The 105,241-nt window shown below is 38.0% G+C and overlaps 4 protein-coding genes and 1 long non-coding RNA gene across 9 annotated transcripts; 2 read left to right on the top strand and 3 right to left on the bottom strand.

Moving 5' to 3' along the window:
• Positions 1–11,665: 11,665 nt before the first annotated feature.
• Positions 11,666–19,316, bottom strand: LOC116307886 (uncharacterized). The gene is made up of 4 exons (XM_089031115.1): positions 19,103–19,316; positions 13,336–13,602; positions 12,730–12,904; positions 11,666–12,212 (listed from the first exon to the last, which is right to left on the bottom strand). Exons 1-4 carry the CDS (start codon positions 19,301–19,303, stop codon positions 11,977–11,979), a joined length of 879 nt encoding a protein of 292 aa, XP_088887241.1. The 5' UTR covers positions 19,304–19,316; the 3' UTR covers positions 11,666–11,976.
• Positions 19,317–21,310: 1,994 nt separating this feature from the next.
• LOC116307888 (pre-mRNA-processing factor 40 homolog B) lies at positions 21,311–40,839 on the top strand. 3 transcript variants are annotated; one of them, XM_089031105.1, is made up of 25 exons: positions 21,311–21,738; positions 21,827–21,916; positions 23,915–24,113; positions 25,514–25,701; positions 25,871–25,984; positions 26,816–26,936; positions 27,458–27,488; positions 27,986–28,078; positions 29,036–29,147; positions 29,430–29,567; positions 30,409–30,705; positions 32,066–32,120; positions 32,996–33,129; positions 33,614–33,728; positions 34,315–34,406; positions 35,319–35,435; positions 35,779–35,835; positions 35,990–36,070; positions 36,575–36,670; positions 36,793–36,885; positions 37,180–37,321; positions 37,584–37,627; positions 37,706–37,753; positions 38,431–38,679; positions 39,973–40,839. In XM_089031105.1, exons 1-25 carry the CDS (start codon positions 21,736–21,738, stop codon positions 40,072–40,074), a joined length of 2,811 nt encoding a protein of 936 aa, XP_088887231.1. In that variant the 5' UTR covers positions 21,311–21,735; the 3' UTR covers positions 40,075–40,839. The 3 variants fall into 3 exon arrangements, with proteins under 3 accessions (XP_088887231.1, XP_088887230.1, XP_088887229.1); XM_089031104.1 differs by having other exon boundaries at positions 21,316–21,738; positions 37,706–37,732; positions 38,431–38,751; XM_089031103.1 differs by having other exon boundaries at positions 21,317–21,738; positions 38,431–38,751.
• Positions 40,840–42,132: 1,293 nt separating this feature from the next.
• Positions 42,133–49,911, bottom strand: LOC116307889 (uncharacterized). Its single transcript, XM_031718207.2, has 6 exons — positions 49,360–49,911; positions 47,537–49,165; positions 46,777–46,981; positions 46,182–46,253; positions 45,465–45,574; positions 42,133–45,185 (listed from the first exon to the last, which is right to left on the bottom strand). The coding sequence occupies exons 1-6, from the start codon at positions 49,509–49,511 to the stop codon at positions 44,123–44,125; spliced, it is 3,231 nt and encodes a 1,076-aa protein (XP_031574067.2). The 5' UTR covers positions 49,512–49,911; the 3' UTR covers positions 42,133–44,122.
• Positions 49,912–50,554: 643 nt separating this feature from the next.
• On the top strand, positions 50,555–74,572 carry LOC116307887 (diacylglycerol lipase-alpha). Of its 2 annotated transcripts, XM_031718203.2 has the most exons (15): positions 50,555–50,924; positions 57,006–57,608; positions 57,717–57,864; positions 58,226–58,303; positions 58,471–58,746; positions 59,617–59,700; positions 59,934–60,011; positions 60,573–60,653; positions 61,090–61,301; positions 61,976–62,048; positions 62,862–63,064; positions 63,729–64,051; positions 65,658–65,717; positions 69,758–69,829; positions 72,733–72,864. In XM_031718203.2, exons 1-14 carry the CDS (start codon positions 50,830–50,832, stop codon positions 69,817–69,819), a joined length of 2,376 nt encoding a protein of 791 aa, XP_031574063.1. In that variant the 5' UTR covers positions 50,555–50,829; the 3' UTR covers positions 69,820–69,829; positions 72,733–72,864. The 2 variants fall into 2 exon arrangements, with proteins under 2 accessions (XP_031574063.1, XP_031574062.2); XM_031718202.2 differs by lacking the exon at positions 69,758–69,829 and having other exon boundaries at positions 72,733–74,572.
• Positions 74,573–83,310: 8,738 nt separating this feature from the next.
• Positions 83,311–105,062, bottom strand: LOC116307885 (uncharacterized). Of its 2 annotated transcripts, none has more exons than XR_016119954.1 (3): positions 104,940–105,062; positions 86,254–86,418; positions 83,311–83,673 (listed from the first exon to the last, which is right to left on the bottom strand). It is a non-coding gene; the product is annotated as an uncharacterized LOC116307885 (long non-coding RNA). The 2 variants fall into 2 exon arrangements; XR_004198453.2 differs by lacking the exon at positions 104,940–105,062 and adding an exon at positions 86,488–86,608.
• Between the last annotated feature and the right edge of the window lie 179 nt (positions 105,063–105,241).

The following is a 105,241-nucleotide window of genomic DNA, read 5'->3' as shown; positions in this document are numbered from 1 at the left end:
CTATGTATCCAGGTTATTAATATAGACATGGTATTAGTGTGGCATACTTATAGTCCGGTGTCATAATAATGACATGGTATAGTGGTGGTATCTGTAGTGCCAGTTATAATATTACATGGTAGTAATAAGTGTGGCATAAACATGTGTAGTCCAGGGTCGAAAGTATGACATAGGTATTAGTGTGATCTAGTTGGCAGTCCCATGTTAATAATAGACATTGTATTAGGGTGGTAAGCTGCAAGTCCCAGTATATGATATGAGTGTAATTCGGACTTAGTATAACTTGCAGTCCAGTGTATAATTTCACATGGGTATTTAGTGTGTCAATACTTCAGTCCCAGGTCTAGAATAGACGTGGTATTAGTGTGGATAGCCTCACTCCAGGTGGTCACCTACTGTATATTAGGTGGGGTATAAGTTCCACTCCAGGCTAATCTCACATGGTATTATTTTGGGGATACTTGTCGTCCCCTGTGTATATTCTGACATGGTATTAGAATCAGGTCTCTTACAGTCTCATGCATAATATGACCAATGGTATTAGTGTTGTTATACTTGCCATTTCAGGCTTATCTATCAAATGGTATATTGTGATTACGTGTGTCGCCACAGTAATAATACACCTGGTATTATTTTGGGTATAGTTGTCAGTCAAGGCGTAAATAGGACGTGGGTATTTAGTGTGGATATACCTTGGTCAGTCCATGTTGCATAAGTATGGACATGTATTAGTGTGCCTAACTTCCAGTCTCAGACTTATAATTATCAACATGGTTCTTAGTGTTGGTATACTTCCAGTCCAGGATGGTATAATATGACGTTCTTAGTGTGTTATACTGTTCCAGTTCACAGGCTTATAATATGAACAATGGTATTAGTGTGGTATACTTGTAGTCAGTGATAATAACACAATGGCATCGTTTGGGTAATACTTTACGAAAGTCTGAGGCGTATAATATACACCATGAGTATAGTGTCTGTTATACTTGTATGGCCTGTGGATTCATTGAAACCTGGGTCTTAGTGTGATCATACTTGCAGTCGGCGTATATACCTATCGACAATTGTCATTAGTGGTGTATATCCTTGTATGTCGCGAGGTTGTTATAATCTGACATGCTATTAGTATGGTATACTTTAGTACTGTGTGAAAATATCACCTTGTACCTTATGTGGTATACTTGCAGTCGCATGTGTACAAAATATCACATGGTATTATTTGGTTGGACTTGCAGTTCCAGGTGTAGAATATGACATGGTATTAGTGTGGTATACTTGTAGTCCAGGTGTAAAATATGACATGGCATTAGTGTGGTATACTTGCAGTCCAGGTCTAGAATATGACGTGGTATTAATGTGGTATACTTGCAGTCCAGTTGTATAAAATGACATGGCATTAGTGTGGTATACTTGCACTCCAGGCGTAAAATATCACATGGTATTAGTGTGGTATACTTGTAGTCCAGGTGTATAATATTACATGGTATTATTGTGGTATACGTACAGTGCAGGTTTATAATATGACATGTTATTAGTGTGTTATACTTCCAGTTCAGGCTTAAAATATCACATGGTATTAGCGTGGTATACGTGTAGTCCAGGTGTATAAAAACACATGGTATTAGTTTGGTACACTTGTAGTCCAGGCGTATAACATCACATGGTATTATTATTATATATGTAGTCCAGGTTATTAATATGACATGGTATTAGTGTGGCATACTTGTAGTCCAGGTGTATAATACGACATGGTATTAGTGTGGTATACTTGTAGTCAAGGTGTATAATAACACATGGTATTAGTTTGGTATACTTGTAGTCCAGGCGTATAATATCACATGGTATTAGTATGGTATACTTGTAGTCCAGGTGATTAATATGAGATGGTATTAGTGTGGCATACTTGTAGTCCAGATGTATAATATGATATGGTATTAGTGTGGTATACTTGTAGTCCAGGTGTATAAAATGACATGGTTATAGTGTGGTATACTTGTAGTCCAGGTGATTAATATGACATTGTATTAGTGTGGTATACTTGCAGTCCAGGTGTATAATATGTCATGGTGTTAGTGTGATATACTCTCAGTCCAGGTGTATAATATGACATGGTATTAGTGTGGTATACTTGCAGTCCAGGTGTAAAATATGACATGGTATTAGTGTGGTATACTTGTAGTCCAGGTGATTAATTTAACATGGTATTAGTGTGTCATACTTGCAGTCCAGGTCTAGAATATGACGTGGTATTAATGTGGTATACTTGCAGTCCAGTTGTATAAAATGACCTGGCATTAGTGTGGTATACTTGCACTCCAGGCGTAAAACATCACATGGTATTAGTGTGGTTTACTTGTAGTCCAGGTGTATAATATGACATGGTATTAGTGTGGCATACTTGTAGTCCAGTTGTATAATACGACATGGTATTAGTGTGGTATACTTGTAGTCCAGGTGTATAATAACACATGGTATTAGTGTGGTATACTTGTAGTCAAGGTGTATAATAACACATGGTATTAGTTTGGTATACTTGTAGTCCAGGCGTATAATATCACATGGTATTAGTATGGTATACTTGTAGTCCAGGTGATTAATATGAGATGGTATTAGTGTGGCATACTTGTAGTCCAGATGTATAATATGATATGGTATTAGTGTGGTATACTTGTAGTCCAGGTGTATAAAATGACATGGTTATAGTGTGGTATACTTGTAGTCCAGGTGATTAATATGACATTGTATTAGTGTGGTATACTTGCAGTCCAGGTGTATAATATGTCATGGTGTTAGTGTGATATACTCTCAGTCCAGGTGTATAATATGACATGGTATTAGTGTGGTATACTTGCAGTCCAGGTGTAAAATATGACATGGTATTAGTGTGGTATACTTGTATTCGAGGTCTAGAATATGACGTGGTATTAATGTGGTATACTTGCAGTCCAGTTGTATAATATGACATGGTATTAGTGTGGTATACTTGTAGTCCAGGTGATTAATTTAACATGGTATTAGTGTGTCATACTTGCAGTCCAGGTCTAGAATATGACGTGGTATTAATGTGGTATACTTGCAGTCCAGTTGTATAAAATGACCTGGCATTAGTGTGGTATACTTGCACTCCAGGCGTAAAACATCACATGGTATTAGTGTGGTTTACTTGTAGTCCAGGTGTATAATATGACATGGTATTATTGTGGTATACCTATAGTCCAGGTGTATAATATGACATGTTATTAGTGTGTTATACTTCCAGTTCAGGCTTATAATATCACATGGTATTAGTGTGGTATACTTGTAGTCCAGGTGTATAATAACACATGGTATTAGTTTGGTATACTTGTAGTCGAGGCGTATAACATCACATGGTATTAGTATGGTATACTTGTAGTCCAGGTGATTAATATGACATGGTATTAGTGTGGCATACTTGTAGTCCAGTTGTATAATATGACATGGTATTAGTGTGGTATACTTGTAGTCCAGGTGTATAATAACACATGGTATTAGTTTGGTATACTTGTAGTCCAGGTGTATAATAACACATGGTATTAGTTTGGTATACTTGTAGTCCAGGCGTATAATATCACATGGTATTAGTATGGTATACTTGTACTCCAGGTGATTAATATGAGATGGTACTAGTGTGGCATACTTGCAGTCCAGGTGTATAATATGATATGGTATTAGTGTGGTATACTTGTAGTCCATGTGTATAATATGACATGGTATTAGTGTGATATACTTGCAGTCCAGGTGTATAATATGACATGGTATTAGTGTGGTATACTTGCAGTCCAGGTGTATGATATGACTAGTATTAGAGTGGTATACTTGCAGTCCAGGTTTATAATTTCACATAGTATTAGCTTGGTATACTTGCAGTCCAGGTCTAGAACATGACGTGGTATTAGTGTGGTATACTTGCAGTCCAGTTGTATAATATGACATGCTATTAGTGTGGTATACATGCACTCCAGGCGTAAAATATCACATGGTATTAGTGTGGTATACTTGTAGTCCAGGTGTATAATATGACATGGTATTAGTGTGGTATACTTACAGTCCAGGTGCATAATATGACATGGTATTAGTGTGTTATACTTCCAGTTCAGGCTTATACTATCACATGGTATTAGTGTGGTATACTTGTAGTCCAGCTGTATAATAACACATGGTATTAGTTTGGTATACTTGTAGTCCAGGCGTATAATATGACGTGGTATTAGTGTGGTATACTTGTAGTCCAGGTGCATAATATGACATGGTATTAGTGTGGGAAACTTACAGTTCAGACTTATAATATCACATGGTATTAGTGTGGTATACTTGTAGTCCAGGTGTATAATAACACATGGTATTAGTTTGGTATACTTGTAGTCCAGGCGTATAATATCACATGGTATTAGTGTGGTATACTTGTAGTCCAGGTGATTAATATGACATGGTATTAGTGTGTCATACTTGCAGTCCAGGCGTATATACTATCATATGGTATTAGTGTGGTATACTTGTAGTCCAGGTGTATAAAATGACATGGTATTAGTGTGGTATAGTTGCAGTCCAGGTGTAAAATATCACATGGTATTAGTGTGGTATACTTGCAGTCCAGGTGTAAAATATCACATGGTATTAGTGTGGTATACTTGCAGTCCAGGTGTATAATATGACATGGTATTAGTGTGGTATACTTGTAGTCCAGGTGTATGATATGACATGATATTATTGTGATATACTTGGAGTCCCCGTGTATAATATGACATGGTATTAGTGTGGTATACTTGTAGTCCAGGTGTATAATATGACAAGGTATTAGTTTGGTATACTTGTAGTCCAGCTGTATAATATGACATGGTATTAGTGTGGTATACTTGCAGTCCATGTGTATGATATGACTAGTATTAGAGTGGTATACTTGCAGTCCAGGTGTATAATTTCACATGGTATTAGCGTGGTATACTTGCAGTCCAGGTCTAGAATATAACGTGATATTAATGTGGTATACTTGCAGTCCAGTTGTATAATATGACATGGCATTAGTGTGGTGTACTTGCACTCCAGGCGTAAAATATCACATGGTATTAGTGTGGTATACTTGTAGTCCAGGTGTAAAATATGACATGGTATTAGTGTGGTATAATTACATTCCAGGTGTATAATATGACATGTTATTAGTGTGTTATACTTCCAGTTCAGGCTTATAATATCACATGGTATTAGTGTGGTATACTTGTAGTCCAGGTGTATAATAACACATGGTATTAGTTTGGTATACTTGTAGTCCAGGCGTATAACATCACATGGTATTAGTATGGTATACTTGTAGTCCAGGTTATTAATATGACATGGTATTAGAGTGGCATACTTGTAGTCCATGTGCATAATACGACATTGTATTAGTATGGTATACTTGTAGTCCAGGTGTATAATAACACATGGTATTACTTTGGTATATTTGTAGTCCAGGCGTATAATATCACATGGTATTAGTATAGTATACTTGTTGTCCAGGTGATTAATATGACATGGTATTAGTGTGGCATACTTGTAGTCCAGGTGTATAATATGACATGGTATTAGTGTGGTATATTCGTAGTCCAGCTGTATAATATGACATAGTATTAGTGTGGCATACTTGCAGTCCAGGTCTAGAATATGACGTGGTATTAGTGTGGTATACTTGCAGTCCAGGTGTATGATATGACTAGTATTAGTGTGGTATACTTGCAGTCCAGGTGTATAATTTGACATGGTATTAGTGTGGTATACTTGTAATCCAGGTGTATGATATGACTAGTATTAGTGTGGTATACTTGCAGTCCAGGTGTATGATGTGACTAGTATTAGTGTGGTATACTTGCAATCCAGGTGTTTGATATGACTTGTATTAGTGTGTTATACTTGCAGTCCAGGCGTAAAATATCACATGGTATTAGTGTTGTATACTTGTAGTCCAGGTGTATAATATGACATGGTATTACTGTGGTATACTTGCAGTCCAGGTGTATGATATGACTAGTATTAGTGTGGTATACTTATAGTCCAGGTGTATGATATGACTAGTATTAGTGTGGTATACTTATAGTCCAGGTGTATGATATGACTAGTATTAGTGTGGTATAGTTGCAGTCCTGGCGTAAAATGTCACATGGTATTAGTGTGGTATACTTGTAGTCCAGGTGTATAATATGACATGGTATTAGTGTGGTATGCTTGCAGTCCAGACGTATATTTAATCACTAGGTATTAGTGTGGTATACTTGTAGTCCAGGTGTATAATATGACATGGTATTAGTGTGGTATACTTGCAGTACAGGTGTATAATACATACTACCACATGGTATGAGTGTGGTATACTTGTAGTCCAGGTGTATGATATGACATGATATTATTGTGATATACTTGGAGTCCCCGTGTATAATATGACATGGTATTAGTGTGGTATACTTGTAGTCCAGGTGGATGATATAACATGATATCATTGTGATATACTTGCAGTCCCCGTGTATAATATGACATGGTATTAGTGTGGTATACTTGCAGTCCAGGTGTATGATATGACTAGTATTAGTTTGGTATACTTGCAGTCCAGGTGTATAATTTCACATGGTATTAGTGTGGTATACTTGTAATCCAGGTGTATGATATGACTAGTATTAGTGTGGTATACTTGCAGTCCAGGTGTATGATGTGACTAGTATTAGTGTGGTATACTTGCAATCCAGGTGTTTGATATGAGTTGTATTAGTGTGGTATACTTGCAGTCCAGGCGTAAAATATCACATGGTATTAGTGTGGTATACTTGTAGTCCAGGTGTATAATATGACATGGTATTACTGTGGTATACTTGCAGTCCAGGTGTATGATATGACTAGTATTAGTGTTGTATACTTATAGTCCAGGTGTATGATATGACTAGTATTAGTGTGGTATACTTGCAGTCCTGGCGTAAAATTTCACATGGTATTAGTGTGGTATACTTGTAGTCCAGGTGTATAATATGACATGGTATTAGTGTGGTATACTTGCAGTCCTGGCGTAAAATGTCACATGGTATTAGTGTGGTATACTTGTAGTCCAGGTGTATAATATGACATGGTATTAGTGTGGTATGCTTGCAGTCCAGACGTATATTTAATCACTAGGTATTAGTGTGGTATACTTGTAGTCCAGGTGATTAATATGACATGGTATTAGTGTGGTATACTTGCAATCCAGGCGTATATACTATCACATGGTATTAGTGTGGTATACTTGCAATACAGGTGTATAATATGATATGGTATTAGTGTGGTATACTTGCAGTCCATGTGTATAATATGACATGGTATTAGTGTGGTATACTTGCAGTCCAGGTGTATAACATTTAAGTAATAGTGTTTACATAGCCTGATAGCAACACGAGGGGAGGTTGGGAGAATTCTTGGGTGTCCTTTTGAGTGTTGTGATCTGCACACGCTTCAGAGGGACGCCTTCTGCCGATCTAATGTCTACGAGAAAACAAGCTTACTTTGGTGTCCTTTTGAGTGTTGTGAAATTCACACGCTTCAGAAGGACGCCTTCTTCGATGTAGTATGTACGAGAAAATAAGCTTAATTTGGTGTCCTTATGAGTTTTGTGATCTTTACACGCTTCACACGGACGCCTTCTGCCGATCTAATATCTACGAGAAAACAAGCTTACTTTGGTGTCCTTTTGAGTGTTGTGAACTTCACACGCTTCAGAAGGACGCCTTCTTCGATGTAGTATGTACGAGAAAATAAGCTTACTTTGGTGTCCTTATGAGTGTTGTGATCTTCACACGCTTCAGAGGGACGCCTTCTGCCGATCTAATATCTACGAGAAAACAAGCTTACTTTGGTGTCCTTTTGAGTTTTGTGAAATTCACACGCCTCAGAAGGACGCCTTCTTCGATGTAGTATGTACCAGAAAATAAGCTTATTTTGGTGTGTTTTTTTTAAAGTTGTGATCTTTGTAAAACTCGCTACTACTCACTCCTTCACACTCTTCAGAGGCACGCCTTCTGCCGAAGTAATGTCTAAGAGAAAACAAGCTTACTTTGGTGTCCTTATGAGTGTTGTGATCTTCACGCGCTTCAGAGGGACGCCTTTAGACGATGTAATTTCTAAAATAAGCTTCCTTTGGTGCTTTTTTAAATGTTGTGATCTTTGTAAAAGTCGCTACTACTCACTCCTTCACACGCTTCAGAGGGACGCCTTCTGCCGATATAAAATCTAAGAGAAAAAAAGCTTACTTTGATGTCCTTTTGAATGTTGTGATCATCGTAAAACTCCAGCTACTCCGCACCCCTTCACACACTTCAGAAGCACTCCTATGTCGATGTTAGTTCTTCTTAATTCCTAGATAAAATATGCTTACCTTGGTGTCCATTTGAGCTCAGTTGAAAAAGGGTAAAACCGTCAAATTTTGCTCATCAGAACTCTATATTGTTTAATAGTTTATTCGAAAAAAACTCCTTAAAATCTAGGATATATCGATTTTTTAGAAAAAGTTAATTTTTCTAACATATGAAAAAATAGATGTTAGTACATAGAACATTGGAGAGGTGGGTGTGTTGTATAGTACGAGTGGCTTGCGGGTCCATACTTTTGATTCTGGTAAAGCCATTTCCTTTACGACCAAAACAAAAAAAATTACACAATCGATCCCCATTTCTCTTGCTCTTTCAGAACCTGTTACTTTTTGTCTCAAAATCCAAAATTGTGAAAAATCCCTATCTGGATTCACTCCTTGGATCGGACTTTTCCTAGGTGGAGCGTCGGAATGAGGAAAAAAATTTCCTTGGTATTTTGACTTAAAATTATAGCGAAAAGTCTAACATCACTAGAAAAGTTACTTTAAATCAGTTATTTTTAAAGATTAATGAAAAATTATGGCGTATATGAGAATGATACGTTAAGGGGTTCTCGTTGAGAAACTGTGAACTTATTCCACTTATTTTCTCGTTTCATTTCTTTTTTGTGAAACAAGGAATCGAAAATGACCTTCAAAAACTCCTCACTTGCGTTCCTGCCAGATGAAAAGCTAAGAAAGAAAATAGAGCGGCGTACAGTTACCATAGATACATCAAAGGGAAAATAGATAGTCTTTATCAAACGAATGGAGATCCTGTACCTATCCCCAAATCGATCAATGCTATTCAAGTGAAAACCGAAAAGGTCAGTAGGGATTTTGATGTTTTATCAAAAATTTATATTGATGTTGTGCGTTTATTGTTTCCTGGTTAAGAGTAGGTACTGCCTGTGGTGCGACGAAGGTGAATATACCACACGTAGCCCAGCCCCTGATTTATATTAGAAACCAGATTGTGACTTTCAAGCCTGTGGACAGGCTCTTTACCCTTTTCCAAATCAAGGCATATGTTAATTATTTTGCTAACGTGAAGTTTACATCCAGTAAAATGCCCTTTGAAACTTCTAATCCAGTCCTAAACCACATACATTTGACCATTATTTCTTTTTATATTACATAGAGAAACTATAAAGGAAATCTTTTATAAGCTTCAAGATTTTATTTTTCATAATCGAAAAGTCAATATGTTCTTCTAAACGTGGAAGAAAAAAGATATACTTTAAAAGTAGTCTTTTTCTTAAAAAAACGATAACTTAATACGGTTAGAAGTTGACTGGGAGCATGAAAGCCGGGTCCTTTCACTGGATGTGAACTAAGCGTGAGACTATGAGGTAGGTACTTTTTCACATCCATTGAAGGGACCTTTTACAGTTTCGGAACGCTATATATTTTGGTCAACTCATACAGTAACTAATAAACAAACAAAAATAAAAATCAGAAGGACGAAAATGGTTCAAGAGCTGGTTAGAAGCTTCAAAGGTCCTTTCACTGGATGTGAACTAAGCGTGACACTATAAGTGAACTCAGTACTTTTTTACATCCAGTTCGAGGGAACTTTTTCAATTTCGAGATTCTCTATTTTTTGGACAATTTAAAACAAAATAAATAAACAAATCAATTAAAATAAAGAACAGAAGAAATTGGTTTAAATGTATTGACTGAGGAGTTTCAAAGGTCCTTTCACTGGATGTGAACTAAGCTTGAGACCATGAGGTAGCTACTTTTTCACATCCATTGATAGGACCTTTTTCATAATCGAAAAGTTATATGTTTTTGCCAACACGTCTGGAAGTTGGTCTATAATTTTTTATTCTTTATTTTATCTCGCTTAGATGCGTGGATACCCCCAATTTTTTTTCGGATTCCAGTGGCCCAGTGGTGATTTAAATGACTGGCACAATTTGAAAAAAATAAAAATGGTTCGCGATTAGTAGGCACCATCCTTGTGTGATAGATTCATGATCAAAAGTTGGTTTGAGTATGTATAGAATTTCTGAAGACTACCCTACGAACTATTCGCGATTGTTAATCATACGGGAGTCGGTTCAGCGAATATTTACCAACATTTTCCACTGCAGTACGTATTATTCGAAATTGTTATCCGTACGTAATGTTTGTAGTTAGCTTTTATCCCTAGCCCTCTGAGCCCCAATTAAATGCCTATAAATGGAGGTTTCTCAGTAATATATGATCTTCCGCTAAGGGAAGACAGTTTTCATGGTTTGGAATTATTTATTTGATTTTTAACGAGGTGTTTGAGTCTGTGGCGTTAATCTTGACTTTGCATAAAGTAGTATTATCGAGATAAAATGTCTCCAAACTACTTCTCAAACTTGTTGTTAACCGCTTCGTCTATAATGATGACTTAGCGGTTAAAAATCCATCCGACATCAGCCTTGATTTGGTAAGCGATTGTTTTATGATATAATTAACTACTAGGATGAAGAATAAAAGGCTTGCCTTGTGACTGAATGATGTGTTTTGAGAAAAAGACTACATCGCGGGCGTAGAGTGCATCTCACGGGTCCCTCACATACCAAATTACAAACATTTATGGCATTTTATGGGGGTCCTTCTCCGCCCCTGATGTAGTCTTCGCCCGTACCTTGAATGCTCCACATTTGAAGCTTTTAAAAAATTTCTAGCACTTAAAGAATGGACAAATCGATAAAGAGTACGTTCTGCATGACTATGAAAAACTCAAGGTACAGAGTAATCCAGTTCTAGACTCACTTTCTGACTTCTACAACAAACTGAAAAACTATTTTCTCCGCGCGACTTTTTGCAAAAGGGTAAAACCCCTCAAAGTTTGCTCATCAGAACTCTATATTGTTTTTAAACAATACTTAAAAGTATGCAAAGCGAATATACATTAGTATGCATTAGTATGGGAATGTGATAATACCCTTGCATAATAATGTCTATTCTTCCTGCATCTTTAATGAGCTCGTTAGCCCAAAATCTTCCCTGGAAGAATTCCGAAGCCGCCTTCGGCTTTAAGGCCCCGTCCACACGTATCCGGAAATTTTTGTATCCGCAAATTTTATTTTACGGATACGGGTTGCGTCCACACGTGTCCGCAAATTTTTGTGTCCGTATCCGCAAATTTCACGAAAACGGATACGTGTGGACGGTGAAAACGATTTGAATACGCTGCGTGTGGACGCAAACATTTTCGTATCCGCAAAAAATAATTTCCGGATATGTGTTGACCGGGCCTAAGACACTTGGGAATTGGACCTGGGGTTATGCAACATATTCAATCGAGAAAAGCAATGAAACCCGAGCTGATGTAAAACAAATTTTATTATGGTATTGGTGGTTTTTAACCATTCCCAAGGGGATCATTACAAAAAGACATGGCGGCCATGCTGGTGGACAGGTACAAAAGGTCACCAGATGACGCAACGTGAAAACAAAGAATTAACCGGCTAATAGGTTACATCAGGTTTTTTCGTCCTGTGATACTAACGTATTGAAAAATGCCTAATTTTTCTATTATGGTTTATGTTGTAGTCGTTCGCCTGTCGGTTTTCAAATCTAAGCTACGTTTTATAGACTCTTCATTATGGTCCAGACGACGATCCTGGTCTTCATCTTCACTTCTTCTGTGCTTTAACCAAGGCTTCTTCTAGGCCTTCAGGAAGAGGCTCCAGAACTTGATTACAGGCTGACCGCATGAAGTTCCCCTCACAGATTATAGCTGATTGGTAGATCTTCAAGGCTATGTCCTCCTCTAGTCTTGATGAGTACGAATTCACAAAGTTTTCCAATTTCTTCCCTCCATCTCCTTGTCTGTTTTCCCTAATCCAGAAGCTGTAGACATTGGCGGCCCCTAGAAAAAATACATCAACCAAGGTAACCGGCCTCGTTATATTAATGTGAGTGGTTGTGAAGCATCTCCGGTTCTTGGGATAACCTGAAATAACCTCTGGGCTGATAAAAATCAGGGCACGGCTAACTCACAGATTGAACCCTGAAACAACCTCTGGGCTGATAAAAGTCAGGGCATGGCTATACTCACAGATCAAACCCTCAAACAACCTCTGGGCTGATCTAAGTCAGGGCATGGCTAACTCACAGATTGAACCCTCAAACAACCTCTGGGCTGATCTAAGTCAGGGCATGGCTAACTTACAGATTGAACCCTGAAACAACCTCTGGGTTGATCAAAGTCAGGGCATGGCTAACTAACAGATAGAACCCTGAAATAACCTCTGGGCTGATAAAAGTCTGAGCACGGCTAGGTTTTTGGGAGGGTGAAAACCCGGAGAAAAACAATCCTCGAAGCAAGGGAAAGAGACCTAATATATTCCGAGGTTGCTAAAGGCAAGATCTCGGTTGTGTGTTACCTTCATAAGGAAGCATTTGATTGGCCAGCCAATGCCACAACCTTGAACATGGTATCATAGCAACCACCAGGTACACAGGGTCCTCACACCTTGCTACCATCTTCTCAAACTTGATGTAATTCTGAACTGCTTGGTTAAGGACCAGTGCCTGAGTGTCTCCTATGTGCCATTGTTTCTAAAACATTGTCAAAGATCATCAAAGATTATTTTATTTTCTTTTTGGTTTATATTTCTTATGCGGAAAGAAATTTTAATGACAAGTCTCTTATTAAACTAGCTGCCTTCCGTAACCACTGTGATTGGTTGATAAGCGCATTCGTGCTTTCTGATTGGTTGAGTCAGCATAAACCATTAGATTCATAGTAAGGTACGTCTTCAGCTCATAGCGGCACTGTAGTGGCTTCCGTATTCCTTTATTCTGATTGGTTATTGCTATATTACGTGCTTCTTATTGGTTGAGAGCTATAGAAGCCATTTTAAAGGAAGGCCGAGCAGCAAGTTTCTAGTTCAGTTAAGTAAAACTCCATAATTTGACTTAATATTAAACTTAATCTAACTCTTAATGCTTTTAAATTTCAAGACTAACATTTCAATCATTTAAATTACCATGGACGAGTCAAGATACTCCTGGTAACCATCCCTTCTTTTTTGAAGAAATTCCTTAACTTCTGGCAGCTTTGCATTTTGTATGGAGATGTCATAGTCGTTCACAGCATTGCTGCAATAGGCAACGTCCTGCACACAATAGGCCCCATATCGCTCAGGATGCAAGCTGCCATGACGAATGCCATGCAGAAACTGTGTTTCCAGTGCTGCATTGCTAAATGACAGGGAGTTCTGCCACAAGTATTCAGAGAGCGGCATGGATTGACGCTGTGGAAATAATATAATGCCAACACAGAAGAATATATGCCGAAAACACGAGCAGACAAAGTAGATATTTAGGCACCGAATTAAGTCCATCTGATTGGTCCGTACTAGCGCCAAAAGTGACGTCATAGCTTATTTGCATATTGAGTCTGAAGCCTCGTCCTGAGGTAGTATTTACATTGGTTATCAAAATGGCTGTAAAATATCAGTAAAGATTATCATAGGCATTAGTTTGGGGTTTAAACGACGGGAAAGAGGCACGGAAATTCAGATTTAGCGAAAATTTGTGTTTCGCTAAGCGAATGTAATGCAAGTTGGGTGGTGTATAACAAATCTTTTGAGGTGTTTCAAAGCTAAAACCAATTTTGAGGTAAGGCCGCCATTTTGCCTTTTTTGGCATTGCTTTGATCAAAAAGTTCACCGTTTATCTTATTTTAAAACACGCGGCATTATCCAAGATAAGGACTCTTGAGGACTGGGAGTATGAGCTTGATAAGAATTTATTTAAAAACTCACCATTATTTCGATGTTTGAAGTATATTTATTAATGGAAATGATAATAGCAAACAGTACTAGCTATTTGGAATCAAAAATATGAATTTTAAAAAGAATATCGGCCAAAAAACCACATTTTAAAGATATTGACCACAGGGAGCCCATAACTGGCTTTTCTTCAGAAAATTAAAGTCCAATTAAAATGGAATCCAAAAGAGATTAAAATGCGCACCGGTCCTAATATTTATTACCATACTCTAATCTACATTTATGCAAATTTTGGTGCTTTTGTCCGCTGTGTATAGATCTGACCAAAAATTTGCACCTATCCACCCGACTAAAATACCTAACCGTTAGAAGATCGTACCTGAAATACCTAACAGTTAGGAGATCGTTACGTGAAATACCTAACAGTTAGGAGATCGTTACGTGAAATACCTAACCGTTAGGAGATCGTTACGTGAAATACCTAACAGTTAGGAGATCGTTACGTGAAATACCTAACCATTAGGAGATCGTTACGTGAAATACCTAACCATTAGGAGATCGTTAGTTGAAATTCCTAACCATTAGGAGATCGTTAATTGAAATTCCTAACCATTAGGAGATCGTTAATTGAAATACCTAACCATTAGGAGATCGTTGCTTGAAATACCTAACCATTAGGAGATCGTCACTTAAAATTCCTAACCATTAGGAGATCGTTACGTGAAATACCTAACCATTAGGAGATCGTTAGTTGAAATTCCTAACCATTAGGAGATCGTTAATTGAAATTCCTAACCATTAGGAGATCGTTAATTGAAATACCTAACCATTAGGAGATCGTTACTTGAAATACCTAACCGTTAGGAGATCGTCACTTGAAATTCCTAACCATTAGGAAATCGTTAGTTGAAATTCCTAACCATTAGGAGATCGTTAATTGAAATACCTAACCGTTAGGAGATCGTCACTTGAAATTCCTAACCATTAGGAGATCGTCACTTGAAATACCTAACCATTAGGAGATCGTCACTTGAAATACCTAACCATTAGGAGATCGTTACGTGAAATTCCTAACCATTAGGAGATCGTTAATTGAAATACCTAACCATTAGGAGATCGTTACGTGAAATACCTAACCATTAGGAGATCGTTAATTGAAATACCTAACCATTAGGAGATCGTTAATTGAAATTCCTAACCATTAGGAGATCGTTACTTGAAATACCTAACCATTAGGAGATCGTTAATTGAAATACCTAACCATTAGGAGATCGTTACTTGAAATACCTAACCATTAGGAGATCGTCACTTGAAATTCCTAACCATTAGGAGATCGTTACTTGAAATACCTAACCATTAGGAGATCGTCACTTTAAATTCCTAACCATTAGGAGATCGTTACGTGAAATACCTAACAGTTAGGAGATCGTTACGTGAAATACCTAACCATTAGGAGATCGTTACGTGAAATACCTAACCATTAGGAGATCGTTAATTGAAATTCCTAACCATTAGGAGATCGTTAATTGAAATTCCTAACCATTAGGAGATCGTTAATTGAAATACCTAACCTTTAGGAGATCGTCACTTGAAATTCCTAACCATTAGGAAATCGTTAGTTGAAATTCCTAACCATTAGGAGATCGTTAATTGAAATACCTAACCCTTAGGAGATCGTCACTTGAAATTCCTAACCATTAGGATATCGTGACTTGAAATTCCTAACCATTAGGAGATCGTTACTTGAAATTCCTAACCATTAGGAGATCGTTAATTGAAATACCTAACCATTAGGAGATCGTTGCTTGAAATACCTAACCATTAGGAGATCGTCACTTGAAATTCCTAACCATTAGGAGATCGTTAATTGAAATTCCTAACCATTAGGAGATCGTTAATTGAAATACCTAACCATTAGGAGATCGTTAATTGAAATTCCTAACCATTAGGAAATCGTTAATTGAAATACCTAACCATTAGGAGATCGTTAATTGAAATACCTAACCATTAGGAGATCGTCACTTGAAATTCCTAACCATTAGGAGATCGTTAGTTGAAATTCCTAACCATTAGGAGATCGTTAATTGAAATTCCTAACCATTAGGAGATCGTTAATTGAAATACCTAACCATTAGGAGATCGTTGCTTGAAATACCTAACCATTAGGAGATCGTCACTTAAAATTCCTAACCATTAGGAGATCGTTAATTGAAATACCTAACCATTAGGAGATCGTTAGTTGAGAATTCCTAACCATTAGGAGATCGTTAATTGAAATACCTAACCATTAGGAGATCGTTACGTGAAATACCTAACCATTAGGAGATCGTTAATTGAAATTCCTAACCATTAGGAGATCGTTAATTGAAATTCCTAACCATTAGGAGATCGTTGCTTGAAATACCTAACCATTAGGAGATCGTTAATTGAAATTCCTAACCATTAGGAGATCGTTACGTGAAATACCTAACCATTAGGAGATCGTTACGAGAAATACCTAACCATTAGGAGATCGTTCCGTGAAATACCTAACCGTACCAGATGTAAATGTGTGAAGGAATAAAGAAATAATTTTCGTTGTACGCTTTCTAATCGTTAACAAAATATGCAAAATCCGACTATTGATTAAAATTTGCTGCTATGATAGGATTTCATTCAGACTCATCGTAGAGTCGTTAGTCTACTTTAGTCACACGGTCGAATGCTTGATAAAACAATAACAACATGAAACATGAAACTACTATAAACTGCTCTAATGCAATTTTTGACTGCAATACCTTGAAGATGTCGTTAAACGTAACATGAAACTACTTTATGTCAATCAAACTTTTTTGACCAAAGCTCCTCATGTAACAAAAGTAAACTAATATAACCGTATAAAAATGAAAAAAATAGTAATACATCATATAATCAAATATCATAATATTGAAAGAACTATTTAAAAAAAAAATGCTTTCCCGCGCCATCCTTTGTACGTCATAGTCTGAAATTTGAAGATGCTGAGAGGCTTCAAAACCATGCAGGATTTCTCGTTAGCACACATACCGGGTTCAAGTGATAATAGGTAGCTTCTGGTTGCTTATATGTATGTGTTCTTATCGAACCAGCTACGGTACTCCCTTGTTGTAAGCACAACATCTGGTCATCGTATCATCGTTATGTTTTGCTCTTTTGTTGGATCTTCTTTCCGAGTATGTACCATCATTTCTCGATAAAGCTTCCTTTCTATTGGTACAACCACGCTTTTGCTGGCATGGCTTTTTCCCTGTGTTTTTCGGCGCAGAACTAGAAGCAGCCGCTGCCCACATGCAGCCGAAACAAGGTTCCTGTGTATTGTTTATAAGGGAATGTATGGGAGTTATGATTAAGGTCAAATAAATAATGTTTATTTATTTAGGTAGAGAAGAGCGGATTTTGAAAAAACGCACTAAACGGCCTCAAATCGCGCTGAAACGTTGCCAGAAGACTGAACAAAGTAAAAGCAACGACTGCAACAAGTTTTGAAGCAAATTGTTGAGTGAAACATTTTATTTTCGTAACTTTATCATAACTCCCATACATTCCCTTATAAACCATACACAGGAACCTTGTTTGGGCTGCCTGTGCGCTGCCTAATTAAGTTTGGCCTCATGGAACCAAACAAAGTACTCTTCAAGACTTTCATCCATTCGTGGTTCAGTAATTCACCCCAAACAATTCTTTATTTTTTTTGGTCTCGATAAAAAGTATCAAATGATTAAACAATTGAACACACTATGATTATGGTTATGTATACAAATAAGACAAAACTGTTTGGACAGTAAATGATTTTAGAGTTACGTACGTCGTGTAACTTGGAACGTGTAAGTGTATTCATCATTATTGTCAGTATTTTTACTATATTTAAGTTTTGTCTCACTCGGTTTCGTTGTCTTAATAGGTTGTTCGAGTATTTTTTCTACAGTTATTTTTGATATTTTTTTCTGGTCTGCAGTCTGTGTTTGTCGCACACCGATGGCCAAAGACTTTTCTAATGTAAGCAATCGTTTAACCTAAACGCTTTACTGTCAATGCATCAAAAGAGATTATTTACTTTTTAGCTAATTCGTATTTTTGTAAAGTCTCAATTTTCTTAACTTTGTGAAGAATAAGCAATACCTTTTTCATGAAGTCGTAGTCGTGTTTCAAATCTTATTGTCTTATTTTTCTACCATATATCAGTGAAAAAGTTAACTAACAAAATTGTACAAATTAGTGTAATGTTTTGTAGGTCTACGATCTACTGAGAACTTACTAATTTGTGCAAATTTGTGCAATTTCTTACAAAGTTTTTCCCGGATGTATGGAGATAGGTCTACTGTAAAGCAAACGTACTTATTTGAGTTACCAATGTATCTGAGCGGGTTCATTTGCGGAACCTATGCATGGTAGATTATAAACCACATAGATCAGGTCTATGCTCATTTCGAAGGGTTTAAAAAAACTTGGATAAACGGTGAACTTTTTGACCAAAGCAATGCAAACTTCAAAATTGGTTTTAGGTTTCACACGCCTTCACCAAATATGCATTACATTCGCTTAGCAAAACACAAATTTTCGCTATATCACATGCAATTTCCGCGTGCTCATTCCCGTCGTTCAAACGCGGAACTAATTCCTATGATAATCTATTTCGGTGATTGAATCACTACTAGAAAAAAGTTAAGGAAAATTCAATCATTGTGACCTTTCACTGTTTGCATTTACATTGTCCATAGTCAGCTCAGTCATCCAAAGCGGAAAACACCGCTGAGAGAATCCCTCCCAGATGGTCATACAACTTCCCGTATTCCACTTTCACTTTGCTTTGCTACCTTGAAATCATGTATTTGTTATATTGCAAATGAGTCGTATATCGCCTGACGAACTAAACTCCCTGAATTTCAGAGGCCAAGATTTTCTTTTCAAGCGTTTAAGCGTAAAAATAAAAACAAGCGTTTAAAAAAACAACTGCAAAGGAATTAAATTGGTTAGGAGTGTCATGGTCAAATAGACTCCTTACCTGAGCTCCAAGCATCTTTCCATCAACTTTATCAAGAGCAGATATGGAAGCTTGGATTCTTGGTGTAACACCTCTTCTCAGTTTAGATGAAGCCATGGTTCTGGTAGATATTTTCAGTAGTTTAGCAGATAACGCGTACAAATCAAAGCGAAAGCGAATTCGAAGCTTAACTACCGAGGTACTGTAAATAGACAATGCCATTAGACAGGAAATTGAAATATAAAGCCGTCTACAGAGTAAATTTAAAAATAGAATGTCAATAAACTGCAATTGATCAATCAGGAGGCGAAGTGAAAACTGTAGCCAATCAGCCGCGTGGTTTCTGCATGGAAAGACACTGTTATTTATGTAAAACTGTAGCAAATCAGAAGCTAGAGAGCAGAATCAGTAGCACGTGGTTTCTGAGTGGAAAGACAGGCAGTATAGACAACCCTTACCAAGCGAACCAATAATATCACTTCAATTTACTTAAAGGGTTAGGGTCAGGGATGCATGAGAAGTGAAAACAGTATAGCCAATCAGCAGAGAGCAGAATCAGTAAGTGTTGAGTAGCACTCTAACAATGCTTTTTTCAAAGGAAGTCTTGTTTAGAAAACTAGTGAGATCTTTATATCGATCCCCTGAAACATGCCTCTGGGCTAATCAAATAGTCACAACTATAACACGATTATTATAATATAGCTAAGTTAAACCGCGCGCTCTGATTGGCTAATTTATCATGAACTATTTCCCCATACGCCCATAGGTAGCACGCTGACGTCAGTATTTTTCTCTTTTTTCTCTCAATGCACGAAAAAATCAAAGCTTTTCTCTTTTTTGGGCGATAATCATAAAGAAAGTTTACAAATTATACTGAAGAAATGGTCGAAAACACATGTACACCTCTACGAAGTGCTGAGCAATCACCAACATTCAGCGTGGATTTTCATGAAATTGCCTAGTAGCTCTAACGAGATGCAAACAAACTTTTGTCTAGTCAAGGATTAGACAGAATTGTTTCTGAAAGGCACGAAAGTTACGAACATATTAATGCAATAAAAACAACAAAATCGCAACAAATCTACGTAACCGGAAAGCCATTTAACTGAGGTAAACATCACTGAGGTAAACATCGCTGAGGTAGCGACAAATTTTTCAAGTTTTTAAGATATGAATATGAAATTCAAGTCAGTGAAATTCAAACCTTATGAGTTTCTGTCCATACTTATTTAGGGAATGACAAGTGGTCTGAGTGGGAAAACATTACGCCCAAGGTATATACTATGATACACATTCCGTTAAGTTTTACTAAACACATCCCACATGGAAAGGAGTGTTGTATTTTCGATTCTTTTCTTTATCTTTGTTTCCTTGAATAAACTAAGCAGCATTCGACTAAGCTGTGTTGTATTTTCGATTCTTTTCTTTACATGTTAACACAAACTATCCGTCTCGACTTTCTATTCTTCCCGCTCTTTCTCTCTCTCGATTTACACGTGCGAATATGCAAATTAAGTTCATAGTCTGTTACGTCATGATCTCGCACAAGGAGTGAGTATGCGTTCAAAGCCTTAGTTCCACAATCAAAATTTTGAGTATGCTGGTCATAGCAAGTGGTTAATCATCTACGGTCTAGGGACCGACGAACCTCTCCCTTAGTCTTCGGCCGAACTTCCTAATCAGTCTGTAAATCTTCGGATAGCGGTGTCGGGGTCGAAATCTCCGGCGTAGCCGTAAGTGCTTCGCGCTGCCATACGACGGTTCATCACTCGATGTCTGAAAGTATGGTCCTGATTTAATCAATCAAAAACTAAAAATCCTAAAAACATGTTTCCGTAACGGATTAGCTTTGAAATAGATCAAATTTACTGTGATGTGCGTTCTGTTTAGTTTTCCAAAACACCTCCTACCTGGAAAAAAAAAAAAAAAAAAAATGCGGATATATAACACTTTTCTTTTTATAATTATAGATTTGTAGGCCACCAAAAGATCATCTTTTTATACCAGGTTTTATAATGTCCAATTGATCGGGGTTTTTTTCCAGGATAAATATCGATGTTATAATAATGATAATTATTATTATAAAAGGTTGCTTTGCTTTCTGTTTACATTCAATTCAAAAAACGTTGTCGTCAACCGAACTCCACCCTACAGCTACTAATTTTATCACTGATTACTTTTGCGGCCTCGGGCTTATAGAAAGGACCCTTCGCGCTAAAAGCGGTCGGTTAAAGGAGACGCGTGCGGGGAAATACATCTTTGTTCAGTTTTTTACTCGTTTGTATGCGTTTGTTAATTTTTGAGGACATTTATAGTATTTTTAATCCTTCTTAATCTTATCTAAATTGGGCTACCTGTGGTTAAACTTGGAACGCCTTGAGCTGTTTCGAGAGAGGTTGTAGTCATTGATAAATTTAATTACACCTTTAAAATGAATCCTACATTTCCTTAACATTACTTAACTTTCGTTTCTTTTGGAGCAACATTTTTGAAAATAAAATAAGGGAATAAGTTGAATTGAAAATAAATGAGCCCACAGTTAAATGGTTAGCGGTATTATTCCTTTATCTATATTACTAGTCACGAAAACAGGTTGCATAGCATGATGGGTAGTTGATCACACGAGGAAAAGAAGATCCCTAAACAATTCAAAAATGGTATGTTTTTCCTTATTATTTGAACCTTTTTGTGTCTTTTAACCCGATAGATAACTGAATGAGTTGTTAACCGAGCTGTTTTTTTAAGGCTTCAGGGAATTTTCCTTCGTCGACAGCTCCAATGACGGGCTTTCCTCAACAACAACAACAACAACAGCAAACTATGCAGACTTTTGCAGTAAGTTTTTACGTTCGTTGAACGAATTCTCTTTACAAAAACATCATTGTTCCTCCTCATCCATCTCCTTTCTCAAGATATCATACTAGATTAAATTTAGTTTGGGATTTTATATCGTTATTGCAACAGACTGGATGTCTGTTATAGCATAATTGAATTAGAATAAATATTACCTGTCAATTGTTTAGTATTTGTCAAGTTGCGTGTAAGTGTTTGTGGCTCACAGTACTAGTATAGGTATTACAGTTCAGATAAGCCAGTGAATATTAACCACATGTTATTGATTAATTACACTTATTTTCAATGAAGTCTAGAATCTTACACTTTAGTGCCATAACTTCTCATAGAATTTAATCAAAACATTTCTTCTCCTTTACTCCGACAAAGGACTAGCACCCGTAACAACAGTAAGTTTTTTGATCTTTTCACGGTGTATAATTTACCTTTTTATCATTATTGTTACATTAGAAACACCGATGCAGCTCACACTAGTTCTTAGCTAGTTATCTCTTCTCAAAATATTTCTATGTCATTCTGGAGTGTGTTTAACAATTTAATAGATCCAAAGCTCAAATGGTCTTTGAGTCAATTCTTCATTTGCACAAGATGTCATAGCCATTATCTTGGATGAATTTAACGAAAGAATTGTCAATAAATTCGTTATATCATCCGACATGGCCGCCATGTCTTTTGTTATATTTCACTCCCCTGGAAATGATTAAAATCAGCAATAGTCAGCTGAATGGGCTAATGACTCATAGACCATGAGGATAAGAGGTCTATTTTTTCTGCCTAAACCTACTAGTTGATCAAATACATGGATAATAATTTTTTTACCATAGTTAATGGAGCGGAATGGTTGGGAAACCTATTGTTCTATGTTTTTGTTCGACTTTATCCATTGTTATACGACGTTGACGGTGCATAGAGAAAGAAACGTTGCTAAGTTTGTTCATAGTATTTGGGAATATAGAAGTTTTTAACCCTAAAAAATGTTCTAAAATACTTTATTATTTGTTAATTAATCCTACATGATTAATACTAATTGTTTATTGAAAAGGAAATTGCCTTTTTTCGTGCTTTCTTATTTATCATCTAGTAACTTAACTGTATCTGCACAAAAATATTTATCCGCATAGTTTGTGGTTATTGAATGAAAGTTTTCAATTTCAGAATGTTCATACATGAAAATAATAAGGAAATGAGTATTTTCAGCCATACTTGCTTTGGTTCATTGTGCACGGTCAGTATCACATGATGGCACGGTTCAACATCAAACGTAAAACAATAGCTTTGTTCTATGGAGTTTCCAAACCATTCCAAGATAGTCGACATCACTTAACTCACTTAACACATTAACTATGTTTTTACAAAATGTCAGTTAGTGGCCATTGTTAGCAGTTTTTTGCTACTTGTGGTCTATCACTAATAAACCATTAGTAGATCAGCCAATCAGGGTGCAAGTCGTTGTGGTAAGATATTTGTGACTTGTCATTCCAGCTATACTTGGGTCTTGAAATTCTGTATTTGCTATATCGCTTATCGCTTATTTTGCCACTTTGTCAATAAGCCTTTTCATAGTTTAAGAATCGACTCCACTGCGCATGCAATTTTATCCCGAATTTCTCACCTTCTTTTGTCTAAACCTTCTTTTGTTCTTAATTAAATAAAAGGAGGTGAGAAATTCAGGATAAAATTGCATGCGCAGTGGAATCGATTCTTAAACTATGAAAAGGCTTATTAAGAGTATTTTCTCAAGTATTAATATGGAAAACAAAAAATGTTGAATTGGAATCAATTTGAAAAAGGAAAACATTTTATATACTCATTTTTAAATAAAGTTAGTCATCTGAAAAGCTGCAGTTTGTATCAAGAAGCTTTACTTGTTTTCAAGATATTCCCATCATCATTTTTGGCCTCAGATTTGTAGGTTTTTGGTACCTAACTTTATTAAAATAAGCATAATCAAAGTAAAAGGGTTTGTTACTTCATTCGCAGCCAATGCCAGTTCCTGGAATGCCAATGCAAGGTGGTTACCCAGGTATGCCAGGGTACCCGCAAGTTGGTACACACCCCATGGTATATCCTGGCATGATACCATCATATCCTGGTCAAATGATGCCACAACAGATGCAACATTTACAAGCCATGCCTGGAACATACCAAGTAACAACCACAGCAGCACCAACAATGATGAGTAAGTTAGATTTAACAGATCAAAAACAGTTTTCTGTGTTTGATGCTCTGATCAAAACACGCAGGATGTTGAAAGAACACTGAGAGGAGCTTAGGAAACCATGACGTGTAGCAGAGTGGTTTCCAGCTTCTCGAGTGTTCTCCCAACATCCCAAGGTTTTTGATCAGAGTATCAAACACAGAAAACTGTTTTTGTTTTGTTTTATAAAATAACGAACGCGTGAAAAGATAAAAAAAAGCAAAGTATAAGTAAATTCTCCCTACGTTCTGTTTTATTCAAACTGACCAATGAGCGGGTGCGATAGACTAAAATCTGACAGTTGCAATACTTGCGCACGCTAAGATGACGATAGTGGGTTTTGATACTCTCAACCAATCATAACATGCGTAGTATCCCAATTATTTTATAAAATAATATAGACAGTGTTTGATTGGATAGAGAGTTAATTCTCATGCAACGGTTTTGTCTGGCATGTGCCTTGCTATTTCATCGGCATGTTCTTGCCCTGAGTGTTCCACAGTCATATGAAAACTGCTTAATACACTCAGTTGAAAAATCATTGTCAGGTTCAAAACATAGAATATAGGAGCTGAGACCTAAAGGCATTCTTTGAAATTATATAATTATCCATTCCATTGCGTCATTGCGACCACTGCGTCACTAGATACATCTAATTAACATTATTCCCTTGTACCATTCTAGCCTCAACTTTTACTGTTTTTGAAACCTGACAATAATTTTGCAATTTAATGTATAATCATCCATGGGCAGTAATGAGTACAAAAATTCAAGAGATTGACTGTTGTGACCCATGGGTTCCAAGCATTACAGTTGCATGCCATCAAAATGGAGCCAAAATGTCTGCATACTAAAGACTACACATGAAATGTTTGGAATTTATCACTGAAGATGTGTGGGGCAATGATATAAAAGTATGCAGTAATAAGAAGACTATGTACTTATTGACTGAGTGGGAGGGCCGTACGAGAAAATATTTGGCTCGAGATGATGCCGTATGGACCTTGCGCCGTACAAATGACCTAGAGCCAAATATTTTCCCATTCAGGCCAGAACTATTTCAGTCAATAAGCATTTTATCATATGACCCTAAATAAAAAAGATATTTTAAAACTTGCAAATTATGTCAATATGGTCACAGGTTTTGAGCTTGGCCTGTACGGATTCATACGGTCTTGCTCGTTCAAAGCCGTACAGCCCTGCTCACCCCATTTTCCTGAAGGTTTTTTTAAGATTGTGCACCCGGGCAGATATGGGTCATATGATAAATGGGCTTATTCCACAGTTTGAAGATTTTGGTTTTATCAAAAGACTAATATCGTAATATCAATACCTCATGATAATAATCATAGTCAGTGCTAAAGGTCCTTATTGTTCTGTAGTTCCACAGTCTGTTATCCCAGCAGCAGTAAATGCAAACACCAGAAACACTCAAGCAGTTCAAAGCCCACAGCCAACACCAAATGCAAGTCAAGCTAAAGCCCCTGCAGCAGACGAGAGTACTGAGAAAAGGGAAGCTAATATGGAAGAAGAAAAGAAAGAAAAAGTAAAAAAACCCAAGGCTACAAAAGTAAGAATTTGTTTGTGATACTGATTTCTGAAACCATTTTTTTTTTCATTCAGTATATCGATTTATTTTATTTTATCAATTTTTATTTAAATACATTTAAATTTTGTACTCAGTTTTTTGTTATGGTCTGAAAGTAAGTGAACTTTGTTTTTGTTATGAATATTACTAGAAAAAGACACCATGGACAGAGCACACTGCACCTGATGGACGGACATATTTTTATAATAATGATACCAAAGTGTCTACTTGGCAAAAACCTTCAGAACTGAAAACACATTCAGAGGTAAATAGAAATACTATTGACCTTATTCTTGAGGAAAGAGCACATTCATGGTGATTGAGGGTTACTGTGATTTAGGTAGTACACACACCCCTAAGGCCTCAGGTTCAATCCCTGGACTAGCATCATATATGTAACATATATATTTTGTAAAATATGTTAGGTCTCTTGCTTGATTGAAGGGTTTTTCTCTCACAAGATCCTCCATTGTCTCTCACTCTTCAAAACCAATTTGAAAAGACTCAATATAAATACCAATTGTATTCTAACATCAGATGTTAGCCATGCCCAGAGTTAGATTATCCTAGAGGTCGTTTCAGAGGGTCAATGAAATTTAAAGTTTGAAGTCATAAGAAATGTATTATTATATGGCCGGCAAGGCAAAGATTTGACAGGGCAAGTCCCAGTTCTGGCCTGACATTGTCCAATATCTGGCGGTTTTTTAAACCCTAATTTTAGTGCACATGTCATTATACTGAGAATAGGTTTCTTTAAGTTACATACAATTTACCTTTAGTAAAGTACACTAAGAAATAATACTGAAGGGAATGGCACATGCTCCTAGACACCAAATCAATCATGACTACCATGACTACCAATTTGAATAACTATTGCTCTGGACTGACATAAGTAAATGACTAGCCTCTCATACCTGTGAAAATGCTTTTATGTTTCCATGTGAACACAAAGCTACAAGTAGTCAGTCCAGAGCTAAGTTATTCAAATTGGTCACCATACTTTGTTTCCGTGTTTATCTGATAAACTGAATGTAATCAAGCTTTAATCTTTAACAATAATCTTGGGTAATTTGTCATTATGATTAATATTTTTCAGTTATTGATTGATTCTTGTCCTTGGAAAGAGCACAAGTCAGACACAGGTCGTGTGTATTTTCATAACATTGAAACTAAAGAATCTACTTGGACAGTTCCCAAGGAATTACAAGACCTCAAAGGTATTGAGTTTATTCAAGAAATAAAACTGCAGAATTTTTCTTGCTCTGTTCATTATGTAAGGGTAGACTTGTAAAAATCAAATAAATCACTTTTATTTAAGTGTCTAGTCGTTCTATCGCTTTCGCACTAATTGGGGACACTTTTCGCTCACACACACTAACACTACATTCGATATTCTAAGCACACAACGCTCAACTCACATGTTGATTTTTACGAAGGGAGGAAACCGGAGCAACAGATCAAACAAACTCAATTCATGTATGACTTAAACTCAATTCACATGTGGTGACTGCAGGGCTCGAACCATGGACCCGACCCGTTGGACTTACAGTGGTAAAAGACGACGTGTTGTCCGAGAGCACCACCCATGCTACTCATTGTCATTATATGAACAGAGTTTGTTAAGTCTCTCCCTTGATTTTAGGTTTTTCTGTGGGTTTGCTGGCTTTCCTCAAACTTGATTGCATATATTATTGATAATGTTTAACTTAATGTATATTTTTATTTTATATTTTCTTAGAAATGGTAAAGAAAGAGTTGGAGGCTGAAGAGTAAGTATTGCTATTCATTTGGCATTAGTATGTATAATATATATAAAAACAACAAATCTTTATCAGTATATTATAACATCTTTATTAAGACAGTATGAGTAGATAATTGCAGGAAAAGAGCATAGGCCACCTAGAAATAGCAGAGCTAATTAAGCTAAGTAGCTAAATATAGATTAGATTATACAACGATTCTTTTCATGCCATGTGAGGGATGTGATTGTCAAACTGCTTTTGTGCTGGCCGATGGCAACACGGGCAACTGTCGACCAACAGTCGGGCGATAGTCGACCGACACATGTCGGCTGGTCATGAAATACAGGATTACCTAAAATGCCTATGGTTTCAAGAAAATCCATATGTTTTTCAGCCCTGTCTGTCATATTAATATTCTTGATTAGGTAACCTGTGTTTATATGTCAAAGGCAAGCCAGTTATTCAAAAGTATTAATTTGTAGAGTTGTGTGATATGATTGTTGTGTTTGTCGTTCAATGTTTAGTCAAGAGGATTCATCTGATGAGGAAGAGGAAAAACCTGCAGGAGCTACAGAAAATGTACCAGATACAGTGAAGCAAGAAAGTGCAGTATCCAGGTATCTAAATACATATAAATGCTGATTATTTTACCATATGAAAATACATAATACATTATTACACCTAATTGCAAGAACGCTGTCATTTAAAAATAGAAAGTATAATATAAGAAATAGGAATGAGTTAGAAATCATTTTTGTAAATCAATAAATCATTTTAAGTAATATATACAGTATGAGTGTCCGTGTTGTATCAGATATACAACCACAAGGCATAGCCAAGTGATTGTATATATGATACAACACGGACACGAATGACTTATCAAACGTCTAGGTTAGTTCCTTTGTGTTTCACCAAAATTTTCAAAATTAAAGTGAATTTGGCCAAGAAAATCCAACTTAATGTTTATGCAAATGAACACAGTTTTGTATCAGATTTACAACACTCTTCACGGTCTTGATTTCTGTTGTGTTTTCCTCATGAATTATTCATGAGTTTGATAATAAGGTATTACAAATGTTAGCCTATACCTAGTCTCTTTGAGTCTGGGAATCAAATCATGGATGGATGCAATATTTTTCAAACACTTGGCAGGGAAAGAGTATTTATCCATTATCCAACTTCTAAACTGATTAAGAGTTGATCAGCAGACATGCCCAGACACCCTTCAAGGAGACACAGAAGTTAAGATTAAAAAATAGTTAGCCAATCAGGATAGAGCAAAATATATTATTAACAAAATCATATTGATTTCGACCGATTTTAATTTTCCATTCCCATGGTTGTCGATAACATCTACTTTAAGTCTTTTGCAGATTTCTACAATAGGCTTCGTTGCTTGCTCATGATTGGTTCAAGTTTGACTCATTTTGATTCCTTAGTTTTCACTCTATGTCTCGATTGGTTAACTATCTTCACATGGTCCAGGTCTTACATGAAGCAGAAGCAATGTAAACCTGCTGTTTCAAACACACATTTATACTTTTTTTTAACTTTTTACAATTTACTAATGTTAGTACTGATGGCGGCAGTGAAACCCCTACACAGACAGTGGTAGAGAAAAAAGAGTATATTTATGAAACTAAAGAAGAAGCCAAGCAGGCCTTCAAGGAGTTACTACGAGAAAAGGTGACAGTTCAAAATTTCTGATAACCCAACTTTTTCACTTTTGCCAAATTCTTTAAGCATCCATATCCCATCTGCCATAACAATTTCAAACCTTGTTTTTGGATCAATGTTACAGTGTACTTGTGAAAATGACAAGGCAAAGATTTGACCTGAAAAGTTGCAACTTTGGCCATACATTGTCTGACGACAGGTCGTAATTCTTAGCCCAACATTAAGCCAATCACAATGCAGGATTTATTAAAGTTTAGTCAACTAAAATCGCTATATTCTGTCGGCTTGTAGGAGGTATCTCCCAGTGCATCATGGGACACAGCCATGCGAATGATTGTCAATGATCCAAGATATGGTGCGCTGAAGAAAATGAATGAAAAGAAACAAGCTTTTAATGAATACAAGACTCAAAGAGCTAATGAAGAAAAGGTATTTCCATAGAGCAAGATGGGTTTTCACAGTAAATCTAGACACTTATTTTCCCAATCCATCAATCAATGCTCCATTTTAAGGGTATTTAATCTATGGACGTTTGTGATGTCCACCACCCTCTGTATAACTATATCCCTGCCGAAGCAAAACTTTAGGGGGGGGGGGAATGCCTGAGGGAAACAAGAGGGCAGTTTTTATTTATCAGGGTCTCAATGGAAAACCCTACGGGGATTTGAGCCTCCTGGATTGATATTGGTATTCTTATTGCCTTGACAACACTTTTAGTTTTAATAGACCAGCTTGGAGACGGTTTCAAATTACTGCTTTTTTCCTTGATTACAAACTCATTTACTCAGGGTTGGCTTCAAACCAGTGTCTAAATATTCAAAACAAAACAACAACAACAAACAAAACACTAATTTATTTGCATCAGTGAGTGTGAAAGGAAATATTGAATTTAGTATTTGTTTTTTGTGGAGGGGGGAAGCCCGGAGAACCCAGAGAAAAACCCTTGAAGCACAGAAGAGAACCAACAAACAACTCTACTTACATACAACACTGAGCTCGTTGGAACTTGAACCCAGGCCGCATTGGTGAGACGCGAGCGCTCTCACTGCTACGCCATCCATGCTTCCCTTATTCACAAATACTATATGTTAAAGTAAAGAATGCACGACTTTACAATACAACCACTTTGAAATTTTTGTGAATATTTTGCACCAAATCGAGGCTAGCCCGAAGCAACAGAAAACTTGAAACTGGAGTTTTATTTTTTGCAAATTAAGCCCCCTGCACATTTCAAAATTAAAGATCAAGGCATTGCTTTTTTAAACTTCAGGAAGAACACAGAAGAAAGGCAAAGAAAGCTAGAGAAGAACTGCGAACATTTCTTGAAAACTACAAAAAGATGAATTCTTCTGTGAGATGGCGTTATGCATGTGACATGTTTGAAGGAACGCCAGAATGGGAAGCAGTGAATGAAAGGGACAGAAAGGATGTCTTTGACGATGTGATATTCTTTTTGGCCAAGCGAGAGAAAAAAGAAGAGAAAGAGCTTAGAGCCAACAACAGAGAAAAGATGCTGCGAGTCTATAATAGCATGACAAGTATTAGTCATAGAACCTTATGGGCAGAGGTTAGTATCACAAATTGATTATAAAATGATAAGAAGTTATAATCTCTAAGTTATTTTATGTTGGAATATGGGGAGTTATTGCCGAGTCTTCTTTGCCAGAGGCTAAGGTTAAAATATACGACACAAAAGACCTCCTCGGCTCGGGGTAATGTTGTCCCATTTCAGACCACATGTCATTCCCTAGAGTATCATTTCTTTGTTTAATGGTTACGCTCCGATGCACATGAGAAGACACATGAATATGGATTACAACTCCAACAAAGAATCTAATTCTCAAGGGAATGACATGTGGTCTGAAATCGGACAACATTACACCCAAGCCGAGAAGGTCAATCAACACTCACTGCCACTACATTAATTTTAATATTTGAAGCACACAACTCCCAACTCACATCTTGATTTTTACTGAGGGAGGAAAACTGGGGAACCCGGAGAAAAATCCTTGTGGTGAGGGAGAGAATGGCACATTGTGAAACATTATGCTATATTATGAAGGGGGATCAAAATACTTAATTTATTTTTGTTGAAGAGTAAGTTAGACTGCTCAGTCTGCTGATCCTACATGTACGATATGGTGGACAGACAGACAGAGAACTCAAACAAAGTTTAGAACAGAATTAACAGTAACTCTTCTCATGTCACATAAGATAGAAGGTCAGCGAATCAAACCCACAAACACAATAGTCATGATAAAAGGGTAAATTTTATACTGTGAAAAAATGACATTTCGAATGCTAGTCCTTCGTCAGAGTAAAAGAGAGAGAGGTGGTAGAAAGGAGTGTTTACAGTATATACTAAGAACAAGACAAAAGAAACCAATGAGAACAAGGAGTAATATGTCATGGTTTATTTGAAACACATACCACACTGACTTCCTACACTATTATTTTTTATTTTATGTGTTTTTCTTTGAATGAGTAAATCCTCATTCTCTTATTCCCTTCCAACAGTTATCTCCCCGAATTATCTTAGTCTAATATTGGCCTTTCGAGTTGGAAGATCTGTGTTTCAATCCTTGGTTAGGCTGACAGTCAGGGCTTTTGAAATTACTGTGTAGCAAAAAAACTTCAAAATTTACCAACCCTGAAAAATCCTCTGGGAAGATGATATTTATAAGTCAGGGCTGGGATAACTCACAGATTGAACCCTGAAACAACTCTGGACTGATCTAAGTCTGGTCACAGCTAACTCACAGATCAACCTCTGGCCGATCAGATAGGCTATGTCTAACTCACATGACTAACTCACTTAAGAACCCAGAAGTAAGATGTGAGCAAAATGCTGCTAACCTCAAAATTTGATTCCCAATGAGTTGCTGCCTTGAGTTCTCACATAGTTTATTTATTTATTTTCTCAAAAGGCTCTTCAGTTATTAAAAGAACACCCATCATATGGTTATGATGACGAGGTTAAAGGTAAGTACTGCACTATTCAAACTTAAAGTAGCAGATAAAATAGATCTGGAGACTGTCAGATAGTCAACAAGGTACACGAATCCCAGGGATTTAAGGGGGTGTGCCATTCTAACAACTGAGTACCAATCAACGGTTGAGCAATAATCAAACATAAAGGACAATTGGCCATCCACAACAATTATTGTCCTTGTTCAACCAGTAAATCTCTTTACAGCCTGTACCTGGGGTTTTCCCATTTCATACCATGTGTCATTCCCTAGAGTATATTATTCTTTGTTTGAGTTGTTCCCTTCAGTTTCGACCATATTGATTTTTATAGTACACTCAACAAAATTACTTGACTGTGATTGGTCGAGAGGAGTACAATTATAGCGTTAATTGTACTCCGTAGGAGTACTGAATTAAGTCGCTATGGCAACAAGGCCAAAACAATGTCGAAAAAATTATTTTCTATCATTTTGTACTTAAAAAACATAAATAAAATTTCAAAGCCGTAAGAACTAATCTTTTTTATGCGTTTCAGTTGCGCGATGGACTGAAAATCGGCCGCCAAATAGACAAAGATGAACGGCGTCGCTTCGCATTTTTTACTAAAATTTTGTTGAGTGAACTATAAACAAAAAATCGCACGATCTTCTCATACAATTTGGAATTAATAGACACTCGTAATGTTTTGAAAGTTCTTTAATTGCACGAGCCTTTAGGCTCGTGCAATTACAAGAACTTTCAAAACATTACTCGTGTCTATTAATTTCCAAATTGTACTCGAGATCGTGCGATTTCCTATACAAATTTTAAATTTTATTTATTTTGACTATAAATTTCTGATATCATTTTAATTTTTGAAATCATTTTGTTGTTGCTATTTTTGAAAGATGTTGATAGAGAAGACATGCTGATTGCTTATGAAGAGCATATCCGACTGCTTGAACAAGAACATGAGGCAGAGAAACAAAGAGAAAAGAACCGAACTCGACGACAGCAAAGAAAAAATAGGGACGGCTTTCTGGTATGTAACGACACTAGATAATTTCATTTTCATTTCAAATATGTGTGTGTTTTTTTTGCAGAGATTATTATTGAACAACTCATTCATGGTATAGTCTTCATTTTCAAGAAATAGTTTTAAGAAAGTATATTTTTCTACTTTCATTTCACTTTTTTCTATTTTGCACCTTAATCTGGTTGTAATATATTTGAGAAAAGCATCATGCCCTTGGCAGGTCTTGAACCACTTCAAGTCGGTATTCTACGTGACATGTTACTGCTTCATTACATGGATCCACCACGCTGGAAACTCAGCCAGACAATAAGGTGTAGGGCAACCATGGGTATCCCGGGCAATATTACGTACTATATCTCTATGTGCAGGTTATGTGCGGTTTATGATTAATATTATTGCTGTTATTATTATTATAATTTAAAAACAATATTGCAATATTCGCCCCAATGTCATTGTTTATCATTTATTGTTGGATACTTTACAATGCTAGGTTTTACTTGATGAGCTCCAAAAGAAGGGTAAGCTACACTCCATGTCACTGTGGTGTGATCTCTATCCTACGATAAGTGCTGATGTCAGGTTCACTAACATGTTAGCACAATCAGGTAATTACTATTATTGGTGTCTGATAGTTTCGCCTACGCATAGTTTTGCCTACTGAAGTTTGCCTACACATCAAATACATTATAAAACATATCTGTGAAAGATGAAACAGTAAATATACTGTCAAAATGGAAAAAAATAGTTATTGTTTAGAGAGAGAAAGTTTTATATGAATATTTTAAGAACAGAACTACACTTTTGAGTTTAACATACATGTTTCAGCAGTGACCTCTGCCATCATCAGTGGATGATCAGATAAATATTTCACACTACCATATGTAGGTTCTTTCTCGCAGCAAGTGCAAAGACGTTTATGACGCATTTCTAAACGCTACAGTGAAAAAGTCAATATAACCTTAGCTTGCACTTTGCTTAAAATAGGTAGTAGGATCTTGAAGGGCATATACATGTATATCTTGATTTCTGGTGTCAGGCAGTAGAAATAGTCAGAATCATACATCAGTACTTTAAGAACTATTTTGACATGTTTTGACTTGAAATATTCTAATTTATATTAATTGCCCCCCATGTCAACTTCAAAAAGTCACATGATTGATAGTAAGCAATTAAAGTTTTGTTCTATTACAGGATCTACACCTTTGGATCTTTTCAAGTTTCACGTAGAAGATTTGAAAGCAAGATTCAGTGATGAAAAAAAGATAATCAAAGAAATAATGAAGGTAGGATACTACCCTTGCTGCTGTAATAGACCATTTTACCCATACGGCGGCCATCGTGAATTCTGTTTTAATCAAGACATTATGGGATGCCGAGGGGACAGCTATTGGAACATTTATAGACTGCACAGCTGTCAGGGTGTCTTTTTGTATAAATTCTTTACCCTTTTCAATGAGAAGCACATCTTAAAAGCAATTAAACTTGCTGGTAGAGGAAACAATTAACAACAACCACCAAGGCTAAATTATTTGAAGAAAGTAACCCTGCCGCTTTATGCTTTATAAATGTGTTTGCTCCCATGGCGTCCCTTTATTCAAGATGGCTGCCATATCAGTTAAAATGTCTATTGAATTGTTAAATTTTCTCAGCAAGGATGCATTGCATTAAAGGTAAAGTACCTATATTTAACATCGGTAGTTCCTTCAGTCCAAATTCAACTGCTATCAATGGAAGCCAACGGTGCGCACTTTACCCCCTCTCTCCATCAGTGCTCTGTTTTAAGAGTATTTAAAGCTGAAGCTACACGGATTAGAGAGAAGTCAAAACAGACGTGGAGATCCCAAGGATCGAACCGTGGACCTCTAAAGGTCACGCACTAACCAAAGCTAAACCTGCACCTAGTACTGCTTGCATGCAGGTTCATTCCAAATTCTTGTATTTTAGTGAAGCATGGATGGTGTAGTGGTGAGAACACTTGCTTGCCTCTCGACAATGTTACTTGGGTTTGATGCCTATTCATTCATGTTACTTCTCATGTACAACCCGCAAGCAAAAAAATGTTTCGCTAGGAAATGATATGGGGTTTGAAATGGGAAAACGTCCAAACTGAAAAGGTCTATCGTAGTGTGGTGGAAGAAGAGTGGCTCTGTGAAACCACTGTTAAATACTACCATTTTTAAAAATCTTTTTGACAGGATAACAATGTGACGGTGGATACAGACAGCAGCTACAGTGATTTTAGTTGCAAAATCTTGGCAGATAAAAGAAGCAATACCCTGGATACAGGCAACATTAAAATGACTTTTAACCATGTAAGCCAACCAATATCTATTTGTAGAGCTGTTTCCATGTTTATTTCCCTTAGTTACGCCATGCAGGCACGACAAGTATAACATTCTACATCGGCAGAGTCTAATTTTCTCTCTTCCCCAAAACAAAAGGAAAATAGGCTCTGCTATCAGGGAACATGTTTATGTAACCTTATCTGGAATTTTGGCTTCTATCAGTCATTATAAATGATTGTATTTGTATATAAATACCTAGTTTATGGAAAAGAAAAAGAAAAAGTGCAGTGTCTATGGTTGTCTGGGTGGCAACTAGCACACTAAAACCTCGTCTTGTATATTGATCATTTTAAACCTTTTTATTTTGTAGCTGATAGAGAAAGCTGAAGCTCGTGAAAGGGAAAGGCAAAAGAAAGAAGAAAAAGAGGTAGGTTGCCATGGGTACTGTACCACAGCACAAGGTGTACCACCATAGTCATAATTCTAATGTGGCACTACAAAAATGATTTTACAAGAAGCTTGTATAAAATATGGTATTTAAAGCCAGTTGCTGATTTTCACACTTAAAACTTGTATCATAGCAAAAAAAGAAAGAAAGTGCTTTCAAACAGATGCTGAAGGCTTCATCTCCAGCTATTGAATCAACTACTACATGGGACGAGGTAGAGTTGTGTAGTTTTTTGTTTTTGTTTTTGAGTTCCATCATTTGTGCTGTCTTGTCCAGTTCATCTTATTTTTGTTGTGTGTTTATTTAATGTTTTTATTGTATTTCGTGTTTGTGTGTTTATCCCCATGTTATTTGCATGTTTCCTCATTTATTTTGGTTATTTTTGTTGTTCATTTGTCTATTTGCGTTCATGTTTATTTATTTATTTCTTTATTGTATTTTTCATTTGTGTGCTTACTTGTATGCTTGTTCATCAGGGCCCAGTTGTATAAAGCCTGGATAGCACTATCCGATGGATAAATCTTATCCAGTGGATAAATTTATTGGATAACAGCATCGACTTATCCACTGGATAAGGATTTATCCGCCGGATAGCGCTATCCAGGCTTCGTACAACTGGGCACAGTTCTTCTATGTGTTCTTGTGGCAAGAGTTTAGCCTTCCTTTCTCATTCCCTTACATCTTTTCAGAGTCTCAAACATATTTAATAATATTCCAGGTGAGAGAGAGGTTTTCCAGTGAGCCTGCTTTCATGGCTTTCACTGTAGAAGCTGAACGTATGAAACTCTTCCATGAACATAAAACATCGATAGAGGTAAGACATGCCTGTTAAATATACCGCCTTCTACACTGGGAATGAATTATCACAGCTTTAAAGGATATGATAGACTGGCATGTAATAAGTAGACTATCACATTAATCTTGAATATTTTGCAGGCCTGTTCACATCATCATTCATCAAAATCACACAAGAAAAATAAGAAGAATAAGAAACATCGTAAAAGATCTCGGTCATTATCAGCAAGTGGGGTGAGTAAGCAACTTCAAACAGTATTCCAATTTATTTATTCACACGACTAATTTTATAGGTTATCAGGTCCCTAGGTCGCCAAGTTACTAGGTGACCAGATTTCCAGGGCAACAGGTTACTGGGTCATCAGTTTCCAGGGCAACAGGTTACTGGGTCACCAGATTTCCAGGGCAACAGGTTGCTGGGTCACCAGATTTCCAGGGCAACAGGTTGCTGGGTCACCAGTTTCCAGGGCAACAGGTTGCTAGGTCATCAGATAATTTTTAAAGTCATTTTTGTTTTGTGCTATTTAGGAGTCATCTCATTCAGAGGATGAGTACGGTAAAGACAAAGAGAAGGAAAAAGAGAAGGAAAAAGAGAGATCATCTCACAAAAAGAAGCGACACAAGAAGTCAAGGTCAAGGTCAAGAAGTGCATCTAGTCTCTCAGCATCAGGTAGTGGCATTGTTATTGGTTGAAATGTTTCGTATTGATGGGGGAGTTAGCTGCACTGTAACATTGAATCAGTGTTTAAACCACGTTCTAATACAAAAACCTTTGTCCTTGAAAATGGAATTTTTGTGCTTGAAAAGTGCTTAAAAATCCTTGAATTTTGAAACGAAAATGTAGCACGAACCCTGCTAGTGTTGATAATAAAAGAATTTTGGAATAACGGAGTCTTGAGCAACGACTAAACTGTTTTTTATTCTTCCTGCAGATATGGAAAAAGAGAGCAGCTCCAAAAGAAAAAAGCACAAAAAGGTATGTTACAACTTAAGCAATAAACTGCCCAGTTTTCTGTCTTACTGAATGCATGGTGATATTTGTTTATTTGTGCAGAAATCCAAGAAAAAAAGACATCATTCGGTAAGAACTGATGCCACAGCGGTGAGTGTGTTATCGTACATCAAGGTTTTATGCATGTGACAATATCATCGATGTTTATGCTAATTGTCTATCTAGGGGTTTAAACCTTTCCCTTTTTGTGAGGATTAAAATCTTTCTCGAGATTCTAGTTTCCTCTTAAAACCTTCAAACTTTGACGATACTTGATTCATAAGAGAGAGAGAACCACGTATCTTTTGCACATTTTTCCTACACTCGTTCTTAATGTTGGGGGGGGGGGGGGGGGGTAATTGTCCTGAAAAAATAGGTTTTGGTGGATGTCAATCAAACTGTTGCCATGAAATTATTGTTAAAGACCACCAGCTGAGCGAAAAGCATGAGTTTCTGGAGCTTGAGAAAACAAAAACAAAAACAAAAAAAAAAACAAAAACAAAAAAAAACAAAAACAAAAAAAAGCAAACGTGGAGGTAGAAAGTGAAATTTGAGTGAGAAGATAGCAAAAAAATATTTTTCAGTCCCCCATTAGGATACCGAATTTTTTCGGGACCCCCTGCTTATTTCCACCATTTTCAAAGCTCTCCCATATAACTCACACATTTTCTCAAGACCTTCTTTTTCAGGTTTAATAAAATTCTACTAATCCCCCCCTCCCCACCCTCCCCACCCTTTTTTCGATAAAAAATGAGTAGTCCCTAAAAACTTACAATATTCTCTTTCAGCCTTCTTCGGAATCTGAAACGGAAAGACGACCAAAAGAAAAAGAAGAGAAAGAGAAAGAGAAAGATAGAGATAAAGGTCGTGACAAAGAGCGTGACAAAGAGCTTGACAAAGAGCGTGACAAATCCCGTGACAAATCACGTGATCGCGAAAAAAGCAGGGACAAAGAAAGCAGAAGAGAGAAGGACAAAGACAAATGGTCTAAAGACTACGATAAAGATGATGAACGAGAGGAAGAAAAGAGAAGACAGGTGAGAAGAAAAGAGAGCCTCGAAGAAAAAGATCCCGACAAATCACCCGAGACACGAGCGAGGAATAAGAAGGTGGATATTCTATAAAACATTTGGTGACCTTTTCATATCGCTTAGCATCACAATAAAATAATAGAAAGTGAGGTCGGAATCTGTTGTCTCTATGTTATTGTCCCGTAAGACAGATAGCCCATGTCATAAAAGTATTCCACCATAAAGCCGTATGGGTTCCCTGTGGTGCGTAGAACATCTTGGATGCCGAGAGGGCAACTATTGATAAACCTATAGACTGCACAGCTGTCAGGGTGTATTTTTATATAACTTTACGGTTTTCAGTGAGAAGCACATCTAAATAGCACTTGAATTGGCTTGTAGTTAGAACAAAATTTGAAATATCGGGACTTCAATTTATTTGAAAACCTAACCCCGCCACTGTATGCTTTATAGATTTCTACGTGTTTGCCCCTAGACTTCCCATAATTCAAGATGGTCGCTGTAAACGAACGCCAGTGCGTAGTTGTGCAGCCAAACAGAATGTAGGATTTTTTTGACCAGTTGCTTTTGTTTCTCATATAACAACAACCACAAAAACAACTGTTTATTTGTACCTTCCATTACAGTTACAAATGACATAGAGAAAATAAAGGGTTGAGATACTAGCTGTCTGAAATAACCATGAAGGACAGCCGATATACCAAGAAGTATATCAAGAAGTAGTATCATTTATAGCCTGGTTGAGCCTTGGACCAGTTCTCTTTGTTGGCTCTCTTCCTTTTGGTTTTCCTCCGCCTCTGCGAAACCCCCAGAGATTGTTTAGGATTCAGTGTGTGAGTTGTGGCCGTGCCCTGACCTAGATTAAAGGATCGATATGTGAGTTAGCCGTGCCCTGACTTAGATCAGCCCAGAGGTCGTTTCAAGTTTCGTTATATGGGCTAGCTGTGCGGCTTACTCGGCCCTGACTAAGATCAGCCCAGAGGTTGTTTCAGGGTTCGACCTTTGAGTTATCTGTGCCCTGACTAAGATCAGCCCAAAACACCAAAGTTTCACACATTTTCATAATTACGCAATTAACACAGCCCAACTGGTCTAGGAATTTGGCATCCATCGTTTTTAAAAAAATACTAAATCGGAACGGAAGATCGATGGAAGAAAGTTGGAAAACTCGGATGTCTGAAATTATGACTAGTTGTCTGGCTCTCTTAATGCATGAAAATGGGTATGTTAAAGAGATAAATCTAATAGTAGTGATATGATGACGACTCTCTGTTGATTCTAGAATATCTGTTCTTTCAGGGTGAACGGAGATCGTCTTCAAGCGAGAGTGAAAGTGAACTGGAAAAACGCAGACGTGTTTTACTCGAACAACTTGGAGCAGCTGGCAGTATGATACCTTAATAGCTCGTCATAGTCTAGACCTCATTGGCTGGGCCATTATGTCACGTGTTAACACTTTTTTAACTAGTATCGTTTGAGGCGCATGTGACGTCATAGCCTTCCGCCATGTTGGATTGCTCAAACAAAGACTTGGACTTCACTTCTTTTGTCGTCGATCAACGTAGACAAAAATGATGGATTGAGGTCTAGCTGGGTACAAACAACACCATAGGGCATGATGAAGACTGAAATATGTTTGTACCGAAGCTAGACCACAATGCACCATGATCGCTATATCAGAAAAGGTTTGCAATAGTCCCCTTCACAGTTCCCTGCGCCATCTTGAAAGGTAGCCTTGCCTTTGCATCGACGCGAGACGAACGGTGAGCATGCAATGAGAGACCTTTGACAATTAGTCACATGTCTCTATCATTGCAAGCTCACCGTTTGTCTTGCTTCGATGCAAAGGCACGGCTACCTTTCAAGATGGCGCAGGGAACTGTGAAGGGGAATATTACAATGCCTTTTACTTTCATTCTGAATGGACCAAATTCACTTCCCTTCCCTTCTTGTATCGATTGTGACGTAAAATCTTACTTCGAACTTTCAAGTGGTCGACACAGCTGAAATAGGAAAAACTACGGCCAATAACTAAATAGCTTCATTACAAAACACTAGCAAAACTACATTGCAAAACCCTCTCAGATAGTGTAGTATAAATACAGTATACATTGATATCATTCAGACTTATTTCAGGCAATAAATAGCAATGCTTTACCATTCTCAGTGCTTGAGCTAAATCTTTCTTTGAGTCTTAAAATGCGAAATTATATTATTAACGGAGCTCACGTCTAAATAAACCTCCAATTTAACTCGGCTATAAATGTTGTGACACCTTTTGTATTTTATCCTACTCGGATAATAATCTAATTCAAGTCTTACCGTCACGCGGAATGGGATCCATTATTACAGCCATTCTCAATCACACTCGCCCTCAAGCGATTTTTTCTATCGCGAAGGTCTTGGTGAACGTCAATCACAAGGCGTTTCCATAACATTGTCGTTAAACATAAAGCTATAAGGGCACGTGCCTATAGATTCTCATGGAAACGCCTTGATTGACGTCCACCAAAAGCTTCTATGTCGCGACAGAAACAATCGCTAGAGGGCGCTTGTGATTGAGAATGGCTGTAAATATCCTAGGGAAAAACAAGGCACCAAAGTAGCCTTATATCTAGTTCCATCAGTTCGTCAGGCACCAAAAATATTCTCTATATAATGACCTATATTTACATACCTGACTTTTTATTATACCATCGACCACCTCGACCACTGACACACAAGAACATATACTTAACTTATATCTTAGTGTGTTGTACCAAGTGGGACACTCGGTCACCTCGACTACTGTCCCGGGCCGAGCCGGGTCATCCTGGGACACAAGAACATCTCTATATACTTAGTTTATATCTTAGTCTGTTGTACCAAGTGGTGTGCCAATTACAATTCTAGAAATCTTTTACCGCTCAATTATATAACTTCTAAAGCCCGGAGTTACAGCCTCAGCTGCTAAGACAGCGTATGAGCCATTAATCTATGAACACCTCATTCAAATCCATAAACGGGTACTCTTGCGAAAGAATGCACTTTTCACGAGATGGAGAAGACAAAAAAAAATTTTCATTTTACGACTGGGATGCCACAGGCAACCCAGTAACGAGTGTCTATTGAATAGCGCAATAAGTGCTACTGTATGGTTGTCGTTGTCGTTGTAGTCACCGTCCTGCACCACAATTTCAGTTCTGTCCGGGACCGACCGAGGTCAGCCGGCGACACCATAACATTTCTATATACCTAGCTTATATCTTAGTCTTTTGTACCATGAAGGACACCATTAACAAACGAATTTCCAACCCAAAGATTAGCCTCGTGTTCACGCAGTAACATAAAAGCGTTTTTACATGAATGAGATGCTAGTCAGTCCAGAACAAGTTACTCTAATTCGTCGCCATATTTCGATTGGATGTATTATTTATATTATGCCATGACTGATGTAAAATATAACAATTGCACAAAATATATGATGAAACCAAAGATAAAAAATTTAATAAAGAAAGCTGGTATAGTTTACATCATTAAGATGGATAAGAGAGCTTAAGATATAGTAATACTAAACTGCATAATATACAAATACCATCGATATTTTTACAGCGCAACGCGCAAAGTAATGACCACATTTTAAAAATGTATTCACATGCTTCTGTTCATGGCTTTTCCCCACCAGCTTCGCATCGTAATGTGTTGCTTTGAAGGCAACTTGTCGCGCAACGGCGTTGCCACACAAGTTGCATGGAGCATTACAGGGTTTAACCTACAGCGCAATTTGAATAAAAATGTCGTGAGACAAGTTGCAGCAATTGTGTCGTAAGGCCCCAATTAAAGCAGCAGTTTTCTCTGCAACTTGTCTCACAACAGCGTTGCGACACAGGTTGCAAGAGTGTTAACACAGTGCCACGGAGACTCAATCGCTGCCAAAGGTAAAAACGAATTTTACTTTTGGCAACGATTGCTGCAACTTGTCTCGCAACATGTTTTCAAATTGTTGCGCTGTTGGTTACACGCTGCAATGTTCCATGCAACTTGTGTGGCAACGCCATTGCAAGACAAGTTGCAAAGATAATTGCTCCATGTAATCGCGCCTTTAGAGTATGAAAACCTAGAGGTATGCGAATACATTAAATATGATAAAAGGATATCCAATATTCACTAGCTTATGCTGGGGCTCGGAAAACCGCCGAGTCCACAGAGACGGGATTCGTTACCCTCCGGATACCAGTCGGATGCTTTGGCAATGAGCTACAGAGAGGGGACTATGACAGAGAGGGGACTATGACAGAGAGGGGACTATGATTACTTAACATTAAATTTGGTCCTACTTTTGCACGTTGCACTGTAAATCCCCGTTTATACTAGCGGTTTTTTTGCGATTTTGTCCATGATAAATAATGGTAAAGAATTTACTTGTAAAGCTTTTTTCAGGATACCAAGATTTTTCCAGACGAATGTCTCTTTTGAAGGATGAGACAAAATATTTCATATTTCCGAAAATTGCCACAAAAATTGCAGCAAAAATCGCCAGTGTAAACGGGGCTTAAGTGGTACAAATTTCATTTTGTAACAATATCCTAAAATTTGTTTTCAAAACGTGTTAGGCGTAAGATATATTCTGTCAGTGTATTGCCAGTCGTTAGAAAGCACAAAAAAGAGTGATTTACACAACAAAAACCTTAAAGGGGTTTTACTCATTTAAACTGCCATAAGGGATGGTAATAAGGGATGGCAGAAAATAAAACATTGCTACCTAAAGAATTTTATGTATTATTCCCCTTCTTTTGGCAGAAAATGAGCTCGCAAAACCTCTCCAACGATTTCTAAATTATTATTTACAAAAATAACTTGGCCAAAAACCGTCATCGTTATTTATAACTTTTACACGTCCTGGTGAAAACACAGGCGCATGAACCCAACTTACAAATGTGTTGGCGCCATGGTCATTTAGGGGTAACGCAAGCGTCCCTTGGCAGACCATTGGTTTAAAGATACTGAACCTTTCAGGATAAGAACACATGACATTGTAATAACGCTGTAAATATGAATAATAGAGAAAAACATCCGCGCATGCGTTCATGTTAGCGCGGTTTTCTAAGAGCCCAATAGCGTCTAGGTGAGAATTGTTTTTCCCCCGTTTTTTGTTAACATACAGTGGGGGGGGTAGTAGTATGTAGTAGTATACTTTCGCGAGACCAATGTACTGTATAATAAGAACGATATTGAAAGCTTTTGCCTTAGACGTAGAGCATGCGTAGACGTTTTCCACTCGTTTTCTTTCTATGTACCCTTTTCTTAAAACTGTCTTGAATGCAAGGCTGTCATGAAAAGACAAAAGTAATGCAACAAATTCCATCGAGAAAAAGTGTGATATTATGTTTTCATGTCAGCCTAGCATTCAGGACAATTTTGAGAAGGGTACATTACGAATTCAAATTGAATAGAATCAATATAAAAATTACTATATTAATGTACTTCCTCTGTTCAAGGTCCTTAATGGCGGCGAGTCCCAATGAGCAGAGCTTGTACGTTGATAGAACCTCTTCTTCTTCTTATAAGTGAATATCTCATCAAGATTGGGCATTGCGACTCCACCGAAAATAGCTTCGACATCGAATTTCCCCATGGATTGATTGATGAGTGCAGCTTTTAGTTTGGCTCCCTGTGCCCAAGATGGTATTCTCTTTTTTGGCGCGTCTTCATCATCAGTAGAATCATCACTGCATATGTCATCTATGTTGTAATTTTCTGTAAATGCAACGCTTCGAATCCGAGGAGGCGGAGGTGGCGTCATGTCATAAGAATCAGCATTGTGTAGTGCTTTGAGTCGTGCCTCCTCTGCAAGGCGTTGTTCTTCGAGTTTCCGATGTCTTTGCCTCTCTCTTTCGAGTTCTTCTTGATACGCTGCTTCACGTTCCTCACGAAGTTTCCGTTCACGTTCTTGGCGCCATTTTTCTTCTCTTGCTTTCTTTTCTCTTTCTTTCCTTTCGTGCTCTTCTTTCTCCCTCAAGAGCTGTGCAATTCTCTTGCGTTCTTTTTCCTCTTTTTCTTTTTCTTCTCTCATTTTCTTTTCTGCGTTTTCTTTTTCTTCCTTAGCTTTACGTTCTTTTTCTTCGATTTCTCTCAAGAGTCGAATTTTCTCTTGTTCTCTTTCCCTTTCGAGTTCTTGTTCCCTCAATTCCTGTTGACGTTTTCCTTCCACGATTTTTCTTTGCCTTTCTTGTTCCTCGAATTCTGCTTTCCTTCGCAGCATTTCAGCATGGCGTCTGGCTTCTTCTTCCTTCTCTTGAAGTTTCTGCTGCCTTTGTTCTTCTTCTTGCTTTCTACGGGCATCTAGCTCAGCTTTCTTTTGTAGGCGAGCTTTTCTTCTCATCTCTTCCTCCTTTTCTTTTTCTTTCCTTGCTTTTTCTTCCTGCTGTTTCCTCATGTCTAATCTCTTTTCCATTTGCTCTCTTCGTTCTCGTTCTGCGCGAGCTCTAGCTGCGCGTAATTCTGCAGCTTTCTTTTCTTTTTCTTCTCTTCTCCTAAGATTAAGAAATAACATGTATTTAAGAGAAAATAATTTTAGACTTCAATCTAGACATTCGCGCGCCGTGATTGGTCGAGCAGCCAGTGATTTTTGAGACGATAAGGGGTGATTATGAGGATTCTCAAAGTTTGCCAGAGTGAAAGTAGTACTCAAACGTTTGAAAAAAAAATGGAATGAAGCAAGCAAGCAAGCAAGCAAGCAAGCAAGCAAGCAAGCAAGCAAGCAAGCAAGCAAGCAAGCAAGCAACTAAAACCATGCCCCATTGTCAACAAACCTTTTTTGGTCTTCAATTTTCTTTTGTTTTTGCAATTCAAGCTGTTCTATTCTTTCCTTTTCTTTTTCTTGTTTCTCCAAGATGGCTTTTTTCATCAAACGAGTTTTCTCCTAAAAAAACAATTAATACAGTATACAATAAACAAGAGGGTGTCGTGGTTTTCTATGTCACTACGTAAAAATACGTAATTTTTGAAAAGGTTTATTGCTATAGATAGTATTCAGTTCAACTAGTTAGGGGCCGTTTACATGGAGAAAACTTGTCCCTGGTAGCAAGGACACCTTTCTACTTGAGCCTAATTATATCGAGCGTTCATATGGAAAGAAGTTGTCCCTATGTATGGGGAAAAGTTGTCCCGAGTACCAGGGTCACCCTCTTTCACAAAGAGGGTAACCCTACCGAGCAGAGGCAAAGTAAAATATCTCATGTAAACGGTCGAGATTAATTTACAAAGAAAAGTGAAGAGGGTATCCCTTCTACCAGGGACAAGTTTTCTCCATGTAAATGGCCCCTTAGTAAAGATTATTGTTGTTTCAACTTTCTGACTATAGCTGTGAAAGTTTTGAAATGTAAAATAATATGTTTAGAAAAACAATATCCTCAGTGGGTGGATTGTCAATGTGCTACAGGTGCCCAGAGCTGTTCTTCATTGATGGAGAGGGTTCACAACTGGGGCAGCTTATGACTTTAACTTTAACTTCAGCTTTAACAACGTACCTTCTCATCTATTTTTGTTGGTGTGTTTCTTTTGATAAACGAATGAATAACTCCAGATGGGTTCTTGATAACCTGTGAATAATATGCTAAGTGAATATAGGGATGATATATTTATCTTGCTGTTCAAAGACTCACTGCTTGGTAAATATCACCTAATATTCCCTATTGTTAATTTACTATGTGACCAACATTTTGAAATGATTTTGTAAATTGTATCAGGCAACATAAGCCTGAATAAATTAAGATTTTCACCATTGTCTTTATTGATTTATGCGCTGATTGAGACAACAGTCACAAAACGGAATTTGGCCAACAGATTACTATCTATACTGTCCGATACACCATGGGTTAGGGTTTTCACTTGACCATTGTATCGATTAGCAAATAGCAAAAATATACTGTGGTAATGGACTACTTTGATGATACGGTGGCCATCGTTCCAAGGGACAAAACAAATTAAGATGAGGGTATACCGTATAGATATATATAATATATGTATCATATTTTGTATTCTCTTGTGGTGAGCTGTTAATATCAATCAATGTCATTACTGTAACAAAGCTTTATTTGTCCCGTGGATGCTCCAGCAACTTACCCTGGTTGGTCCAATGTAAATTGGATTTTTGTCCTTCCTGTTTTGACCATCTTGTAACTCTGGCTCATTTTCAGAGCTACATTGACTCAGATTGCCTTCTTTGTCGGAGGTTTGGCTTCCTGAACCGCTACAGAAGGAGTGATCACCATCCTCACTAACTTGAGATTCTCTGCTTTGATTTCTGGATGATGACCTAGTTGTTGGTCTAAACAAAGACATAATCAACACTCAGAAAGGTGGTACAAGTTGGAAAAGTAAGGGGGTAAGGAAAAGAAAGATAAGGGGGTTCAAAATCAGCAAAATCAAATGGAAAGTTTTACAAAAGATAATCCGACCTCCCACTCCATGGTAGAGGCATCTATTGCATAACCCCCTTTCATCACCCTGCTTGTAATAGTTCTTAACCCCCCTCAACATGTGATAGCCCCCCTCAATAGACATGATAATCCCCCTCAATATGCGACAACCCGCCCTCAATATGTGATATACCCCCCTTTAAAACCACTTTATCAAAATAAAGTACCCCTCTACAATATTGCAAAAATTGGTTCCATAGGGTGGATCATCTTCTACTGGATTCCAATTGGAATTTAGAAGTCTTCTTTTTTGGAAGGGAGAGGGGGAACCAAACTGGCTTGAACCCAGGTGGCATTGTTGAGAGGCGAGCAAACTTACCACTATGCCACTTGTGTTTTATCATAATTAAAAGGTTTAAAATATGCATGCATAACATTTATTTAAAATAATAACATTTACATACCTTGACGTGGCATCTTTTTCTTCCACTTCTTCAGCTATGGCTTCAGTGGTCTCTGAGGCATCATGATATTCACCACCATCAACTTCTTCCACACTTTCATGTGCATCATGAAATTCTTCCTCCTCAGTTTCAACATCTCCATCAGTATTCTCTTCAGCAGAATCTTTGTTCGTTGTCTTAGAAGGAGTAGATGAATAGGCTTCGCAAATCTCTGGAAAAATCCCTGCCTCTATTATTTTATTGCTTTCTTGATCTTCAAATAAATTGGCTTTTACTTTGTCTAGTTCATTGCTGGTGTTTAATGTTTCTGGTTCAACAGAAGCATTGTCTTTTTTAGGGGTTAGACTCGGCATCATTTTCTTTGATGATAACTTAAGTAATACAGAACTTTTCACAAGGCTTCTGCTTTTCCTAATTTTGGTATTCCTCTGATTTTGAGCTGCTTTCACAGACAACCTGCCTGATCTCCTTGTGCTTGCTTTAGATAAACGATTGCTTTTCCTTTGTGCTTTAGGAGGAGAGCTAACTGTTGAACTAACAACTGCATTATCTGAGTCAGACTGCTCAAGCTTTTGCATCTTTGTCATACTTTCCTCTAATCCTGCTTCATCATTGTTGGTGGATGACGAGATCTCTGCTGGTTCACCATCATCCTTACTGTCTTGCTTCCTTTTTGTACCTCGGCAGGAACTTGCTCTACTACCTCTGGATTTCGTTTTTCTATTAGTTTTCTTAGTGGATGAGACAGTCGCTTCACTTATTACTTGTTCCTGGCATTTTGGCTCTGGTGTTTTGCTTTTGACGTTCCGTTGATTTCCGTAGGTGGTTGCTTCCACAATAAGCACAGGGTTAATCATAACTTCGTTTTCTTCCTCAATAGCTTGTGTTGAAATTTCCTGAACTGGTTCAGCAACTGATGTTGGTGTGAGAACAACTTGGAGTGAAGGCATGACAGCTTGAGGCTTTTCAATACTCGCTTTCTTTGAACTGGGTTCAATATTGGGGGTTTCAGGAATAAATACTTCTACAGATGACGGCATTTCATTGGCAGGAGTTTCAAATAACTTGGATTTCTTTGTCACGCATTGCAATTGTGCAGGTGAATCTATTTGTGACCCATCATGATGTGAAGACATTTTGACTGGAGTAGCTGCAAGATGATCTTCTGTTTCTTCTTGTTTTCTTTTATTTCTGGTGGATGTTCTCTTAGCTGTAGCTTCTTTTTCATCAGTCTTATCTACCTCATTATCTACCATCGGTTGTTTTGAGTCATTTTTCTTCCCTCTTTTTTGTCGTTTTGACCCCTTTGACTGCTTCTTTGATCCTCTACCTTTTGCTTTCCCGGTTACACTATCTTCAACATTTTCAGAACCATTTTTAGTCCTAGATGCTCTAGCTCTAGTAACGCGGCCTTTTGGTTCAATCATTTCTGCAGGGGATCGACTTGCTGCAGGACATATAGCAGGCTTTTTGCTTTCTGGAGTTTGACAGACATCTCTGAGCTTATCCTGGCTTCTGTCAGGGGATGAAGAGGGTTTATTTTCAAGCGACTCGTCAAGACTTCTTACTATACGTTTTCGCTTTCCTTTCATAGAGGGTGTTTTGGGCAAAAGCGCCACACTGTCTCGCCTAAAAATATAAATATACTAAATTATAGACATTTATTTTAATGATAAACCTTTCCATCTACCGTATTCATTATCAAAGGATATACAATGCGATTAGTATAATATATTCGAAGACTCCGTGTTTCAAATTATACAATCATTTCAGTTAACGAGTCTAAACTTCAAACAACTATTCAACAAATATTCCACACTTACCTTCCGAAATGCTCCTTAACCTCGGCAAGAATTTCATCCAAGTATTGAAAATCATTATCCAAAATGTTCTTTAAGAAATCTCCAATTAATTGGGTGGTTTTTTGGTGTAAGGAGTATCCAAGAATTGGATTTTGATTTGCGGCCTCGTCCATCTTACTTCATTTGTATCAGCCAGTACACAAGACCACGAGGTGCAAGATCGAGTTTAACCAAATTCCAAGACCCAAATCACAAGTCGTAGTTACTCTTCGATGTCCTGTTAAAACGTTTTGACATAGATAAGTCCACAATTCAACGATCGAACAGGAATACAGCTCAAAAACCTGTTTTTCAGTTCGAGTCGATAGATGTTCGACGACTTCCAGATCAGCTCACCCAAACAATGTCAAACTTCTGGGATCTGAACTCCAAAGATTCTATAAAAACTGTAGTTCCTTTTACTCAGTCGAGATAAAAATCCAGCGATCACGATTCCAGTGAAAGCAGTCGCTACTTTCAACGAAAAATCGGCCAGGAAAGCAGAATATATTTTTTACATTTCTTTACCGTTTACCGAACTCTTCTGTACTAAATATTTGAATTTTAACCGCGGTCGGCTCTTGACCAATCAGAATCCAAGGGTGTGATAATGAATATTGATAAGGATGTCATGTGACAAAAGGCAAATTATCAATATTTTATTAGAAAAATGCTATATTTTCATAGCATTTCGTTAATAAATAATCATAATGATGAATATTTTGTTGAGAATTTATCGCTTTAGACAACGAATACAGAGAAAAATTTGTTATCGCGGTAAATTTCGCGGTGTGTAAAACATATTCATAAATATTCAAAAACAAAACATCATTATTTATTTAAAAACAATAAATACAGTTTTCGGTAATATTTTATTCTTAAACATAAAAACCGTTGCTTGGATATATAATACATTAGGCCGTAAATAGAACAAATCTAAGACTAAATAAGTCGCGAAGACTTACTGATTTGAATGATTGGTAAATATTTCTGAATTTATATCCTAGAGCAAAAAATGAGATTTTAGTATTTTTCTAATTTTCGGAAGATGCTTTCGTTCTTTTCATGAGCCTAGAAAGGAAGGGAAAATGAAATGAAAAGTGGATAAGAATCCCGCAGGATTTTTTCGGGATGCCCAGCGGTTAATCAAGCTGAGTAAGCGCGTAATATGGTGTTGTGATGCACTGACAGATTGTTTATAAATTCGACCATTTTTGGCATTAATTTTCCTCTGAATTTCCCCATTTCCTTCTGTCCAAGTATTCCTGAATGTGCTTCAATAATTATTTCAATAATCGAAGTTACTGGCCTTCTCAATTATGGATAAACTATGAAGATGTGGAGAGATCTTGTTTGAATTTGATAACTTATTAGGCCGACAACCAACCTTTAAAGGCTTATATTTTCTTTTCACGTGTAGAATTATTTTACTCAAGTCAGGAAGACGAAATAATGCCAGGAATAGTCGTATTTAGAAGACGATGGATGGTAGCCAGTGATGATTTCGTTATTCCTTTTTCTATTGCTTTTGTGGTACGCGGAATTTGGTGAGTAAGAACAGTAGTATTAATTTAATTTTTGTACACCAACAAACTTAACTTTTAGTATTGTCTTCATTTATAGCGAATGACTCGATTATTATTATCATTCGACTATGAATTTCCCGATAAATGTTTTAATGAAATTTACTTTTGCCGTATTTTATGTACTGTTCTGTCAATTTAACATCGTAAAATATTCTTATTATTCTTTCACAAAAAGCTAAAAAAACAATTGACTAAATTTTTCAATTTCAAGAAAAATACTCACTCGATCGTTTGGTAATTTTTCTTAGATGTTTACAAGTTCATCTGAAGCCTTAGAAAAGATTTACCAAATTATACTTCTTCTGTTATATTTATTTTTGCCCATCGCTTTTTACAGAATTTGAATCATTTCTCATTCTGCATCTAATATGTTGAACATATGGTTTTACTTTTAGCATAATATCTCCGCTATCTGTGTATATTTCATTTCTTTTCCCATTCACGGATGAAATTTTATCTCAAAACTTAAATAGAAGAAGCTTTCTCGCTATGATTTTAGCCTATGGGATGTAGGTTATTGAACAGTTTTTTTCTTTATTTCATCTGTAAATGTAAGCTATATGCATGCAAAGCTTGGCACATCAAATATTTAAGACTTCACAGTCTCTGTGGTTACTTGAAAATTCATTGTTAAAAACTCCTTTTGCAGAAATACTGGTGTATAGCATTACAGCTGTAAGACCGGGGGGTGAAATACTTTTCTATCATAGAGCCAAAGGATACATTATTTTTCTCTGCATCATAATTAAGATTTATATGAATAATTATAAATGATTGGATTGTTGGCAGACAGTTAAATATATACAGTTCATACTGCAGGCTTTGGTTTTGACTACAAGTTTGTGTGCGGTTAAATTCTTTGTTTAGTTCTTTTAGTTTTGTCAAAGCGTTTATGTAATGAATACAGTATTGGGCGTCAAAGATGTATTGTACTTAAAAACTGGAGTGTTCTGGTCATAACTAGTGATTCTTTGTTTTGGTGTTATAGGTGCTAAAAATATTGAATTATGGATGCTTAGTCTATGTACTGTATATAAAGCTAGTAATATAGCTGTAATATAATTTGAATTCAATGCTACATTTTAGAGGGTTTAATACCTAAGAATGTTTACTGCTGGGTATTGATAACCCGAAAAAATTCAGAAATGTTCATATTTTTAGTGTCCTCACTGTAATATAGTATTAGTTTAATTATTTTATTATATAATGCATTTTCTATACCCATATATGCTTGTGTTAAAAGCTAATTACTGTTAGAGTGCAAACAATATATATCCGTGAAATATTAGTAATACTAACTTACACTATTTTATGCTGAATCTATTGTTTTCTTTTGTAATTAACTAGCACTATTTTGAACAATTTAGTAATAAGTGTTTCATGGATATATTGTTCGCACTCTATTGAATCCTACCTCAACTTACAGTGAGGACTGCAACACTTGAACATGGATGAACATTCTACTGTTTTGAAACAGTATGCATCTTAAAAAAATTGGGGAAAAACTTGTTTTTATGTTTTGGTCAGTGCCCTCATAGTATAATCCCTTAATTTATTATATTATTTTATTGATATCCTCTTTCTCAAAATATTGTTTCATTTTTGAAAACATTTATTCTTACCACGTCAAGTATGCCTTAAGTATGGTTTATCATGCTGAAAGATCTCTTTGAGCAAGTCCTCAGATACCAGGTGTTAGAAGAAATCTTGTTTTTAAAAAAATGAGTTAGCTACTGTATTGAATTGTTATTTAGCATGTCTGTGATATTTTTCAAAGACTTTAAAGAATTTCATATAATTTTACTCTTTTTCTTCAGTTATTACAATTGCTGTAAAAACAGATGGCTACAGCTTTATTATGCATAAAAATTTTTGTATGATAAATGATTAGAAGATCACATATTTAAAAAAACTTTGCAGTTGTAAAAATAACATATTTTTTTAACACCTTTTTTTAGCATTATGCTTTCCAATAATTAACAAGAGTAGTGTTTTACATTGTGTGATACTAATTGTTCTTGAAAAAGAGAGCTTTCAAGGCGATATCATAGGTTTTTGTATTATGTCAGTAAAATATCAGAATACCACATCTGACAATTAACTTCTCAGTTGTTGAAATAACATTTCTTTAAACCTTTATTTCAAAATTATTTCTTCCAGTAATTAACATGAGTACTATTTTACAATCATGTACTTGTAGTGTACTTGAAAAATAGGGCTTTATAGACAGGATAAAAAATATTCATGTGAGATACACTTTAGTTTTAAGATGTTCAAACTAATTAGCTTGCATAATATTTTATGATTTTTTCATTAATAATAATTTGATCTGCAAGACTTGTTGGATTAAAAGACTTGTCAGTTTTCTAACAGATTGTTTCAATTTTAAGGCTATTTGAAAATATATCATTTTCCATATATAACATAGGAAGATTTTTAAAAAATTTGTTAAATTGAACATTAAATATTATTGATATAATTATACCAAATATTCCAATAGCTAGACTGTTATGTCTTGCCATTACAACATATTAGGGGAGTCAGAATGGCATGGGTGGTAAAACACTTGCCTCTCACTTCTGAGGTCAGGGGTTCGAATCCCAGTCACCACATATGAGCTCCATATGAGTAACATCAAACCAAAGCTGTTTGCCTCACGCTGCTGTATCTACAGTAAACAGATTTAACAGGTGTTCTAGATCTACAGATAGAAATTGATGGAAAGTACCATTAGTTTTTGCAGAATTTTTGTATGATTAGATTATCTCCAAGTCTTTGATTATTTATACACTTACACTTAGCTCGAAGGACGTTCCTGGCATAATTTAGACAATACATCAAGGATATCATTAAAAAGTTTCCACATAAATATTTTGTCAGGTCAAAAAGAAACACTTGAAAAGTACTAAATCTAGTCAAAATAAAAAAAAAAAAAATTGGCAAAATGTCAGAATTATCGATCGATAAAAAATGACATTTTTGAACCTATGCCTTGATAAATAAAATATGTTTGACTAATAGATAGAGAAATTGCTTCAAAGGCCTTTTTGCATGAAGTATAATTTATATTGTGTAGTTCGAGTAATAATCCATAACATGTCCCTTGGAAATTACTCTTTTAGGGGGCTCTGTCTGTCTGTCTGTCTGTCTGTCTGGGGGGGGGGGTGGGGGGGTGTATAGGTAATTTCTGGAAGTACATATTATTTCTTCTATGTTATGTTTTATATGCTGTTGTTTGTAAATAAACCAAGCGAGCTTAAAGTCAGAGAAGGCCTCTCTTCAGGAAGCCTTCCAGGAACTCACCATCAAAATCAATGCTTTTTCATGAAAACCGGGGCTAGCGCAAATATATTAACGTTTACCTGTATTTGAACAGGTAATTTGCTGTTTCAGCAATACCGTTTTAGTATTGCTGATATCAATGTGAGTCCTGGTAAATTGAAGTCATAAATAAACAGAACAATATTGAATTGAAAATTTTACATTACAAAAAACATTATGAAACAGCATCCTGTAATAAAGGCAGGTTTTGTCCACTTTTGGAGGCTTTATTTCCTTCAGCTTACACAAAAGACATTCCATAAACATCACTCACACACTCTGCTCTCTGATCTTAGAGAAAATTAATGTTAGCCAATCAGAATAAAGGAAATTTGCTAAACTGAGGTAAAAAAAAGGTAAAGGTAATTTGTTTTACTTTGATAATGCGGGGAGTCGTTGCCCAATTCTTCCGAAACAAGGGCTCATGCTTAATGCACTTGAAGGTGCGCCCTCTACCTCCTCTTACTATCAGTACTATTTTTTACAAGCTAATTAAAGCTTCACTGAACAGGAAGAAGTCGAATCAGACGTAGTTCCTGAGGTGTCACTTATCCTCTTGAAACTATAGATTTCCAGGTCACCAAATGAAAAAAAATTGCGTTGTTAATAAAGAGGTTGTATGAATAACAATAACACAAAGCTAATGAGTTTTATGATAATAATAACAATAATAATGCTTAACTTTATTCAAATAGAAATATAAAATTGAAAAACTTAAATTTATGATATAAATAAAGATTATAAAAATTGAAATTAAAAGGTAAATTGAGAACACTAAAATATTGCTAAAGGGAGGCATCCCATTTACTTATAGCATAAGGTAAAAAAACTATCTTTCAAACGTTGGGTCTTACATTCAAAAAGGCTAAATGCTCTTGGATTTCTTAAAGAATAACTATGTGCATTTCGTTTTGGCAGAATATTTTGTTATAAATGAACTGTTACTGACCAATGCTAACTTATAGAATTTATAACACAATGGTGGAAATGTTTCTATTTTTCGCTAGTTATTTTTCACAGGCTTAATTGACACCTCAGTTTTGCAGTTGCTGTAATTAGGCCTTATAATAAAGCAAGGAATCATTGGTTTACAATCCCTAATCTTAACTTTGAGTAAAGAAATTAAGAAAACTATTATGTATCAAGCATGTTAACCTTAAGCTCTCCGTGTAGGGTTGCATGCTCTGACTTTTATGTTAATTCTATTGTTCTCGATTCTCATATTTATAGCTTGCCACTAATTAGTCTTACATCCACTGATGATGGCAGAGGTCACTGCCCAAACATGTATGTTAAACTCAAAAGTGTAGTTCTGTACTTATTATGTAATTAGTATGCAAAGAGTGATGTTTGGTGTTCAGTGAAGATGATGTCACTGGCTTATTTAAAAATCTTAAAAACTATAATACTCACCTTACTGTTAAACAGTTTTAAAAATCTTGGACTATTATCACGCTCTCCCTTTAATAATTGCTTTGATGTGTTATTCCATCATTCAATATATCAATTTTTATTTAATAACCTTTAAAGGATCCATCTTGGTAAAAGCCATGATTAATGATATATTACTTCTAACCTATAGTTAGTATAATTGCTATTTTCAATATCAGTTGGCAGATGTGCAGGGCAATAAATTGAATATGTCATTTTACTGACATTTGTATCTGGTAAAAAATATGAACCTGTAACACTTATTCTAATTAAACAGTACTTTATATTATCTGTCAGAAAGCCCTGAGTGACTGAATTTCAATAGGGAAGTGATGGAATAAATTAACTTGTATGCATACATATAATATATATAGATCCTGCCTGAAAATGGTAAAAATAATGATTTCCCATTTTAAATCCTATTTCCATTTTTCCCATATACCAGAGTGACTGAATAGTGTAAAGGGAGCTCTGGCCTGGAACAAATCCTGGCCGGAGAGCAATAAATGGGACAGAATGTGGATCAACCCGGCTTGCTCATGGGCAGGTCGGTGGGTCAAAAAACATGCACTTCTTCGTCGGTGGTTTAATGAGAGTGATTAATTCATGGCATCTTTTCCTTTTTGTATTAGTATAAAGTCCGTGAGAATACATATTAACAATTCCTCTGGGACATAATTTACATATTCAAAGTGACTATGAATAGTGAAAAAATAAATAACTTTTAATATACAGTAGGATCCTCATTAATAACTCGAACCTTTAAGGGAAATATGAAAAGAATCACACTATCGGGAGTTTGAGCTTCAAAAGATGGGAATAGATTACAGGAAATTAGGAGTCTTTGTTTCCCTTTGATTTTTGCTCATCACACGTACAGTATTCTCAAAGGACTGAACTATACTAACACTTTTTGTGTAATGCAAAACCAAGAAACTATATTCCAAAATAACAAATGTAGGATGTTTCACTCTAAGACTTACAAAATCCACTCCAAGACAGGGTGGATCCAGGATTTTGTTCAAGGAGGGGTGCTGCTCACAATGTTAACCCAGGGAGGGGTGCACCCCTTAGAATCAAAGTCAAAAAACAAAATTGGTTATCTTTGAAGTAGGAGCACAAAGTGTAACCAGGGAGGGGTGCACACCCCCTGCACCCCTCCCCTGCACCCCTCCCCTGGATCCGCCCCCGCAAGAGCAGCACTGTGAAGTGATAACCCTATGTCTAGGAATTAAATTAAATTAAATTAAAATTAGGAACTAATGTATAGTTTCTGTATTGCCTTTCCAGGATGATAATCCTTGCAGTATCTCTTGGTATCCACCATGGAATGCATCACGATCACTGGTCCAATACTAAAGACCAACACATATGCCAACAAACTGTAGACTATTACATTGGTGGATATCTAGCTTTACTCTTTGCAACAAATATCATGGAAGTATCAATTGCATGGATGAGTGGGAAGGGATCGATAATGGACACTGAACCAAGAAGTCTTATCCCTTCTCTACTATATGTGCGTCTTGTGTTATCAATTATAGAATTAGCATGGTTGTCAGTCGGCATAAAATGGATATGGCTGGATGCCAACTCATGTAAAATGACTGTTGAAATATACATTGCTAAAGCAGTGGTTGTATTCAGTTGGATGTTCTTATTTATTGTTGCGGTTATTATCTTCTGTACATTTGATACTGCTGGAGAAACTTGGTTTGAAATGCAGCGAGCACAAAATGCTGGTTACTGTGTGGATTCTGTCGATGGCTCCCATAAGTATAAGTTACATATCACTCAGAAGTATGAGCGACGCTGGCAGGGATGCTTTCGGTATGCTTTCTGTTGCAGAGGTGAAGTACAGGGTGATGAGAATGTCTATGTATTTATTGGAAGGTAAGTCTGTAAACCTACACCACTGATGCAATCTGTTTATGGAACTCAGAAAGGGAGAAAAGATGATACAAAAAAACCCATTAACTTATGGAATGTTTATTATTTCAGGACCTTATCAGAATACTTTCATGATCTAGATGTAGTTCCTTCAGACTTTGCTTCAGGTCTAGTGCTATTAAGACGGCATCAGAAATTTCAAGAAAAGCTTGAACTAGAAAGAGCTCTTGAAGAGCGACGGATCCAGGAAATGACTACTGTAAGTCAATTAATAACAGTGTCAAATATTTTTTGTATTAATATAATGTTGTGCTATGGACCTAGGAGATTCTGTGGTTAATGGTACTTATCAGATCGAGGGGCTCAGACTTGAAAATGTGAATTAATCATTAGATAATTAGCAAAAAATTTGAAAATAAAAATCATTTAAACAATTTAAAACAATTTTGTAGCCCGAACCCAACCCATTTACTATGAAATATACCAACCAACCCTCAAAGAAACCCCAAAGAAAAAATATAAATTAAATATTAGGAAATATGATAATTATATGAATTAACACCACAAACCCCTCCCTGCCTAATATACAAAAACTAATTTTCTTTTGACTATGATTAAAGGATGGTGTGCCTTTAAAAAAGTCTTCTCTGAGGTATCAACGAACCAACAATGCACAGACTCTAAGGCTTGATCGTAAGGTAAATACTTCTATATCACGTGACCCTGTGTCATAATGAACACCAGTTCTAAATGAAAAAAGCAAAACTCAAAATCAATGCACAAGCATTCGGCCAATCACAGTCTTCAAAACTCTTTATTCAATTATTACATTATACTAATGTGTGACCTGTTGTACTCTGCTTAGGAGGAGCTTCTTCAGTACAAGGACATTGCTTATTACATGAACTATGCCTTGGCAGCATACGGATGGCCTATTTACATGAAAAGCCACGTCGCTTGTGGATGTTGTAAACTAATGGCAAGCTTTAGGTGTTGTTACTGCTGCCGATCACTTGACAAGAGAATCAACAAGTCTGTTCTGGTGGAGGAAGACAACTGCTGTCGATGTCATTTCTCTGCTCTAAAAAGAATTGCTGAGGTTCATAACTCAGATGTTGTTTATTGCAGTTACCATAATTCTGTGAGTATTGCTTATTTATTGGATAACAAAGTTAATAAAAAAACTCTAATTTTATTGAGCCCCGAAACAACCTTGGGCTGATGAAAGCAGGGGCGGATCCAGGGGAGGGATGTGGGGGTGCACACCCCTCCCTGCTAACACTTTGTGCTCCTACTTCGAAGATAACCAATTTTGTTTTTTGCCTTTGATTCTAAGGGGTGCACCCCTCCTTGGGTTAACATTGTGCGTAGCACCCCTCTCTGAACAAAATCCTGGATCTGTCCCTGGAAAGTCAGGGCATATAGCTAAGTCAGGGTGTGGCTAACCCACAGATCAAATCATGAAACGACTTGTGAGCTGATCTAAGTCACAGGGCATTGCTAACTCACAGATCAAATTGGAGTTTTAGCATTTTAGTTATTTTGGAGGGAGGAAATGTCTCAAATAAACGGAGAGAGATAACAAGCTTTCTTTACTCACATGCATCATGCATGTGATGCCGAGTCCAGGAATCAAACCAAAGAACCAAAGAGTCTAGTGGTTAGTTAACTAACGCTACGCCACTGATGATTCTAATGATAGCTAATGGATCAAGTCAAAAAACAAAACAAAACAAAAAAAAAAAACAAAAAAAACAAAACAACAAAAAACAAAAAAAAAACAACAACAAACAAACAAAAAACAAAAAACAAAAAATCGAAAAGGAAAAAAAACTTGAAACAAATTGAACAGTTGTTTAATTAGAAAATAAATGTTTCTGCAACAAGGTATTCCAATGCATAATATACTATTACTATATAAAATATATATAATAATAAACACCTGGTTAAACTAGTGTCCTGCAAAACTGGAAATAAAGTAACAAGTGCATTGTCATGTTGTTCCTTGCAGATGTACAAGTCTCCATTTTATGTGGCTCTCGATCATGTTAAGAAGTCTGTTGTGGTAGTTATCAGGGGAACTCTGTCTTTACAGGTTAGTTAACGACACATTTTTGTACCGTACTTCCTGCGCTCCTCGTTTAAGTATTATGCCAAAAGTATTTTCCCAATAGTCCCTTATCTCTTTCATTAAAATACCTCTGACTAAAGACTTATCTGTGCACCTATACCAAGAAATAGTCCGAAGTTCTCGACGAATGAGCGCGAGCTATTTTCCATAATTACCTGGGTAATGATCAGTATGTTTTATTATTTGTATTTTGTTAGGACATCTTGACAGATTTTACAGTTGAACCAGAAAGGATTCCTGTGGAGGGAGGTGATCCTTCTTGGTTTGGTCATAAGGTAATAACGCTCTCCTGATATTACGTCATTGTGGCTATAATCATGGTTATACTTCATAAAAGTAATAGTAAAAATAGGCGTCTTGAAAGTCAAATGTTTATGAAATAAAACATTTATATTGATTTTAGTCACATACGGCTTTTGTGCTGGTTTTGTGATTGCTAAGGCATTTTGCTTAGATTGCGAGAAAAGAATTGAGTGGATGAGACTGCGCGTGTCGAATTAGAAGATAAAAAATGGACTTTCTGTTCGGAATTGTTTTGTTATGGATTGAGTACTGCAAGTGGACTTCCTGTGGTGTTAAGGACAGACTAACACGAGGCAGTGGCCAAAAAAATCAACATGTGAGTTGAGTAGTGTGTGTTGTAAATAGTGTATGTAGTGGCAGTGCGTGTGAAGTGAAATCCACCGGCGGGTCGTCCTTCACGAATTTGCGAGATGTGATCCCATTGGAGGGCACACAACCCATAACTATAATTCATGTAGAGAACTATTTAAATCGAAAAGAGCTTTTCAATTACGGCATTCATCATAATTTTATCATTTTCTGAACAAACACAGGGCATGGTACGATGTGCTATGTATATTGAGAACAAACTGATCAATGGAGGCATTCTACAGAAAGCTTTCAACGCTGACCCGGTAAGAGTGCAGTCATTAGGCAAAATAGATATTGAAAAAAAACGAGGGGAATTGGATGGATACCCATTTTCATAAGATCACCCATCCTTAGCTAAATCTACTGGCGCGTAGGTATCTGGGGTCCGCCGAAATGGCGTCACATCTACCAACATCTTTTTCTATATATGTGTGGTCTTTTTTCTTGTTAATATGTTAAACTTATTTATTTATTTATTTATTTATTTCTATTTCCTAAAATTCCAGAAACTGTTAACTGTGTAGCTCTTGGAGAGAACACAGAGAGTCAATATGTTTAAATAAAAAAAAACATCTGAATTCACGATATTGCTTCAAAATTTGATATTATAAAGCACAAGGTGTTGTGTTTTTTTACATTTACATCTCAGTTGTGTATTGTGTATACAAACGGTGTGTTCACATTTCTACCTCATGACAGGACTGCGGTACTCAGAATTACCGTCTTATTCTGTTGGGTCACTCGCTTGGTGCTGGTACAGCGGCTATCTTAGCTTTCCTTTTACGTCCTCGCTATCCTGACCTGTTCTGCTATGCCTACTCTCCTCCTGGAGCCAACCTTAGCCTTTCTGCTGCTAAATATGCAAGAGAGTTTGTTATTTCTGTTGTTGTTGGCAAGGATATGATACCACGGTACGTAGACAATAGTGCGTTATGACGCGCACTCTGATTGGTTTATCAGCGCACAGTCTACACCATAACATAACAGTCGTATTGTAACACATGCACTCATTGGTTCATCATCCCACAACCTACACCATAACATTACAGAGTTGTATTATAACGCGCACTCTGATTGGTTCATTATCCCACAGTCTACACCATAACATTACACAGTTGTATTATAACGCGCACTCTGATTGGTTTATCATCCCACAGCCTACACCATAACATTAAACATTTGTATTATAACGCGCACTCTGATTGGTTTATCATCCCACAGCTTACACCATAACATAACACAGTTATAGTATAACGCGCACTCTGATTGGTTCATCTCCCACAGCTTACACCATAACATTACGCAGTTGTATTTTAACGCGCGGTATTTTAACTTTTGCGATATATTTGAGAATTGATATTCTTAAAACCATTGTTGACATCAAAGACTTATCTCCTGACATGTTCTGGTTATTCATAACGTGGAATTTAGAAGAAGATATCGTAAAATAGGCAAAAACGTGATTGGAAAAGGGCCTTTCATTGTTGCTTTGCTATGAAAAATGTTATCAATGTTGGATACCAAGTGTATCTTTAATATATTTTTATTTCGCAAGTTAAAAGGGCATCTGATCTTTATTTGACAGGTTGAGTCTGTTCACACTAGAAGACTTGCGCAATAACATCATGACGATGATATCCAAATCCAGAATGTCCAAGGTATGCTCAATGCTATGTTCTTTGCTTCCCTCACAGCTGAAAGAGAATGCTGATTCCCTAGTACATGAAATTTTCTTGACGAATTCATTAAACGCCACACTGTGTTTCTTAACTACAGATTCATTCTCACGGGGTCAGCCTCGTTTCTGCACAGTATATTCCTGTGTTCGAGTGTGCAATTTCAAAGTGTTTGTATTGTCGAAGTTAAGTATTACTTAACCGTTGGTTGAATATTTCAAAATGAGGCCAAACCCTGCGTAAATGAATCTGTAGTCAAGGAACACAGCGGTATTATACGAATTCGAAAAAATTAAGTTGGGGATGTTGTGCAATAATTAATTCTAAGGCACTTTACTTTCTTTCTTTCTTTAAGTCAGTAGAGCATTTTGGCGCCAAAATAATAATAATAATATTAATATTAATAATAATAACAATAATAATAATAATAATAATTTTATTTATATAGCGCATTTTCCAATATGCCCAAATGCGCTTCTCATGGGACTAACAATATATTCATGATAAAAAGATTAAAAAAAAAAAAAAAGATATATACTATTTAACAACTATATCTATTTACAATTCTAAATTGTTAATATCTAAAAAAGAAACTAATGATCTAAAACTAATATCTAAAAACTAATAAAAAAACAACTGAGAAAGAACGTAGACCATATGACTGGAGATTATAAGATTTTGACTGAGACAGCAACAAGTGAGAAGACGAGCGAAGATTTCTAGCAGATTTGTTTAGATTCTTTTTCAAAAGCAAATAATAACATCAGTTATGTTTCTTTGTGTATATTTTTCTAGTGGAGGATTCTCCGTGGCTGTGCATGTCGCTGTGCCTTTGTCTGCTGCTACGGCTGCAAATGTGTCAAGTTTGATGGTCAACGAGATGAATTGGATTCTGAGATAGAAAACATCGAGATTCCAGAAATAACCCATTCTAATTCAATGAGGTTTTACCCCCCTGGCCGTATCCTGCATGTTGTCAAGACTTGTTCTGTCAGTCGGTAAGTAACCAATGACAACCTGGGATAATAAGGAGGGGGGGGGGGGGGGGTATGGGTGATGTTTGTAGTAGGTTTTAATATAAACCCCCCGGACCGTATCCTGCATGTTTTGAAGACTTGTCCAGCACGACCACTCTTCTCTTCTGCCCCTGGTATGTTGTTCCTTCCAGACGTCATAATCATATTAAGAGAGAATTCTTTTCGTATTCAAGCAGTGAGCGCCAAGAACTATTCTCTTGAAGAAAGGCTGTTGTACAAGGCTAAAATCTTGTTATTCAGAAAGTTTAACATGTTTGGGAGTGGAGATGACCGATGAAAGTGGAATCAAAGTGTTAACCCAAAGCAAAAATTTTATTCGAAAATGAGGTTTAGGCCTTCATTTGCTTATTTCCCATACATTTTCTATAAAAAAGCCTGATAAAGCAGCATTCTAACACAAATGCAACAAAACATCTTTGTACAATTGAAAACACCGTTTCAAACAAGCATTTTATCATAGTACATCAGTTTCTAACTGTTTAAAAAAGGTTTTGAGTGTTAACCCAAAACGAAAAAAGGGATCAAAACTCATACGAAAGTCTAGTTTTTGGCGCTTTTTGCCATTATTGCTCTTTATTGAAAAGAATTTCCTTTCAATAAAATATTAATGTACTTCTTTGTCCAGCGGCTGTGGCGAAACCGAGACAATGTACGAACCTGTGTGGGCGGGTCTTGAAGAATTCCAGTCCATCAAGATATCAGGCTTAATGTGGAAGGACCACATGCCAGACTTTGTACTAGAAGCCCTCAATAAGTGCTTACCAAGTAAAGAACAAGAAGAAGCTGTAATGAATGCACCTCACTCGCCACGCCCACTTGCCCTGGAGGTACCCAGTAATGACTGGTACTGTAGGCCAAGAGATTCGTACTCACAGGATAGCATCTCGTATCGGTCTGATGTGGAACAGTATACCATTGAAGTACCTAGTTTTCCAGTTGAGCAATCAGGTTAGTATTAGGGACCTTAAGCTGCAGGACGGCAACGACGACGACGACGGCAACCATACAATAGCACTAATTGCGCTATTCAATAGATACTCGTTGGAATGTACGAAATACTGTGCATCATTGCCGTCTTATGCTGAAAGTAAATGTCCTATTTTTACGTACTAAAGAGAACGGCTACTCTAAAAGCTTATCTTTGCGGATTTGCGTTATAAGTAAAGCGCTCCCAAAAGACGTCATTTCACTCCAAAACGGGGATGCTTATTGAGTAAAGTTGCCGTCCTGCAGCTTAAGTACCCTATTGGTATTAGTGATTCGACGGTTTGACATCTGCTAGAATTCCCCCACTTCACATCAAACTGAACTCGGGAAATGATCAGTGAACAGGCGTCTATTAATAGAGTTGATTTCACGGATAAAAATCCGCATAAAAATCGATTATTAGTAGCGATTTGATGGTTTGTCATTTACGACAGCCCCCTTCCATTCCGCGTAAAAATCGAGAAATACTCGGGAAATGATCGCTGAACATTCGGCTATTAATATTGATTACATGGTTTGTCATTTAAGACAGCCCCTTCCATTCCGCGTAAAAATCGAGAAATACTCGGGAAATGATCGCTGAACATTCGGCTATTAATATTGATTGCATGGTTTGTCATTTAAGACAGCCCCTTCCATTCCGCGTAAAAATCGAGAAATACTCGGGAAATGATCGGTGAAAATTCGGCTATTAATATTGATTACATGGTTTGTCATTTGCAACAGCGCCCTTTCCATTCTACCAACATGAAAATCGATAATTATTCGGGAAATAATCGGTGGACAGTCGACTATTAATAGTTTAGTGACTGATACATTTTGTTTATGACACTTCTTTCCATTCCTTCTATCGTAAAATACTCGGTGAATGATAGGTGAAGGAGTAACTCTTGGTGTACTACGTTTTTTCTCCTTCATTCTGGAAACTTGTGCTTTTGTGCCATTGAAAAGTTTTATTAGTGTGCTAAACCATGTATCCGTGAAATAGCTAAAAAACTAAATAGCAATGAACAGGACTATTCTTTTGTCTCCAATTGTTTCATTGATGCTATTTTGTACTTATTAGTATTATTTCACGGATATATGCTTTGCAGTCTAGTATGGATGACACTAAAACACTACACTCCCCAATGTCCATGTCCTTGAAAGGAAAATTTGTCGTGTTTTTATAATACGTGCGTGACATCAGTAATCAGATTGTCAAACAGTACTGACAGATCTTGTTCTACCCGAGTCTAAAATTACTTACATTTTCATCATATCTGGGCTCTCATTGAATACTTCTGCACCCTTAATCGTACGTGACATCAAAGTTCAATCCAAGGTTAACATCGCACAAATCAGATTATCAAGCATTAGTGACAGATCCTGTTCTACCTAAGATCGAAATACTAACATTTCCATCATATCTGGGCTTTCATTGTTAATACTACTGCACCCTTAAGAGCTGTTCACGGTAGTATTACCCTTTAAAGTATCCCATCAGTTGGTTTGACTGAAAACAATTCCACCATGATGGTATTAAGATACCTGTATAAACGCAAATGTTCTATTTCACCATCTTCAGCGGGAGCTACGAGCAAGAATCTAAGCAGCCAAGCCGATTCACGGGACTCTATCACTATCGGTAAGTCACTCTTAGATCATTAAATACATTAAATACATTAAAGAGCTCGTTTCAATGCTCTTGATTGTTTTAGAAAACAATTTCACATTCGTTTAACCAAGAGCAGACTCCGATTTTAATAAGAGCATGTTACGATGTGATTTTTTTTGGAAGTAGTTTGGATCATGTTGTGGTCTGACATCGGCTAAACTTATGATATGTAAACCCCTACACTACTTGTCCATCTAAATAGTCGATTCGAACTTACAAAGTGGCTCAGAAGTGAGCCATAAGATGTATCGAAAATGTTTTCAAGTTCACCATTCGTACTGCGATAACTCGATCTGTTCATCGCGACCTCCGGTACGCATTTTTGGAATACCATTTTCTTTAATGGATCTCCAAAACTCTTATTTTCATTTGCTGTTCTAAAATGGAGTTTGCTTGCGATTCTATTCAAGTGCCGTAATGGTTTGTCAATTCTTGACCTTTATGTAACACTGTAAGCACTATTTGAAATCGTATTTCGAGCCTTTCATCGTATGCAGCACTTAAATGGTTGAAGTTCTAAGAAAAACATTTGACGGGCTTTATTCAGTGCACTTACAACAATGTTTTCAAACTTTCACACAAATGGTATTTCAAAATTTTACTCGTAGCAATTAAATGCCACTCTGAATGTTGATCTTAGCATTAAATGAATGTTATTCCCAATGTTTGATGGTAGCACTTCAATGGTATTCCGAATGTTTGATCGTAGCACTAAAATGGATTTCCGAATGTTTGATCGGTAGCACTTCAATGGTATTCCGAATGTTTGATCGTAGCACTAAAATGGATTTCCGAATATTTGATCGTAGCACTTCAATGGTATTCCGAATGTTTGATCGGAGCACTAAAATGGTATTCCGAATGTTTGATCGGAGCACTAAAATGTATTTGCAAGCCTTTGGTTGTCGCAATGTGCTGACAAACACAATTAATTGAACATGACATATTAATTGATACCTAAAGGTATTTGAGATGTCGGGTGACAATAGGATTTGCCGAGCACTTTCTGCTAACATTTGTTTTCAATGGTAATCGTGGACTGATTTTTTTTCTTTTTTGTTGATTTGTTTTCTTATTATTCATTTTCTTATTGTGGTTTTTTTTTTTCTTCTTCCTCTTCCTCTTCCTTTTTGTTTGTGTGTGTGTGTGTAAAACTACATAAGGCGCGCTTGGATGAAAACGCCCCGACGTTTGAAAGTCCGAATAATTGAAGTATTTGAGGATAATATGACTCAATTATGATTATGAAAATCAGATTAGCGGAAATTTTAGCCTGGGAGCCACTCGCTGTTGAGATATTTTGAGTTAAAAGCGAAAAGGTTGAGTAAATGACGTCATTTACTCACAATTTAGACGCTGAATAAAATTGTTAATCCCCCCCCACTTTTGACTGTGAAGGAAACATGTTGCTTGGCTACGATCTGGGCCATATAGATAAGTTTAAACAAGTTTCAAGTCATTTCAAATTTTTAGTGATTTTCATCCAAGTGCTCCTTTAAAATCGGTTCTGGATTTTTTCACCCTTGTCTGCATTCAATTCTGTCTGTAATGTTCTGGGACGAAGATTCATGTAGTTTAAATTCTGGGATTCTTCGCCGAGGAGAGAAAGAAGGAAGGGAGGGAGGTAGGGAGAGGTACTCCGATCATTAGCTATCCTCAGTGTTCCCGCTCAAATATCTGCGAAGGAGGCGACTGTTTCTTTAACCATTTGCCGCTTGCATCGCATTACTAATACAGTGATTTATACCCACTAATTCATAGATAAACAGTGAACGATGATCCACTTGTAAAGATAAACATTAACTTTAAACTTCACATAACTTGGAGCTCAATGATGGAGGTACTTGGTAATGGGGAATAACAAACCACATGTGGTTGACACAGGTAGCCCATTCCTTGTTTTTGTGTGCAATAGAAACCCTCACTATTGATTGGCTGGTTGCTCCCCTTGAATCTGTTTCCCTTTACCGTGACCTTGCCTTTGCTAAGGATGATATTTAAACTCGTTGAATATGATCTATTTATGCCGTTTTAAGTTTGTTTCCCGTTGCCAAGGAAACCCTTTATCATTGCTTCTAAATGGCTACATGTCACGTGTTATCGGTGCCATACTAAAGAGTCTAAGAGCGTAACACATGTAAAATGAATCCGTGGGGTCCAAGAATGATAAACTAACAATAAAGTGTAATCTTAACTAATACATTTACCATAAAATACCAGCCGTTCTCTTAAAGCACAATAGGTATGTTTTAATTAAAACTAAATCTTTAAATATAACCATTATCAGCTGTAATATAACGCCACAGCTATCCCATGCTAAATGTTGGTTACCTAGCTGTACTTGAATACACGTGGTATTTTTCCTACTTCTACATGTATTATCAGATAAAAACTGGGTCGAGTTGTCATCGAAGTGAATTGTGGGGCTGTTTTCTCAACTTCTGAATGATATATATTTACACCGAAATATAGCCAATCAGAATGCAGGACAGCCGCATTTTCGGCAGCATTCCATTGTTCCTTCCCATCAGGCATTGTGGCCTCAGTAGGGTGAAATGAAATACTTATACAATACTTTCTCATGGCACATACTATCCCAGTGATTTAACCTCTACATGAAACAATCATACACTTAAAAGCTCTTTACTATAAAAATATTCCATAGTTTGTCACCCAAAACCATTCAGTGTATATACGGTCACAGTATATATATACATTTATAAAAGAAATTGAAACAACGCGCGCGCTGATTGGCTGGCTACCGTGTTTATATTAGACGACAGAGAGGCGCTTGCGCAAAATCGTTTGGAAATATTTTATAAAACTCGTTCCTTAGCTTGCCTCTCTCGTGCTCTGTAGCCCCCAGCGTGTATAAAGTACAGAGACACGCGCGCGAGTTTGATATTGCTTAAGTAGTATACACCTAATTGAAAAAACGTAGTCGGGTTCGAGAAGGTCATATCATCGAAGCTAAGACCAAAAAGGATTTTGGGTACTCCGAAATGTGTATTATATTTGCATATAGACATGTAAAAATGCACAGTAGAGCAAAGTCGGTCGACCTAGATAAACAACATGCCAAAGCCATGATGCATAAAATGTGCAAAGGAAGGGAAAACTGCAATATGCATGAAATTAGCATAATTGTTTGTTTTCCCATGCTCCCCTTCGGTCTTAGCTTTGATGATATAACCTTTTTTTGAACCCGACAACTTTTTTTCAATTAGGTGTATGCCACACACCTGTTTCAATAAAGGTTGACGGTTGGAGATCTGAAATGGAAATTTTTGTACTTTTATATTTCCTGGCTAAATTACAAAAAATCACATTCCTAACTCAAAGGTCGTGCTTCATATTACAATCTAAAAACATACTACGTTGTTTGGCTTTGAAGGTACAGTAAAGCCCCGCGTATAAGAACCTAGATTTTTCCAAGTCAGCCTGAAGGGGTTCTTATATTAATGGCGCTTAACTTGAAATCAGGCTATCTAGGTTCTTAAATGGGTTCTTAATTTTTGGTAAGAAAAAGAGTACTTGTATTGGCATTTTATACATTAAATAATTCACACATTTTCATGCTAGCTACATGGAATATAGTAGAGTACAAATATTAAAAGCACGTAAATCATACAAAATACAGTATAGTGTTAAGTTATGCACAGATTGACTTTATATTTGGAAACTAAGAACCTACTTTAAAACTTCAGCCTGAAATGGTTCTTATGTGAAGGGTGCTTGACATGCAGCCTGACAGGTTCTTAAATTTGAGGTTCTTATACCCGGGGTTTTACTGTATTATATTTTGCAGCATGTTACTCGGTCTGTGATTTCAGATTTCAAATCTCGGACCTACAACGTCTTTAAAAATAGGTGTATAGATCTAGTAAATGTAGTGGTGTTTCTAATCTATTCATAAAAGCTGATTTAACGAAGGGACGCGATGAACTCGTTCCTAATTAGCATAACTGTCTTACATGTTGTACTTGTGTTCCCTTTGGGGTACGCATTAGATATGGACGCGCGTCGTTCTGATGTCGAAAGCAACACCAACAGCTATGAAATCAACGTGTAGTTCATTTCAGGTAGGAAACAACTAAACTACTAAAATCTCCTTTTGATTCGGAAAAAATTTAAAACAGATTTAAACAGATTGAATCCTAAGAAAATTGCAACAAACAGCGCTAATTCTCTATAAAACAATAAGATATTATTAAAGTATCGTATGTTTTTTGCATGAATGGGGAAGTCACGAAAGTGGTCTGCCTTAGACCTTTTCTGAGATAGCGAACATGGTGCATTGTGGTCTAGCTTGGGTACAAGCATCTTGCCTTATATGGTGTTGTTTGTACCGAAGCTAGATCACAAGACACCAGGGAAAAACGTTTGCGCATGCACGTTTTCTAAGAATTTTGAAGAGTTTGAGTGAGAAAATATATGTTTGTTTTCTCCGAGTATACAAAAAAATTCGCGAGTATACTTTTGTCAGACCAAGACACTGTATCAACAAACACAATATGAAAGAATTAGCCTTAAGTTTCAAGCATGGACACTAAGTTTTGGCATTTTGTGAAGTCCAATTTATCAGGCATGTTTGGAAGTCAAATTTACATATGTTTTGAGTAATTTGCATACGGATTCAGAGCATGCGCAGACGTTTTTCACTCGTGCCAGATCACAATGCATCCTGCTTTTCAAACTCAGAAAAGGCCTATATGTGTTGTAAGAATCCGCCCTAAACATGAGTGAAGAACATCTGCGCATGCTCAATGTATGTATGCAAATTAGTCGACAACGACTTCCTGATTTTGTAAAAATATGCAAATTTGCAAGTCAGTTCTTAAAACTTAAGGCTAATTAACGCTAATTTTCTTTATTAATTCTGTATCTTGGTCTCACTAAAACATACTAAAGAACTGTCTGCGGTATATTCGGAGAAAACGAACATTTATTTTTTCATTAAAATGTTTTCGAATTCTTGGGGAAGTATGTTCAAACGCACGCATGCGCAAACGTTTTTCTCTAGCCTTGCCTCCATTTTTGGTTGATATAACGAAGAAAAATCAAATAAAATCCATTAAACCAATAAATAAAGATGGTGGATATGGCGTCACATGTAATTTATTAATAGCACAGCTTTTTCTGCGTGTGTGTTTGGGTGCGGAGAGCATGTACTACGGCGAACAATGCATGATGTGACGAAACGGGTCTTACAATCTTTCCAACTAAAAATTGTAACTAATCTCCAAAAAAATTTTGTTTTAAAATATCTCCAAGCGTATTCCAGACCTATTTGTATTTTGCCATGCTTAAAATAGGATTTTCTGACCTTTTATTAACCTAAATAAAAACCCTCAAAAACTCGTTAGCAACTACTAATTTTCTCAATGTAATTCTCGGCTTTAAACAATAGGCTTATAGATAAACATTAGAATATAACAAATCGCTAATAATATAACTTATTAATAATTTTATTTTCATTATGATTCAGAACTTTAAGAAAACCATATAAATGTATTTTTTTGATTTAATCTAACGGCTAAATATACAAATCTAAGCCAATAAAAATGTTAATTCAATTCCTAAGTTTAAAAATATAAGAATTCTCATCTCATCTTCCATAACCTTTCCTGATAACCTCTCGCATACTGTCATAGCACATATTTCTTACTTGCTATATATTAACAGTTAAAAACCTATATCCACTGACACCAGTCTAGTTTCTGATTGTGTTCGCTTAATACAGGTTCCACTCTCTTTGATCAACGGAAGCGTGTTTGCATAGGAACTTACATCCAAGAGAAAAAACGTGGTCTGAAATGGGACTACGCTCAAAGCAAATAGTTCTATTGACCGAAGTTGTCTAGGCTTGTTAAGGCTCTAAAATGGGAAAATATTACACATCAACTAGCAAGAACCAATAAACCTTATTGGTATCGATTCAGTGTCTTCCCATTACAGACCACGTGTCATTCATTAGAGCGTCATTTCTTAGTTTAGAGGTTGCATATAAAAAGACACATGGATATTCAACTTCACTCTCATAGTATCACCTTTAGAAATGCATGATGCAGCGGCCTTTGGCTTAACATCATTAATCTATAAAACTTCTCAAGTCAGGCAGATTGCTCCAATACCTTCTTTCAGTCTTTTTCCTTTGTCGTTTTGGAAAAATATGAAATAATATTCTCTTTATACATCTCGTTTATCTGGTTTACTTGATTTGGAATTGTTTCGTTGTTATCTAATTATTGTACTTCATTTGCGTTGTCGGGTTGAAAAGATTAAAGCAGGGAAGCTAAGACCGAGGGGAATTCTGGGTAGTCAGTATCAGGGCGTTTGGATAGAGTTTGCATAGTGCAGTTTTCGTATGACTGTGAAAAATTCGCAGCACGAACGCGGCCGTGACACGGCAAGAGATACGCCAGACCAATCACATTGCACGAGAATTTACTCTCCATCCAATCAAATACCCAGAACACGGCATAAACACGGCGCGGACACGGTCACGCCAAGATCACGGCACTGCCAGACCAACCACATTGCGCGTGAAAAAAATCAGCCAATTAAAATTCGAGAAAGTACCACGGTCACGGCACGTCACACTTACGGCATTGAGCTTTTCACAGTCATACGAAAACTGCTCTACAAACACGCGCATGAAGAGTGAAGACAAAATACTTTGTTTGGTAATTTGAATCTATATTCCACAGCTGTAAAACTTCAATATGCATAATATTCGCATTAGTCCCGTTTACCCAGAACACTCTTCGGTCTTAGCTTCAGAATTTTACCCTTTTTAAACCCGAGAACAGTTTTTGAATTTTGTCTACATTGTCCATAATGTGCTAGTTTTACACTCCCTTTTCGTGCATGGAATCTTAATGAATTAGTATAAAGCTTATCTTCTTACACTCAGCTACCTTTAAACACGATTAATATCAACCTCTAGGCTTTTAAAACTAAACTAACATAACTTTATTCTCAGAAATACACAAAATTAAGAAGAATATATCTGCAGCAAGCGCACACAATACCGACAGTCAGGACTCGTTCAAGGTTCCCTTAGCAAGGCCAGAAAGCTCATTAGATGGTTCCGACCTCGAAGACAGTGCATCCTCTTCACGGATCTCTTCAACATGGAAGGAGTTTCACCTACCAGTTGTTGAACAAAGTATTGACTCTCTGAATTCTTCTCGCTCAAGATGCGAGGCACTTTCTCCGATTGCCGTCAAGTCCTTATCTACTACTCCAACTATTCACGAACATTTGAATGAGCAGTTTTTCTCGATACCTAGTATTCCTACGTCTCATTCTGCTTTCTCTGCTCCTCCTCCCAAACCTCCTCGGACGTATGAAACCGAGCGGTCAAGGGAATGGAAATCCTCTGATTATAACACCTCTATTAGTAGTAATAACAGTGTACAGTCACCCTGTTCAATAGCACCTCCAAAGCCTCCCAGAACGTTTGAATATGTCATGGTTGATTGTGCATCGTACTCGTATGGTCTTTATTCTCTTTCTCCAACCTTGTCTCCTTACAAGGAATCGATTTCGTATCCTAATGGTTTTACTCACGCTCAAGGGTCCAGCTCGATTGAATGCCAAGATTTTGTTGATAATGCTAACCCACTTGCTGTCAATGCTACAGGAAACCCTTACAAGTCGCATTCAACCACTGTCACTTACCTGCAAGACCGATCTTGTCTCACCTTGTGTAATGGATTCAAGGAAATTCAATCTTCGCGAAATAACTATACAAAACAACCACAGAATTCCACTAAATCTTACACTTTGAATAAGCCGTCTCGGGTTTTATCCGACGACAAAATGGATGTAAATAATTTCTCTAAAAAACAACTTCAAATCGAACAGAAAAGCTACAGCCTTGTTAATACTACAGAAATCAATCGTGGGCTGAAAAATGGGTTATCAAACTCGACAGGACAACAAAATGTTGTTATCCGTCAAGGAAAAGGGAACAGGAATAGGAGCAAACGCCGTGCTATTTACTGGGACGGTGATGAGACAACCAACTTGCTTCGGTATTCTTGTTCTTGTTCTGATATCCCGGATGTTTCAGTACTCGAACCCAGTACCCATGAGCTAGAAAATGGTATGCTAGAGACTTTATTATGATTGATAGTTTGACTATGAAACCAGGAGCACGTGAGGTAAAACGCCATTTGGCTTGGGATACCTGTGGTGTTTTTACTTGTTTGGGACTTAGAAATAAGGAGTCAAAGTAGCGATATATGGAATTATACGATTCATTATCTCGTAAACCTTTTGACAAAATCAGCCAAAAGTTTGGCACAAAATTGGGAGATATGTAATCTTTCAAAATGCAAAGTTTCGCTGGCAAGCGATGAGCAGAAGAGCACTAAATTTAGGATAAATTAAGTAGTTATTGGCGATTTTGAGATCGAAGCTGCCAGCATACTTTAAATATTTCTTTACTAGGCAAGCTGAATTTTCCCAAAGTCCCAAACAGACTTTATTGAGTTTATTTTAGCTAAATCCTTGTTTTAAAAATGTATTGTTTTTTAGCCGTTTTAAGAAACATTTCACTTGAGATAATCTCGCTCATTAGCAGTTGTTTTACGCATGGTTTTGGATTGCTTTTAATCTTTAAGATTCACTGGGGGTGGTTTCCAAACTTCTTTCTTACTTCACGTGCTCTTGATTATGGTCCAAAATTCTTGGAGTATTTTAATGAATCATTAATATATTATTAATGTATTGCTAAATCATTATTTATTAGAAAATGTTTTGGGTATATAGGCGCAAGAAATGCGTAACAATAAAGTGATGATATGCAAACGGTTTATATGAATAATGAGTTTTCTTAATACGCGCGCTTACTGTGCGGTTGTGACACGTGTTAAGAAGTACCACGTGATTATTGATATGGAGAATCACTGTTCGAAGTGCTTATGCGCCGTCATCCATTTAATGCATTGCCAACTGTTACTAGAAATAACCAGTACTTCCGTGTCGCTTTTTGAATGGAAGGTATTACTATTACCCTCGTAAAGGTGCCAAAAAATGATATAAAACATGACGTACCGTCTTCATGTCAACCAGGATAATGAGAGCAATTGAGTTTTACTATCAATAGACGTCACTTCTGGTAATATCTGTTTTGAATGGGTTGGGGCAATAGACCCCTTCACAGTTCCCTGCGCCATCTTAAAAGGTAGCCATGCCTTTGCATCGAAGCGAGACGAACGATAAGCTTACAATGATAGAGACCTTTTTTAACACCTTGGACAACTATTCGCATATCTCTATCACTGCAAGCTCACCGTTCGACTCGCTTCCATTCAAAGGCATGGCTACCTTTCAAGATGGCGCAGGGAACTGTGAAGGGGACTATTAACATTCAGAAGCTTGGAGACTCTTGGAGATTGTATGCGTATCTTGATTTCTGGTGTCATACAGTAGAAATAGTGAGATTATAGTGAGAAATAGTGAAATAGTTTTGACTCATCAGTTGCTAGTGGCATATGAATTGCTCCGCAGTCAATTCATAAGAGTCCTGTGATTGATAGTTTAATAGTAAGCAATTGCATGGCGTGTGAAAGAATAACCCATTTTCTACTTTTGGGAGTCCTGTGGTGTAGAGATTAATTAAGATTAGAGATAGGGATTTATCAATTTTCTTTGTCTGTCTGTCTGTCTGTCACTACTTTTTCAATCTGTTTTCTGTCTGCGTTGAGTCTGTTTTTCTGTTTGCATCAGTCTTTTTGTCTGTCTGTCCGAGTTCTTTCTCTAATATCTTATTTTTGTTTGCAGCTCAAGGTAAAAACTAGACAGACAGTGAAGTAAAAATTCCATGGAAGGTAGACTACTAGGGTAGTAGGTAATCGGACAATAGACGTAGATCAGTCTTGGCTTTGGCGCAACAAGATCAAATATCCCAATGTTCTTTGTCAGATTCACCAAAATAGTGAAATAGTACCCAGAAGTCTTCACGACAACCCCACCCCACTTGTCCTTTGCGGGCATATGATGATCCAAGTGCAGTAAATGTTCTTGTCAGTAAATTTTGCCAGGAAAGCATATAGGAAAGCAAAGGCCTACTTTTTGCGAAGATTTAATTCTAATAAAAAAATGGATTAGAAAAACAAAAATGTGGATAAGACGGGATTCCAACCCACCAAAAGAATTTTAACAAAAAATTGATTCCACTGTGCCATACCCCCGAGACATCCACAGAGCTGAGGCGGCGTATGGACTTCGGACCTGACGGCGATTAAATCCTTCTGCCCTTGGCTGTACGAATTTACATATCGGAAATCAGAAGGCTGCGATGAATACTTTGATCCCCCTTTTGAAAATAAGTATGAATGTCCAATATGTCTGCTTGGTCTGAGAGAACCAGTACAGACAGAATGTAGACATCGTTTCTGTAGAGCCTGCATCTTACGTTCACTTGTAAAAATCCGTGATGAATGTCTAGCACGTGGAATTGAAGGTCGCAAATTTTACTATTTAATCATGCAATTTGCTCATGTCCCGATAAAAAAAAAAAAAGATATAAATTTTTGGCCACATGCTCAAAGAACATTTTCGATCTCACGATATCCTGCATGTGAACTCCTCGCACATGAAGCTATGGACATGTCATCCAATCCATATATGGATAGTATTGCGCAATTAACATTCTCTGACACAGGGAAGCACGGAGAAACGCAACTCATTTTATGACTGCACTGGTCTGCCACAGGCACCCCAGTAATGACATTCCCTTGAGAATTTTTCATTTATGCGACGAACATGTTAAAATATTGACCGCATTTAAGAGTATCCTTTATTCAAATGACCATATTCAACAGTATCCTTTTATTCAAATGACCGTATTTAAGAGTATCCTTTTTTTCAAAAGACCATATTTAAAAGTATCCTTTATTCAAATGACCATATTTAAGAGTATCCTTTTATTCAAATGACCATATTTAAGAGTATCCTTTTATTCAAATGACCATATTTAAGAGTATACTTTTTTCAAATGGCCGTATTTAAGACTATCCCTTTTTTCGAATGACCATATTTTAGTGTATTTTCAGTAAGGACAAAGCTTGCTCTCACAAATTGGTTGTCCTTCTAGATGGTATTACCTATATTATCGTACCGGTTGAAAAGATAAAGCTTATTCTAACGTATGAATTGTCCTTTTAGGTGGTATTAGAAAAAAAAAAAATAAATAAAAATTAGAAAAAGATAAAAAATATTTCAAGAGCTGGAATTTAAACCTTGAGTTCACCAACAAAAAGTTACAAAAAAAAAAAAAATCGACTCCACTTTGCCATACCCCCGAGACATCCGCAGAGCTGAGGCGGCGTATGGACTTCGGACCTGACGGCGATTAAATCCTTCTGTCCTTGGGTGTACGAATTACGCAAGAAAATGTTCTAGCCGAAGCATCAGGGGAGAGACCAGCCGGCCCCCAGACCATATCGGCTAATCACTTGCATCTCTGCCACGCACGGAATCGGTTGAAAATAGATTGTTAAAAAGTCTAGTCTTTTCGGTGCATTGTTTTCAGGCTATTGTTATGCAGATCCACCTGGAACCGTGGTCCAGTGGATAAATCGTTGTCATTCAAGATACTGAGTCAAGCTCGTCTGAGGAGGGTTAGCACTTGGATGGGTGACCTAAATATTATACCTACTCATGCACGCTTTTGCTCTTTTTCCCCGTTTTTCTTTTTTGATTTTTAAAAAATAATAAAATATAGAATAGTGAAACTTTTCTATTTTTGAGTAACCTATTCCTCTCATTATACCTACTCACGATTTTGCTCTTAGATAGACGATAGAATATAGAATAGTGAAACTTCTTATTTTTGCGTAACCTATTCGGTACACCCAAATCCGTCAAATTGAAATCTAGCTAATAGAGGAAAATCCTTGGGAAAGAAAAAGAAAACCTTTAGTGTTTTCATATAGCAGAGCTAAATGACCGGCTGCCGGTCAAGTATTTCCAAACAATAAAATGGCCGGCAGTTCCATTTATTTTTACAGGAAAATCCAGCTCAACCCATACGATATCAGAAATCAAACTTAAAACTCGAACAAACGTTTTTATGCTTTCTATCATCGTTTATAGCGATAGTATTATTGGTCTATTCGAATTATAGGATTATTTTTTAGGCCGCTTTCCCAAGATGTATGTATTCATACTTATTGATTATCCTATTTATATATATATTCTTAAATGTTAAATTATTGTACATACATTATTTATTTTTAGTTTATTTACTCATCTTTAATTAATTATTATTTATTTAGTTATTTCATATAAACTCGTAGTATAGCCTTTCTGATTTAGGAGTATACCTATAAGACACTAAAGTAACCTCTGCATTACCTTTACCTTAAAAGTTAGACTAGATAGGTAGCTACTTATTACATAGATTTAAATTGTAAAAGCCATTAGGTGGTAAATGATACATTTTTCTATTCACATGGTATGTGTAGATACAAAAAGGATAATTCATTTATAAACGTGCAATTAATAATTGAAAGATCGTATAGAAAATATGATCAAAGAACAAGAAGAAGAGAAAAAAAGAAAGAATAATGCAATGGATTACGATAAGATAAGATAAGTATTTTGTCTTATTCGGGCTAACTTGTTTAGTCCGAATATGAGTTCAAAATTTTTAAATTGATCTTTAAATTTTTGTTTTTCCAATTTCTTAATCGACTCACTTATATTGTTCCATATTTGGAAACCTGAGAATTTTATATCAAATTTGCCGTAGTTTGTGCGAATTTTTGGAAGAGAAAAACTTAAAAAAATCTTAAAAATACCAAGGATTTATGGCCAAGGGAGTGCTCCAGATTGTAGAAAGCATGATCAGAAGCTAAAAAAAATACGAGAGTGAGAACAGTTGATAGCAGAAAAAGTTATAGATGTTGATGTTGAAGAGTTTGGTTGTTGTGAAGATGAAAAGACAGACACTAAAAAATTGGAACAACAAAACTTCAGCAACAAAAGGAAGGAAGTAGACCACGCAGGAAGTAGATGGGAGAAGTTTATAATAAGTGAAATAGAAAGTGAGTTAATATGTATGACTATTTACTTTGATTGTTGTAATATGGATGCATGATACCCTCAGTGATGATGTTTGTGAATATGACATTGCTTGAAACAATCAGAAAATAATTAGGAAATCCATAATTATGTCATTTCTTCCATCCTCTATCCTTCCCTTCCTCGATCCCTCATTTCTTTTATACTTTTGTCATTATCTCCCTCCCTTCACATATATATATTTACAACATACAACACTCAACTGACATGTTGCTTTTTTTGGAGATAAAGCCCTCGTGGCAAGGGAGAGAACATCTCATCACTCTCAACTCAGACGCGGACCACAGTGGTGAGAGGCAAGCGGTAAACCGCTTTGCCACCCATGCCACCCAAAAGTCAAGTCATGTCAGTTCAAAGGATTTATTTACAATTGTTGATTGTTTAATGATGAATGGTGGAATGTATAAATATTACAATAACAAAAAAAAATTATTCCAATAATTTTCTGGCAAGCAACAGGACATTGATAATTGGGCAACTATATATTTTTTAGGAAAACAATTGCCCTCCCAAAAAAATGCCTACCTTATTCCAAAAAGTCTACAAATAATTGCCGTTCCTTGAACAATGTTGGGCTAGAATAGAACCCTTGCATGTGACGTCAAAGCAGCTCAATTTGGAGGATAAAACAAACAAAAAAATCAATCTCCTGAGAGGTGGTAACCTATTTTTAAGTTCTCCAATTTGAGCTACATTCTGACAAGCTGTAAAGGGCCAATTGGAAGTTGCCCAGTCAATTCTTTGCCTTACAATAGCTCTTCATTCCCCCAGAGGTTTGTCACGTTGAATTGGGAAAACATTGTCACACCACGAATAAGGTCTATTCAAACCAAAAAGCCTATTTGTGGTATACATTTCTTTTTTATTTTCATTTGAGCCTTTTATTCAAAACAATCGAGAAAGGTCCATTGCTGGAGAGGTTTGGTAACAATGTCTAGTATTTAAATCCCTTTAATTTTTTAACTGCAAAGCTATTATTTTGACTGAAGTTGCATGAAAATATTGCAGACGTAAACAAAGAGATACAATTTTAACTTGTCAAGAAGTAACCAATAAGCAATTAAAAGAGCTCTTTTACTCCGACGAAGGACTAGCGTCCGAAACGTCAGTAAGTTTTTTCATCTTTTCACGGTGTATAATTTACCTTTTCATCATTACTGTTTCATTAGAAACACCGACGCAGCTCACACTAGTTTTTAGCTAGTTATATCTTCTTAGGTCTGAACAGAGACTTTTTCAAGGAAATGATGGCACAATATCAACATTTGGTAAGAATTCTTTAAGAGAGCATATTAATTCATTTCCCTAAAAAGCTGTAAGCATTATGCTATTAACAAGAACAAACTAGGCCAACCATTTATAGAATAAAGCTTATCTAAATGATAATATAGATTTCTTAAAATAAGGTGACTGTACTTTAAGTTTGATCAGGAGAAAGCTTCAATACAACATGGTATGGTATTGGTAGAAAATATATTCACATATTGGGCTCTGTCGCTTTTCAAATATAAGTAAAGTGTAGTACCAGAAATAATCCATACACTCCCCCAATATGGAGCAATTTTTCAAAGACCCCAGCCCTGAAAATTCTATTATCCTGTCATACAAACTCTGTAATATTGATCTCGCTCTCATCCCCCACCCCTTGTAATTTCTGTGTGTGTGTGGTGGTGGGAGGGAACTACATAATATGGAATATATTTTCTCCCACCAGTCATCAAAATTTTGTCATATTGCCATCTCAAAATCTAAATTAGTTTACAATGATTCAAAATATTCAGACCCAAATAACCTTTAAAATATAGCATCAAGTAATCAGGATCATTTCAGCTTGCCTCAGTCGAAGCCATTTATCAGGCGCATAGTTCTTTAACACGTTCTTAGTTCTTTTTTCCTTTTGAATAGCTGAATCAAATCATGAATAGTTGACCAAAATAATCTATTGCCCATGAAGTTTGAAGATTCTTAAAAGTCCTTGCTTAGAAGTCATTAACACCTTGCTTAAAAAAAATTTGTTTTAGATTAATTTATAAGATGGTTAATAAACATTTCTAGTTCTGCTGTCTTTAATTACAGCAGTCAACTGTAACATGATCTTTTATCTCTGCCTTTTCATAATCATTATGACAGTGACATTGATTGACACCTGGTACAAGGTAATTGGTCAGACTGTAGACAAAAGGTCTCTTGGGTAAGGCCCTGAAAACCTCTGGGTACTATTGTCCATGAAGTTCATTGAAAATTAGAAATTAGAAATATTAGATTTGAATTAATCATTCAATTCATTCAATCGAATCCTTTTTTTACAAGTACAGTATTGATATTTCTAGTAAGGCTGTCTTGAATTACAGCAGTCAACGAAAAACAACATGCGAGAAAACATTAATTTACGTCACATGATTGGCTGGTTGTCCTCTTTTAATCATTTGGCAACATGGTGTTATTTATTGACAGCTTGTACATGCTAATTGATTAAACTGTAGACCAGAACTCTATAGCAGAAGCCCACAAAGGTTCCTTGCGTTATGTCCAGAAGACCCCTGGGTACTATTGTGTAACTTGTCTATTTTGTAGAGGAGGAAGAAAGGTATTGTATGACTGGTTTACCACAGTAAATAAAAATTGAAGCAATTGATCAGATGCTTATTTCTTTAACATGACAAGGTTATCCCTAAGAACTGATCTTTGATCTTAATCAAAGCATGAATAATTAACCAAAATAATCTATCTCCTATGAAGTGGAAAATTTTTAGAAATCCTAACTTATTAGAAGTCATCACCATCTGCACACAACAACAACATCTTTCTGTACCTATTCTATTTGGCAATTAGTCCTCCAGCTCGAATTGGCTATTGACTCTTAGGCAATGATGACAAATGTTATACAAATTAGCCAATCAAAAGTAGGAATCTGAGCAATAGAATTGCTACAAATCGGACAAATATCCATGGGTTTAAAAGGCTGAGAAGACTGCCGGCACCTTTGTTGTCGAATCTAACCGTGTCAGCCTGATTATAACTTTGTCTGGAAAAAACAAACTGTAATCATAAAGACTATGTTTTATATGGTTTCTAATGTAATTTGCTTTCCTGTCGTATTTGAAGTCGTACATTACTATTTTTCTATATCTTTGGTGACACAAACCACTAATTTGCCAAGAAAATATATTACAAGCTCTTCTTCATCATTTAGTTTTACCAACCGCAACAACGGAAGAATATCTAAATTTAAAATTAGCCGCTAATCTATTGTCTAAATACTCAAACACTATTGGATAATTTGTAGAAAATTTGTTGTGGCTTTGGTTGGAGAAGTTGCACTGTAAATATACATAATTTCAATTCAATTTAATCTTTTGTCAGATTTGAGTTATAGCCCAGTAGTAGCTCATCCAATCAGAACACAGTATTGCTGATATGGATTACACTTAGACACTTTTAGTCTCACTTAATTTCCTACCATTAATCATAGCCCCCTAGACTACCAATGCAAATATCCTTCTAGTCATAGGCTCCACTGATTGTTAGCTCACCTCTAGTATTTTGTTTTTATTTTGTTGATTAATATAAAAGATGACTGGGAAGCATAAGGTAATAAGAATAGATAAAAAACTCTCTTTGTCCACTTTTTTCCAGTCAATCCCCCCCCCCCCCCCTTAAAATAATCCCTCTCAGTTTTAGCCCATCAAAAATTCCATAGGATTGAGTAAATTAAGACCCCTGCAACCAGTATTCTACCATTCACTGGCTGCACCACAACCCATTGCTATCTGACTTCATTATATTCTTACACTTTAGTCTTAAACCTCTCTGTATGTTCCATTCACTGCCACAACCGATGGTTTTCTTAAGGCCTATTTACACGGCACGATTTGCCGCGCTCGACTTGACATATACGGCAAAATCAGCTCAAAATCGGGTCATGTAAATGGTCCTACGACAGACGTAAGCGACCTTGTCGTACCATTTTAAATTGTGGCTTAAAACCCTACGACATGCCGTAGGAAAATGACGTAAATATGATGATTTTGACCGACATTGGGACTGAAACTAGTTGATTCCAAAACAAAAATGGCGGATTTCCATGAAAACGTCTTTACCAGTAATTAAACACGAAGTGTAAAAATTCTGAATGATCCCATCAAATAACAAGGTAGACATGATTATTTACTGCACTTCTCAACTGTGTATGGTGGCATTTTACAAGAAACATTTGCTGTAATGACGAGTAAACTGCTTGCGTTTTTTCGTGCCGCGAGCGACAAGTTGTGCTCGTGTAAATGGTACCAAAATTTGCCGTATAACGTCAAGTTGCGCACGGCAAATCGTGCTGTGTAAATAGGCCTTTACTGTCTCAGTATTCACATAACCAATCAAACAGTGCTTATATTCATGGCCACAGGCTAATATACTTTGAATGAAAATAATTGTTCAATAGAAAAAATAACTATTAAGTTCAGTGTCAAAAAATAAGAACTCTCCTGTTCAAGTTGTCTTAACATGTACATAATTAAGCATGGCAGGTTTCATCCAAGTGCTATTTTCAAGTGTAATGCTTCCATACACAACACTAAACTGTGAGTATTATGTAAGCAATGAAATGATATTCAGAGAAAGCATGCATGTTCAGATCCAAAATGTTTCAGTTTTGATGAGCAGCACTCACTCATGAAACCCCTACTGCAGATAGTAATGTTTTGCTTAAGAATATCTGCTATTTTCATTAGCAAGAGTAATACATTAACACACCAGCAGATATGTTTATCAGAAAGACGGAGGGAGAAGAGGAAGGCAATCATAATCATCTCCATATGTTGTTCCTCACCTTAAATGAATAGAAAAAATTCAAATTTAGGAAAATCATTAATTATAGATTAATTAATAGAGTGCAAACAATATAACCGTGAAACTTTAGTAATACTCAATAGCACAATTTCATGCAAATTCCATTGTTTTCTATTGTTTAATCAGCGCTATTTTGTACTATTTAGTAATTTAGTGTTTCACGGATTAATTGTTTGCACTCTAGAGAGACTGATTCCATAATTCAGTCTAGGTTGAATTTTTCTGCTAATGAGTACTGTTGGAATTTATTCCCAACAAAAATTTCTGAAATTGTCATATAATAATAATGGGAATAGAATGAGAATTTATTCCAATAGAAAAACAATTATTTAATTGTAATTAAAGAATGTATACCTTGAACAATACTAATGTGTGGAAATCCCACAGAATAATAATATTTTCTTTCAAGGTAAATTCCCTGGTTTTGCAGTGCACATTTGTTTGCTCATGCTTCTTAAAGGATGGAACTTGCAAAATTCGGTGATTTTTGAGTAGAGAAATTACGATTTTTATCTCACTACCCCCACTCTCCACTTGGAAAAGTGTCAGTCTTCGACTGTTTTGAGTTGGTTTTATCAAGATTGATCAAAAACGAGAATGGTGACCCCATATTTGAATTGTGATAAATGCAATGCTTGTCCTTATGTGACAAAATATCAAGGGAAGTTTATTGGATAGATTTTGTAATATATTGACGGGTATAGCTGAATTTTTGCACATTTCTAGATGCCACACACATTTCACACTAATAGTTCAAGAATCATGGTCATCCAATGACTTTTGAAGGATTTAATAGTATAGATTATTTAGTAAACTTTGAGTTTTAAGGTGGCTCGACCCCCTCACGCTTGACCGCTTCCTTCCACTTTTGGAACGCTAGTGCATATACGTCTTTTATCCTATTGCAAATCTTTTTTGCACATAAGTCACATAAAGATTGAATTAATGTTTGATGCAGTTTTTTATGAGATCGGACGTCATAACACGTGATTATGATGAAATATTTGATTTCGTTTAGAAAATAATTTTAGCCTTGCAGAGCGTTCAACACTAAAATACTTCGTACCACATAATTATATACTGGATGCCTCCATTTGTGGGGATTTTTGAAAAAGTCTATCTAGCTAATAATGAGATATTTGAGATTATTTAAATATAGTGCATAATCTACTTCAAAACTAAACAATGGATTTCATACGGCCGAAATTAATATTTCAGAGCTACATATTCACAAAAGTTATTGCTCATTTAGTTTTACTCTGTATCTAGTTTTAAAAGGAACATTTTGAAGGTAATCGACTTATGCGATTTTGTGAAAACGTATAGAGCAGAAGACGGGGTAAACATTTGATGCGCACTTTTCATTGCAGTTTTCTAGTCAATCTTACTAGATCTTCCATTATTCTAAAATTCGCTGATCATTTCTCGAGTATGGTTCTTTATCTAAACTCAAAAGCCTTGCTCGCTTCTTTCTTGAAGTTTTAATTTGAGGCATGTTCGCCGATTCTATTCACTCACACTGACAAAGTACATCATGACAAACGTCCCACGTTTGAATTTAAAAAAAACTGTTTATTACCAAACTTCGGGGGTAAATCGGAAAGCAGCCAAGCGAGATGAGACCTTGCATGGTGCGAAAGAATTTGGTGTTATGATCATTAGCAAACAACAGAATTCCCAGAGCATCAAATCGTTGAGAAACGATCAATGTTTTCTGTATTTCTCGTTCGCTTTAAATGAGTTCAATAGTCTTGCAATTTTGTGTAATATTAGTTTAAGTTCTAATTTGTATCCTGACGTAGTTTTGAGAGAAATGATCAGCGAATTTTAGAATAATGGAAGATCTAGTAGGATTGACTAGAACACTGCGATGAAAAGTGCGCATCAAATGTTTACCTCGTCCTCTGCACTATAAGTTTTCACAAAATCGCATAAGTCGATTACCTTCAAAATGTTCCTTTTAAAACTAGATACAGAGTAAAACTAAATGAGCAATAACTTTTGTGAATATGTAGCTCTGAAATATTAATTTCGGCCGTATGAAATCCATTGTTTAAATTTGAAGTAGATTATGCACTATATTTAAATAATCTCAAATTTCTCATAATTAGCTAGATAGACTTTTTCAAAAATCCCTACAAATGTAGGCATCTAGCATATAATTATATGGTACGAAGCATTTTAGTGTTGAACGCTCCTGCAAGGTTAAAATTATTTTCTAAACGAAATCAAATATTTCATCATAATCACGTGTTATGACGTCCGATCTCATAAAAAACTGCATCAAACATTAGTTCAATCTTTATGTGACTTATGTGCAAAAAAGATTTGAAATCGGATAAAAGACGCTTATGCACTAGCGTTCCAAAAGTGGAAGGTAGCGGTCAAGCGTGAGGGGGTCCAGCCACCTTAAATAAACCGACGAACAGTCCAGTGCAGCAAACAATCGCTATTTCAACGAAAAAACCCCAGCAAATATCAGGGGTAAAAGCCTTCAGAGAACCAATAGCATTCAATTCAACATTTCAATAGTTCCTTTAAGGTTTTGAAAGTTTCTTACCGTCTATAAATGAAGAATTTTCGTCTCTCCATAACCTTCATCACACGATTACAAAGATGTATGACGACCGAAGGGGCTGATGGGACATATATATTGCTCCAGGCTTGGTACTTCATGTATGGAGACACAAGAGGTCCAGTGTCTTTCCGTATAGTCTATGCTGATCTAAAACACGCATATTTCAGTCAAAACCGGTAATTGCCCATGGTCGACATGGGGAATAAATCTACCTACCGATCATTGGTCGTTTCTCACCATGACACAGGGAGACCAACAGACTAGTTAGTAGTATAGGGGTTGGGGGTCCCAACTCACGCACCACCCCGAAATAACCCGTCTTAAAAGCATACGCCCCGGTTTCATTCGAGTTTTGAGAGCAACGTGGCCCGGGGTTATTCCACCAAGAGATTACGGGATCTTCCCGCCATCCACGACCCACTTGAGACCGTGAATACGGCCACCAACGAATACCATTAAATATGCTAACATATATTATGAAGTGCGAAATTCAAAGCAAGGCCGGCGGGGGTTACCCGCGCCCGTATTACTAAAAAGTCAAAATATTTATTTTATATATGCATGAATGTAAAGAGTTTGTTTATAACTTTTGTGTAAAGTGCTTGAAACCCAAGTTTGTACCTACTAAGCCAAATAAGTATATTTGTTGTGGTAAGAAAATGCAAATAGAAGACGACACGTCAGCACAGTGTTACGAGTGTGGTAAGAATATTCGCAATGCCGTACCAAATGCTACCAGAGAGCAGTATTACGCCAATGGAGGTCGTAAGAAGACCCCATACAAAAGAATAAAATACTTTAGGGACTGGATGAGTCATATCCAAGGTTGTCGACCGGTATATTTAAATAACGAAGTAAAGAAGAAAATCATAGACCACTTAGAAGAGCCAACCCCACAAAGTCAACGGAAAACGCTGAAAAAATTAAAACTAGGGAAATATTACAAAGCTATTCCCTATCTTTTGTCTGAAATTACCGGTAAGTCTATTCCCGAGGTTTCTGATATGAGCAGAGCCGAGTGGATGTTTTGTCGGCTGGATAAGGATATTCCTTATTACCCTGACGTAATCTACGAAATATTTCACGAAATCGACCCCAACCACCCCCTCTTGGGATGGATTCCCAGGCGATGACATCACATAGCAACGCCAACATTCCTCTTCCTCATAGCAACCAGCACTTTCGCTTTTAAATTTGAAAAGTACACGAGGGGAAATGGAATGTAAGGAATTAATTTGCATATGAACCAGACAGCCGGCGTTCGATATGTAAATAGAATCCTGTCTCGCTTTTTTCAAAGCAGATGTTTACTGAGCAAGCTTTCTTTGAAGCTCTTCTTTTGCCTCCTGGTAGATCTTTTTGCGAGATTCCTCGGAAAGATCTTTTACGACTGTTCTTTTATTCCTTATGTCCGACTTTAATTTCTCGTATTTGTCTTCTTCGGTCAGGATAAGCGAGAATTCTACGTCGTTTATCTTTCTGTCACGCAAAGCCTTTGAGACAAGATCGGTAATTGTATTTACTTTAGCCCTTGACAGAGCTATTGTTGTGTCATGCTTGGATATTTTGCTTGACAACTGTTTCATAATGCCCGTAGCAACAGCCGAAATAATACCACAGGCTGCCCCAACGCCGGCCAAAGGAATCCCAACAATTATTCCCGGTCCAGTAAGCGAAGTAGCAACGCCAGAGCCCGTTAACACAACAGATATGGATCCTGAAGTTATCGCAATCTTATGTAGCGTACTCCGGGCTCTGACGTATTTCTTCCTAACTTTTTCATAGTGCTTTGTTTGCCCTTCCAAGTAAGCCAGGATTAAACTTGCTTTATTCAGACGAAAGTTTTCAGCGTTTAATTCGTTAGGTGTAGTATAGGGAAGATCTGGGTACATCTTAGGTGCTGATGGTATAACATCCATTATATATACTAATGTACGACGCTTTTGGGAATGATATTGAGGAGCAGCCACATCATGACAACAGGGATTACTGGAACTGGAGAGCATTTAGGAAGATGTTTCCGCATGCAGACCCTAGTAAGTTCGAAAGAAGGCCAGATGGGATTTACTTCAACGGCGAAAGAATGTACGGTAATGCGGACTTGGAGCCAAAGGCGACCGTCAAGCCACCAAAACCCGTGCATAAAGAAAGGCAACCTAATTTCCCGGAGAATTTATTGATAACCAAGGAAGATTACCCATTTTACGATGCTGAAGGTGGCGTGAACAACTTTGATAAGATAGTGACGCATTTGAAGATTCCAGTGGGTAAGCAAACCTTTGACGTAGTAATAAGGGATATCTTTAAGGATTTTAACCTTACGCACACTTCAGGAAAAGAAGCCCACGAATGGTTAAAGGGGCCTAACTTTAAGTACTGGCCGCAGCAGTTAAACTTTGCCGTCTGGGCGGCTACGAAGGGCTGTGGGGTTGCCACGGATATGTTTGACATTGCCTTCCTAAGGTTCCACGTTGCCTTTACTATGCGGCGCATATTGAAGGAGCTGCACGTGCCCCTGCCGGGGGAAAAGCCATTTAATAGAATGAATAACCACTACGATTCCGCTGCCCTAGAAAGACTAATGAATGAGTTTAAGCCGCAGCAAAGAGACTTTCGTTATCGGGAGGGCGCCACGCATGGCTTGGGCATTATTTATGCTTGGCATGTTGACGGCGTGCGTCCGGCAGACATGTATCATCAAAAATACCCCGGGGTCCTAAAGTTTTACGACTTGGGTGGTCGCAAGAATGACGTTACGCTGATTGATAGAATTGAGACGATTTACCCCAGTCCTTGGGATCCATTCGTATTATTAAAAGGAAAAGGCCTAAGAAACCTAGCTCGAATTAACCGCAGCATTGAAGCATTCGTCTACTGCACCCTGGGAGCGCAGGTAAATACCCGAAGCCCCATCGTTGGATCCCAAGGTGCTTCGCGGGAAACGCAACAGGAATTCCTAACCCTGTTTGAGTCCGCAATAATAGAAAATGACATATCCAAGTCAGTTCAAAGATATCAATTAGCGGTGCAGCAATCTAAAGTGCGGCTAGATTATGCCTTGTCGCCCGGTTGTTGGTTAATGCCAAGTAATTTGGTTATCAACGCCAATTCCGTTGTGGGTTATAACAACAAACTTCAGCGAGCTACTAAGGATATGAAGTTTGGGGTGAATGACGTGAACTCTGATACTACCAAGGGCATTCCTCACTTCGTAGAGGAGCCAAAAAAGTCACACGAAACGAAGCTACCCGCAGTTAAGAAGCGAAAGAAGGTTTTGCCTACGATACCTGAGGAATATGACCATAACTTATTAAAAGCCGGCTTAGCCACCGCAGGCGTTGGTCTGAGTTATTATATATGGCGATGAACAACCCCTACGTAGCTGGAGTAGATTGTGTTTATACGACTTACACAGGCGAGAAAAAATACACCCAAGCATCTTGGGTCGATGTCACGGGGATGTCCGTAGACTTGAACTACTCGGGAAAGAAGTTGATATTATGCAGCATTTCTTTGGGAGCCGTTAGCAGTGCGAACGTAGGATTTCGTTTTTGCGACGACAATGGAATATTACAGCCCATGCGCGCGAAGACGAGCAACAGAGAGCCTACGCATTTTTCAGTAGAGCCGCCAACGAATAGCTCTGAGAATCTTTCCGTTTGGACTTGTCATATGGTCGCCGACTGCCACGGGAAAGTAAAGCTACAAATGTGCGTAGATGACTCCGGGAGCGTTTGCATAAATAGCATAGAAAATCAAAGGAATACTGTCTATAACCACATGACCATTAGCACTTTGACGGTGGTTAGCCTTTAGGAGGATCTTTGATCCTTTAAATATATGAATCCATACGTGAGGGAAACGCGCTATGCCCACCGCTTAGATGAAGAGGGATATGACAACGGCGCTTGGCATGACGTTGGACTGTGGGTTGAAGTTGGGGGCACTGCATTGGTCATTTGCACTATTAGCATTAATGCAAATACGCATGCGAATGTGGGGTTTAGGCTTATCGATGAGAATAATAAGCCCCTGCTTCCTTATCGAACTTCAACGAACACCAGGAAAGTTACCCATTTTTCGATGGAGCCCTACACTAGGTCCACTGAAGACCTAACGCCAGTGACTTTTCATATGCTAGCCAATTGTAAATATGCTAAGTTGCAAGTCACTTCTGATGACGGCAAGTTTGGAATAAATCGCATAGGTCGCAGGCCCGCTAATGCAACCTGGAGTCATAAGCCCATTTCTACCATGAGTGTGTTGCCGTTGGTTCCAAATTACCAGGGCGGTGCTAATACCGTCTTTCATTATCCTCAAAGCAGGGCACCGCCCGATGAGAAGATTAAGCCTTCATCTTCTTCAGGAGGACCACCCCAATAGCTACGACCAAGATCCAAATGTTATTCCCCACAAACTTTAACAGTTCTCCGCCGGTCCTAAGTGCCAGGCTAAGAACGCTACCAAGCAGCCCAGGCAAGCCGGCTGCCATTTTCTTCCCTAAGTCCGTCAAACCAAAACCCAACTTGCTTACTCCCGCGCCTGTAGCCTTAAGCGCGGATAGGATAATTCCTACTACGCTCGAAATAACGACCGCGAATGCCAGTGGAACGCCATACTTCAAAAGGGCTCTTTTTACCTTTTCCTTGGTGGTAAGCCCCAACTCCTTTTCCAGGTTTGCCTTTTGTGCCTGTAATTCCGCAAGGCGTACCTCGAGGGTTTCTACTTCCTTTTGGGCTGCTTTCCTTTCCTCTTCGGGGCGAGTTTGGTCATTAATTATTTCCTGCTGCCGCTTTAATTGCCCCTCCAGGTCTTCAATGGCTTGATCTCTTTGCCGGATTTGTTCCTCTTTAGTGTTGATTTCGGCAACCAACTGCAGCCGTTCCTCTAAAGAGCCAGCTATGGTGGTACGTAAGTTTTTGGCTTCCTCCTTGCTCATATCCAGGTCTTGCAGGGCAAGTTCGAAGGCCTTTTGGGCTTGGTCTCTTTCGCGTAGGGCATTGTCTCTTTGTTCTCTCATTTCTATCATTCGCTGATTCTTGTCGTCAAGTTCTCTCTTTTGAGCATCAAGAAGCAGTTGGTTCTGTCTCATGTAATCTGCTTCCCTTTCTTCCAACGTTTCTTGCAGCCCCTCGGCGCGTTTTTCTAACGCAACCTTTTCATTCAGGGTTGCCAACCTTTCTAACGCACTTCGGGTAGCTAGTTGGAAACCTCTTAATCTCGCCACGTCACCCCTAATTTCGCCATTTTCGTCGAAAAGGGGTTGTGGCTTCGTCCAGCGGTTTTTGTCAGGAAATCTCAGGTCTTGGACGCTTATGAGGACTCTGCCGCCACGCTTGGTAAGCCTTACGTCGTCGGCCTCGAAGCGGGAATAGCGCTGCCTTAGCTCTTGCGTTGCCCACTCTACGGTTTCTTGTTCGGGTTCCTCATTTATGTTTTGAAGTTCCAAGTACTCAGGGACGGGGCCGCGGTTCTTTGTTTGCCACATGCGATTCAAGGCTGCCTTGAAGCTTCTCCACCTACTGCCATACTTGCTTGCCAAAGCCATGTCGTAAAACAAAGGCTTTGCCTCCGCGTTTTTAGTCCATTCATCAAATTCTTCATCGTTAATGTCGACTTGACCTTCTTCGGTGGTGGGGTCAAAATCCGTTCCTTCTACTTCCATTATATATGATAAGCTCAAAGTTAAACCCCAACGTATTACCTAAGCAGGTTGGCGGACTGAAAGCGGAACGCACCTTTCACCGGGTTACCTTTACCCCCAGCGGCGCAAAACCAGGAGAAACCTTGTACGTAGGCGTACCCCGTCTAACGGATAACCTAGTCTTAGTACCCGGCACCCTGGCTTTAAGGTTCGACTTAGCGGTGAAGTCTGACCCCACGGATGAAAGGATTATCGTTAACAACGTGGGCCGCAACTTAGTTTCTAAGATGAGAATTGAGTTTGCTGGGGAATCCTTGCTGGATTTAAATAGATATGATTTATACACCACCTATAAGGACCTATGGTTAACGGCCTTTGACCGCGCGCAAAAGATAGAACAGGAAATTGGTAGTGTTATCCTGCGTAAGGTTCGCACACCTACGAAAACGCAACCTACTGACTGCAGTGGGGAAACCGCAGTGGCAGACGCAAAGCGAATAAAGACCGCTTATGGTAGCAAGTATGTCATACCATTAGACTTCGAAGTAATCACAAATCACGGTGTGTATTACCCAAGACAGTTATCCGAGCTACAGTTTGAAGTAACTTTAGCAGATGCTAATAACATCATTGGTGGGCTGACCACTGCACTTACCACAACAACTCCATACTCCATTACCAACTTAGAGCTGCAGTATGAGACGGTATACAGCAAAGAGCTGGCCCGTAGCGCTGGCATGGAATACAGCTCCGGCAAGGCATTCCTTTACGACCACGTAGTGATGTATAAGACGTTCAGCTTCTTGGATAAGACAGATGAGGTTATCAACCAAAGCATTAACCTCCCCCGAAGAAGTCTCACGGGGTTGATGCTGGTGTTTGCCAAACCCTACGAGGCCGGTAAGCGCGACTCCGAGGCCTTTCACAACCCCAACATTACTAACGTCGGCGTGAATATCAACGGAGTCCCAAACAAGGTCTACTCCCAGGGAATAAAGCCCGCAGACGTGTACAGGGAGGCAATGCGCAAGTTTGGCGACCAAATTAGCCCCGAGGAATTCTTTAATGATAAGTACGCGTTATGGATTGACATGCGCACGACGAACGATGAATCTATGCACGGTCAGGGTCTGCGGCTGGTAAACACCCAAGATGGTATCACTTTGGAGATCAAGCGCACCAAAAATGCCTCCGCGAGCGACGGTGACAAAATAAACTGCTACGTCTTTGTCGTGTCTGACGCGCAACTGAGCGTAGAAATGAACCAATTAAAGAGCGTTGCCTATTAAAATATTCCTTATGTATAATATGCTTCGCGTATTCGAAAACAACAACACCAAACTGCAATGCATAGTGCAAGGCAAAACTTTGTACTTTAAGGCGAAGGAAGTGGCTGCCGCGTTGGGATATGAAAAGCCAAGGAATGCGATTAGAGAGCACGTTTCTGAGAAATACCAGAAAAGGTTGGATGAGCCAAAGGGGGCCCTAAAACAGGGCGCCCTTGCTAACGCACAGCCAAATTCCGTGTTTATCTCAGAGCCTGGGTTGTATGAACTGATATTCAGCTCCAAACTACCCAAGGCCGTAGAGTTCCGCGATTGGGTCTTTGAGGAAGTCCTTCCCACATTAAGGAAGACCGGCAAGTACGAGATAGAGCGGCGCTTTGACGGCCCTAACAAGTTGGTATTCAAAATAGAAAACGAATTCGACCTGCATAAAAAGGTGGTGGATTACATTCGCAAGTATTACCCTCAAATGCTCGTAACGCCCGGCCTAGGCGAACTGCAGGACAGCGACGGCAAGCGCATAAAGTGCTGGCAGAAAGGATATCAACGCGGTCAACCTGATCTGCTTATTTTGAACGCCCATAAGCATTACCGTGGATTCTGCATCGAGCTGAAGACTCCGAAAGGCAACGGGGTATTGTCTGAGGATCAACGCCGCCTCTTAGACGGCTACGAGGAAAATGGATTTAAGGTGCTGATAAGCAACGACTACGACGACATCTGCAGGAGCATCACGGAGTATGCGCGAGGAATCCGCCTGCCTTGTAGGTGGTGCTGCAAGCGCTTTAGGAACACAGACACTTTAAAGACGCACTTAAAGATATTTCATAGAATATATGACGTTTGAGGCTGTGAGGCAGATACACTGGCGAGACTTAAAGGAGGGTGTTACCTACGAAATAAAAAATTACGTAGCCTTTGAAGACAGGCTACGGTTGTTATTGGCGCATGAGGGTGTCACGTACAGCCTGTGGGCGCCGGATCGCGTTCGTTACGTCATCGAAGGACAGGAGTTTACGCATCTGAGGTCGTATGGGAAGAAGGATGGTCGCTGGGCGTTTGACGTCGCAAAGTGCATCCTTCCTTCGGTCCTATGCGGGTAAGTGCGTCGTTTAAGTGGGGTTCGTCGACGATGAGGGTCGGCGACTCTTTTTTAACACAGTCAGCAGGGGGTTCACATGTAATACAGTCCATATATTGAAAGGGCTATTAGGAATCCTCCTAAGAAGGCGGCTGCGTAGGCTATCATATATCCATCCCAGAATGTTAAGAATAAGGTTGTTATCTTGTTAAGTAGGGTCGGAAACTATCTCAGAAACCCTTGTGGAATGTTGAGGATAAGGTTAAATATTGGTTAAATGGGTCTGGAAACTATCTCAGAAACCCTTGTGGAATGTTGAGGATAAGGTTAAATATTGGTTAAATGGGTCTGGAAACTATTCCAAGGATGTCCTCATAATGTTTAATGTTTGGTTAATAAACAGTTAAAGATGTGCTCCTCTTCTCTGACACATCCACACTGCTCACACACTCCTCTCCAGTATTCCCTGTTAGTCCACGGGACACCTTCAGCACGATCAAAAGAAGGAAATGCGTGGTTTATTTTCCTATGGTAGTCTATCCTATTCCTTAGGTAATCATCTTTATGTTTGCAGCGACTGATAAGATCACCGCACTGGTAACAATCCACTCCTTCTAGATCGTACTTCTTTGAAAGACATCGGTATGTTTCCTCATGTTTATTCCTATGCGTTTGTAAACGCTGACGACTACTAAGTATCTTATTACAGAAACTACACTGTCTTACTTTACAGCAAACACCCCTTTTAAGATGTTGCTGCATTTCCTTTGAGGTATTGAATTCCTTATTACAGTCCTTACAGGCGATTCTACAAACGCGTCTTTCTTGATGTTGCTGCATCTTTTGAACAGTACTGAATTCCTTACCACAATCCTCACAAACCTTACTAACAGGCTTCTTCGTACAAACACCACGATAAACGTGGTATTGCAGCTTTTGTTTGGTACTAAACACCCTCTTACACACCAAGCAGTCCATATATACTTAACTATATCTTAGCCTCCATTTAACATCCTTTAACCAATATTTAACCTTATCTTCAACATTCTACGAGGGGTTTTGAAATAGTTTCCAGACCCACTTAACAAGATATTAACCTTATTGTCAACATTCTACATGGGATATTTCATAAAGTCCTTAACGGACTCCTTAGCCCACGTTGCCATCGTTACTAACGCACCAAACCGTTCTGCGCGCTTCAGACCGCACATTTCATCGTACAACTCCTGCACGCGCTCTTTAAAGAGATCAATTTCCTCCCTTTGCATTTTAATGGTGTCTCTCTTATCTTTAATGTCGTTAACGATTCTCTGCACTGCTTCCGTAGGCTCCATATATATATCAGAAAACCTTACGGTTTTCACTAGTGGATTTCGTTAGAAATCCTAGTATATTATGAACCCAGATCACATGCCTTGTAACGCTCTGATAGTAGGACCCACCGGCTGCGGAAAGACCCAATTCGTGGTAGAGCAGCTATTAGGACCCTTTAGATACCGCTTCGACTACATAGTGCTGCTCTGCCCCACCTACGTGAATAACCGCACCTGGACGGGCATAGGAGCGAAAGATGACGACTTCTTTGTGGATATTTTGGACCCTAACGAGTTATCTGGACATCTTAAGTTCTGGCACAAACAATTCCCTAAAGATACACAGACACTCCTTATACTGGATGACATTGCCTGTGGGGACGACGTAAAAAGACGCACGTCAGAGCTCGTTAAACTCGCCTTTAGCGGCAGACACGACAATATTAGCGTTTGGTTGCTCTCACAGCAGCTTACCAGCGTCTCTAAGCCTTTTAGGGAAAACATAGGTTCGCTTGTCGTATTGTATACTCCGAGTAAGTCTGACCTGGAAACCATCTTAAGCGACTACGGCGGTGAGATATCCAAGGAACAGTTACACGAATACATGCGGCATTTAAAAACGCACCAACATTCCAAGATGATCTTCTCTTTGAGGTTTCCGTACGAGGTTGGAATCTATGATTCCTAATGTATATGGATATTGAGCAGCTCTTAGATGAAGTCCCCACACAGTTAGATGAAAGTAACCTTAAGGAACAACTTAACATCCTTGTGTCATCTGGGAAGTGCAAAGAAATGATAGGCAAGGAACTTACTCATGAGCAGGTTAATAAGTTGTCGGAAGAGGAGGTTAAGAAGTTCCATAAGAGGTACGAGGCCGCCCTTGCAAGCAAGACCACGGACGCCGTAGCAGACTCCGCCATCCGACTTGCGACTAAATTGCTTGGACTTGCGCTGCCCATAGACGACGTGGAGCAACTGCGGAAGGACATTAGCGAGGACTATGTCATCGCCCAAGAACTTAAGATAACCTGTGGGTGGTTGTCTTTGAAGTGCGGTAAGTTAACGGCAGTTGCCTCTGCGGCTTTGCACGTAGCTCAGCATGTCGACTTGAAGGAACTTGTGGGCACCTTTGGTGCCTCTTGGAAGGACTTTAAGAAGGACAGAGAAGTCGAAAAGGTCTTCCAGGCGGCACTTGCTGAGGTACCTGATCAAGTCGCCTCAAGTACTTAATCAAGTCGTCCTCAGGAATTACTCAGGTCGCCTCAAGTACTTAGTCAAGTCATTCATAAGTACTTACTTAAGTCATTCTCAAGTACTTATCAAGTCCTTCAAGTCCTTAGATATAAATGAGTGAACCAGAGTCGAAGGTAGAGCAGCCCCAAGAGGAGCAAAAGATTACCAAGGCTAAATCTCCAGGCAGAGTCGCTGCCGGTAAGAAGCTCGCGGAGATGAATAAAAAGAACAAGGCAAAAAAGGAGGAAAAGGTGGAGGAAAAAGAAGAGGAATCCCTTATTAATCCTGGGTACGTCATCGGCGCGTTAGGAGTTGCTATAGCAGCAGGCAGCCTCTACTTACAATGGCGGGCTACGAAGCCAAAAGTAGAACCCGTGCATGTACCGCCAACATATCACGCACCCGTGCAGGAGCCCCCTAAGAGTAGGATCCTCGTAATGGAGTGATAACCTTCTCGCTTTGTAATATAATGTCAACCGCGTTATTGAAAACTGTTGAAGAAGCAGCTATCATTACTTCCATCGTTGCGGGTATTGGTTGGGTAGGTAAGAAAGTGCTCAAAGAAGACTTTACTGAAGACCCAAGCAAGAGCTTCGCCAACTTTGCTAAAATGACCGCTGCCGTAGGCGGGGCTATCATGGTAAAGGATTACCTACGTAAGGAAAAGTACCTGCCGACGACGTAAGCTTTGCTTGCGTCTAGTATAAATGGCTACCTTGCTTGCAGGTGGAGTCATTGCAGCTTTAGCATTCACTGGAGCTAATTATGGTGGTCAGTATTTGGATAGATTAGTTAGAGGTGATCGCAGCGGAAATTTGGCCGCCGAGAGGAAAAGGCACGACTTAGCGCTGGAGAAATATCAGCGGGACGTGGCGGCTTGGAATGAAAAGAGGCAAGCTTACAGGGATTGGTTGGATAAGAACTACCAAGACAAAATGCAGGCGGATAAGAACTTCGAAAACACAGACTACGCCTTTAAGCTTTATGCACAGGCGCACCCCGCGGCATCGACGGGGTTGAGAAAGCCTCAGTTTAAGAATTACTATCAGCCTTCTAAGAAACAAAAAGACAATGAGTTGGTCTTCGTAGGAGTTGCAGGTCTGGCAGGAGGCGCGGCTTTGGCGTACTTAGTCTAAGCAGTGGCGCCTTTGGCGCCTAGAATATAATGATCGTCTTTTTGGAAAGCGACAAAAATAACTTTACCACTTATCTGAATCCCCCCATTAAAGCCCATAAGGTTAGGTTGGTTAGTTGTTCTTTGTACAATTCTTGGTATAATTTAGTCAATGGCATGGTCAACGTACTTAATGGGCCCGGCAGTTATCAACTAGTAACGCTACCCGATGGACATTACACGCCAATCACCCTTGCTAAGGAGCTCGCCGGGCGCGGTTATACTCTCACCACGGGATTACCGCACGAAATGACCCTCAAACATAATATGCCAAACTATTCAGTAACTTTTGGAAAGTCTGACCCATTGGGATCTTTATTATGTGCCTCGGCCAAGACAATTACCAACACAGCCATACCTGTGAAATGGAAAGTCGCAGCCTCTTACGAAGTCTATTGCGACTTGGTCAATAGTTACAGCAATGGAGAAAAGTCTTCTCTTATGTCCAAGTTTCTGCCCAAAGGTAATCCATTTGACCCAGTAGAATACACTCCCATTTCTTTGTGCTATGATTTGTCTAATTTGGTAGAAAGCATAAACATCACCATTAAAGTGGACGGAAAGACGGTGGATTTTAACGGACGCAAGATCAATCTTGTTTTGGAATTCATATAATGGGCCGCGTAGAGGACAAACTCAAGAGGATTTACTATGGGCCTGAAGGCTATTGGAAAGGAGCGTCGGCCATCAAGAAACTCGCGACCGCGGCCAGGGTATCAGAAGAAACGGCTAAGAACTGGCTAAGAAAACAAACCCTCTGGCAGGTTTATCTTCCCGTGCCCAAGTACATTCCCAGGCCCAGCTTCACCGTAAATACCCCTAATGAAGTTCATCAGGCGGATTTGCTTTTCTTACCGCACGACAAGGTGAGAAGAAAGACCTATAGGTACGCTTTGACCGTAGTTGATATCGCAAGCAGATACAAGGACGCCGAACCCATAACCAGCAAGGATTCTGGAGAAGTCGCAGAAGCCCTAGGTAGGATTTATAAGCGCGTCTTGAAATGGCCTAAGCTGCTGCAAGTGGATGCGGGGACAGAGTTCATGGGCGTGGTTACTAAGACCCTGAAAGACCACGACACCAAGATTAGGAGAGCTGAAGCTGAGTACCACAGGGGTCAGAGCATTGTTGAAAGATTCAATAAGACCTTGGCCGAGCGTCTCTTTGGGTACCAGTATTGGAAAGAGCTGGAAGATCCCTCCAAACGCAACAGGGAATGGACTCAGAGGCTCCCCCAGGTCGTCGCGGCTTTGAACAACGAGGCGGCCAGGGCTACGGGAATGAAACCCAGGGATGCTATAAAAAAGAAACACGTGGAACACAAGTCCTACGTCAGAAGTTCAAGGGCGGTCTTCCCCCGGGAAAAGAGATTAGGCGATGTCACGGTTCGATATCTCTATGAGCCGGGCGAATTAGGAGGATCCAAAAGAGCTACGGATCCTAATTGGTCTTTGGAAACTTACCAGATTCGAAGTGTAATAGCTAAGAAGGGTCAGCCCATCTTGTATTATCTTCATGATGGTCCCACGCGTGGGTTCGTCAAAGAAGAACTGCTTATCGTGTGATTACCAAACGCGTGCGTGTAAATTCCGTCGTCGCACATCCAGCGCTTGCCGTCGAATGCTGACAACGACACCTTTTCCTGGGTAACGCTGTGTATTTGGTGGCCATATGATCGTAAGGAGTTCATGTTGTGGCGCTGCGTCTTTTGGGTATTCAAGACATCTAAGTAAGATTGGTGCGTAAGTTGCTTCTTAACTACGTACTTTTTTACGCCTTTTGCCTTCTTATCTGCGCCGTCGCTCTTTAAGACGCTGTACATCTTTGGCTTTAACCCAACGTACTCTACAATTGGCCTGCCAAACACCTCATCCTTCATCTTTCCTATGACTTTCTTGTTCTTAGCTGAGTAAAGTGGGTGGTCTTTTGGGTAGCCGGACGTGTCGTATTCGTCAATGTCTTCAAGGCAGTCCGCGTAAACGTCGGGGGTTTCAATCTCCATTATTAGTGAGTCTGTGTCGGTGTACAATAAACGACACTTGTCACCGTACTTTGGTTTTAATTTGTCGTAGTAAAACTCATACATGAGCAGCTTAGACAGCTCTAACACTGTGAAGCCGGTGTAAACGGGCTTGTTAAGGTAAAGGTTTGCCTTTTTCATGTGAATTACATAGAAGTTAGGCATGTCTACGTAGCGTACGAAGCCTGGCTGGGATACATAAGACTCAGCCTCTTCACGCGTATTTACAATCTTAATCGACACCCGCTTGCGGATGTTCTCCATTGTCTTACCAAACACTGAGTTGTTCATAAGCTTAAACAGGTTCTTCTCAAAGTCGTTCTTGGCTGCTGTGCGCTTTTGCGTGTTAAAGTCTATGTAAGGCTGCATCCAGGGCTCTTGACGGAACTTTAATGCGCGGTGGACCTTCGTTACGCGCATTCCGTGGCACACGTAGAATTGTAAGTTGCGGTAGTGAACTACGTACTTCTTTTTGTTCATTAAGTTCATAGTAAGCTTGCGGTATGGTTTGTATGTGGGGCAAAGTTTCTTTTGTAATGGGGAGAGTTGTTCAAAAGGTATCTCAATCGACTCTGGCGCTAATGGGTAATCGTCGTGAAGGTCGTGAAGGTGTTCTGGGTATTCCAAATCCACCTCAAGAATAAAACCTTTGCGGCTGTCGGGTCTTATTTGCATGTAAAACTCCGGTTCGCGTGGCTCAGTCCATTCAAAGTCGCGCACTGGCAAGTGTTGGGACATCGCCCAGCCGTAAAGGTTGTTCGCATCTAGGTAAAATATGTAGGTTGATGGTTTCTCGGGGTCGTGCCCCTCAACTTGTGGGTTATTGGCGCGCGCAAATCGCCTCGATGGCCCACAAACCCCACCGCGAATTCCGTCCTCCATAAATCTGTACATCTCGTAATCTGTTAAGAGGTCTAATTGGGCGTTCGTGCTCTTTAGCAGGGCACTCCAAGATAACCCAGGGGCAGTGTAGAAGTTTGCTGGGTCTAATCCATAGTAAGACATCGCCATCTTCCGAAAGCTTTGAAATACGTCGGCTAATAAGACTACATCCGAGAGTAGGTAGACGCCGTGGTAATCTCCCATGTTTTTGCAGTCGTGCTTCTTCCAAACCTTCTTTGCGTGCTCGTACTCTTCGTCTGATATCCCAGCCTCGTTTAGGGAACTATAGAAGCACTCTTTCGGTGGTAAAGGCTCTTTAAAGCGCTCCCAGGAATCCATGTATTCGTAGGGGTAAACTCCCTTGCGCTCTGCCTCGTAAAGGTCTGAGATTGGTGAATCTTCGTTATACTTAGCTAGGTTCGCTAATGAGTCTGCCATAAATTGTTGGGAATCTAAGAACTTTAATTTACCAATTGTCACAGACATGTACCGCTCCTTGTTATTCGGTATGCACTTAACTTCGTGGCCGTCAACGCCTTGTAAGAGAAGGTGGGAATCGTATCCGCGAAGGTTGTGAAAGAATACTGGAATATCCATGTTTGGGTCAATCTTGTTGCGGCATCTCCAATGCGCTGCGTCTTTGTACACCCCGGTTAGTTCACAGTGGTCTAAGACTTTATCTACGTAGAAGTCTTCCTCGAAGGGCTTTTTACAGTGAATGCAGTGCGTGGTTGGCTTTCCAGCCTTCTCACCCTTGCGTGCGTACTTCCCGCACTTGGGGTGTGCTTCACCAAGGTAGGCGCCGTCGTCTGACCAGCACTTCTTAACTCTCCGTCCGAATTGGAGGAGATTATGCTTGCATACGTGGCACGTCATTGACTTTGCGTACGCGGCCTGCTCGGCCTTGGATAGCTTTGGTTGCTTTGTGGTGCGTAAGCGCTGTCTAATGTCCTCTTCCTCCTCCTTAATGGCTTCTAGAAAGAGTGCGGCTGCATTCTTACCACGGTATATGACTGGGTCGTCTGCCTTGCCGTCGCTGCGCACTACAATGTAACCGTAAGAGCAAATCTCGTGAAGGCCTTTACGCTGCGTATTGCCTGATTCTTGGTATTCGTCTGTAATTATTGCCTCGAAATCTGCGTAAATGACGTAGGGAACTTTGCTTTGTCGCTTGAAATCCTCGTAGAATAAGTCTTTATTTGCTGGCATTTGAATACGCTGTGCAACTTCCTCTACGCCACGGCAGATTTCATCGTGCTTCTTTAAGGCTTTTAAGTCGGGAAAGGGAAGCAGGCAGGATTTGCAGAAGAACTTCTTGCACTTATGCTTGGTATGTCTGTAAAATAATCGACTTAGGTTCTTAACCCAGGAATAGTGACCGCCGTGGTAAAATAGGTGAATGCGCTCTCCGGTGTGCTTTGACAACATTAGTGGAACAATGGTCTCTTCCCGGTCTCCATAAACGTTTATTGCTAGGTCGTTGCGCTCCTCAAAGTCTGGTATATAACTTAACTGCATTGGAAACGAAACGTCAGTCCAATCTAGGTCGTCTGTTGGGTAATTGCTCGTGCGCGCTGTGTTTTTCTCAACTGGGTATAAGGCAGACCTAATTGCCCACTGGAAGCATTTATTGTCGTCATTCTTAACACTTACAATTGCTTTCTTTCGCTCTATCCAGGCTGGTAAAGGTACGTAAGACCCACCTCGAATTGGTACGTACCGCGCCATGCTTATTTTCATCTCCACTATTTCGGTTACTGCCCATCCCGATCCTTCTCTGGTGTAGTTTGAGAGTGTCTCTAACATACCCTCGAGGACGGTCGACAAAATCGGTGCTAGGTTAGTAGACTGTAGTACTACTAATGACTTGGAGCGTAGCCAGACCGTAGTTTCGACGTCATCGCCCTTAATTAGGTCTAGTTCTACCACAATACTTGCCTTCATCGCACCCAATTCCTTAACTCCCTTCGCTAAGATCTTCCTCCTTCTCTCTCTAGTCTTAGACCAAAACTGTCTGAGGTCAACTTCTCCTGCGCCGGGTATGGAAACGGTGTTGAAATTAGATCGTGACTCCATATATAATAGGAAATATCTTATACCTTATATGAGGTCATCGTAGTCGTATGTGCAACTTTGACAATGCCAATACAGTCTCACACGGGTCTCAAACTCCTTTCCACACAAACATTCGTAAGACTTTTTGCATTCTTTCTTTTGCATTGACAAGTGCTTGGTTAGGTCAGCCTTCCTTTTGAATTCCCTCTCACATCGTTCGCACTTCATAATATATGTTAGCATATTTAATGGTATTCGTTGGTGGCCGTATTCACGGCCTCAAATGGGTCGTGGATGGTGGGAAGATCCCGTAATCTCTTGGTGGAATAACCCCGGGCCACGTTGCTCTCAAAACCCGAATGAAACCGGGGCGTATGCTTTTAAGACGGGTTATTTCGGGGTGGTGTGTGAGTTGGGACCCCCAACCCCTATACTACTCTAGTTTTCTAAAAACAAAAACAAAACTAAGGCTATTGACTGGCTTCAATAATTTAGATTGAAAATAAATTCCAAAGCAAGATGGTATGTTAATGTAGGCTCAGATATCAGCCGTTGGGATTTCGCGTACCTGCGATACTCTCCCCCGTTACTGGTGAGAGTATCGGGCCCGCCCGAAACAATGGGGGAGAGTATCGGGGGCGCACAAAATCCCAACGGCTGAAATCTGAACCTAGATGGTATGCACTATAACTATATCTTGAGATCCGTATGAGTGAATTACCCAGAATGGAGGAAATAAACCATATGCGCTCATTGCCAACGTTAAAGGTAATTTAGAATTTTATTCATCAATTGAGAAGGTTTTCTATTAATGATAAACTGAATTGCTCATTATAAGTGCAAAGTCAATATATAGTTATTAACAGGGTTAATAACTATATATTGCCCTTGCATTTATAATGAGGGTTATGACAAAAATAAAGCGTTCATTGTGAATAACAAAGAAAACCTTGTCAATTGATAAATAAATTGGGATATCCTGTTGAAAATACAAAATACAAATACGAATGGCAATAATTAAAGGCATAAATATGACAATCTATTTACTCCAGCTGTCATTGTTGCTGTTATTTAAAATTATTATCAGTATTATTATTACTATTTTATTTCTATTCTTGTGAATATGACACTAGTTATAATAAAATAATTATGAATAATAAATATGAAAGCTTTGGTCCAATTGTATAGCAAGCATACAGGGCACATCTATGCATGCATGGATAATTGATAATGACAATAATAATAATTGATAATAAAATAATAATAATAATAATAATACTAATAATAATGATACTAATAATAATAATGATAAGAGATGAGATGAGATGCCCATGGTCTGAGAATAGAGAAAAGAAAGATGAGGAGAAGAAGGTGAAGTAGTCGGTCCGCTGCGTTGGGAATGGCATGTCGTATCCAGATGTTTAATAAACTGCATGATAATAATAATAAGAAGAAGAACGAAAATAATAATAATAATTATTATTATTAAGCACTTGGCAGAGAAACAATCCTAAAAGAACAGCGGACCCTTAAGTACTTTGTCATCACATGCCTTAGAACACTTCTGTCTTTCGAAATTGTATGAGCAGTTCACACAAGCGTTAGGGGATCTAGAGCACCTTTCCATAAGATTGGCCTAGACGGAATAGACGACTGTCGCGTTAATGTTACGTAGCGGCCATTCACTAGTTTTTTAGCTTTCTAGTTTTTCCTGGGGACATTATATATAGAGACTTTAGTTTTACTTTTGAATAATCATTTTGATTTTCATGTATATATATAATTATTAATAGATATATTTTTATAACATTATTCTTTATATATATATATATATATATATATATATATAGTATTATTAAGGTTTAAATATTATTCTAAATATTATTATTATGATAAAAGTTTTTCCTTGAACCTCGAAATGGCTAATAAGGTTTCAAACATTATTATTATTATTATTACTATTATTATTATTATTACCGCCACCCGGCTAGCTCAGTTGGTAAGAGCATCAGTCTGTTGTCCAGGAAGTCGTGGTTCAAGCCTCGGCCGGACCAACACTCGGGGTCTGAAAATAAGTGAGGAGAAGTTGCTGGCTTTGAAATTACACTGCATATGGAACTAGACCGACAGGGCTCGAGATGAATCACGCTATAGGCGGGAGGGCCCTCACCCTAATTAAACATAGGACGTTTAGAAGCGGACCCCAAGTTTCTCAGTTTGCTTTACTGGTCAAGTGTCCCCATTGAGTACTGCTATAAACGTACTACAAGTTACTAAAC

The sequence above is a fragment of the Actinia tenebrosa genome, unplaced genomic scaffold (assembly GCF_029948245.1).
Source record: "Actinia tenebrosa isolate PJP-AT-01 unplaced genomic scaffold, QUT_ActTen_1.0 PGA_scaffold16__25_contigs__length_10494907, whole genome shotgun sequence".
Lineage (NCBI taxonomy): Eukaryota > Metazoa > Cnidaria > Anthozoa > Actiniaria > Actiniidae > Actinia > Actinia tenebrosa.
Note: the sequence above shows the minus strand (reverse complement) of the source record. Positions and strands in the feature narration are given on the sequence as shown.

Excerpts from the sequence above, each read along its gene's own strand:
- LOC116307888 (XM_089031103.1), top strand. Across the intron at positions 30,706-32,065 it reads ATAGAACCTTATGGGCAGAG|GCTCTTCAGTTATTAAAAGA; the intron begins GTTAGTATCACA and ends TTTTCTCAAAAG. Across the intron at positions 37,754-38,430 it reads TAAGAACTGATGCCACAGCG|CCTTCTTCGGAATCTGAAAC; the intron begins GTGAGTGTGTTA and ends ATTCTCTTTCAG.
- LOC116307889 (XM_031718207.2), bottom strand. The coding sequence starts at position 49,511 with ATGGACGAGGCCGCAAATCAAAATCCAATTCTTGGATACTCCTTACAC. Across the intron at positions 49,166-49,359 it reads GTTAAGGAGCATTTCGGAAG|GCGAGACAGTGTGGCGCTTT; the intron begins GTAAGTGTGGAA and ends TTATATTTTTAG. Across the intron at positions 46,982-47,536 it reads GAAAAAGATGCCACGTCAAG|ACCAACAACTAGGTCATCAT; the intron begins GTATGTAAATGT and ends GTCTTTGTTTAG.
- LOC116307887 (XM_031718202.2), top strand. The coding sequence starts at position 50,830 with ATGCCAGGAATAGTCGTATTTAGAAGACGATGGATGGTAGCCAGTGAT. Across the intron at positions 59,701-59,933 it reads GGGGAACTCTGTCTTTACAG|GACATCTTGACAGATTTTAC; the intron begins GTTAGTTAACGA and ends GTATTTTGTTAG. Across the intron at positions 60,012-60,572 it reads CTTCTTGGTTTGGTCATAAG|GGCATGGTACGATGTGCTAT; the intron begins GTAATAACGCTC and ends GAACAAACACAG.
- LOC116307886 (XM_089031115.1), bottom strand. The coding sequence starts at position 19,303 with ATGGCATTGTCTATTTACAGTACCTCGGTAGTTAAGCTTCGAATTCGC. Across the intron at positions 13,603-19,102 it reads GAAAGATGCTTGGAGCTCAG|CGTCAATCCATGCCGCTCTC; the intron begins GTAAGGAGTCTA and ends TTATTTCCACAG. Across the intron at positions 12,905-13,335 it reads AGTATCTTGACTCGTCCATG|AAACAATGGCACATAGGAGA; the intron begins GTAATTTAAATG and ends ACAATGTTTTAG.